The sequence below is a fragment of the Miscanthus floridulus genome, chromosome 2, assembly GCF_019320115.1.
Source record: "Miscanthus floridulus cultivar M001 chromosome 2, ASM1932011v1, whole genome shotgun sequence".
Taxonomy (NCBI): domain Eukaryota; kingdom Viridiplantae; phylum Streptophyta; class Magnoliopsida; order Poales; family Poaceae; genus Miscanthus; species Miscanthus floridulus.
Window position 1 is genome coordinate 28,522,246 of NC_089581.1, and position 144,179 is coordinate 28,666,424.

Consider the following 144,179-nt stretch of genomic DNA (forward strand, 5'->3'; position numbering starts at 1 on the left):
GAACATTCCGAGTAAGTTTTAAATGTTTATAACCTCCTTAGCATTTTCACCACACGTGAGTACACTTGAATCAAGTAATTATGAATTGTTTTCATTTGTTTCAGTCTTGCAGTAATCAATTATGGGCAAGTGGTTATGAAATTGAGTGCACTTGCAAGTTCTCTTAAGCCTCAAGGAAAGGTTCATTACTTTGTAGTGAATGCTTTGTGTAGATTGCTATTCCATAGGAAACACCCCAAGAATTCTTACAAGCATTATTTCTTCTCTAAAGTTGGTGTAAGTATAATTTATTTCTTTTTTTTCTCAATTATATGTGGTAACTATATCAAATAAAATAATATTGACCACTATGTGTCAGTGTAGTAACCTTTGATAGCGAAGACAAGGACAAGCTTGAGGGTTGTGGAGGTCCCTCTTGTTCTTCTAAAGATGGCGGTCTGATCGTGTTAGTGATCTTACATGCATTACCTTTTTTTAGTTTGAGCATGATATACTTTGCTGAATATGCTCTATGTTGTATTGACACATGCTTTCCCCCATTACTTATTGGAATTTGATTTTGTTTCAAGGAGTGTCTGATTGACTTGTACACTAGTTCTGGGAAAAGAAAGCCTAACCAAGTCATCATCTTCAGGACTGTTAATTATGTGCTTTCTGTTTGGAATTTCATTTTGCAATTCTAGCTTGTAATTTTAGTATGCAATTTTAGTTTGCAATTTCTGTTTCATTGTGTTTTCAGTTACCAATGGAGGAAGTTTGCCCTCAGAGGTGGAACTCTTATCAGGAGCAGGAACCTATTTGAGGAAGATGTTTTTTTCCTGAAGTTATATAGTTTGGTATGTGTTCTTCCATTTACTTATTTTTTTAAATAATTTATGTAGTTGATGGCAATTTTGCTTGTTTATGAAAAATGACAAGTCATATCTGTGATCATGCTTGTTACTATTCCTTTTCAATGTTTCTTGCCTCAGTTTGGCCTTCGTGGGCTGTGAATACTCCATTTATTGCTAGTATTTTCATACATAAATAGGAGTAGCTTATGACTGCTTCGAATGCATTTAAGGTTCCTCTCCCGAAGAGTGCATTGTATGGATAATACATATCAACCACATAAAATGATATTTGCACTGTTCTTGCATTGCTCACTGTTCCAAATGATACTGGTAAGACTATTCGCCCAATTGAGTGTATCTTTTTTCCATCGAAGCCATAAAGCGGGTGTTCAGCTCTCCCTAATATTTTGCGATCAATTTTCATGGCATCTATTGTTGATGTAAATATAATGTCTGTGGAGCTACGACCATCAACTAATATTTTTGAGACTGTCCATCCATCAATGTTGGCTTCGATTACCATTGCATCCGTATGTGGGTAATCTTTCAACTGGAGGTTTTCTTCAGAAAATGTGATTGGCAAATGGGACCATCTTGTCTTCTTGTATGGACCTTCGATTGAAATTGAATTTACTCTTTGGAAGTAATTTCTTCTTTGATTATTATTTTCATGTTTCATGTTATTTCCTCTTGTGATTGTCAATATTCTCCTCTTCTTGGGATGATTGCATTATTGTTCGCTGTCGAAGCTGATGGAGAATTGTTTTCTTTCTTAGCTCGACTGCTTTGAGGGTTGTTATTTGCGACCGAAGCCTCAGGTTGTGCCGATTGGACATTGGATTATTGAGGTTGATTTTGCCTCCATTGACTTTTCATTGGGTGATACATTGCTAAAGGTTCATAGCTGTATGCAGGTGGAGGTGTTGGAATTATTGCTTGGGCATGCCCATAATGTATTGGGTAATATGTTTGATGAAAACTTTGCTGTTCTTGCCTCACATGATTGATAACTTTTGATTGGCTTGGTGTCCTATTTTCTTCTTTTGCTTCTTCAATGTTTTTCTTTACTTTCGGACACATCTTGGATGTATGTCCAACCCCTTTACAATGAATAATGCAATACATATCTTTGGGTTTTAAAGGTGCTCTTCCTCTTCCTTATCTTCCTCTTGGGCTAAAGCCTCCTCTTTCAAATGTTCTTTCATTGAATTGACTTCGCTGGTTGTACTGATTTTGGTGAGCATAATCACTTTCAGCTGTTGAGTTGTTATCATTCTCGATTTCATTGACTTGGTTGTGCAGTGTAAATGGTCTTCGCTCATAGTTGTTTGGTCTTGGAGGATGTAAGTTGTTGTTTCATTTAATTTGAGCCCTGAAGCTGTTTTCTTCCTCAATTCTTTTCATGTAATCATCACCTGACTTGCAATATTTTGAATGACATCATAAAGCTCAGCAACTGTACTTGGTTTTTTCTCGAGCAAGATGGGAAGCACATTGGTCTACTCAAAACCCTTTGATTGCCTCTATTATTACCACTTTGTTTGGGATATTTGGAATTTGTGCCTTCATTTGGATGAATCTTTTGAAATACTAGCTTAGGGGCTCTTTGATTTGTTGCTTGCAATTGAATAGATCTATGTCTTTGAGGCCAGCTGGCTGGAATCCTTGGAAGTCAACAAGTAAATTTGCTTTAAGTTAATCACATGAATTTACTGATTTTGCTTTTAGCAAAGAGTACCATTGTTGGACTAGTCCTTTAACTACCATGACAAGAGATTTTGCTAATGTAGTTTCATCACCGCCTCTAGAAATTACTGCGGCTTCAAAACTCATCAGAAATTGTCTTGGGTCAGATTGGCCATCAAATATTGGTATCATGTTGAATTTGTATCCCAAGGGCTATTGTGCAAGCTGCAAGTTTATATTGATAAGGGAGAGCTTGTGTCAATTGATATAAATGACTTTTGGGAGTTCTTTTCTTGAGAATCTTTGGTTACTGAATTTGGGTCTTCTAAATGTATGACTTCGTGGCTTGCACTTTGAAGTTGTTCATTTAGTTCACGAAGTGTGGCTTTGACTTCTTCAATTCTTTGTTTGAGAGACTTTTCTCTTGTTCTTGGGTGGCATTCTTCGAGTTCTTTTTTCTTTCTCAACACTTGTTCTTTCAATTCTTTGAGTCTTTGTTCTTCGACTTCGCTTGCCCTAGAAGAGTTTGGGTCTTAGGGTGCATCTTTGTTAAGACTTTGATCTTGAACTGTTGGTGGTTCATCTTCAGTTACCCTAGTGGTAGCTTTCTTGTTGTTCCTAGCCATTGGCTTCGCGTGGTTGTGGGAGTACGTCTTCGAGCACACACAAACGATGGCCGCCAGATGTTGGGTAAAGAAATCACGCAAGCATCAAAGTTTGAACACAACTCAAAGTTGTATTCATTTCATGATCATATTATTCATGTCAGAGGGGGTATTCATAGGGGCCCTAGTCTTCGTACTTTATATAAAATGATCATTTTACCCCTAACTCAAATAGTTATAACCCTTTTCGACTACAAGGGCCAAGTGGTCCTTTTCTCCTTCTGAGCCTTCATTCTTCAACTTTTGTTTATCAATCTTCTTGGTGTCTTCGTCTTTAGGACTTAGTCGATTTTTGCTTTGGTCTTCTCCTGTCTTCAAAATGTTAGGCGAAGTCAAATCTTTGTCTTCGCCTAATCTTGCCTTCTTCTTTTCTTTAGCGAAGATGAGATCTCTTCAGCGAAGACGGAATCTTTCTGGCGAAGTCAAATTTCCATCTTCGCTTTGTTTCTTTTCCTGCAAGTAAACTCTGTTATGGAAGTCACAATTTCAACTCCGAAGTTTCAGGAGCTGAGTTTTCTTAGCGAAGTTAAATCCCCAACACCCCCTCCAATAATTAGTTAAAAAGAAAAAAGGAAATTAAATGAAAAAGAAAAGAAAAGAATTAATATTGAGTGTTACAGATTTTATTCTCCCCACCCCACAAGTGGAACTGCTTTGTTTTTGTGTCTTCGTCCATGCTTTTTTCCTCCAAAGTCCAACCATCTGATTGATAGATACTGTAATTTCGCCATTCAATCGGAATCGATCGTGAAGTTGCTGGACAACGGCTCATTGGAACGAACCTTCTTCGGGAGGAGAATGAAGAGGGGAAATGATCTACGGTTTAGTCGGCGGACGGTGACTCGCGCTTTCACTCTCCCCTGTCCGTGGAGCCCTCGATCAAGCTTTCACTCTAGCTGTATATATCTACCCGTCACAGCACTCGATCCCGTGGGGGGGAAAAAAAAAGAACTTGGAACACGCGCAGCATGATGATCCAACACCCAGGAGGCCAGGGACCCCAAATCATGTCAATGCAAGTAGATGGCGACATGCATGTGAGTCTGTTGTAGTTGAACGATCATGTCGTCGACCGGTTTTAATTTCCTGACGATACATATTCAGACGACATAACCTTAGTTGCTGGATTGGATGCGATCGAGCTCTCTCTTTTCAGAAATCAATCATTTAGACATGCATGTGTACTCTCGATCTCGATGCTATATTTATCGCCTTGGATCTGCCTATAGCTGGCCGAAAAGGATGAAAGATTTTCTATCTTGTTGGGTATGCATGTATACCACCCACGTACGCCAATAATCAGTGTCGTCCTTCGCGGCTTCGCCGGCCATGCACATCAATGAAACGAGAACAATCATTTTTTTTTATGAAATACGAGAACAATCATTTAGGAGGAGGAGGACGACTGCTGCTGCCTGCCTGCCCCGAAAGCAGGTGCATGCCTGCGTGCAATGCAGCCACACCCACTGCACAGGGTCGGGCACAAGGCCATCACCCGGAGATGGTCCAAGCAGAGCTAGCGAGCTGCATGCATTCCACCAGCTGGTTGGCCACCGGGATTTGGTCTCCTCCCGCATGGCCATGGCATGTGATCTGATGTGAACAGCTGCTGGCTTTTTGGTCGTAGCTTATTCCGGCTGCACTACGGATCGATGTGAGGTCCATCCGGCCGCCTACATGCAGAGACACATACTGATAGAGATCTAGCAAGCTAGCGGCCGTACCTGTGAGGAGTTGTGGGGAATGAAGGGGAAGGATGCTCCGCAGAGCCAGCCACATGCTGTTGCTTGGCCGCTAGCAAGCCATCGATGGAGCTTGGTTCGTTCGCGGCCCTGGGTGTTGTGCATGCAGCTCTCAGCTCCGCAAGCGGGAGAAGAAAAAGATGTGGCCACGATTTTGGGGATCCTTTTCGTGGCCAGGCACGCCTCTGCTGATGTGGATAAGTATCCAAGCAAGGGAACAAAGCAGTACGTAGTGCGCACTGCACCAGGGCGATGCATGTTGCACTCTATTCATTCACTCATGCGCCATATATATAGATATAGTTATCTATATGGTTTACCAACTCAACAGGGGACTTTTGAGAGATCACATATATGCATAGCTAGCTAGTTAACACACAAATTAACAAATACGTGTGATCTAATTTTATATATATGTGCTTTGGGTAATTACCTAGGCCAGTGTGAGATCTGACTAACTCAAATGCTAGCTAGTTATATATAGATATTTTTGTTTCCACGGATGAGATGGATTTGCTGTTTCCAAAAAGAATGAATACTAAAATAAAATGCAGAGATGGACAATGCGATCAAGCACAGCTAGCCGTGCAGGCCAACTAGAAAATATCCGATCCCCAGATCATTTTGTTGGTATGAGAATCGGGAATATATCGCACACGTACGTAAACTGTCCATGCTGCTCACTATACACAGTCACAAAATTGCCAATTGTTTGCCATCACCATCATACATAATAAAAAGTACTGTTGTTTTTTTAAAACAAGGTCGCATTTTGTGTCACGTTGTTCATCTTTTATACTAGCTAGTATGTTGTTTATTACTATCAAGAGAAGTTCATGTAACTTACAAGATTATGACATTTTCAATGTCTGACTGTAATGTAAATCCCTCCTTCGCGGATAGCTGAAGAGCTAATAATTGGAATGGAAATCAGCATGATCACCCGGAGATATTGCAGGGCAACAGAATTCTCAGTCACGTCAGTAGATTTGATAAAACTATTCTGCAACAGGTGATTTTAATTAATTTCTATGGCGACCTACGACGACGTTGACAAAAAAGAAGTGTAAAAAATTAAGGGTTTTCTCTTTCCCTTGCACTGTCGTACTATGATACTATGATTCTAAGTGTTGCTGGCCACAGATGCAAACTAATAATTTGCCTCTAAACCTGTCAAATTAATTAATAATGAATGTTGCTACACTACCTACTTGTTTGTGTGGCTGTCCTATATGATGCCCCCCGCATGTAACTTGGATGTGACATGAATCAGATGATTGCTTCTCAAGTACAGTAGGCCACCGGAAGGTGTTTCGGACGTTCATCTAGACGTTGTAAAAGTAGATCTGGATGTTGCATATACATGTATGTTGCAGGAGTACTTTTCATGTGTTTCATACATATGTTAAGTGTTTTATCTAGATGTTGCATATGTTTTGCAATGGTTATACACGTGTTCTTCAAGTGTTTCAGACGTATCTTGCAAGTGTTTCAGCTGCTTCGGACATATGTTGCAAGTGTTTCGTCTGTGTGCTGCAAAAGTAGATCTAGGGTTGCACATGTTGCAACGGGACCCACCTATTGCAGCCGTCTGCTGCAACTGCTGGGGCGCCGTGCATGCGCGCGGAAAGCAGAGGGGGATGGAGGCAGGGGCGTGGCGCGGGCGGCCCCAAGCGCGTGAAAATGGGAGTTGCTGGGGCGCCGTGCATGCACCGGGCACGGGAAGCCGAGGGGAATGAGCATGCTAGCGCTTGATGTAGAGGGGGCGCAGAGGTTCCCGCGTGTGCGCGACGCGCATGAAATGGAGTAGCAGCACCGGCGTCATCCATCGCTTTGGATCGCAGGTCCAATCCTTGATAGAATAGAATTGTACTAAAACCACTATTAACATCTGCATAGTTAAGATGCTCCCTGTTCAAAAGGGTGTATATATATGGTAGAAACCTTAATAATTTGTTGCTAATTGCATTGATCCCCGGGGGTATATATAGGTGCATATATGAAGAGATTTGGAGTACAAGACAAGTTGTACTAGGCCTAATAATCAATATCATATCTCTAGGATTCTATCTTTCTCTCTAGAGTTATATGTTTCCAATTATCTTTAACCATACATATATTTTCTTCTAACATTCCCGCTCAATCATAGAAGAAGACGAGGAGACGATTCTAAACCATGAGATCCAATTTTGGTGAACCTCCTTCCTAGGCGGTAGTGGCCAGTGAACACCCCCGCATCCATGGCCCACTGTTGCTGGCCATCCCAGCACCTTAACCCACAACTAAAATCTACAAAACAAAATCTCTATTGCTTGCTCTACTTGTCAGTATTCCCATCTAAGAATAGTAGTTGAAGATTCAATTACGACGAACCTCTATGCGGTGGCAGTCGGGGCGATGGAGTGTAAAAAAAAAACAGCGCCCCATGATAGGGAGTAGCTGTCGTCCATGTATCTTTTTGCGTGGATGCCTCTATTTTTCCTAGGGTGAATATATAGAAAATGGTTGGAAAAAGTTTTTTTCATCCTACCAAACAAACTAAGATTAACAGTGACATTACCAAACCATTGAAGATTCTCTTACCTTCTAACAATTGCATTGCGATGTTTCATAGTGTAGACGCAATTGAGGTGGTTTTAGAAAAGCTAGAAAACTGGCTTGTGAGGAAATAAACTATAAAAGCTAAAAGGCAAATGAGAGTAGCTTTTCTGTGTTTTGGTCTACCGAGAAACTAAAATTTATTGCACATGTCAATAGCGGAAAGAAATAAGAAACAAGAAGAGCAGCTTTTTTTTTAAAAAAAGACCTAAAAGCTATGGCCCCATTTGGTTCGGCTTTTCAACCTGCTTGTGTTTTTACAAAAGCCAAAAGCCAACCAAAGGGGTGAAAAGCCACAGCTGCTTTTACTCTAGTACAAAACCCACAACACCTTTCCCCCAGCTTTCACCTGCTTTTGGGCAAAGAAATTATCCACCAGCCACTGGTTATGAAAACGAATCATTTCCCCCTTCTGTTTTGTTCGCGTCGTGAGGAAACCCGATGGCGCGAGCCGCGACGAGCTCCTCCACCCGCCCGACGGGCAACATCCAGTCACTTGACACTGCCCCAATGTGCCTCACCGGTGGCGGCGGGCAAGCGGCACTGACCCCATCGGGCCTCCCTCCCTCCTCTGGCGTTCCCTCCCTGCTCCGCACTCCGCCGTGCGAGATCCGGCGAACACTGGGCGAGTGTCGGCGGGTGTGCGCGCCTCTCCCGCCTCGCTCCTCCCTCTCCCCACCCTGCTCCCGGCGAGCACCTCCGCCCCCCATGCCAGCATGGGCCTTGCTCCCGGCAAGCACCTCCGCCCCCACGTGAGCACCTCCGTCCCCACGCGAGCACGTCCTCCAGCGCGTAGGCCATCCCCGGCGGCATGCGCAGCCTGTGCCCCATCCTCGGCCAGCACAAGGGAGGAGTTAGAGAGAGATTGACATGTGGGGTCGTGTATGACATGTGGGGCTGCTGTCGGCTGCTTTTTCAAAAGCTACAGCTGGTCAACCAAAAGGCTTTGCACTTCTTGGAAGCTCATAAGCCACACCTGCTTATCTTTTTTTTAAAAGAGAACCACACCTGCTTATCTAAAGCCCACAGCTCACCCGAACTTTTAAAAGTCACGGCCCAATCCAAACAGAGCGTATAGCTAAAACAAACGAGTCCTAAAACAAACCAGAGAAACGGAGACCAAATGCGGGATAGATTAGCGCGGCACCTAACGTGGGGGTGGGGTCTGGGGTGCCACATCCCACAACCCACATCAGGATTGGAGCAGTCAAACAACCGAGAGCTGTGCTGTGGATTCTCCCCTAATCATCGTCAGCACTCAGCAGGTGCGAGGCGAAGCACCGGCAAGGCAGAGCCGCAGATACGGTGGCGGCGCCCAACAGCAGGTACCAGCGTACTAGTACTAGTACTAGTACTGCTAGTGCTAGCAGCCTAGCACACAGGCCGGTTGGTTACTCGAAATGGTAAGGCGCGGCTTGGTACGTCGTCCTCTCTAGGAGTAGTCTGGTCCGCACCGCCACCGCACATTACATGCCGCCGCTGCGCTGCGGTGCTCTGCAAGGCTGCAGCAGCAGCTATGCCAGCAGGTGTTGTGTCTCCCCCAAATCATTCGCCCCCGGGCGCCCGGACCGGACCGGACCCCTACCATCAGGCATCAGTCCAGTCCATCTCTCCCGCTTTCCCGTCGCTCTCGCGCGTCCGATTCCCACACCGCAATGCCCATCGTTTCTGTGGCTTATAAGTCGACGGATGCCGTGTTGCTGTGAGAGAAAAACACTGTATGATAAACATGGTTGATACGATCCAGCGAACATGATCCAGCGAACATGGTGCTCAACTGCATAAAAGCAACTCATCCTCCCCTCCCCCGTCCGTCGCGCTATCTACTTCTCTCTCACCACCTGTAGTTCCTCTTCCTCATCACAGCTCCAGCTCTGGACTCTAGAAGAGAGGAAGAAGCGAGAGTCGCGGTCAGTCACAGAAAGAGGCCTGTGGCAACCCGTCTGTAGTGTGGCCATGCTCTGCTCCCCCTCGATAAGCCGGATTTCCAAGCTCCGCAGACGAACAAGGAGGCAAGATACTTGGTCAGTTCGTCTTTTCTGATTCTTCTTTCTCCTTCTTATGTACCGTATCTCCTTCTTTCTCGAATTCGCCGCTTATGTTCTCTTTTCTTCTTCTATAATAATATATATATACTACTGCGCAGCTGTTTTTTTTTTCTAGGCGAGATCTGATATGATACTTTCACTTTCACCGTCGTCCGTCCATTCTCACCGGACAATCTTAACTTTACACTTGATAGAAAGCTCCTCTGTTAGTAACTTAATTTAATGAAGGATCTCGTCTCGTATCCAGTGTTGTTCTTGCTATAGATTGCAATTTCAATATATAAAAAAAGAACCTTTGCACGGTGTTTGGTTGTTGCTCTTGAGCAGGCAGGCAGGCGGAGTAGGTGCTTCTCCCCTTGCAAGTATGTGGTGTCCACACGTCTATCCTGCTTTCCGCTTCTCCTTTGTTTTCTTGCCTCTCTTATTTATCCATCACTGTTCATGTTCTTGTTGCACTCCACAGTTCACTTGCTCTGCTTGCTTGCTCTCCCAGATCCATCCATGTACCTTGTAGGGCCTGCCAATTTGTCATATTTCCATCCCTTTTTCTTGTTGGCATCTCCTCCAATTTATAGAACACTACTGCGTTTTTTCCCCCTTTGTTAAACGGAACAGGAAAGGAAGGCTGCCAGTCATAGCAGATGGACAGGGAGCGAGCATAGATGAGTGACACACGCTTCCTTGCTTCATGCGCGTGCGTGTGTGGCACATGCTTGCTTGCTTCCTCCATTTTAGGCAAAAAAAAAAGGTTCCTGTGTGCTGCAAGATCCTGGACAGGAGACGTCATTGTTTACAGTTTTCCCTCCATTGACAACTGCATAAATGAAAGTTGCCAACAATTTTTAAGATCACGCTTTCAGTTCCCATGCACGTCCCTCTGCTTCTTGCAGCTCATGCTGATTGCCCTCTTGTGTGTTCTTGCAGCTTGCACTCTGACTGAATTGTTCACAAAGTGATTGGCTGCTCATCGATGGTTGTGGTGGTGATCTGAGCGATGAACCAGTTCGTCCATGATTGGAGCAACATGGGAGACACCTCCAGGCCGCTCGGGTGAGCACTAGCTCTGATTCCTTGCTTGATCGATGGAGATCATGAAGCAGAGACATCTCCTTCATCTATCGGTCGATTGATTTCATCTTCCTGCGGGAGGGAGGGATTACTCAAGATTCTGCTGTGTTGTTGCGTGCGTGCAGCGAAGACGATGACCTCATTGAGCTGCTCTGGTGCAACGGCCATGTCGTCATGCAGAGCCAGACCCACCGGAAGGTGCCGCCGAGGCCCGACAAGGCTGCGGTGGTGGCGCCTCCTCCAGCCCCCGCGTCGGTGCCGCAAGAAGACGAGGGCGGCCTCTGGTCCCCCTTCGCGCTGGCCGACTCGCTTGACAAGGACATCTTCTCGGAGTTCTTCTACGAGGCACCAGCAGCGGTGGAGGCGGCGGCGACACCGGTGGCCTCTGGTGGCACCGGCACCGAAGCCGCCGTGGGCAAGTCGTGCAGGCACGTCGTTCCAGCGGAGGCCGACAGGCGCGGCGGGGCGTGCCCGGTGTCCGAGGACCCGTGCGACCTGATGCCGCCGCCCAAGTCGACGCCCGCGTCCTGCTCCAGGCAGCAGACGAGGAGCCTGGCCAACGGCGGCGACAATGCCGGCGACCTCTCGGACCTCATCGTCCGGTCGGGGAGCGCGGGGAAGTCGGCTGCGGCGGGGGCGGCGGCGGCGGAGGCCGGCGCGTCGTCGATGCTGAGCGCGATCGGGTCGAGCATCTGCGGGAGCAACCAGGTGTTGGTGCAGCGCGCGGTGGGCGCGCCGGGGCGCGCGAACGCGAACGCCATGGGCAGCAGGGGCAACGAGGCGTCCTCGTCGGGGCGGTCCAACTACTGCTTCGGCACCGCCACCACCACCACCACGACCGAGCCGACAAGCACCAGCAACCGGAGCAGCAAGCGCAAGCGGCTCGACACCGAGGACTCGGAGAGCCCCAGCGAGGTCTCGTCTCTCCTCGACGACGATTGCCTTGTCGGCCCGTCTATTATTGTTTAATAACAACGCTCCCGGCAATGGTACGATGATGCAGGACGCGGAGTCGGAGTCCGCCGCCATGTTGGCGCGCAAGCCGCCGCAGAAGATGACGACGGCGCGGAGGAGCCGCGCCGCCGAAGTGCACAACCTCTCGGAGAGGGTGCGTGACGACAACACCTCCTTGCTAGCTGTTGCCCTCGTTGAACAGTCGACGACGATCTCTGACTGTCTGACATGGATGTTTTTGGTCCCAATGCAGAAGAGACGAGACAGGATAAACGAGAAGATGAGAGCCCTGCAAGAGCTCATACCTCACTGCAACAAGGTTAGTAGACTGCACTGGACAAGAAGTAGCTCCATTATCACTTTCATCATAACCTGTGGACAGTGTTTTATACAGTAGATCCGTATTAATCTTGTTGTTGCATTACGTGAAGCAGACGGACAAGGCGTCAATGCTTGACGAGGCGATCGAGTACCTCAAGTCGCTGCAGCTGCAAGTGCAGGTCAGTGAGACAGCGACCACGTCCTCCCTCGCCGTGCAAGTCGATCACTGACACTAACCGTAGGCAACGGCATCGCGGCATGCAGATGATGTGGATGGGCAGCGGCATCGCGGCGCCACCGGCGGTGATGTTCCCCGGCGTGCACCAGTACCTACCGCGGATGGGCGTCGGGATGGGCCCGGCGGCGGCGATGCCGTCCATGCCGCGGCTGCCGTTCATGGCCGCCCCGCAGCCGGTGGTGCCCACCAACGCGCAGGTGAACGTCAACCCAGTGCCGGGCTACCGGGGCCACCACCACATGCCGGCGGCGGTGGGCATCACGGAGCCGTACGGGCACTACCTCGGCGTCAGCCACCTGCAGCCGCCGCCGTCGCAGGTCCGGCGCGTCCCCTGCCTGCCGCCTTCTTTATTTCTCTATGCTGTGGGCCTGTGTGTGTTTCCTGACAAGTTTGGGCAGCACTACGTGCAGGGCGTGGGCTACTACCCGCCGCTGGGGGCGAAGGCCATGCAGCAGCAGATTCCAGAGCTTCATCACGTGCCGGGCCCCGGTGGCAGCATGCCGGCCGGCGGCGCGCCCGGAATGCTGCCCCCAGAGAGCGCGCCAAGCAGAGGACCAGGTACGGTGCCATTCGCTCTCATCTTCTGCTTCTGGGATCACAGGTTCACTGCAACAATGGTAGCCGTTGGTTTAAACATGTTTGGTTGGTGCCTGGTGGTTATTGCAGGATAGATAGAAACTGGCCCTGAGTGTACCACCAATAATGAAATATTTAGCAGCTTTATTAACGAGAAAATGAAAGGAAAAAAGAAACAACGTAAAGCAACACTAGTGGCTGTCCAATTTCAGACAGAAGATTAGTGTCTTGCTAGATATAGGCAGCTCTAGCGTTGGTGGTTGGTATTGGTACATTTTTGGGCCCCAATGGAAGCACTACACAATGAGATCAGAACTGAACTGGGGCCTTTTTTTCGCCGGCCCTGTACAGGAATATATTGTTCGCGCTTGACTTGAGTGTCTCGAGTTGGATCGGTTCGCGCCGAATAAACTTTTTTAGAGTTTGGTCCCCTCAACGTGTAAAGCGAGGGACAAGTACGATACGGTTTGACGGCGCAATGGAGCTTACTTTTCGTGCCTTCCATCATTTGCCAAGGGCATCTATCTCCTCACTGTCAGCCCTCAACGATCCAAGATAGATGGTAGAGCTCCATTCTCTGACAGTTTAAATGGAGAAATGCTTTTTGGCTAATCCCCACCAGAAGCTAGGCAACTTTTTATTGTTTGGTTAGGGAGAAATGATTCTCATGGAGAAGCTGCTCCAATGAGTATTGTCGAATGACCTCTGATTCTGAGTTCCAGCTCCTTAATTTTCTGATAGAGGATTTTAGTCAAGGAGCGGTGTGTAGAGGAGGTGAAGTGATTTAGGTGAGAATTGAATTTAGAGTAGCCAAAACCCAGTGTTTTCTCCAAGGTCCTAGTGTAAATGCAGAAGTGATTTTTGTGATTTTTTTTTCTACTTGATTGAGCAAAGGTAATTTGCATAAAGAAACTCCTCCAAACACCACGTCAAACTTCAACGCCGATTTTCTGCTCTGATAGACACCTATACATGCACGTAAGCTCACTCATGGACGCATGTACACAAACCCTACCACTATGTGCACCAACACTGAGACTGGACTGGCAGATTTCGAGATTGATGGAGTCATCACAGTCACCTCGTTGTTGATGGACATGTCGTCTGCTAATGAAAAACTACGCCGTCTAATCCTGGAATAAATTTAGGAAAATATGAGCATCCATGTCAAACCAAAAACTCAAATACGAATGGACATGTTCTAATACAAAGAAACCTAATCAGTTAAGCTACACTCAGTTTGCGAGTCGATTTTTGAACACATTGAAGCTGCTCATATGTGTTGCATTCTTAGTTTTCCGTGGAGAGACGAAAATTTGTTGCCTCTAGCACAATGCACAAGTTTCTTTTGAAAAGTAAAAGTAACAAAGCTGCTTACAGAAGGGGGAAATGCAAGAAAATGATGGGATAGAAAGGAAACTAGCCTTTTGGAGTTCAGCTTCAGCCCAATCATTAGCAGCACAATGGAGAGGAAGGTTCTGTGCTCTAAAGTTTTTGTTTAGTGGAGTAGCACCGAAAGTAACACCGCTCACTTTTGGATCCTTACTAAGGGGGTCTGGGACTGCTCCGCTCCACGTTTTTCAACTCCGTTCCACATTTTTGCAGCCAAACAGGTCCACCTCCATGCAATTCTGCCCTAGGAAAAAAGGTGAAGCTGTGAGAGCACCTAAAGGGTGCTCCACAAACTTTAAGTTTTTTTTTTTGGAGCTGCTCCATGATGAAATTTATTGGGCAGTCCCAAACACCCTTATCATGGCCTAAAAAAGCTCCCTGAGAAGTAAGAACAAACACACCGCGATCGATGTGGGAAATGCCTTTACTCCACCTAGTCCATATGCATGCTATATACAAAATAGACACTGAGCCTGTTTGACCGGGCTACTCCTGGTTCCGGCTATGTGTTATATAGTGGACGAAGAGCCGGAGCTGAAGTGAAAAAAAAGGTTCCTCTTAGCTCCTAATTTATATGAAGAAGAGAGGAAAAAAAGGATTTGGATGGACAGTATGGTGAACAGTCATGAGTTGGAGGAGCCGGAGCCTAGAAGCCTTCCCAAATGGCCTCTATATATAGCTTATAGCCCAATATATATAAACCATAACCACTAAGGGCTTATTTATTATATGCACTCATATAATTACATCAATCACCTAAGTTTTATCCTAATCTACTTCAACATATATGGAATTATAGATTGAGGTGGACATGAACATATTCAAACAAGGCCTAACCAAATAATAAACATTTCATTTACGTGCTCAATGTACTCATGTTATTGTGAGGTCAGCAAAACCCTACCTAGTGGTATCTCACGAAAACTACGTACCGTCTGACCATTGTGCCAATAAAATTCGGTAATGAAAAGAAAAATATGATGCAATTGGACAAGATAAGGTTGCGATGTTACACTAGGGTCCCTTTCCACTTGTACACACACTTGAAAAAAAAATAGCTCGGATGGTGGGAGAATATGTTTTTACATATATGCCAAAAGTTAGGTCGTTCTACTTAATTAGAATTGCTCGCCTGGAACGTCAATTGTGTATTTGTATTGTACCTAGCTTAATTTGTCACCATCAGTACACTAGTCATTAGTCAATTGGTTCATATATCCATGTCCTCGGATGTCCATGGGTGGATTTTTAGCATCATATTGCAGTTTAACTAATTTATTTTGGATTTTATCTGATTTCTTCTTCTTGTTTATAGGGTGACTAACAAAAAGGACAAATCACATGTCTGAGCTGATGTTTAATTTGACAAGTATGAAAGAAAAAAAAACCTGCACAGAAGGAAAAATCTGATGAAATAACAGGGGGCATTTTCTTTTGCAGACCCATTTTGGAATCTGTGCAGAAATTTAGCAAGGGATTGATCTCTTAACAGATCGTACTTAGCATGATTTTTTTAGTTGGAACCATGCTAACTAGTCTTTAGTTTATCTTCTCAATTCTTGAGTTGAGATGGGTACGAAGCCGAGAGGGTTAAAGAGCTGGTGCTTCTGTTTTGCTGTCTCTGCTAGATGCAAAGCAAATGAGAAGTTCATGAGCTTATTATTAAAACACCAAAAGCAACTGTAATTGTTGGTGTTTTATGATTTGTGCAGTTTCCATTGTACAGAATAGAAGCGCTCAAGAGCAAATATTTTTTGTTCTTGTGCTACTGCCGCAGAAAGTTTTTTTTCCTTTACGGCTATTCCGACGTGTATTTACTACACAATTCTCTTCATATTGTCATTGTAATTATTTAATTTAAGTCCACAATTTAATACATGTTTATAGTGTAGTTATTTGGTTTTATATATGATTAGATGTTAATAAAGTTTTCTGTATAATTAGTTAAAATTAGTAAAAAAAGATAAAACTAAAACGATCAATCACTCGTTGACCAAATAAAGAGCATAGTAATAATTACATTACTTGCCTTGCCTAGAGTTAGGCCCTAGGGGAGCGCAAAAGATGCAAAAGCCTAGAGCCCAGTCCAAGTAGGGGCCCAAGATCTAACCTGTGTACTCAACCATATTTTCAGTTTTTCTCAAAAAAACACACACCATATTTTCAGTTAAATACATATGTATCTTTCTCAGCTGAACATTCTTATAGGCTGAACTGAACAAATATTGATACTCTTTTTTATTTGGTCAATTTTTAATAGTTTGATTTAATACAACTCTAAAAATTATTTTATTTTCTGAACAGATGAAATATTTACATTCTACCATTATCTACTACCTTCGTCACCCAAAGAGTGGTGTTTTGGTTTTATCTTTAACTCAAAGTTTAACTAAATTTACATAGAAGAATATCAATACTTATGACATCAAATATATTTACTATGAAAATATATTTCTAAATCAAATAATATTTATTTGATATAATAAATATTAGTATTTTTTAGTATATAAGCTCGGTCAAATTTAAGATGGGAATTTCTATTTATCATTCGGTTGTTATTTTGTTTCTTAATCATTCATTTTTCTATGGCTGTGTTTGCGATGAGATTCGTGCATTTTTCTATGAGGTTCCTTTTTCTGCTTTTCTGCTGCGTGAATGCATCTTATCTGGTGGAGGTAGGTACTGGTGTGGTCCACTGATTTGTTTTGAAATCTGGTTGTTGGCATATTAGTTTTTCAATCGTTTTTTATTTTCTTTACCTAATTAAATCTGGTTGTTTTTTTTCCATCGTATCTTCCAGATTTTTATTCGGATTGAGTTGTGACCCAATCTGTCAGTTTTTCATTGGTTCAAAATCTGGTTGATAGAATGAAACATAATCAATCGATTGTTGTGTAGTCACTCCCCCACAGCGCATCACTAAATAGATTCTGGAGATTTTTTTTTCGTGAGCAAGAACAACTATTATTCCGACCAATTGGAAGGAGAAAAGGCGATGATAAGTATGATTCTTATCTCTTGCTGTTTTGACGTTGACCTGATTGTGACAACGAAGCCATGCAGCTCATGCAGCTCGGCTCGTCGGTGACCTGCTTCTTTGCCAATTGCCATTGTGTCCAATTCACCAAGGTCTCCAAGATTTTTCTTAAAAAAAATGTTTTTCCCGATGAATAACTTTGCAAGCAATAGCCGTCCATATCTTATTTAGAGCATCTCCAAACGTTTCTTTATATCCTTTATTTATAATTGATAGAAATAAAAATTTTAGTAAAAAATTACCCTCCAATAGTTTTTTAAATTAGATCTTCAAAAATACTGTTATTCTTTTCTCGCTAGTCAAAAATAAATAACAGGGCTGACTCTGTAGAGTACGCACAAGACATAAAAAGTTATTAGAGGATAAAAAGATATATAGAGCGATTTTATTCGTGATACTTTAGAATGTGGGACTAAGAAAGAATTTTGGAGATGCTTATGATAAAATATCAAGGAATGTTATGTGGTGGGCTTTGGACAAACATAAAGTCCCAACGAAGTACGTCGGGCTCATTAAGGACATGTACAACAATATTGTGACTAGTGTTCGAACAAGTGATGGAGACACGGATAACTTTCCGATTAGGATAGGACTACATCAAGGGTCAGCTTTGAGCCCTTATCTGTTTGCCTTAGTGGTGGATGAGGTCACAAGAGACATACAAGGGGACATCCCTTGGTGTACGCTTTTCACGGACGATGTAGTGCTAGTTGATGAAAGTCGGATATGAGTGAATCAGAAACTGGAGTTATGGCAGGAGACTTTAGAGTCCAAAGGTTTTAGACTCAGTAGAACTAAAACTGAGTATATGAGATATGACTTCGGCACTACTACTCGGGAGGAGGAAGATATTAGTTTGAAAGGTCAAGTAGTGCCTAGAAAGGATACCTTTCGATATTTATGATCAATGTTACAGAGAGACGAGGATATTGATGAAGATGTTAGCCATAGAATCAAAGCAGGGTGGATAAAGTGGTGCCCAGCATCTAGTGTCTTATGTGACAAAAGGATACCACAGAAGCTAAAAGGCAAGTTTTATAGAACGACGATTAGACCTGCTATGTTGTATGGTGCAGAATGTTGGCCTACGAAAAGATGACATGTTCAACAGATAAGTGTCGCGGAAATACGTATGTTGCGTTGGATTTGCGGTCATACAAGAAGGGATCGAGTTCAGAACGATGATATACGTGATAGATTAGGGGTAGCACCAATTGAAGAAAAGCTTATCCAACACCAGTTGAGATGGTTTGGACATGTCCAACGGAGACCTCCAAAGGCACCGGTGCGTAGTGGACTCCTAAGTTAGGATAGTAACGTGAAGAGAGGCAGAGGAAGGCCAAAGTTGACTTGGGTAGAGGCAATAAAAGGAGACTTGAAAGGATGAAATATACCCAAAGACTTAGCATTAGATAGGAGTGCTTGGAAAATAGCTATTCACGTGCCTGAACCTTGATTGCTTTTGCTTGGTTTCAACTCTAGGCTACCTCAACTTGTTTAGGATTTAAAGGCTTTATTGTTGTTGTTGTTGTCGTCGTCGTCGCCGCCATCTTATGCAAGATAGATAATATGGGTCAGCAAAACGCGCGCACGAGATGCTGTCAAAGATGGCAAGCTGATTACTTGCCCCTCTAGGTGAATCTTGGACAGTAATCCTAAACTTTAGTTGCTACCACATTGGATGTTTGGATGCATGCATGGAGTATTAAATATAGACTAATTACAAAACTAAAAGCACAGATTGAGACTAATTTGCGAGATGAATTTTTAAGCCTAATTAGTCCATGATTTGACAATGTGGTGCTACAGTAAACATGTGCTATTAACATGATTAATTAGGCTTAATAAATTCGCCTTGTGGAATATTGACGACTTCTGTAATTTGTTTTACTTTTAGTATCTAAACACCCCATACAACATCCATATGACACCTGATATGACACCTTTTAAACTTTAGTCCCTACATCAAACACCCTAAAATTAGCTTGCTAGTTTCGATGTTTCCCCTGTCCCTCGGCGCTCACACTCACGCTCGAGGACTCCCTGGGCCTCGTCCTGTACCTCGACCGTGTTGTGACGACCTTCAAACCAACCGCTGGAAGCTTGATTTGTTGCCATGGCCAACCACGCACATGACACACATGCTTGCTGCACAGTCCTTCACGGAGATGGGTTGGACATTCAATTTGCAAGATTAATTCCACCGGTAATCATAGTGCCAGGACGTTCGGACAGACACCTACGTGTAGGCCCCTGCACCTGCACTTCGTATCGCATACCCCACATGGGGCCCCTGCTGCCTGGACTTCGCCCGCGTCGCTTGACCCCACGTGGGGACCTCTTGGGCCCCGTTTGCTTCCCTACTTGGATATCTACGCCCGCTCGATGGCACCCAGCAGCAGCAATAGGTGGCCACGTCAAGTGGGTCCCATTACAACACGAGCAACATATGCATGCAAAAACACATAAATAAAACACTTGCAACGTACGCCTAAAACAACCGAAACACTTGCATGCAAAAACACATAAAAACACTTGAAAGACATAGAAAACATACGCAACATCCAGATAAAACATTTGCAAGATATGTGTGAAACATATGCAATATCTCGATAAACACGCTTGCAACATATGTCTAAAAAACAGATGAAATATTTTGAAACAGACGCTTGCAACATACGTGTATAGCTATCGTATCATATGCAATCTCCCAATCTACTTTTACAACACCAATCTAAAACACTTGCAACATACCTCTGAAACATCTAAAGCACTTGAAACATATGAAGAGCATGCGCTTCTTCCTATCGTGGGTGGTGTCTTCGGCCAGCTGCGGGAGACAATGTCCCAGCCAACAATGACCTTCTCCTAATGGCACGGGGTGGTGGTGGTAGGGTGCATGCCATGGCCGTGATGGGTGAGCATGGAGCGAGGCGCTGCGGTGGATGGTCATGACGGGTGAGCATGAAGTGCAGTAAGGGATGGACGCGGTGGCGAGGTGGAGTGGGATGGCGCGGTGCAGGATGGGGGCACGTGCGGGGATGACAAGTGAGTGTGGAGTGGGAAGATATTTTTGAGAGAGAGATGGGGGAGACATAGAGAGCAGGCAGGCCAATTGGGCTGGTAGCGCACAGGCCCAGGAAGGCGGCATCCGAACGAATGAACGGCCTGAGCCTAGCATTACTGTAATTCCACAGTTCTTCTCCAGTGGTAGCGCGGTTGTGGTTTTATTCAGATCAGATGCACACAACTCGAGTCCTTGGCTGGTCACGAACTCATGATTGGTTAGCATTCAAGTTGCGGCCAGGTTTTGGCCTACCATTTTAAGACATAAATACCAGAGAGGACCAGTAGAAATGAAAATCGTGAAAATCAATGAAAGTCGGCTGTGGTTTTGGTCGAGGTTTTCAAATTTTCATGAAATTTTAGCTAAAATGTGAAAAACCTGAACAAAATGAAACCAAAATTACCGGTATTATATTAACCGGAGGTCATAGATAGGAAAAATTGCCAATTTCCAGTGATATATATATTCGGCCGAAATTTCACCGATCTGGGGCAGGGAAGGCGACGAGGTTGCTAGGGCCAGACGCGAGGAGTCAAGGACAGATGCCAACCCTAGGAAGGCAATCGAGGGTCGAAGGATGTGTGCCTACCAAGAGAAAGTAGTGTGGGTGAGTTGTGTCTTGGAGAGGGGGTTGGTGGTGGACGTCATTAGTGCCCTCGCCTCATTGTCTTAAGCTAGTGATGAGCCTGCACTGGTGTTAGCCTTTTGGCTTGTCAACGATGTTGTAGGTATAGTTGTAGAAGTCGTTCGATGACATCCTCTGGGTGGTCTCTGAGGAAATGGCGTCGAAGTTCCTGCTAACATGATGGAGCTCCTATTCATTGGGATTGAGCTTGCTCTTTCACTAGAGTTGCTCACTGCAAGCATGCTCTATCTGTCTCATCTTGTGTCTCTCCTCTTGATCCATCTCTCTATCTTGATCTTGTGTCTCTCTTTATAAATAACAGCAAGGGTGAAAGGTCAAGATGGCGGACTAGAGGGGGGGGTGAATAGTCCTTTCTAAATTTAATCATGCCGGCTAACCGAAACAAATGCAGAATTAAAATAATCGATCTAGCCAAGACTACACCCCTCTATCAAAGTTCACAAGCACCTTATAAAGATCCTAATTAGGCAACAAAGGTGTCGGGCTAGCTAGAGCTCACCTATCCAATTCTAGGAGCAAGGTCACACAAACCTATGCCACTAGTATTTTGCACATCGGGGAGCTCCTATACAATTCTAGTAAGCAAAAGCACAAAGCTCCTAAGCTCACTAGCAATGCTCAATAACAAGGCAATCAATGCCAAATTAGAGAGCACAAATACTTAGCTACACAAACTAAGCAATGTGACTAACAAGGTTACACAAACTAAATTAGCCAAGCAAGGGAGCAACTTCTATGCTACACAAGCAAGAAGGTAACTAGTGAGCTACAAAAGCTAACTAATGACAAGAGCAACTACACAAGCACAATGTATATGAAAGTAATTACAAGCTTGTGTAAGGGGATTGCAAACCAATGGGAAGAACAATGTTCACACAGTGATTTTTCTCCTGAGGTTCACATGCTTGCCAACACGCTACGTCCCTATTGAGATAAGCTCTAAGGTTGCCGCTGGTCCTCTTGCTAGTGGTGACTCACAAGTCACACTCTCCCACGTGAAGTGCTTACCATAAGCTCTAGCACTTGACCAAGCCAGACCACTTGTTGCCCTTCACGTCTTACTCTACTAGAGTTGCTCTTCATGGCTCCCGCGTGGCGAGCACAATGCTCCTCATAAAGCTCTTCTCCGGAGCACCGCACAAGCTTCTTGTGGGCTTTGATGGAGACCACCACCAAGCCATCTAGGAGGTGGCAACCTTCAAGAGTAACAAGCACCACCAGCTTGTAAGACAACCACCTAGTGCCACTCGATGCAACCTCATGAAGCAATCTCACTAGAATCGCTCACTCACTCGATCAGATGAACACTATCAAGCTCAAGTGAGTTAGAGGGCTCCTAAGCACTACCACATAAGCCACCAAGGCTCTAGTGTGCTCAGCTACCAGCCCAAGGCCAGCTAATGCTTGGTTTTATAGCCCTCAAGAAAATAGAGCCGTTGTACCCATTCACTGGGCATAGATCGAGGTGACCGAATGCGCTGGTCGAATCGATCGAACGCACCCAGCCAATGTCCGATCAACGGATGCACGCCATGCGTCACCCCTGTTCAACCATAGTCGCTTGATCTCAATGGTCGGCTACCGCATGCCAATGGTCAAGTGATGACCAGATGCACCTCTGTGCCAAGACCAGACGTGCGAGCCTCAGAGTCCGGTCATTTCCAGAGAGCTCCCTGAGCCTCTATTTTGTAACCGAACGCGTCCGGTCCCTAGTGACCGGACTCGCCTCTGCGTTTGATCCCCTCTGGATCAACTTAGCATGCTACGTCAGCGCACGTCACCCTGACTGGACACGGCCACTATGTGTCAGGTCACCTCTTCGCCCAGCATCTGGTCACTTGACCAAGACCACGCTTTCTTAGGAACACATGACCGGACTTGCCAGATAGCGTCCGGTCGCTGTGCTGCGTAGAGTCCGGTCAATTCTAGTGACCAGTTTAGCCTCCTTTTCTTCGCCGAGTTGATCCATTTCAACTCCAACTTCTTCCTCCTTTGCAAATGTGCCAGCACCACCAAGTGTACACCAATATGTGTATGTGTGTTAGCTTTTCACAAACATTTTAAGGAGTTAGCCACTCAACTTGCCATGCCACTCAATCCTAGCAATGATGCAAAGTTAGATCACTCGAGTGGCACTAGATGACCGATATGTAAACAAGTTTGCCCCTCTTGATAGTATGGCCATCTATCCTAAACCCGGTCATCAACTCCTCTACACTCCTATGACTGGTGAAATGAAATGCCTAGGTTATATATTTGCCTTGCGCATTCCATTCCATCTCCTCCAATGTCGATGCTACACATGCACCAACACGATCAATAATGATATGATCCACTTCATATCATCACATGATCATATTGGTTTATTGATCTTGACTTCACTTGCTCTTCATCGTTGCCTCGGTCCATCGGCGCCAAGTCACCACTCAACTTGCCCTCCACACTTGCAACCGGTCCGTCGAGCCAAGTCATGTCTTGATCTTCTCCATCTTGATCACATGACTCAATATCATGTCTCATGTGCAATGAGCTCCTTCATCACCACATATGTGAGCTTTGCAACATTTCTGAGCCATTTCAACCTCCATGGCATATGTTGCTCACACACATGAAACTGTGGACTAATCACCTGTGTATCTCACATAAACACAATTAGTCCACCTAAGGTTGTCACTCAATTACCAAAACCAAACAATGACCTTTCAAAGGGTCCACTAGTGGAGATGATAGCAGCAGGAGATAGAGTAAGATGAGAAGGGAATGGTGAGGGTAATAGATATGGAATTTAGAAATGTTTTTGTGACTTGTAGAGAATTGAGTCTTGGCTATATCCTTGTGAACAGGCCCCCGTATTGTCTGAAGGCAACTTGGGGGTGTCCAGTCACCGTCATTATTGTCCGTTTGACCACTGTTGTTGCTCACTAATGAGCAAGGGTCAGCGGGGGTGCCCAAAAAGGCTACTACCACGGCTTCCTATCTCCCTTCCTCACCTATTCCCCAAGCTTTGAGGGGCTCCCATGGTGGCCGATGGTGCCTTAGTCGGTGGGGCACCAGGTCCGTGATCCTCCACTCTAGATCTGATGGCTACCAACAAGGATCTGGTGCCCCCGTCCCCTGTGACCCTATTGTCCTTCTTAGTGTGGCTCGTGGCAGTGGCGCTGCTGCTTCCACGTGTGCATTTGCTAGCACCTCAGCATGGGCTCCTCATGCAGTGGGTGGTAGCACCGTCACTTGGGCTAAGTTCTAAACATGTTTCTCAGTGGGCTCATGGGTGCTTTGTGGAGGTGGCACTTCCTTTTGGGTTTGGGTCTTCATGGTCAGCGGGGCGATAGCTCCCATCTTGTTGGGTTATCACACCGCTTGTGAGGTCATGGGTTGCCTACCTCCATTAGTTGTTGCCACTATTCTTGGCTCATGGTAGCTGCACCGGTGTGTGAATTTGGGGCTGGGGTTTGACTCCTTTGTGGCTATGGGTGGCTTGGGTAGGAACTCAGTGTGGTGGTGGTTCCTAGGTGAAAGCCTTGCTCAGCTGCTAGGTGGTGTCAATGGCGATGGTGCCCTTGGCGTCATGTTCGTCCTTGGAAGTGTCGCTATAGAAGCACTACTCTAGTCTCGCGCCTTAGTTCTTTGTGGCCATCTACCGTCACCTCATAGGGTCATTGCCACTGTCCGTGTACTTGCCACGTCACTGGTCCACATTGGAGCACTCTATTGTGCCTGTGTGTGTGCTTATCATCTGTCTTTGCAATGGTTGGTCATATCGTAGCATCGTTTGGGTCATCCTAGTGGATGCTTTGTCGCTATCATTCAACTTTTGTGGTAGATGCTTTGTCGCTACCGTGTCTCTCTGGACGGATGTCTAGCCGTTCTTGGTCTCTTTCCTAGCAGATGCTTTGCTGCTAGCATTGCTTCAGTCTCTACGGATGCTTTGCTACCAAGATCACGTCCCTATGGTGGATGCTTTACCACTAATGTTTGTGATGTCTATGTAACAACTCAGGTTTTCTAATACCCAAAAATCTAAACTTAAAATTTTTTCTAACAAAACCCATGCATGGTGAGTGTGCATACTAGCAAACCACCCATGTAGTTGCACAAGTAGAACCAAGTTAGCGCGGTTGAGCATTTTGCATTTAATTCAACTTGTGAGTTGCTTCTTCATGATTTTATGTGATGTAATAAAATCAATCCAACCTTTATAAATAAATTATTTATGTGAGTTGCCAACCCTTGGCTTGGAACCCAGGACCCTAGATGGCCTCTGGTGGACCCCACTAGGATGTATATATGTTGGCAACACATATATACATGCATAGGAGTAGTGTGGAAATAGAAATAGAAAAGGAATTGGAAAAAGGAAGAAAATAGAAAAGGGAAAAGAAGTCATGCTGTAGAGCCAGCCCAACCCCGCCGGCCCATGCTGCCCGCGTGGCCCAGCTCCCGTGCACTCATGACAGTGCCTACGCATGCACCACCACCATGGCCAGCCTCGCCCGAGCCCTTTCGCCTCGCCTTGACGCCTTTGCCATGTTCACTAGAGCACCCAGAAGCCGTAGAAGCCCCGCTCGGGCTGTACCAATGCCTCTGGCGCCCTTGCCATTGAACCGCACCGCCTCCTCCCACCGCGATGCCTACGATGGGCGCCTGAGCCTCCAAGTCACCGACCTTGGCCTGCTGTGATGTTCTCCATGACCTCATGATACCGTGGACCCCCTTAGATACCCCTCCAAGCCGCCACAGCACGAGAACGGCTGAGCTCGTTGCCGGTGAGAGCGCCACCATGAGAGAGAGGGAGGAAGCTGCACCCTTCATGTGGACCTACCTACACATGGCGCACCATGAGCCAGAGAGAGGAGAGGGAGAGGTGGACGCGGTCCACCACGGACCGTGCCTGTGGTCCACAAACCCGCATGGTGCCGTCCAACATGGACCAGCCCCTGTGGACCGGGCCCAGTAGCGGTCCACTTGTGCAACGTAGCTGCCTGCGCGCGTGGCATGTGTCCGGGCCTGGCCTAGCCCAGACCGGCCCATGACCCGGCCTATTGGGCCTAGTCAATGATGATTGTTGACCGGTCAACGCTGACCATTGACCTGACCCCACCTGTCAGTCACCGTTGACCACGAACCTCACTGTCAGTGACCGTATTTCCCACGTCCAATCACATGCTGGCACGTGTGCTTCACTGTTCAAAATTCTTATTTTTCTTTTTCAGAAAATAATTTAAACTTAGAAAATTTATAGGAAATTCATATGACCTCAGAAAAATATGAAACCAATGCCCAAATTTTTCTAAAAATGAGCTTTACATCATAGGCTTGTACTTAAGTGCATTTGGATATTTTGGATTTCTGTTGCTTCTTTGTGATCATCTATAGGCAGTGTTCGCCTAAACGGATTAAACGACCGTTGAAATGGCCAATAAATGGTAAACGGTGGTAAACTGTTTTGTTTAGAGGGTAAACGAAAATTAAACGGTTGATCGTTTAAACGGTCAAAAACAGGGAAAAATGGCCTAAACGGAACGGAGATAAACAACATTAAACAGGCTAAACAGCTATTTAAATGGCCGTTTAGGTGAATTCTAGTTCAGTTTTGTATGGATAAATTTGTATACTTAAGTTTATTATATTTATAAATGTGTACGCTTGATATGTTACATGCATAAATATCTATATTTGGTTCTTTTCACATGCATAAATATATATACATACCAAAATAATTGATTTTTACTCGGATAAATATGTATAAATGCTAGAATACTTGATTTTTTACATGCACATATATAATTATATGTATTTTTTTTAAAAAAAGTACAAAACCGTTTAACTTTGTTTAAACACCGTGTAAACAGCCTAAATGCTAAACGAAGGGCGACCGTGTAAAGACCGTTTACCGTTTAGGAAAACATTGTCTATAGGTGTCACTTATCGTGACTATATGTCTCATTTGATAGACCCAGGGGAGCCACAGACTGAGGAGCACGACTACACAGAGAAGCTTGGAGATGACCTGCAGGTGCCACGTCCTACCCAATGTCATGGAATCCTATTAGACATGCTATAATGTAGATGCTAGTGCTTTACTTTTATGCAAATGATCTATGATAGGTTGCATGGTAGAATTGCTTGTGAGCCATTACCTTGTCGCAACCTATACCCTGCACACCCATTGTTAAGTTAAATGCCCGCTTAGTTACTTGCTACTACTTCTACTATGCATTATATCTGTGATGTGATGCTTGGTGGAGGATTATATGTGAGTGGTTAAGGCACTGGGTGCCAGTAATGTGGTAACAACGGGAGAGATCTTGGCATGCATTTTGGGTGTGTGGTGAGGGTTGAGTCGATCAGGCAAGATCTTACGATGAGTCATTAGATGAGTCTTCCCAGGGGGGTGTCCTGGGCATCCCCTACGGCTGCTACCTGTGGTGGGTGCATGTGAGATGAGGAGATACCGGGGTGGAGTGTCTTTGTGGGATGAAGCCCCAGGATGGAGGTGTCATCGAGGCACGAGGTGTTGGTTATCGCCTTTGAGAAGATATCCTGTCTGGTCCCCCTAAGGACTAGTATGTCGAGAGAATCGGATCATAGGACCGTACGTACACACCACTCGCTCCTGAATGGATGGGGGACGGTTACCCGACTAGCTATGATGGTGCCACTACTACTAGGTTGGAAGTGGATAGTGTAGGGAGGTAGGAGCGTATGGCCCACACCCTCTTAACATAGCATAGTGACCTTTGGGGGCCCGGTACTACGTCTCACAGTCTCAGCATGCCGGTGGACACCAGGGTGGCCTAGGGCTGAGTTGTAGGGTGACACCATACCGGTTGGGAGGCAGTCGGTATCAGCCTAGGTGGGGCACCACCGATGATGGTGATCTTGTGGTTCTAGGTGTACATGCTCTATAGAGTTGATCGATCTATACATATAGATGCATCCTCAGATATCGACATTCCTATGACCTACTCTTCCCTTGATTAGTGAGTGGAGTCCTTTCTTCTCTCCCCCTGGGTTCTTGTGTTGGTTTTTGGCTTTGGGCGATGAGGCAAGGTACGAGCGAGAGTCATCCTTGTCGCCTAGAGTGTGAGAGTGGTGAGATATGTGTGATGGGAAGGGAGAACATGTGGATGAGATGGGAAAAACTTGATTTATTATTATTATTAAAACTTCACATACCCACATGGGAGACTAGCCACAAATAGGTCTTTTGCTCAACCCTTGCATTCCACTACCACAAAGCAAACATAAAGCATAGGGTGGAAGCCAGTGGCCAGTATAAATCGTACTGATAATTGTTTGATAGGTTCCGAGCCCGAGTACAACTACTAGGGAGACGATTGGGAGGATTAGAGGCCTTGTTCCTACGCTCAAGTTTGGTTGAGAAGATGGAGTCGACGTCTACTGCCCTTCTACTTGATGTTATTCTAGATGTTGCATGCTCTGAGTGATTCCGCCAAGTGGTGATGTAATAATGAGTAAACCTTGCTATTTGTACTCTCTTAAGATAGGTATTCGATGTATGACTGTGATATCGACTGTTATTTGATAATATGATGGGATGATCACCTGGGACTATCACATTATACTTTGAATATGTGGATTTCCCTTCAAGGAAATTGGGATTATTTCAGTTTGGTATCATAGCCATACTTGACCCTAGGACAAGACCCTTAGGATTGGACAATAGAAATAGGAGTGGAACTTATCTTTTTTGGTTATATGTACAGACCTTGCATCCCTATTATGCATGGCTTATCTTTTTCTAGTCTATTGATCCCCTTTTATGGACTGATTTGTAGATGGCACCAGCAGTTGAGATTCCTATCGATGGTCTGAGCTACCGGGGTTTTGTCTAGATGCTCTATGACATCCTCAAGGAGATTGGTGTCCCTACCAAGCAGGCAGAGTACGTCTATCATGGCGAGCCTAGACCCAATGAACTGTAGGGCCACATCATCATCCACCTCAGGGTTCCTATGAGTGAGACCTTGCCAGAGCTGCATGCCTTCTAGGAGCTATAGGTGGAGACCTCTATCACAGCTTGTGTCTAGTCTGCTTTGCATTTGGCCCTTCACCACCTGATGCGTGATGCCCACGAGCACCTTAGGAAGGGACCGTACCACTTGCTTACTTAAGCCCTGGACCTTACCTAGAGTACCAAGAGGTAGGTCTTGGCCACAAAGCAGACTATCTATGCCAAGGAGGGCCTTTGCCTTCAAGTGTCCAGATAGTACATCCGCTGCTAGGACAGGTACATCATGGAGGTGTAGCATAGAACCGTCAGTACCGGGACATGCTGTTCTAGGTTGACGAGACCTTCTTAGAGGAGAGAAGAAGAAGGAAGTACTTAAGGAGACCATCCATGTGGATCATGAGGGCTACGACCGCATGGAGGCCTACTACAAGGCACATGAAAGCAAGCCGAAGGATGAGATTGTAGATCTAAGAGACAAGGTTGGAGACTTTGGGCTCCACAATGACTACTTAGACTGCAAGGTGCTTGAGCTTGAGGATGCCCTCGAGCGCAAGAAGGGGTGCCTGAGTGACCACATTGAGATGGAGAAGAGGTATGGTTTTAGGAAGATGATGCTAGAGAGCCATTGCAACATGTTGGAGAGGGAGGTGGTTCCATTGAGTGTTAACACCGCTCACAACCAGCGCCACCTTATTGAGTACATGAAGTACATGAAGTTCCAGAAAGATAGGGCAGATAGGATAAGCCAAGCATGGGTTGACGCCAACATCATGCGAGTCAAGGAGTTTAAGGAGATGCAGAAGTTCCTACCCCCTGAGTCATGCAAGAGGCCATGTAAGGAGTCCTTCTAGGTTGAGCCCATGAAGCTTAATCTGAAGGCATGCCCTTCTGAGGACTACCCTGAGGCCCTGAAGACCGAGCAGTTGGAGGAGGCCCTAGAGTACATCTCGAGGATGCACCGCACCGATGTAGAGCTCCAGGCGATGGATGCTAGCACTTCACCACCACCTAGCTAGAGTTAGCTTCCTAGTGATGCTCTAATAATGTAGCAGTCATAGTGTTCATGATGAGCCCTATGTGGCTATGAGACATGACTCACTTTTAGGAGTAGAGTAGAATGTCCCACTTTTGAAGCCTACCTGCATGTAGTGCTATTCCCCATGAGTTTCTAGTGTATCTGCTAGAGACATCACCATGTAATAAACTCATATAATGAATGTTTAGATCTTAATGTTTCTTATGGTTGTTCCTACTTCTTTGCTTGAGTGTATGGCTAGAATTAAATTATTAATTGAATTGCTAATAAATCATCTAACCACTTAATAACAACTTGTAACCTAACGTTTACAACAAAGATGTCGTGTTGCCGCTTAGAACATCTGAACCGTCGCTCTCCGTCCCTCATGTCTGCTGGCCATGGTCATGGTCATGGTCGTGGCCATGGGCATGGAGGAGGACACGCTGTAGCCTGTGTTGCCCTCAACCTCAAGGAGGAGGTACCACTTGATGGAGAGCAGCACATGGAGAAGCCCATCCTAGAGGAGCCAGGCATAGCCCAACCTAGGGGTGATGATGCTCCACCACCTCCACCACTTCTATCTAAGGTGATGGAATGCCTAACACATCTCATGGAGACACTAGCTAAGGGGCTATTGTGCCACAATGGGGGACCACCCAATGACTTTCAGAGGAAGTTGGAGGGTTTCCTCAAGCTGAGGCCCCCTACCTTCGATAGCTCTAATGATGATCCCATCACCGTTGAGGACTGGCTGCGTGAGATGGAGAAGGAGCTGGACCTAACCACTTGCTCCGACAAGGAGGAGTGTGTTGGAGTCACAGCCCACCAGGTCACTGGTGCCGTATGTGCGTGGTGGGACAGCTACTGTGACACCCACGCTGACCCCATGCACATCTCTTGGGAGGAGTTCACCGAAGCCTTCCGTGAGCACCACGTGCCCAAGGGCGTGATGGATGCCAAAGGGGAAGAGTTTCACAACATTTCCTAGGGATCCTAGAAGATCCAGGAGTATGCCAACCGCTTCACTCGCATGATGAGGTTTGCTCCTGGTGAGATAGACTCTGAGAAGAACATGTACTTCTTCAAGAAGGTTTTGAACACATGCCTCAAGGTGGCCCTCTCAGGTCATACCTGCTACACCCTCCATGAGATGATCAATAAGGTACTAGTAAGGGAGAGGGATCGTCTAGAGGCTAACGCCCTCTACAAGGAGAAGAAGCATCGGTCCAAGAGCACCTCTCGCATCTCAGCATCTTAGAGGCCACGTGCTCATGCGTCCTTGCAGCCTCGCCCTCATGCCTTCTAGGGGGCCACACCTACTTTGAGCCATGGAGGTGGTACCCACACCACCAACTACCACTGCCTAGCTTAGAGCCACCCTTCTCAGAGCCCTAGCATGTGGAAGACTACTACACCCACCACCACAGGCAGCGTGCCCTTCACTTGCTTCAACTATGTCAGTCGAGCCACAAGGTCACTGACTACCTCATGAAGAATGCCACACCACCTACTCTGACACTAGCGAGATAGGCTTCGGTTCAAGGTACGCCACACAAGAATGTTGCTAGAGCCGCCCGTGGTCGCCTCACCCACCTGACCGCAGAGGACGCCAGAACACCCCCAACGTGGTGTGTGGTATGTTCATTGTGCATGGAGCTATAGCTTCGGTATTGTTTGATTTAGATGCTACCTATTCTTACATATCCACCAAGTTTGCATGAGAGCATAGTATACTAGTGACTCCATGCAAGGACCCTATAGACACTAGTTCACCCTTGGGACACATTATATGCATAAAAGATGTTAGGGAGTGAGCATCATCATTGAGGGTCACCCATTTCTAGATGATCTTACCTTGCTTCTCTCTGATGGACTAGATGTCATACTAGGGATGGACTGGCTGACTCAACACAAGGGAGTAATATCTTGCTCACCATGGTATGTGAAGATAATGCACCCGAGTGGTCACGCAATTCGATGCGAGCCCAACCTTGAGAAGACGGTTTCCATGTTGTGTGCCGTGGAAGCCAAGTCAGTTGAGGAGGTTCCCATAGTATGTGAGTACCCTTATGTGTTCCCTGAAGAGCTGCTAGGTATGCCACCTGACCGGGATGTGGAGTTTGTGATCGACCTTCTACCTGGTATGGGACCTATTACTAAGAGGCCCAATCGCATGTCAGTTGACGAGCTAGAGGAACTCAAGAAATAGCTCAAGGAGTTGTCTGACAAGGGGTACATTAGGCCTAGTGCTTCACCTTGGGGTTCCCCTGTCTTGTTTGTGAAGAAGAAGGATGGTTCCATGAGAACGTGCATTAACTATCAGAACTTGAATGCCATGACTGTCAAGAACAAGTACCCACTGCCAAGGATATATGATCTACTAGACTAGCTGAGGAATGCCAAGTTCTTTTCCAAGATTGATCTTCAATCTAGGTACCATCAGATGAATGTTAGGACTAAGGATATTCCCAAGACAACCTTTGTCACTAGGTATGGGTAGTATGAGTTCACCGTTGTGTCCTTTGGACTCACCAATGCCCCTGCCTACTTCATGAATATGATGAACAAGGTGTTCATGGAGGAACTGGATAAGTTTGTGGTGGTATTCATCGATGACATTCTTGTCTATTTAGCCACTATAGAAGAACATGAGCAACATCTGAGAGTAGTGCTAGAGAAGCTGAGACAAAATCAGTTGTACACCAAGTTCAGCAAGTGCAAATTTTGGCTTGAAGAAGTCACCTTCTTGGGTCACATTCTCACTACTGAGGGAGTAGCTATTGATCCCAATAAGATAGAAGTTGTAAAAGAATGAGAACAACCCTGTAATGTGACTGATATCCGATGTTTTCTTGGGTTGGCAGGATATTACTGCCGCTTCATTGAGAACTTTTCCAAGATAGCCAAGTCGATGACCAACCTTCTGAAGAACACCAATGAGTTTGAGTGGACACATGAGTGTGAGCAAAGCTTCTAGACCTTGAAACAGAAGCTTACCACCACTCCTATGTTAGCATTGCCTGACATTCAACAAGACTTTGTGGTCTACTATGATGCATCCAGATAGGGACTTGGCTGTATTCTGATGCAAAATGGGAGAGTTATAGCTTATCCTTCCCGTCAGCTAAAAGACCATGAGCAACTCTACCCTACCCATGATCTTGAGCTTGCAGCTATTGTGCATGCCCTGAAGATCTGGAGACACTATCTGATCGGGAACAAATGTGACATCTACACCAATCACAAGAGTCTAAAGTACTTTTTCACTCAAGAGGATCTGAACATGAGATAGCGCCGATGGCTAGAGCTGATTAAGGACTACAACCTAGAGATACACTATCACCTAGGGAAAGCTAATGTAGTCGCAGATGCCTTAAGCCATAAGGGCTATTGCCATAGTCTGATGACAGAAGCCATACCATCAGAGCTGAGTCAAGAGATGGAGGACCTTCGACTCGAAATCCTACCAAAGGGAATGCTAAATGAGCTTCGAGGGTGGTACAATCTTGAAGATTGAATCCACAAAGCCCAGCAAGAATGCCCCAAAATCTGGGAAATCCAAGAGCTTATGGAGCTAGGCAAGTGTCCCAAGTTTAGAGAAGATGAACATGGAGTGTACTGGTATAAGGATAGAATCTGAGTACCCTCTGACATAGCCTTGCAAGAGGAGATCCTAGCCAAGGGTCATGACTCTAAATATTGTATCTACCCAGGAAGTACCAAGATGTATGCCGACTTGAAGAAACTTTTCTGGTGGAAGAATATGAAAGCTGATGTTGCAGGGCATGTCACGCATTGTGACATCTATAATAGGATCAAGGCCAAAAACCAAAGACCAACAGGACTGTTGAAGCCCTTAGATGTTCTAATGTGGAAGTGGGAAAGCGTATCCATGGACTTTATAGTGGGTTTACCTCGAACCCCGAAAGGCCATGACTTGATCTAGGTAATTGTTGATAGATTGACCAAGGTAGCTCACTTCATAGCTATGAGGAAAGATTACATAACTGAGAAGCTCATAGATCTTTATGTGGATAACATTCTCAGGCTTCGTGGAGCCCCTATGAGCATAGTGTCTGATCGAGGGACGTAATATGTGTCCAAGTTCTGGAAGAGTCTCCAAAAGGCAATTGGGACTCGACTAGATTACATCACCACTTACCACCCTCAGATGGATGGCCAGATAGAGAGAGTGAATTAGATCTTGGAGGATATGCTCTGAGCTTGTGTTTTGAAATATGGGTCCGATTGGGAGAAGAGTTTGCCACACATAGAGTTTTCTTACAACAATAGTTACCAGGCTAGTCTCAAGATGTCACCATTTGAGGCCTTGTATGGGAGGAAGTGTAGGACCCTTTGATGTGGTCAGAAGTCAGGGAGAGATCGTTCTTTGGCCCCTCAAAGATCAAGGATGCCGAGGAAGGAGTCGCCCAAGTGCAAGAGAATCTAAGGATTTCTCAAAGCTGGCAGAAGAGTTACGTAGATAAAAGGCATAGAGACCTTTAGTTCAAAGTTGGGGACTACGTTTATCTCAAAGTCTCCCCACTAAGAGGCACCATTAGGTTCCATGTGAAAGGGAAGTTGTCATCAAGGTATGTAGGACCTTACCGGATTTATCAGAGAGTTGGCAAGCTAGCCTACGAGTTGGAACTGCCTATGGAATTGACCGGAGTGCACCCAGTGTTCCATGTATCCCAACTATGCAAGTGCTTGAAGCTACTAGATGAGCAAGTACCTATAGAGGCACTCAATTTATAGGACACTCTAGAGTACAAGGAGCACCCAATACAGATACTTGATAGAGACGAGAAGGAAACTAGAAGCATGATTATACCTATGTGCAAGGTTCAGTGGAGCAACCACACCGAACGAGAAACTACTTGGGAGAAAGAGTCAGAACTTTGGATGCTTTACCCCTACCTCTTTGAAAGGCACGTCTCACCTTAAATCTTGGGATGAGATTCCTATGAGGGGGGAGGACTGTAACAACCTAGGTTTTCCAATACCCAAAAATCTGAACTTAAAAATTTTTCTAACAAAACCCATGCATGGTGAGTGTGCATACTAGCAAACCATCCATGTAGTTGCACAAGTAGAACCAAGTTAGCGTGATTGAGCATTTTGCATTTAATTCAACTTGTGAGTTGCTTCTTCATGATTTTATGTGATGTAATAAAATCAATCCAACCTTTATAAATAAATTGTTTGTGTGAGTTGCCAACCCTTGGCTTGGACCCTAGGACCCTAGATGGCCTCTGGTGGACCCCACTATGATGTAGATATGTTGGCAACACATATATACATGCATAGGAGTAGTGTGGAAATAGAAATAGAAATAGAAAAAGGATCAGAAAAAGGAAGAAAAGGGAAAAGGGAAAAGAAGTCTAGCTGCAGAAGCTAGCCCAGCCCCACCGGCCCAGCTCACGCCCGCACCTGCGCATGCACCGCCACCATAGCTGGCCTCGCCCGAGCCCTTTCACCTTGCCTTGACACCCTTGCTGTGTTCGCTGGAGCACCTAGAAGCTGTAGAAGACCCGCTCAGGCTGTGCCAACACCTCCACCGCCGCTTGCCACGACACCTATGCCGAGCACTCGAGCCTCCAAGTCACCGTCCTTGGCCCACTGTGAAGTTCTCCATGACCACATGATGCCATGGACCCCCTTAGCTACCCCTCCGAGCTACCACAGCGCGAGAATGGCTAAGCTCGTCGCTAGTGAGAGCATCACCATGAGAGAGAGGGAGGCAGCCACACCCTTTGCGTGGACCTGCCTGCACACAGCGCACCATGAGCTAGAGAGAGGAGACGGAGAGGTGGATGCGGTCCACCGTGGACCGTGCCTGTGGTCCATGAACCCGCACGACGCAGTCCACCATGGACCAACCCCCATGGACTGAGACCAGTAGCGGCCTGCTTGCGCCATGTGGCCACCTATGCGCATGACATATGTTCGGGCCCAGCCTAGCCCAGACTAGCCCATGGCTCGGCCCATTAGGCTTAGTCAATGATGACCGTTGACCTGACCCCACCTGTCAGTCACTGTTGACCGCGAACCTCACCTGTCAGTGACCATATTCCCCGCGTCCAATCACGTGCTGACACATGTCCTTCACTGTTCAAAATTCTTATTTTTCTTTTTTAGAAAATAATTTAAACATAGAAAATTCATAGGAAATTCATACAACCTCAGAAAAATATGAAACCAGTGCCCCATTTTTTCTAAAAATGAGCTTTATGTTATAGGCTTGTGTTTGAGTGCATTTGGATCTTTTGGATTTCTATTGCTTCTTTGTGATCATCTATAGGAGTCACTTATCGTGACTATATGTCTTGTTTGATAGACCCAGGGGAGCCACAGACTAAGGAGCATGACCCTGACTACATAGAGAAGCTTGGAGATGACCTACCAGGTGCCATGTCCCACTCAACCTTGTAGAATCCTATTAGACATGCTACAATGTAGATGCTAGTGCTTTACTTTTAAGCAAATGATCTATGATTGGTTGCATTGTAGAATTGCTTGTGAGCCATTACCTTGTCGCAACCTATACCCCTACACACCCACTGTTAAGTTAGACGCTCACTTAGTTACTTGCTACTACTTCTACTATGCATTATATCTGTGATGTGATGCTTGGTGGAGGATTGTATGTGAGTGGTTAAGGCACTGGGTGCCGGTAATGTGGTAACAACCGAGGAGATCTTGGCATGCGTTTTAGGTGTGTGGTGAGGGTTGAGTCGATCGGGTAGGATCTTACGATGAGTCATTGGATGAGTCATGCTAGGGGGTGCGTCCTAGGCATCCCCTATGACTGTTACCTGTGGCCGGTGCATTTGAGATGAGGAGATACCGAGGTGGAGTGTCTTTGTGGGATGAAGCCCCGGGATGGAGGTGTCGTTGAGGCATGGGGTGTTGGTTATCACCTTTGAGAAGATATCCTGTCCGGTCCCCCTAAGGACTAGTATGTCGAGAGAATCGAATCATAGGACCGTACATACACACCACTCGCTCCTGAATGGATGGGGGACGATTACCCGACCAGCTAGGATGGTGCCACTACTGCTAGGTTAGAAGTGGATAGTGTAGGGAGGTATGTGTGTATGGCCCACACCCTCCTAAGATAGCGTAGTGACCTATGGGGGCCCGGTACTACATCTCACAGTCTCAGCATGCCGGTGGACACTAGGGTGGCCTAGGGCAGAGTGGTAGGTTGGCACCATATCGGTTGGGAGGCAGTCGATATCAGCCTTGGAGGGGCACCGCCGATGATGGTGATCTTGTGGTTCTAGGTGTACATGTTCTATATAGCTGATCGATCTATACGTATAGCTGTGTCCTCGGATATGGACATTCCTATGACCTATGCTTCCCTTGATTAGTGAGTGGAGTCCTTTCTTCTCTCCCCCTAGGTTCTTGTGTTTGTTTCTGGCTTTAGCCGATGAGGCAAGGTACGAGCAAGAGTCATCCTTGTCACCTAGAGAGTGTGAGAGTGGTTAGATATGTGTGATGGTATGGGTGAACGTTGTGACAGAACTGCCCAATTTATACAAGATCAAGTACGACTATCCCCGTTAAACATATTGATGTGCACATACTTTCACTTATATAAACCCAGTAGTCCACCGAGTGTCACGAAGGACCTTGGTAAATCAACATCACAACCAAGATTACACGATTAAGCAAATACACATCATATACATAGAGTTGCAGCGGAAAAAATGTTTACCATGAGTTCACAAATAATAATACAAGTTTGGGTTTCAAAACCAATTAGTGAAAACAACATAGCTTTCAACTGATTACAATAATATAAGTTCTAAATACATTGCTAGCATATGGGACATCCTCTGACAAAAGCATATAGATAAGAACACTATATAGAGTTGCCGAGCCCACTGGCAGTTAGCCACCATCTTCTGTAGGCCGAGAACTTCACCTGCAACATGGTGGGATAAACCCTGAGTACTTGAATGTACTCAGCTAGACTTACCCGTCATAAACCAAAAATAAAGTGACACCAAGGAGTATGTAAGGCTTTATCGGGGGAGTTAGCTTGACAACATTTTGCATAAAAGCTAAATTAACATAACTTTGAGATTTAATACCTTTAACATCAAATTGAATACCAATTCAATTAAGCATCTCTAGATTAGCACCTGTACTAGAGCAATCATGTGATTAAGCTAACAAGCATTAGTAACTATATTCCATGTATTCATTTGAGCAACATCATAACCATCAAGTTCCATCAATTAATGCTACGTTGCCGCTGCTCAGTCAAGTTCTCACTATCTGAGAGAGACGGTGAATCGAATCGATTCCAACCAGTTGGGGAGTTATTCCTAATAGAAACCCATATTTCCCCCATGGGGGTTGCGTCGGGTCACCTTTGGTACAACTCAGGTACAGTTGTGGGTCCAATCAGTGTCGCACCCTCAAGGATACTGCTAGTCTGACAAGAAGTTTAGGCCTGGCCTGCCCTAGGACTCATGTCACTGGCTCCCCACACATTCTTACTTCCTCTAGTGTGTGCACTTTCACTTACTGGGTTCTGACCTGAGTTGAGCTACTCGGCTTCGTGGTCGGAATGGCTTATCCTTCCAACTAAGTGCTAGGCATGCGTTCAATATGACATGAGGACGTATAGCGTATCGGTCCTTAACTGACATAGATAGGGATAAATAGGCACCAACACCTCTATGCCTTGTTGCTGCTCTATCACAATCCCGCCCAGTCTCCTTTTATTCATCAACACATGGTTATTTTCATGATAGCAATTATAGCCAACTGTGACCAGATATCTACCTATATCTTGTAGCTGATAGGAAATCACTTGACTTGTACCGGACTAAGCATGGCTAAGCATATATTCGATCCTGGACCTACATAGGATTCAAGATATATTTATCTAGTCAAGGAAAGTATATGCAGCAAGTGGTTCCAATCAACCCCTAGTACTTAATGCATCAACATAAAAGGACTCAAGTTGATATTTATAAAACATAGGAGGCTTAGAATGCTCTGGGGCTTGCCTGGGATCCGACACAAGTCAGATCAGTTAGTTTGCACCGTCTTGGTGACATCTCCGGTCCTAGCACTTGCTTAGTCCTTCCATGTTTAGGATAGGTCCACTATACACCATCTTAAGGTTAGGCTCCAATATCACGTCCTTCACGTGGTTCATAGTGATTAATTTAATCACTATGAAAAAGACAAATTGCTATTGCAAGAAAACATGTAAGAGCAAGATAAATCTAAAACTCAACATTTTCTATAAACATATAGCCATATTATGTATCAACATGATATAACAACATCATACAAAGGTTGTGGAACCACATTTTACATTTTTACATAATTATATTATTTATAAACCATTTAATAAGCATTAAACAAGTTCAATCAATAACTCAGTCATATTTCATCCAATGAATATGAAATTTTTACCATAGTAGACATGTGACATCAGCAGCCTACCATAAAAATTTCATAGCAATTGGAGCACCACGACTTTAGATATGAGAATAACAAGCAAAACAAGCTAAATTTACCTATTTAACAAGACTAAATCAAAACAGTACAAAAACAGTACACAACTAGCATGTTTAATATTTTTATTAGCTAGAGCATATCATAACAAGATTAACACTACTAGAATTACTATTTTTGGAATTCTATAACTCAAGATATGCATCTGTCCAACTTAAAAGCATTTTTAAAAGCACTTTACAAGAATAAATAAAACAGCAGAAACTTTCTACTAACACATATCATATTATAACTCTACTACATAGATCTACTCTCAAGGATTCCAAAAAGTCTTCATTTGCTATTTTATGATTTTCTATGATTTATTATGATTTTCCAAAGTTTCAGCCATAAAAGAAAAACAAATTTGCACCGAGGACCCCAAACTTTCACAAAAATAGATTCCAGCAAAATGGTCCTTCTAGGAACTATTCACATGAGTCATGACTTCTGTAGAAAACCCCTTGAACTTGTTTCTATTTTAACACGAGGTCCTCCACGCCAATCAGAACAGAGGAGGCAGAGGAGGATCGTGGGTTAGTCGATTTTCGACCGGTGAGGTCATCCCTGGCATCGGGGAAACATTGGGGGAGCACCAGGGGGTCCACGTGCATCCATGGGATAGCTCGGCTTGGCCCGAGGTGGCCTTAGGTGGTGTGGCCATGGCAGCAGCGGCCCGACAGCCAACGAGGATGGGCTCGAGGTCAGCCAGCCTTGGCCAGCAGGGGCCAGCAGCGGCGGGGAGTACCTAGGGCCCTGAGCCCACCCGTAGGGCTGCCCGGCTTAGCTTGAGGTGGGCCAAGTCATCCTGGCCACGTGGCACTAGAGGCATAGCTCCGGCGGTGGTGGCGGCTCGACGATGGCGCCACTATTTTAATGTGAGGTCCTCCACGCCAATCAGAATAGAGCATGTGCACAGCGCTGGTAGTGAGTCATCATAGCTAGTGGAGCTAGCAGAGGATGAGTGAGGGGCGGTAGCCATAGAGCTTGGCTTGCTGGCAATGGCAGTTGGCTCTGCGTGTTCAGCCGAAGGTGATGGAGAGTGAGGCAAAGCAACTGGAGAGGCAGAGGGAACGAGTGAGGGAGGGGAGGAGCTTGGCGTCCACATCCAAGAGACAAGGGCGCGACCACATGACAGGGAGAGGGCACTCATCACTATGCAAGGCAAACACGTACCACACACACGGTGTCCTCTGGGGCATTTCTCTGAGCACGTGGAGGACGACGGCGTGGTCAGTGTGGGAAATGTTTTTGGGCCAGTTATGGGCCAAATTGGGCCTTGGTCCCATGAGCAAAGTTGAAGCCCATGAACTGCTCTACAACAATCATAAAGGGTGTGGAGCCATTAGAGCTATGGATTAGGAGATGATTAGATTCCAAGATAGCAGTGTCAATGCATTGACAACAATTAAGGGAACTCAATCTTGATGATCAAAATGAAGTCAAACTCCAGCCAAACTTCTCTGAGTTCTTCTCCATGGAGTTAACTCCAACTTCTATTTTTGGATCAAATCAGGTTTCTTAACAAAAACACAGGAACGCGACACATCAATCATCATTGCCACTGAAATCTCTAACTTAGAATATTTTTAAGGGCTAAAAACAGCAGTACATTCAATATTTGAGCATCTATTTGACTTATTTCCAAGCTGATTTGGCTCTTGATCCAAAAATAAAGTGTGCTACGCATAACTTAAACTTCAACTTCTGTTAAAGGTCAAACTTTATATCTAGTACTTAAATCATAGTTTCAACTTGGTCAAAGCAGCATCATGATAAACATTGGAATTAGGGTTTTCGACCAATTGAGGCATTTTCTTGACATTTGCTCAACATAAACCTTTCATGACTTTTGTTCTAGAGTTCAATTAGAGTCATTTGGGCAAGGTAGAAAGGTTTGGTAGACATCCCATGTTCCATTTGCTTAATGAAGCAATTTAAGCAAAATGTAACTTATCATTTCATGTGACTTTTTGGCTCCAAACTTCATGAAACTTTTCCAATGGTGGAGATAGATAGATATTAAGGTGATGCTCACAAAAGAGCAATGTTTAACACTACTCAAGCATACATTTGAAAAGGGTCAACAAGTAAGCAATGGTGTGTTGTCCAAATTTAAGTTGGGCTCATTTTCATAGATTTGACCTCAACACCTTCATCACCATTTTAGAGATAAGGAACTAAAGCTCCTGATTACCTCTTGATCTATCATGTTTGAGCTCAAACCCACTGCCTAACAAGTGGCTAACACCCGAGGTGTTACTATGCTCCCCTTATGAGAATCTCACCTCGAGATTCGGTGCGAAAGACTTTTAAGGGAAGGGAGGCATGTCATCCAATTTTCAATGTCTATGATAGCATTAGGTTACTTAGCTCCGAGCATTAGAGAGGCTAATTTGGTCAAGACATTCTCTGATACTTGTTCTTCGTAGTAAATTTTTGTCTGTAGAATTTCCTTCATTGACCCGATGAAGCATTATTACTTTGGGAGGAATCCAAGATAGCGCAGCGCTTCGTTGTTGGAATGCAGAAAGTGCTATGGAGCATAAACTAACTACTCATAAATATATGTTTCTCTAGTGGGTATAGCATGTATATGAATAATCATGCTCCACAAAACCCTTCTTGTCAGGAAACTGGCCTACTAGCGGAAGGTGTTTACGTCACTGGTGACTATTCAACCACTTAGATGCCAACTGAGGAAACACTACATAAAGTTCCATGTGTGCAGTTCTCTTTCTCTAATGACAACACTGTATTATCTGAGTCTATTGAGTGAGCAGTGAATGTGATAGCTGACTCTGTTGGCTCAGCATTTTTGACGATCATTAGTTAAGGGGATCCTCGTATCCAAGCAACAACAGTTATCTGGGTTGAATCTAATGCAATCTCTTGGGTAAAAACACACAGCAAGTACCAAAGGATGAGCCAATGTTAAAGATTGCTACTAAAAAGCAGAATAGTGATGCTCAAAGGACAATAGTGGTCGAGGATTTATTCACGAAGTTTGAAAAGCAGTCCTCTACCAAAGTAGCTTGAGTACAATATTCTTTCACGGTACAATTACAATCCAACAAAGCTTACTTGTTGAACTACTTTTGACATTGAAGCTTCCTTTCTAATGTCAATCAACAACTCAAGATCATAACCTAAAATCTATTGTTTGACACTTTTCAAATTGTTTTCGACTTGCAAAGGCACAAATTGACTTGTAGAACACCTTAACTGCTCAAGCATTGTTGATATGAGAGGGCAAAAGTAAGGCACAAAGGGGTGTAAGGAGTCTCCTCTAGGGCACCTAAAGGATTATCTAATGGCAAAACATTGACCATGTTGCTAATCTTGGCATCAATCACAAACACAACCTTCTAACATGAGGGATGATAGCAATCAATAGAGAAATCACAGATTCTGTACACCTTGGTTTTCAGTACATATCTCACAAACTACAAGTCCATTCCACACAAATTTTGGTAGGCATCTATACCCACGAGTCCTCTAACAACTGACAAAAATTCAGCTCAAACAGACACTGTTTGACTATCCAAATGAATTATCTACCAATACTGCTCTGTTCTGAAATTTTTAGTGTCCCCAAACTGGCAAAACATCTCTCAACTCTGATGCTTTACTCAACCAATGCTCAAACCAACTTCAGACATCGAAGTACCCCAAGTGAAGAATGAGCTCGCCAAGTTTTGTGACAATCCTACCATGTTTGAGCTTCTAATCACCGGCTTAAAGATAACTGGTTTGGTGCAATGAAAACTGGACATATTTCCTATTCTTCTTTTTCTTTGCATCACACATTGTGGAGTGTGTTTCGCACTCTCTAACTCTTTGTACAGAAGCAGCAGTAGCTTTCTCACTAAGGATGGAGGCTAGGGTTTTTCCTTACATGCCTCTTTGGAAACAACCTTAACCATTGATTTAGACACCAACTCAATGATACACAAGCACTAGACTTGTGGGTTGTTTTTGTAGGGCACAATGTATACTACATGTAGAGGGGAAGTCCGGCAAAGATAAGGGACCGTTTCTAACTATCCTCCTGTGCTTCATCCAATAGAGTCCTGAACAAATCCTTTGATAGCACCATATACATAATGATGCTGACCGAGACTAGGGACGTGCTTTCTCTAGCTCTTTACTTAGCTGATACAACATTTTGCACTATCTATGTGATGGTTCAAGATGGAATTGACTTGATCACAATGGCTCTGGAAGATAGAGTGCCACTCAGGCCGTTAGCTAGTTGATCAACTCCTTGTTGGTTATTGTTCTGTGAGACACAACCTTCATAGCTACCAAAGAGTCGTTACCTAGCCAGAGATTAACCTTCCTACTGGTAACTAATCAGTTATCTCTCAACACTAAAAAGATTCCAAATCTTCACTCTTGACAACAAGAATTGTGGTTGATGCATAAATAGATGGTCGCCATTGAAGTCAGCAGAAAAGGGTCACACCGAAGAAGGTCGGTTGATCATCTTGCACATAAAGGTCAAGACTTGGATAGAAAGCTCATAAGCACCAGGTGACCTATTACAGGACATAATATCCTAGTCCATTTATCATCTAATTGATAACTTGTCCAACTTTAAGTATTGTGTACCTTTCTGATCCAACGGGGATGACACAAGTTGCTCACTAGATGACCGATGTCATTATAGGGATAGTCAAGTAGAGTCACTTGTCTACCACCTCTTGTAGTCTGCTATTGTTTATGTTAGTGATCTGTTCTTCTAGGTTATCCTTTTTGCAACTTTAGAAGGAAACTCTACTACTTTTGGTCTGATATATGGATCTTTTAATTAGATATGGAGAGATAACCAAGGAAGAGCTCACGTTAAAATAACACATCAGTGTAGTTCCATAATGGACCATGATTAGAAACCTCGATACCAATGTGCACCCAGTAGCACAACCATGTGCTGGCCGGCCACAAGGAGGCCCTAGGTTCTATCGTGGCACCGTTAGTCATTAACCAAGACACCATTAGTAAACACACAACCAAAGTGAACTTTCATGTGGCATAGATTGGGTTGTAACAACAAGCACTATGAGTAAGCAAAGATAGTCACAAGGTTTGGACTCAACAAGGGGTGGTCCAAGGTAAAGACATGGCACAGGAGAAACATAGATTAACTAATGCAGACAACTAAGCATGAGACTCTTGCTTAAATTTCCACGCATATCTAGCTTCCACCAATATAGATCTCTAGAGAAAAGACTTCCATGGGATTTGGTCTTGTTGGGCAACAACATGAGATCAGGACCGATAAACATTCCGAGACTTGAGAGAGTTGGAGATTAAACAAGCGAGATTCGAGGGACAAAGCCAATACACTGACTAGGGATTTAGTTGATAAAGCAACGAAATGATTTGCAAGGAAAAGACTCTGAGGTTCAGGTAGCGAGAGGTTAGCGTTGCACCGGATCACCTTTAGGATAAGGGCAGAGATGTCCAACAAGGATTTTTGGGTAGGGTCTTCACACACAGGAGCAAGACATCCATGACATATGCAAGCATTTAAGGGAACCAAACTTGGACTCATGAGTGAAGCAAAAGCATGGATACACAAACATTCAAGGGCTAACAATCACACACACAAGCTCAAGCTCCTAAGCAAGGGAATCTACTTGGAGAAAACCATGAGATTAACATAACTTGAGACACACAGGCTCAAGCTCCTAAGCAAGGGAATCTACTTGGAGAAAACCATGAGATTAACATAACTTGAGTGTTGTTCCAGGATAAGGCTATTCACACTCACATGCTTACCGAGGACAAAAAGGGTGACAACTATGGTACCACCTAGATCACAAACACATTCACACATACATCATGGTAATACCTAGAAAGCAAGAAACCACATGTCTAAAGAACTAGTGTCAAGATAACTTGAAAGGAAGAACCTGCCATTATATTTAAAAGAAAAGCATGTGCAGACTTCTAACAAGGTATCACTACCAGTTTTAGTTTTCAAAAGGGTGAAGTTTTTGCTAACTACTAACTTGTCATCTATTTTCTTTGAAAGCAAACATACAAGGCAAAGCTAATCAAATACTATCTTCAAGCACAGCTACTCAAGCGGCATGGAACAAGGCATTTTTCCTAGCTTTACACAGGGAAAATAGTAACATCACATTGATCACAAGTTACTTATTATTAGAACAAAGCTGAGGAGAGCATATTTATGCACAAGCACAATCATGATGCATGACCGTCCTATTTGTCCTCACAAAATTGCTAGCCTAAGGTGGCAATCACGTTCTATGCCGATGGCATAACACATACTCTCTAGATATATAGCTAGTTGTCAGCTATATTCAATCTATGCATTCGTGGTTAGCATACCTACAGAAGGATTTCATTTCAGCCCAACCCCACATATACATATGCAAGAATGAAAATCTAGTCTCTAAGTTGCAATCTAAATACTTCCATATATATATACCCAACATATATATACTTCCATACCAAAGCTACCCATATGTAAATATGTGCATGCATACATATAAATATGCATGTACAACCATACCAAAACTAACCCACAATTAAATACCTCTGTATATACATGATATATATATATACACTTTAGTATCAAAGCTACCTCTCCCCTTATACTGCATGCTCACATCTTGCGGTCATGCCACTCATCATCTTATCTTGGGTGTAGAGGTATATTGATCCATACATTACCACTTAAGTGAATGGCATCCATACAATAGCATGCCGTATGGACAATGAAATAAAAATTGCAATTAAGTAAATCCCTCATAGTTAGTATCAGTTTACTTAGCCACCTAGTAGTCCTTAATTGGGCTTAACTAGAGGTTGTCGCTAGCATAGTTTTGCAAATTAGTTTTGACAAATTTGCCTGTAGCTAAGGTTTTAGTCCAAATAGGCTTTTAAAATCAAAACTTTGTTTTTAAAACTACGTACATGATAGTATTATGCTTAATCTTGCCCTGATGCTAGCTGTGATAGAACCACCTAATTTATACAAGATCAAGTACGGTTGTCCCCGTTTAACACGTTAACGCGCACATACTTTCACTTATATAAACCTGGTAGTCCGCCGAGTGTTACGAAGGACCTCAGTAAATCAACATCACAACCAAGATCGCATGATTAAGCAAATACACATCATATACATAGAGTTGCAGCGGAAAAAAATGTTACCATGAGTTCACAAGTAATAATACAAGTTTAGGTTTTAAAACCGATTAGTGAAAACATAGCTTTCAATTGATTACAATAATATAAGTTCCAAAAATATTGCTAGCATATGGGACATCCTCTGACAAAAGCATATAGATAAGAACACTATATAGAGTTGCCGAGCCCATCGGCGGTTAGCCACCATCTTCAGCAGGCCGAGAATATCACCTACAACATGGTGGGATAAACCCTGAGTACTCGAATGTACTCAGCTAGACTTACCCATCATAAACCAAAAATAAAGTGACACCAAGGAGTATGAAAGGCTTTATCGGTAGAGTTAGCTTGACAATATTTTGCATAAAACCTTAAGTAACATAACTTGGAGATTGAATATCTTTAGCATCAAATTGAATACATATTCAATTAAGCATCTCTAGATTAGTACCTATACTAGAGCAATCACATGATTAAGCTAGAAAGCATTAGTAACCATATCCGGTGTATTAATTTGAGCATCATCATAACCATCAAGTTCCATCAATTAATGCTATGTTGCCTCTGCTCAGTCAAGTTCTCACTATCCAGGAGAGACGGTGACTCGAATTGATTCCAACCAGCTGGGGACTTATTCCTAACACAAAACCATATTTCCCCCATCGAGGTTGTGTCGGTTCACCTTTGGTACAACTCAGGTACAGTAGCAGGTCTGATCAGCGTCGCACCCTCAGGGATACTACTAGTCTACCAGGAAGTTCTGGCCTAGCCTGCCCTTGGTCTCATGCCACTAGCTCCCCACACATCCTTACTTCCTCTAGTGTGTGCACTTTCACTTACCGTGTCCTAGCCTGAGTTGAGCTACTCGGCTTTGCGGTCAGAATGGCTTATCCGTCTAACTAAGTGCTAGGCATGCGTTCAACATGACATGAGGACGTACAATGAATCGGTCCTTAACCAACACAGACGAGGATAAATAGGCACCAACACCTCCATGCCTTGTTGCTTCTCTATCACAATCCCGCCCAGTCTCCTTTTATTCATCAACACATGGTTATTTTCACGATAGCAATTATAGCCAACCATGACTAGATATCTATCTATATCTTGTAGGTGATAGGAAATCACTTGACTTATACCGGACTAAGCATGGCTAAGCATATATTCCATCCTAGACCTACATAGGATTCAAGATATATTTATCAGGTCAAGGAAAGTATATGCAGCAAGTGGTTCCAATCAACCCCTAGTACTTAATGCATCAACATAAAAGGACTCAAGTTGATATTTATAAAACATAGGAGGCTTAGAATAGTCTGGGACTTGCCTGGGATCCAACACAAGTCAGATCAGTTAGTTCGCACCATCTTGGTGACATCTCCGGTCCTAGCACTTGCTTAGTCCTTCCATGTTTAGGATAGGTCCACCATACACCATCTTAAGGTTAGGCTCCAATATCACGTCCTTCACGTGGTTCATAGTGATTAATTTAATCACTATGAAAAAGACAAATTGCTATTGCAAGAAAACATGTAAGAGCAAGATAAATCTAAAACTCAACATTTTCTATAAACATATAGCCATATTATGTATCAACATGATATAACAACATCATACAAAGGTTGTGGAACCACATTTTACATTTTTACATACTTATATTATTTATAAACCATTTAATAAGCATTAAACAAGTTCAATCAATAACTCAGTCATATTGCATCCACTGAATATGAAATTTTTACCACAGTAGATATGTGACATCAACAGCCTACCATAAAAATTTCACAGCAATTGGAGCGCCAAAACTTTAGATATGAGAATAACAAGCAAAACAAGCTAAAATTGCCTATTTAACAAGACTAAACCAAAACATTATAAAAGCAGTACACAACTAGCATGTTTACTATTTTTATTAGCTAGAGCATGTCATGACAAGATTAACACAATTAGAATTACCATTTTTGGAATTCTATAACTCAAGATATGCATATGTCCAACTTAAAAGCATTTTTAAAAGCGCTTTACAAGAATAAATAAAATAACAGAAACTTTCTACTAATACATATCATATTGTAACTCTAATGCATAGAACTACCCTCAAAGATTCCAAAATGTCTTCATTTGCTATTTTATGATTTTTCTATGATTTATTATGATTTTCCAAAGTTTTAGCCATAAAAGAAAAAACAAATTTACACCGAGGACCCCAAACTTTCACGAAAACAGATACCAGCGAAATGGTCCTTCTAGGAACTATTCACATGAGTTACAACTTCTATAGAAAACCCCTTGGACTTGTTTCTATTTGAACATGAGGTCCTCCACGCCAATCAGAACAGAGGAGGCGGAGGAGGATCAGCGGTCAGCCGATTTCCGACCGGTGAGGTCATCCCCGGCGTCGAGGAAACGGCGGGGGAGCACCAAGGGGTCCACGCGCATCCATGGGATAGCTTGGCTCAGCCTAAGGCAGCCTTAGGTGGTGTAGCCATAGCAGCAGTGGCCCGACGGCTGGCGAGGATGGGCTCGGGGTTAGCTGGCCTTGGCCAGTAGGGGCTAGCAGTGGCAGGGAGCACCCAGGGCCCTAAGCACACCCACAGGGCTACCCGGCTCAGCCCAAGGTTGGCCAGGTTGACCTGGCCACATGGCACCAAAGGCACGGCTCCAGCGGTGATGGTTGCACGATGATGGAGCTTCTCGGCGAGCGTGTGCGTGGTGCTGGTAGTGAGTTGGCACAACTGGTGGAGCTAGCAGAGGGTGTGGGGAGGATGAAAGGATGAGTGAGGGGCGGTAGCCATGGAGCTTGGCTTGCTAGCAATGGTGGCCGGCCCTACGCAATCTGCCAAGGGCTATGGAGAGTGAGGCGAGGCAACTAGAGAGGCAGAGGGAGCGAGTGAGGGAGGGGAGGAGCTTGGCATCTGGATCCGGGAGGCAAGGGCGCGACCATGCGGCAGGGAGAGGGCGCTCATCACTATGCATGGCGGACACATACCTGACACACAGTGTCCTCTAGGGCATTTCTCCGAGCACGTGGAGGGCGATGGTGTGGTCGATGTGGGAAGTGTTTTTGGGCTAGTTATGGGCCAAATTGGACCTTGGTCCCATGAGCAAAGTGGAAGCCCACGAACTGCTCTACAACTATCATAAAGGGTGTGGAGCCATTAGAGCTATGGATTAGGAGATGATTAGACTCCAAGATAGCAGTATCAATGCATTGACAACAATTAAGGGAACTCAATCTTGATGATCAAAACGAAGTCAAACTCTGGCCAAACTTCTCTGAGTTCTTCTCCATGGAGTTAACTCCAACTTCTATTTTTGGATCAAATCAAGTTTCTTAATGAAAACATGGGAACATGACACATCAATCATCATTGCCACTGAAATCTCTGACTTATAATATTTTTAAGGGCTGAAAACAGCAGCAGATTCAATCTTTGAGCCTCTATTTGACTTATTTCCAAGATGATTTGGCTCTTGATCCAAAAACAAAGTTTGATATGCATAACTTAAACTTCAACTTCTATTAAAGGTCGAACTTCATATCTAATCCTTAAATTATAGTTTCATCTTGGTCAAAGGAGCATCACGATAAACCTTGGAATTAGGGTTTTCGACCAATTGAGGCATTTTCTTGACATTTGCTCAACATGAACCTTTCATGACTTTTGTTCTAGAGTTCAATTAGAGTCATTTGGGCAAGGTAGGAAGGTTTGGTAGACATCCCATGTTCCATTTGCTTAATGAAGCAATTTAAGCAAAATGTAACTTATCATTTCATGTGACTTTTTTGCTCCAAACTTCATGAAACTTTTCCAATGGTTGAGATAGATATTAAGGTGATGCACATGAAAGAGCAATGTTTAACACTACTCAAGCATACATTTGAAAAGGGTCAACATGTAAGCAATGGTGTGTTGTCCAAATTTAAGTTGGGCTCATTTTCATAGATTTGACCTCAACACCTTCATCACCATTTCAGAGATAAGGAACTAAAGCTCCTGATTACCTCTTGATCTATCATGTTTGAGCTAAAACCCACTGCCTAGCAAGTGGCTAACACCTAGTGTGTTACAAACGTGTGGATGAGTTGGGTAAAAACTTGATGAATTATTATTATGAAAACTTCACATACCCGCATAGGAGACTACAACCACAAATAGGTCTTTTGCTCTACCCTTGCATTCCACTACCACAAAACAAACACAAAGCATAGGGTGGGAGCCAGTGGCTAGTACAAATCATACTGATAATTGTTTGATAGGTTCCGAGCCCGAGTTTGGTTGAGAAGATAGAGTCGACGTCTGTTGCCCTTCTACAAATCATACTAGGGAGGCGATTGGGAGGATTAGAGGTCTTGTTCCTACACTCAAGTTTGGTTGAGAAGATGGAGTCAATGTATGCTACCCTTCTACTTGATGCTATTTTGGATGCTGCATGCTCTGAGTGATTCCACCAAGTGGCGATGCAATAATGAGTAAACCTTGCTATTTGTACTCTCTTGAGACAGGTATTCAATGTATGACTGTGATATCGACTGTTATTTGATAATGTGATGGGATGATCACCTAGGGCTATCATGTTATACTTTGAATCTCTGAATTTCCCTTCAAGGAAATTAGGATCGTTTTAGTCTGTGTTGTCACCTTTAGGTGGAAGCTTTGTCACCATGGTTTTAGTATCTCTGTAGGCAACCATTGCGTCGATGTGTATTTTAATTATTTTCATAAGCTTAGTCTATTTGCTAGGTGTTGTGGCTGAGGGTCCTCTCTCCTTGCTTTTTCTTGTTGTTCTAGGTTGCTTTGGGTTGTCTACCACTATCTTTGTGGTTTGTAACATGTGGCTACAATGACTTTCTCGTAGTTGTGTGATGTAATTTTGTCCTTTTTAATAAAACATGTGACAAGATATCACCAAGGCATGTTCATAAAAAATCTTGTGTATATCCAAATTATAGGCAAGCACCCGTCTAGGGCAACATATTAGTCATACTTTAAAAAACAACATGCATTAACCTAACTTATTATAAACTGTTTATCTTAAAAACATGCAGATCTTATGTGTCTCCTAAATTATTTATGAAATCTCACATGACGGTTGAAGTATTCTAAGTATATTTTCTAGAAGAAAATAGTGGTCAGTGATATACATCGAAGACCATGTGAAGTTAAATGCGGCAAGTACTTTTATTTGAGTGGAGGAAGTAACATATCTTTCTATAAGAATAAAAAAGCCAAGGAAAGTACCTAGAAAAAAATCCAAGGAAAGTAGTAGATATTCCTATATTCATACTCTATCTCTCTCTTCATACTAATATAATGGATCCAAGTGTTTTTTTTTGACAAAATAAAGACTAGTATGATAAAACATCACTTTGCTCATCACTAATTAGGATATAGAGGGAGTACTTTAGTTATTATTTTCCTTATAATTAATGTTGGTTATATTGTGCGATGCTAAGTTTAAAAGAAATCTCAGAATTTCCTAACAAAAAAAGATGCTCTGTAAACTAGCTATTTTTAGGGAAGTCTCCCATGTCCCATCCAGCAAGGCATGTATAGGAATGACACATGTGCAAGTGGATCCTCATGTCGTAACTCATCGAGCCCTTTCAGGTACACATAGCCTAAGGGCCTATTTGGTTGGGTGGCCAACCCCTGACTAGGCTGCTGGAGATAAGATGTGGATGTTTGGTTGCCTGTTCTTAGGCCTTAGCCAGGCTTAAGGTGGTCGTCGTACACACCTAGGCTTGGCTCCCAAAGAATGGATTCGAGATCCATTTTTCTAAGGCCTAGTTTGGCAAAGCCATGCGCCTGCTCTATCCCATGGGCCCAGGTGGCTCTTGGTAGCCACTGAATATAAACTGCACCTCACTGCCCCCTCGGGTTTCCTAGGTACTATTCACTTGCTCTCTGTGGTGCCACTCTCGGTCTCGCTCTCGCTCTCCCTCTCCCTCTCACCCCCTTCTATCTTTGTCGTCCTCAGGGTGCCACTGGTGGTGGTGAACCTCATCGGTGCATCTGGTAAGTGGGTTGGGCCACTAGTACATGGCCGGATCCCCATCTCCTTCATGTTTTCTTGTTTTGTTCTACTATGGATTTGTCCTAGATTTGTTACAGATGGTTCGATTTTATGCTAAGCTTTAGGAATTTGGTCGATGATTGTTATGGACCTAGGTGGCATAGCATGTCCTGTTGCAATCGGTCCTTAGAACTGATTAGGGTTTTGTTCATACTGCTACTTTGGTCCGAGTAATTGGTATCCCTATTTCCTATTTAGCATAATGTTCTGGTTCGGATCCATCTTTCTTTGCATGTTTGACTAGATCTAGGTGGTGCAGCCTTTGGTGTCATAGCCAATCGTTTGATTTGGTTAAGGTTGAGGTTGTACTAATACTTAGTCCCAAATTCTTGTTTAGCATCATGAATCCCACGGTTAGGCGTCGTCGGCTCATCGTTAGGGGTGTAGCAATTGTTGTCGTCATGACTGCTTAGGTGTTTCTTAGATTCAGATAGATGTCATCCAGTAGGAGAGGAATTAGGTATGGCCCAATGTTTGTCAGAGATCAAGAAAGGGCAGCAAACCTTAGGTTCATCCACCACAGCGATGACAACAACTGTGTGGAGCTTCTTAGGATGAAGAGAGCTCCTTTCTTCTAGCTCCATGACTTGTTTCGCAATAGGGGCCTGCTCAGGGATAGCATCAACTATGAGATTGAAGAATAACTTGCCATGTTGATTCTAGTGGTTTGGCATAACACAAGATTCAGGGTCATCAAACACACTTTTAGGAGGTCTACTGAAACTATTAGTAGGTATTTCTAGGAAGTGCTTTATGCAGTGGGTGAACTAAGAAATGAAATGATAGTGGCTTCTTCTACTTCAGTCCATCCCAAAATTCAGCATAGCAAAAAATGGAATCCTTTCTTCAAGGTTGGAGTTTCTTACTTCACTTATTCCATTTTCACTACTAGGACTTCTATGTTGATGTACCTTTTTTGTTTAGACTATGTTGGTGCCATTGATGGTACTCATGTTCTTGCTCGAGTTGCTGAGAAACACAGAGCTGCTTTCATGGGTAGGAAGCACACAACCACCCAAAATGTCCCGACTGCAGCTGATTTTGACCTAAGATTCACTTATGTGTTAGCTGGTTGGGAAGGTTTAGCTCATGATGCTCTAATTCTTGTTGATGCTTTGGAAAGGGATGATGGTCTTAGGATACCACCAAGTATATTGGTATCTCCTTGGTTTCTTTATTAGCCTAGGTTTTGTAGGGTCCTACACTTCTAATTATGTCCCTTTTTCCTTATGTCTAGGCAAGTTCTTCCTTATAGATGCTGGGTATGCTGTCAGGCCTAGGTTCTTGCCACCCTATTGAGGCACAAGATACCATCTAAGGGAATTGGAGTTAGGAGCCCCCAGAATCCTAGAGAGCTTTTCAATCTGAGGCATTCCTCCTTGAGGGTCACAGTTGAAAGGGCTTTTGGGGCACTCAAGAATAGGTTCAAGATCCTTTACAACAAGCCTTTTCACCCCTACAAAACTCAAGTGAAGCTTGTGTTAGCTTGTTGTATCCTGCACAACTAGATACTTAGGTATGGTGTTGATGAAGTCATCCCACTAGGGTTTGACTGGGAGGCCAACCCTACAAATGAGGCAGCCCCAAATGACAATGTTAGTGATAATAATACTTGAGCATCCAAGAGGGACACCTGGGCCAACCAGATGTGGCAAACTAGGAATGGGGTCCATTGAAGCTTGTTCCAGCAGCAGTATGGATGAACTCTGTGATGTTTCAATTGTGTTATGTTTATGAGACCATTCCTAAGGCGATGATGCCATTCTCTGTCTTGTAATTCAAACTAAATTTGGTAATTACTATTGTTTGTAATCTAAACTTAAATTGCCACCTACTATTGTCTTATAATCTGAATTGAGTTTACTACCTACTATTGTCTTGTAATCTGAACTAAAATTGCTATGTTTACTATTCTATTGTCTTGATTTTCCATGTTCACTTATTCATGTTCCATGTTCACTTATTCATGTTCTTTTGTTGTCCTCTGATATTGTGAACTCCATGCTTTATTTTCTTCTACATGTACTACTTTTATTTTGGGTAGCTATGGCTAGGCTTGATGGGTTTGACATCTTTGGGGGATGTCCAAAATAACCTTGTCGATGAGGTGCAAGAGCTGCAACCTACATCACAAGGAAATGGTGCTGCAGCTAGGCCGAACTGGACACCTATGATGTCTACCTATGTACTGAGCAAGTTTTTAGGCTTGGTTACTAAAGGAGTTAGGACAGACAAGGGGTTCAAGGACTGTCATGTCAATATAGTGGCTAGGGAACTATAGAGTTACATAGACCAGCAAGTTTTAGGTACACAGGTCTACAACCACCTTCGGAAGAGGCGTACCAAGTGGGTGAAGATCTATAGGCATAAGGGCCTCAGTGGTGCTAACTAGGATGAGGACCTATGCATGAATACACTAGACCACTACAAGAAATAAGGCTTCACATGATGGTTTACTGGTGACATTCTAAGAAAACATCATAGAATTCTATTGTCTATGACCGTTCATTCCTGAGGTGATACATCTATGATGACTGGTTTAGTTGTCATCACGGTTGGATGTTACAGATCATATTCCCCTGTAAATGATGCAAGATCTAGAGTATTGGATATCTAGCCCAAGACCTAGTACCCCTCACATATATAAGCAGAACCAAAACTTAGGGTTTCTCAACTCTCTCACCCTCTCCCTCTCCCTTAACCGAGAGCAGCGCACACCCTCACCCTCTCTCTTAGCCTAGCAAGCACATCTCTCTCTTCCTCTCCCTCTCCCTCTCTCATAGGCCCACACCCTCTCCCTCTCCTCCTCCTATCTTTGAGTGGCGTGCACTCCTAGCAGCCGCTGGCGGTGGGCCGCACGGTGGTGCCCTTTTCTAGTGGCGACACTCCCAGGCCCTGCTCCCTCTCCCTCCCCTCTAGCATGGGCAACGGTGGGATCCGATGTGGTCGATTGCGGTGGCGGCGGTGAGATCCTAGTAGCGGCGGCCACTAGATCTCGGTGTGGGCGACGGTGGTGGTAGTGGTGGGATTTTGGCGTGGGCGGCGGCAGTGGCAAGTTCTCGGCGCGTGGGCGACAATGGCGTTGGGTAACCCTAGTCCCTAAAGTACTAAAACCCATTGCTCCTGTGCTGGTTCCTACCGCTCCTGTGCTAGTTCCTGTAGCTCCTGTGATTCTCCTAACCCTAAGCACCTCTCTCCCTTTGTAGGGATGAGATCTAGGTGAATTCCCACCCTTCCTTCCTCGTGTTGTCTCTCTATGTCAGGATTTGGTGACCTTGGATTCAATCTTGGTTTGAGCTAATGGTGCCTAGTGCCTGTTGCCTAGGATTTGGTTGGGGTACTAAGGCACAAGATGTGGTGCTATAGGGGGCAAGGCAACAAGCCAGATCTCATCCTTAGCTACCACCACTATAGACCAGGTTTGGGTATTTGCAATTCTTGTGTGGTAGGTAATGCTAGCTCTGGTTAAAGAAGCCACAGATGTGCAATTCCGTAGACACATAACTTCCAATGCCTGCACAAATATATTTCATTATGACTATGTTATCTATTTGCAAAGTGGAGTAGAGAGGAATGATTATGTATAAATGTAACACCCTAAACTTTGCAACTTTGGAAATAGATGAAAAATGATTTAATTTTCACATTTTGTGCTTATGAAGCATAGGATAAATAACATTTTTCCATTAAATTAAAATTTATCATAGGGTTTAGAAACATCTTTCTTGCATGCATGCTACTGCATATGATTTATTATGATGATTGGTTTTTGTCCAAAATTCAAACCAATTCAATTGTCTTCAAAAGGATTTCAAACAAAATGGCTTTTGCAATAAAAAAATGAAAAGAAAATATCCTCTCTCTTGGCCCGTGGCCTCCTCCCTCTCCCTCCCATGTGGCCCGAGCCCACTTCAGCATTGGCCCAGTTTTCCCTTCACAAGCACAGTAGGTCGGCCCAACAAGAGCTAAAACCCACACACATGCCTCTCCCTCTCTGTTGTCTGTCTAACCGGTGGAGCCCACGCATCATAGTCGTCCCCTTCCTCTCATCGCCCTCAAGCAGGACTCTGCCGATGGCAATCAACCATCGGATCCTGGACTCCTGGTTTTTTTTGGCGTGCGTGCCATGACCCAAGGCCTCATAAATAGCAAGCCGCAACCAAGCCCTAGCGCAAGCCGCAACGCCGCCGCCTCACGCTCAGAGCCCGCGGCAACCACAAAACTCTAAAGCCGCAGAGATCATTTCGCCGTGTCGTTGTTTTGCCGCCGCTGGTTTTGATCTCCAGACACGTCTGCTTCCCATCCTCTTGTCCAAGCTATCCCGCGACGCTGTGCTGCTTGGATCGGCATCCCACCGACAAGCAGACGAAGCCACTGCCACTGTCTGCACCTTATGCTGCCTTGCTGTTGTGCCTAGCTAGCCGACGAGCTTAGACCCGAGGTAAAGCAGATGTCTGCGCCCTTCTCTCTATCTCTTGCTTCCGCTGGTTCTTACGCGTCGCCGCCGGGCCTTTGTAGGAAGCTATCACCGCCTCTCTGGCCGATCGAGTCGTACGCCACCAGCCCGCCCTCGTGTCATCTCCGTTCGAGCAAAGCTCTTGGTGAGTGCGACGCTGTCTCCCCTACCTTCCCGTGCAGGTCCTGTGCAAATAGAACCACCGAGACACAGACACGTACAACCCCAGCGAAGCTAGCAGACCAGCTAACACCATCGTCGGCCATGGCCTCCATCAGGTGCCTTGCCTTGCTTTCTTAGCTTGATGACGCCATTGTTAGCTTTGATGACTTCATATCTAGCTTTGATGACATCAGCATACATTTTCTTGCCTTTTTCTTTACAAAAACAAATCCCCAAATACGATGGAAATACATATATATCTCCAATCATCCTGAGCCGTCCGTTTTCAGATCGACGATCCAGATTAGAAGATACCCTTTCACCTGCCTTTTTGCCAAAGAGACCCTGAGTTTTTTCCTATATTTAACTTGTAGTCCAACCAGCAATCAAAATCAGATTTATTTATTTTATTTCGAAAATCAAGTTTCACATATTTACCAAACTGCCACTGACCATGTTTTAGCCATAAATCTTCGTTTTAGCTCTGATTTGACCCGTTCAAGTTGCATTAGATTCATAACGACATGAACTACATGATAGTAACAGTTTTAACTATGTCAATAGTTATATAATTTTATGGTTTAAAACCCAACTTAAATAATGATCGTGCAACACGATTTATAAATAAAATATAATTAATTTTACCTTTGTTTTCTAATTCAAATATAAATTTGACTTATGAAATATCTTATACTTGATTTTGTATGATTAAAATAAATGAAGCCTTTAGTTTTTCAAAGTAAACCTTTCGGTAGTTTGCTTCTTTTTCACCGTAAGCTTCGATTAGTGTATTCTTCATGTCTGTGTGATCATAGTGATGCGTAGATTAGTTTTATAAAATCTTCAAACTGTTTTATCTCTATTGGTGTACTGTTCTAATTTAGTTCTATTGTTTGCTTCGTGTATGATTGCATAGAAGCTTGTGTGGTGCTTTTTGCTCATGTCGTGTCGGTGAGTTTTGCGTTGGTGATCCCGAAGAAGTTGGTGATCTAGAAGTTGGAAATCAAGAAGTTCATCGAAGGCTTGATCAAGAAGAAGTTCTTTAAAGATTTTGGACTTGAAGAAGGATCTAAGTTTAAGGCAAGTATAGCTAAGGATCATCCTTGTTGTCCTATTCATGATGCTCACTAAAATACATATGCATGTGTCTTTCTTGCTACCTATGGTAGGATTTCCTAGATTTTGAATACTCAATTACCTTGTTACCCTGGGAGGTTTGCATTGGGTAGTTCTATTGCTAGTGCAACAATCATGATCTTGAAACTTGATTAATGAATATGCTATAAACATAAACAAGATGACTTTTAGCAACAGAAGGACTTGTCTTGTAACTAATTATCTGGGATTTAATGTACAGCTGTGAGAGCTATATGGCTCTGGCTCTAGTTGCTTGAGAAACCCTTTTCTAGCTGATTAGAGGTCTGCGAGTTGGGTATAGGACAGCCTCTGTCCTGTTGAGCCTAGCTATGGAAGCGGCCTTTTATATTATTGAAAGGGGGTTCCTATATCTGATGACCCTGCGGCCCTAGCCGGTTAGACGAGCTCTTGGGTGGCTTTATATGGTTTTCTGGTGTTTTGGGAGTACTTAACCCACTCATTTGGGAAACATGACTCACAATGAAAGTGTACACCTCTGCGCAGAGTTAACAAATTGGTATACTAGCCATGCTCATGGATACGAGCGACCTTGGAACACTTACATTAAGGGATAATGACTTTTACTTGTTAAGATGATCATTTATGTCAATTGTTTAAGATGTTGATTATTCATGTTCATTGATCATGTGTTATGGGATTGTTGCTACCTTGATGTTAATGAATGCTAAACTTGAAGATTACTTAAATGCTAATCGCAGTAAACCAGCGTCAGCTTTTTGAGCCTCATAAACCCTTGGCTATATTTGTTGAGTTTGACATGGACTCACTCTTGCAATTTCCCCCACACCTCAGGACGAAGTTCAGATTGCTAGTTTTCAAAGGAGTTAGGCTTATGATCAACCAGTCAGTTTGGATCTCGTGGAGTGGAGTCTACACTCGGAGATCGGAGTTGTTTATCCGTTGATTGTTCCTAAGGTTATATCTTTTATACTATGTACATTATGTTATTAGGCATTGTTATTTGATAACACCCCTCATTTGTAGCTACATGTGAGATTTGTTTCTAAAGACTCACATATGGTGTGCATCAGGTTTTGTCCTTAAAATCAGGTGTTACAGAGTGGTATCAGAGCAATGCTAACTGTAGGACGCAAGCCTAGTAGAAACTGGTCGTTATAAAGTTTAGAAGCTACAGTAAAAATGCTTATTCTATAGACCTTGATATTTTTCTCTCTACTATATTCCTGTCCTTGATATTCATCCCATCCTTGATGCTTGTTTTAAAACCTTTGTTTCCATCTATACCTTGCTTTGATATGCTTTTGAAATCATCTCTTATCCCCTTCTCGCATCATACGAAGAAGAGCTTTAGGATCTTTAATTTGCCCTTAATATGAAGAAAACGATAGCTTTGCAAGTCGAGTCATTGAGTGAGTCGTGCTCCTTAATTGCTTGTTGACCTGTCATTATGCATTTTCTTGCCTTGGATCTTTGTAATGATTGTAATGATATTGTGGGTTAGTCTACAATTTCATTTAGTTAATAGGCCTAAGGTATAAGGATTAATGAAATAGATAGTTGAGTTTTGGTTTTCTTCTATTTTCATATACTGTATCTCCGGAGCAGTCAGTCTTCATCAGTTGCTACCTATGTTTTTGGACGACCAAAAATGATGAGAAAACTCTGGACAACATTAGACTTCAACATCTTTCTTTGAGCACAAAAATCACCCCCGTAACTATTATGGTTTGAGAGTTATGAAATTCACAAGATGTATTTGTGCTGTTAGAAATCTGGAGCAGTCTGTGGTCTTCTGGTCTTAACCCACTGTTTTCTCATGCAAAGCCAATCAAATTTTTCTAGGAATAACTATACTTATGTACCTTTCAAATGCCACTGGATTCACCCTCATAGCTAATTTCATTAGAGAGAAATAAAGATCACAAGCTGAAGTTTCTGTGCAGGCTAAAAGCTGGAACAGTTTCTGTTGTGCACTGTTTTTGACTAACTTAACTGTGGAATCTGAAAAAGTGTTCTGAAGGAAAGTTGTAGAGAATTTCATGAGCTTTCCAACGGTGTAAACTATGAAATTATTGGATTAACAGAACTCGAGTTATGCTCATTTTACTGTGTTGCTGTTTTTCTGCTCGTGGGTAAATTGAGGTTACTTGATTCTACTTATGCACTGGAGTTTTCCTTGGAAGTCAAAGGGATCATTATGATGGTAAATTGTTTAGAGAAAATTCAACCTATCTTTTGGTATTCCGTAGCATATCTTTTCTTAAGGGGGTAGCCACGTTGAAGAAGTTGCAAGACAATAGTTTTATACACTCTAGTTCTTCACTTGGAAGCATAAGCTATCTTGTGATTGATAAGTCAACATCAAGAGCAAGCATCCTTCACTCAAAATTGATAATTGATGGATCATCTACAAGGATATCGGGTATTTTGTCAGGATTGGTCTTAGCTTCAAATCACTTGGGAGTTCAACCTTCAACTCAAGACAAGTTGGCATTGATGGCATAGGAAAAGGTGATGTTGGATTCCTCTACAGTAGGTTCTATAGTAACTTAAGTGAGTGGGTTTAGTTTGGATGGAGTTCTTTTCTTGGTTATGGTATGTCTCTAATGATGGAATTATTCGGAGAAGAACTCAAGGGAGATGTGTTGAGTTGGAACCCGCCTAAGCATGCAAGAGTGACTTGGGATTTCCTTGGAATGGTAAGATTCTATTATAGGTTCATTGGATACATTATAATATTGGATATAAACACCTCTGGCATGATGGAGGATGTGTTCTATATAAAAATGAGTAGAGATGATACGCGTGAAGTCAACTAAGGAAGAGCGAGATGAACTCCCCAATGTATGATCTGGAGTTATCAATTATGGAGCATGGAGGTAATATCTACTTGGACATGAAGAGTGACATCAAGGTGGGTCATAAAAAAAATCTAAAGGACATTCTCAATAAGTTGGTTCGAGCTTGTGAACTCAGTGCTGGTTTCAATTAACCAGATGTTTGTGGTTTGGAAGTGTGCTGGCATTTGGAGAAGCAAAAGTTGTTGCCAGTACGTTTAGCAAAGGGGAGATATGCTAAGAAGATTCGTATGACATCATGATCAAGTTGTGTGTGGAATTTGAAGTGAGGACTCTAATACTATAAAATTGGTAATTAGTAAAGCTCACCTTGGAACAAGAGAAATCACAAAGGATATTTGGAAGTTGCCCGAGAGTGGTTTGGGGTTACATGAGAGTTAATCAGAGGGCCTGTCAACACCATGGGATCAGTGAGTATGTTATTTTGAGTAAAGTTAACAATTGTGCAAAGTAAAGTGGAATCCTTATCAAGATGATGAAACCACCAAAGAAAGTGAGGAAGATCCTATGGCAGAGTGTCTATCTCCTTGATCATCTTCTCCCGAATCTCGAGGATGAGATTCATCTTAAGGGGGGTAGAATTGTAACACCCTAAACTTTGCAACTTTGGAAATAGATGAAAAATGATTTAATTTTCACATTTTATGCTTATGAATCATAGGATAAATAACATTTTTCCATTAAATTAAAATTTATCATAGGGTTTAGAAACATCTTTCTTGCATGCATGCTGCTGCATATGATTTATTATGATGATTGGTTTTTGTCCAAAATTCAAACCAATTCAATTGTCTTCAAAAGGATTTCAAACAAAATGGCTTTTGCAATAAAAAAAACGAAAAGAAAATATCCTCTCTCTTGGCCCGTAGCCTCCTCCCTCTCCCTCCCATGCGGCCCGAGCCCACTTCAGCGTTGGCCTAGTTTTCCCTTCACAGGCACAGCAGGCCGGCCCAACAAGAGCTGAAACCCACACGCATGCCTCTCCCTCTCTGTTGTCTGTCTAACCGGTGGAGCCCACGCATCATAGTCGTCCCCTTCCTCTCATCGTCCTCAAGCAGGACTCTGCCGATGGCAATCGACAGTCGGATCCTGGACTCCTGGTTTTTTTTGGCGTGCGTGCCACAACCCAAGGCCTCATAAATAGCAAGCCGCAACCAAGCCCTATCGCAAGCCGCAACGCCGCCGCCTCGCGCTCAGAGCCCGCGGCAACCACGAAACTCTAAAGCCGCAGAGATTGTTTCACCGTGCCGCTGTTTTGCTGCCGCCAGTTTTGATCTCTAGACATGTCCGCTTCCCGTCCTCTTGTCCAAGCTATCCCGCGGCGCTGTGCTGCTTGGATCAGCATCCCACCGACGAGCAGACGAAGCCACTGCCACTGTCTGCACCTTACGCTGCCTTGCCGTTGTGCCTAGCTAGCTGACGAGCTCAGACCCAAGGTAAAGCAGATGTCTGCGCCCTTCTCTCTGTCTCTTGCTTCCGCTGGTTCTTACGCGTCGCCGCCAGGCCTTTGCAGGAAGCTGTTACCGCCTCTCCGGCCGATCGAGTCGTACGCCACCAGCCCGCCCTCGTGTCATCTCCGTTCGAGCAAAGCTCTTGGTGAGTGTGACGTTGTCTCTCCTACCTTCCCGTGCAGGTCCTGTGCAAATAGAACCACCGAGACACAGACACGTACAACCCCAGCGAAGCTAGCAGACTAGCTAACACCATCGCCGGCCATGGCCTCCATCAGGTGCCTTGCCTTGCTTTCTTAGCTTGATGACGTCATTGTTAGCTTTGATGACTTCATATCTAGCTTTGATGACATCAGCATACGTTTTCTTGCCTTTTTCTTTACAAAAACAAATCCCCAAATACGATGGAAATACATGTATATCTCCAATCATCCTGAGCCGTCCGTTTTCAGATGGACGATCTAGATTAGAAGATACCCTTTCACCTGCCTTTTTGCCAAAAAAGACGCTGAGTTTTTTCCTATATTTAACTTGCAGTCCAACTAGCAATCAAAATCAGATTTATTTATTTTATTTTGAAAATCAAGTTTCACATATTTACCAAACTGCCACTGACCATGTTTTAGCCATAAAATCTTCGTTTTAGCTCCGATTTGACCCGTTCAAGTTGCGATAGATTCATAACGACGCGAACTATGTGATAGTAACAGTTTTGACTATGTCAATAGTTATATAATTTTATGGTTGAAAACCCAACTTGAATAATGATCGTGCAACACGATTTATAAATAAAATATAATTAATTTTACCTTTGTTTTCTAATTCAAATATAAATTTGACTTATGAAATATCTTATACTTGATTTTGTATGATTAAAATAAATGAAGCCTTTAGTTTTTCAAAGTAAACCTTTCGGTAGTTTGCTTCTTTTTCACCGTAAGCTTCGATTAGTGTGTTCTTCACGTCTGTGTGATCGTAGTGATGCGTAGATTAGTTTTATAAAATCTTCAAACTGTTTTATCTCTATTGGTGTACTATTCTAATTTAGTTCTATTGTTTGCTTCGTGTATGATTGCATAGAAGCTTGTGTGGTGCTTTTTGCTCATGCCCTGCCGGTGAGTTTTGCGTTGGTGATCCTGAAGAAGTTGGTGATCTAGAAGTTGGGAATCAAGAAGTTCATGGAAGGCTTGATCAAGAAGAAGTTCTTTAAAGATTTTGGACTTGAAGAAGGATCTAAGTTTAAGGCAAGTATAGCTAAGGATCATCCTTGTTGTCCTATTCATGATGCTCACTAAAATACATATGCATGTGTCTTTCTTGCTACCTATGGTAGGATTTCCTAGATTTTGAATACTCAATTGCCTTGTTACCCTGGGAGGTTTGCATTGGGTAGTTCTATTGCTAGTGCAACAATCATGATCTTGAAACTTGATTAATGAATATGCTATAAACATAAACAAGATGACTTTTAGCAACAGAAGAACTTGTCTTGTAACTGATTATCTGGGATTTAATGTACAGCTGTGAGAGCTATATGGCTCTGGCTCTAGTTGCTTTAGAAACCCTTTTCTAGCTGGTTAGATGTCTACGAGTTGGGTATAGGACAGCCTCTGTCCTGTTGAGCCTAGCTATGGAAGCGGCCTTTTATATTATTGGAAAGGGGGTTCCTATATCTGATGACCCTGCGGCCCTGGCCAGTTAGACGAGCTCTTGGGTTGCTTTATATGGTATCCGGTGTTTTGGGAGTAATTAACCCACTCATTTGGGAAACATGACTCACAGTGAAAAGTGTACACCTCTGCGCAGAGTTAACAAACTGGTATACTAGCCATATTCACGGATACGAGCGACCTTGGAACACTTACATTAAGGGATAATGACTTTTACTTGTTAAGATGATCATTTATGTTAATTGTTTAAGATATTGATTATTCATGTTCATTGATCATGTGTTATGAGATTATTGCTACCTTGATGTTAATGAATGTTAAACTTGAAGATTACTTAAATGCTAATCGCAGTAAACCAGCGTCAGCTTTTTGAGCCTCATAAACCCCTGGCTATATTTGTTGAGTTCGACATGGACTCACTCTTGCAATTTCCCCCACACCTCAGGACGAAGTTCAGATTGCTAGTTTTCAAAGGAGTTAGGCTTGTGATCAACTAGTCAGTTTGGATCCCGTGGAGTGGAGTCTACACCCGGAGATCGGAGTTGTTTATCCGTTGATTGTTCCTAAGGTTATATCTTTTATACTATGTACATTATGTTATTAGGCATTGTTATTTGATAACACCCCTCATTTGTAGCTACATGTGAGATTTGTTTCTAAAGACTCACATATGGTGTGCATCAGGTTTTGTCCTTAAAACCAGGTGTTACAATAAATTTCATTGAACAACATGGATGAGGAATATAGAGGAACAATAACAATTATATATAATTGTGAAGCAAAAGCTTATATAATAATTATTTGTTGCAGTTACTAGGTCAGTTTAGAAACCCGATTAGATGCTTTCATGTACAAGTAGGTGAGTGATCTTTCTTGTAATCGTTTTTCTTATGGCTTTGAATTGATCTGATACTGCAACTAGAATACTCTAGAATACATACATGCATCTCAGGCTGATCTGAGCCTGCTCTAGAATACATACATTACATCTCAGGAGATCTACTCTGTGATTTCTAGTTGTTGTGATGATGGGAAGGGGTGCTGGTATTAATGATGCAGCCTAGCATGTGAGAGGACCATTGTTATGATCTACAAACTCACTATTTAGTACCTGATATCTCTAGCTCCGTGCTTCGATATAGTATGGTGCTCAATATGGTATCACTATCTTGCTGTTTGGGTTGGAGAAGATTTTTGAGCTGCAACAATTTACTGTCCTCTTACATGTTTGCAGAGAGACTCAGCTGAGATGGCTACTGGCAATAATGAGTTGAAAATCATGATGCAAGCAATGGAGTAGCAAGCACAACTAAGAAATGGTAAGCTTATTGTGATACTTGTCTGCATTGTTCCAAAATTTGTCTTGTTTCAGAAGCTAGCTCATAACCCGGCCATTTAGAATAGTGTTTAAAAAATCTCATTTTCCTAGTACTTTAGAAGTGTTGCATCACTTAATTTGTTGTAAATATCATTGAACATGAGTTTTGGACCAGAAATTTAGATGTGTGGTGGATCTATACTCTTTTGGCCTTAATGTTTTGTTTATAGCTAATTATTTTTTAAGTTTCTGATCTAGAACAAAAAAAGAAATTAAGTTATATTGATTTCTTTGACATTTTAACATATCTAGGATGAGAACATATCTAGGCATCAAACAATGCATACTTTGAACTACCTTGTGTTACTCCAATTGTCAATTCTATAGGCTACCTGATTTGAAATTTGTGCTAGATTAAGTTACCTAAAATATATTGTTTGTGCTCAATACTAACAAATAGGGGGTGTTTCTTCTAAACATTGCAGGCTAATAGTACAAATATGGTGTAGCTAGAGCACACTACCGCTGATTGTGATTATTTCTCTGGTACTCTTCAGATGCAAACCCAATGGATGGTTAGCTAAGACCAACTCTTGTGCTCTCATAATTGTGGCAAGAGGATCAAGGTGCTCATGGTGGCTATTTTTGTTAGTTACGAAATATTTAGTTGTCTGAGCAAATCATATGAGTTGTGTGCTGTACAAGCCAACGTCTTAGTTTTGGATGTACTTGAGTGTAGCTTGGTTATTGCCTTAGTATTCCTGTGGAAATTTGTACAAAAACAAATGTTGATGGTTTCAATGAAAATGATGGGCAATGTTCTGTCAATTGTGAGCTTTGTTCCAGTTTGCGTGTTTCATGAGTGTCTTAATGTGTGACAAGGTTAATGTTGATTGTATCGTTAATGCTGTGATGATTTGGCACTAATTTGTGATGTTCTTTTTTGTCACTACGGTTTGGATCTGGGCTGGTTATAGGAGACGAACAACTAATTCATGACGGACACAAATGCCAATCTGTGACGGCTCAATTCGGTCCAATAAATGTATGACGTGGGATACATGACGTTTTTTGGGAACGTCATCGTGAGTTAACTGTGACGCATTTTCGCTTGTCTGTAACCAAAGTAAACCGTCATGTATAAGGGTATTTTTTTAGTGGACCCTGAACACTACCATGGCCATGTGAAGGTAATCACTACACTTGTACCTAAAATTTTGTAGAGCTGATTTGTATGAATCTGCACACATGAACTGCTGAGCTTTCTTCTGATTAGTCCCATTTTGCAGGATCACTCAAAGGATGCAGAATTTCTCAATGTTCCCATTGTGAACTACCAGTACATCCAAACCATTTTTGGTTGTGGCGTGGCTACTAGGAGGTTTGCAATTTGCTCCAAGGAAGCTTTGGGCCAACTTGCAGCTGAACCCGAGACCATTGATGTTGACTCCAATGAGGCTCCACCTGCTACCAAGGAAGATACCGCTGCTGTCAAGGATAAGGACAAGTCAGATGAGAAGAAGAAGAGGAAGAGGATGCTCGAGACTCAACGTTGCATTAAGTGAAGGTTACCACTCAGAGGTGGCACCTGGGATATATGAAGCTGTCATGGGGTGCCCAAACTTCTCCAGAAGTGACTTGATGACCTGCCACAGCTACCTGATGGAGCACAAGGTCCCTGCAATGGTCATCGTGGAGATGTCGCCATCTGACAAGGAGCTGTGGATCAACACCCACCTGGCCAAGGTCAGAGGCCAGATGGCGTTCCAGTGAAGTGGAGATGTGAGATGAAGAAAAGCCATGTTCCTGTGCTTCTGATGTAGCAGCTTAACCCTTTTTGGATGTGTAACATTGGATGTAATGTTTGAACTATCACTATTGTCTAGGGTAGATTATGGTAGGAGTGAACTATTTAGGGTAGTTACCTACCACAATTGGTTGCTGCATTATGCATTGATGAACTCAGTGGCTTTAGCATTCATCTGATGATCTATGAATTGCATGGTCTTTGGTATTTGTCATTTGATATAAATCTGAGATTTATCGTATTCTAGCTGAGATTTCTGTGATATCAAGATGTAAGGATCACTGATTGTCCCAATTGATGTATGATGCAGTTATGATCATGAAGGTCTATGTGGTTTTCGTGGGGCGAACACCTAGAGTGTACACAACTTGGATGGACTGCCAAGCCCAAGTGTTTGGTTATCCTAACAACCTGCATGCAAGTTTCCCATCAAGACAGGAAGGTGAGCAGGCATTAGCACAATACCAGGCATCGCTGAGAAGCAAAACACCTAAACCGAAGCACCTGGGTGAAGAAGAACTTGCCAAAGTTCAGAACAAGAAAATGGGAGGCATGACTGCTAAGGATTTTGTCCTTGTACTCCTGTTTGTAGTGGTAGTGATCCAGGCTATACTGTGATGTTATCAGTTAAGAACATGCACTGTATTTGGGTTTAGTAGAACACAATGTAATGTGAACCATGAAGATGTAAACATTACTATGCATTTTAGTTCTAAATTACTCATTTGCATTACTAACCATCCATGACATAGTACTGACTTAATTACATCAGTGCACCAATCTTTACGAATTGGGCACAATCAAAAGAACCAACCTGATGGCATGTCATCGGTGCTATCCTAAGCACAACTGCTAACTTGACCTGGTTCAGTTGCCACACTAGCTAACACATTTAGTGACAGTACGCTGTACAAGTAAGTGCACCATTCAGTTGCCACACTCTGACATGGGCACAATCAAAAGATCAGGATCGTAGCCTGACAGGTTACCACAAACCAAGTTCATCCATCACTCATGTCCACTCCTAACTCATCAGCACTACTAAAACTACTTTTACCCCTTGCCACAGCAGCAAAATCCCAGCCCCCCATTGCCACCTACAGATCCTAGCCATCACTTGGTCTTGAAAATGATGGCAACCACTAGGAACACGATTGTTATCCCATAGGATCACCGACTCAGGTGAGTCGACCACTCACCAGTCTTGCTGACCACGATCGAGCACGACAGACGTTGTCCGACCACACACTATGGTCAGAGATAAAAGAAGAGGGAGAACAGAGCATACACACACGACAGAGACATCAGCGTTGGTCGGAGCCCTGTATAGGAGATGGCAAATCTGAACTCTCTTTGTTGAGTTGCAATGGCAAACTATATATACAACTCTACTCATCTAGTCATAATACAGCTGCCCTGCTGCAACAGTGACTAGATAACACAGCAGGACTGACTTCTGCGCATGTCCCTGCCGTGGCTACAGTGAGGCAGGTGAGTCGTTCGGCGCCTGCCCCTGCAGTGGCTACAGTATCACAGCAGGGGGCCTTTTCGGTGCCGCCTTCCCTTGCTGTGTGTTCACACAAGAAAGTAGTAGATTATCTCATAATTCTTCTCCTAATCATACTGCTATCCCTTATACCCCTCCATGCCGATCATCTTCTTCAGCTTCATGAGTCGAAGACGTCCGAGCGGCTTGGTGAGGACGTCCACGAGTTGTCGACCAGTTTCGACGAACTCGATGACGATCTGCCCTTTATTAACACAGTCCCTGATGAAGTGGAACTTCACGTCGATGTGCTTGCTCCAGTCGTGGAGAACCAGATTCTTCGCAAGGGCGATGGCAGGCTGGTTGTCCACCATCAGTGCTGGTCAGTGAGCTTCCGCACCGGTCAGCTCACCCAGCAGCCGGTGTAGCCACACAACTTGGCACGCCGCTGTGGCCGCCGCTACATACTCTGCCTCGCAGGTAGATAGCGCCACCACCTTCTGTTTCAGCGACAGCCATGAAATTGGAGCCGACCCGAGGAAGACGAGCACGTTAGAGGTGCTCCGTTGTCTGTCGATGTCCTCTACCATGTCTGCATCGCTGAACACAGTGAGCTGCAGCCTACTCCCGCTGGTCTTGGGAAAGATGATCCCCTGATCCACCGTCCCCTTGATATAACGCAGTAGCCGCTTCACCGTAGCCCAGTGATCCTCTCTGGGATCCTCCATGAAGCGACTGACGTAGCCCACGACGAACGTAATGTCTGGCCTCGTGTGGACTAGGTAGCGCAAACCGACGACGATGCTCCAGTAGAGTGTTGCATCCACCTTCGCCGCGGTGCTGGCCTTCGTTAGCTTCAGCCGCTCCTCCATCGGAATCACGCATGGCTTGCACTTAGCCATGCCGCTCCGCTCTAACAGCTTCGAGGCATACGCGCTCTGACCGAGCATGAGTTCCTCTTTCCCCTGTCTCACCTCGATGCCGAGGTAGTAGGAGAGTGCGCCGAGATCGCTCATTCGAAAACGAGCCGCCAACTCGCGCTTGAAGCTGTCGATGTCCCCCACACGTGCGCCAGTGACGATCAAGTCATCCACATACACGCCGACGACAAGCTCCTCCTTCCCCCATCGCCGCGTGTAGAGTGTGTGCTCGGTTATGCACCTCGTGAACCCAATCTCGGTTTCGCACCTCCTCCTTCCTTGTGTGAACACACAGCAAGGGAAGGCGGCGCTGAAAAGGCCCCATGCTGTGGTACTGTAGCGCTGCAGGGGCAGACGCCGAACGGCTCACCTGTCTCACTTTAGCCACGGCAGGGACAGGCGCAGAAGTCAGTCCTCCTGTGTTATCTGGTCACTGTTGCAGCAGGGCAGCTGTACTAGGACTAGATAAATAAAGTTGTATATATAGTTTGCCACTGCAACTCAAATACGGTAGAACTGACTCAATATTGCAAGAAGGTGAAGGCACCGACCCTGATCATCACGTTATATTTTGCAAAAAGCCTTCTGACACAGTTAATTGGACAGGCCTGGCGAAGATCTTGGAAGCTCGGGGCTTTGATCAACGGTGGCGTGCTTGGATTCAACATTCGCAATCATCTTCCAAATCTGCAGTTTTAGTTAACGGGTGCCCAGGTCCTTGGATGAACTGCAAAAGGGATTTGCGCCAAGGCGACCCTCTTTCACCATACTTATTCCTCATTGTGGAAGAGATACTCTTCAGCATCTAATTCAAACCATTCTTTTTTTTTTTGAACTGTGTTAATTTAAACCATTCCTTCGGTCAGACATCCAATTGCAGAAGATGACCCTTGTTTTTTGTTTTTTGTTTTTTGAAAAGGACCACTTGGCCCAGCCTCCTTCGGTACTCCAATACGCGGACGACACTATGATTGTTGTCCGTGGTGACCCGTGCGACTGTTGCTGCCCTCAAGAGCTTGCTGGATCAGTTCGCGGCAGCCACTGGACTGACTATAAACTACAACAAAAATAAAACTGTTTCTTTTTTCAACCACATCGGTGATTCAACAAGCGTCGATGCTAGCTTCTTTCTATCCAAGCATCGCCCTTGCAATGTGCCAACCGATGCTCCAAGCCTCCAATCTTCTCTTTCTTTCCGAAGCATCATTTTTTTTTTCATACACTGTGGCTGCTCGAAGAGCCATGGATCCAAGGAGAGCCAACATTGAGCGAAGCGCTGCCAAGACCAGCAGCTCCTGCTCTGCCACTCGCCGAAGCGTGCTAGGGCTAGGAAGGAACCAAGCGTACTGCGTATTCAAGCCACTGCAGCTGCTACCTGGACGAGCGTAGCAGACAAGAGGGAAGAAATGGTAGCGAAACCAGCATTGAACGCCTGAGAAGTGAGAATTTTAGGCAACATCGCCCAACCATAGCTCGAGAAAGTCACCGACGAAATATGTGATGCCGTTCGACAACGCATTTAGATGAACTAGCCCTTAAATTATACTATAGTTCATCTTAACTTTGTTTTAAGTTAAACTTCTCTATCTTCAACTAAGTTTACAGAAAAAAAAAATCTATAGTATTATATTAGTTTCATTAAATTTTCTATAAAAATATATTGATAGTGCATTTATTCAAACTTGTATATGTCAATATATGTCAAAGTTAGTAAAGTTCTAGTAAAGTAAATTATAATTTGTAATAACAAACAAAAAATAATATTCAAGCATGGATAGTGCAGGTCTGCCGCCCAGAAAAACGCTTCACAGCTGTGGTCGTGCCGTGCTTCAAGCACGCAAATGGCCAAAACGGTGTGCGTATGCCACTCAGGTAGCATGTAAAAGTTACTTGAAACCAGTACCTCGATCTAAGCTAAGCGCTATTCTCCAGGTATCACACGCTTCTCCCAACCTCAGAAAGGACTCCAAGCAGAGAGCCACCAATTCAAAGTACAGGCAAATGCTGATGTGCTGAATACAGTACAACCAGCAAAACTACAGACTACTGAGTGTTTCTTCGTATTCCCAAGAACATCAACCAAAAAGGGATACGGCGATCCAATTTTCTTGCAGGCTTTTTCTAAGCTGCTCCAGTGCTGCCATTCTTCAGTTCCATTGCCTCCCTACAAGGTTTGACAGTTAGTGGGAAACTCCAAAGAATAGATAGCAACCAAATAAACAACACAGTGCTAGCTACAGCAATCCTCCTACAGTAACTGGAATGAAACATAGGAAGCAATGGACTGGTCTCTTACCAATATAATTTATCGAGCTCATCAGACATAGGGTCCAGCTCTAAGCCTTCAGAGAGTGTGTCACAAGCTTTTTCATACTCCTAAGGAATACAATTGACAGTGCATGACCAGTTAATATACGAGAGATTAAAGAGATGATGAAGTGTCAAATCCAGTTACATACTACTAGAGCTACACCCTGGGTTTTTAGTCGCACCTTTAGAAGGATCAGAGCTTGTCCTTGGAGGTGGTAGGCCTTTGCCCACTTTGGACTCAGCATTTTGCATCTAACTGCATCTTGCAAAGCCCTTTTCCCATCACCTGTGCGGAGCCAGCAAAGACTCCTGCTTGAGAACAATCCAGCATCATAAGGATCTACCTTCACTGCCTGCAGTAAGATAAAAATGTGTCAGTATATCACTGTTGCCACATTCCAGATGTGTTGCATACATTAGCCCAGAGATTCCTCATTTATTTCTTAGGTAAAACAAGGTTGAAACAAAAAATGTGGATCAAACAGTAATTCTCATGCAGAAATATCTCCTTTTAAGCATAGAAATATCTCCTTGAAAATAGATGAGAGAGACCATCCAGAATATCAGTATCACTCGACTTCCTCCTCACGACCTCAACTTAACTCAAAGGATTCCATGACTAATAGTACCAAACCAAAGGGCCTGTCCAAGCAAAATTAATTGCTGGTTTCCATATCAGAATATTTTACTACTCCATACTATTAGACCACGAAATATGGAGGAAAACAAATGCAATCAGTTCAACCATGTTTTGCAAACCTAAGTGTGTTGGAGGTGTGTGACCCCATTTTTTCTTCTTAATATAAAGATGCGCAACTCTCCTGCGTGTTCTAGGAAAAAAAATGTTTTGCAAACAAATGCAATTCCTAGAGACATACTTTGATGTTTGCCATGTATCAGGACATAGGTTACTCAGAAAAAATATGCTGATGATTAAACAACAAATGATATTTTAGGGATTTAGTTTTGTAAATGTAGGACTAATACAGTTAGGAAAATCAATTTGTGAAAGAGAAAAAAAAAAGCATACAACTGAATAGCCATCCACTACCATAACACACACCCATCTTGTTCTACCATCAAAATGAAGTTAATGAATAGATATCGTTACTTTCAAGCAGCATAAACTTAACCAAGTGTCCCCTGGCTTTCTTAAGAGAGGAATGAACACCTTTACTCCTTTAGGAAAGGACCTGCAACCATCAGGTTCAAGCCGGGCGCACAGCCTCTCAAATAGAGACTCTACTGACCAAGCTATTGCTTGGTTTCTTTACTCTCAAGCATTATAGGAAGTCCATAGTTTTACTCATTTCTTACTGAAAGCTCTAGGTAATAAAAGTCTGCAATCAACACGCTCAGATGTATGCAAGGAGATGATGACACTAACCATTCAAATTCAACATTTTTACATTTTTTCACCCTGCTGATGTCAATACATTTTTAATACAACATACCTGTGTGTAGAATGCTGAGGAATTTATATAATCTTTCTTTTTAAATGCATCACCACCCTGTCTTTTCAGATCAGACTTCCTTGCTTCAACAAAATCATCATCCTAAACATTTTACAATAATTTGAATCAGACAAATCTAGCATATTATAAGCAAACCTGTAACCTAGAAAAAGATTCAAAGGAGTCTCAGAAATCCCCGTACGTATGAGGTGTATAAAAACTAGGCATGTCATCGATCCCGAGAAATCTGCGTCCAGACTTACTGGTTGCAAACACATGCTAACGGCCATTGAGATTTAATGGTTGAACGGCTATGGACTTCTTTTTCTACAGATTTTTTTTTCAAAAACCTTAATTGGTAACCACTGATCTTTCCAAATTTTCGTGGAAAACAGGCAACTGGTACTAGTCTAGGTGTAAAGTTCTTCCCATGACCAGTTTCTGTAATCTTAATGAAAAATAACTGTAAATTAACACAGTACACGACAAGTAAAATAACATGTCCTTTCCAAAGTTTACTAGTACTTTTTTGTAACTGAAAGTAATCAGTACATGACAATTAAACATGGAAATTAGTGGATTACTGACATAGCCTACTTCTAAAGTATATTTTGTCTAGGAAATTGAACTGGTTACCTATTCTCTTTAATAGAATCAAACTTATGAACAATCCAACAATACAAGGTATTCGAGAAAGCATTTAAATTAAACAAGTTTTCTAGAAGAAATCTACAGAGCGCTTTGGCATCAATGCAAATATGCAGGCACACTAGCATTTGGCATCTCTAGGAGTGCTTACAGAGAAAAGGAGCAAGCAGAAGCTACCCTTTGGTTTCTTTTCAAGTGAATGAAATTATTTGCACAGCCAAGTGAATGAACAAGATGATTTGCCACAGTGGCATACCTCTCGTTGCTTTCTTTCCAGTTCCATATGATTGATTATTCCATCAATGCTCCAGTTTGTCACAGTTGGAATTGGGGAAGTGCAAGGAAACAGAATCTCAACATCTTGCCTTGTACCATACACGGCAGCCAACTCTATTGGAAATCTACCATACTGTGGAGAGCATCACAAACAATAAATTTAATGTAAAAGAAAGGACAAATGGACACTTTCAAGAAAAAAAATACTGATTGCAAGATAATTATGCTCCCTCAGAGGCTTAATGAAACAATGTAATACCACAAAATAGATGCCTAATAAAATCACTTGTCCATATTGAGATGAGTAATTCTTGTCTACCCCAAAACTTCCTTGATCCCAAACCAACAAAATGGGCCAAAGCAGTGCTATAGGTTATAACTATTCATAGATCCAGACCAATAAACTGTGCATAGCAAGGGATGGGGACGGGCAAAGTTTCACAAGCTTGTATGTGAAGATAATTGATGATACTTTCACTAGCTTTAACACAGTAGACCATGTGTATCCAGATGTTTGAGGGAAACAGTAGACCCAACTTGTATCGAAATAGATATATATAATTGAATAACGAAACAACGTGCAATACCCTGAATGGCAAGCATCTAAACCGCTACAGAACTAGAGTACTGTAAACTGTGAGCATCTATATCGAGCCAGTGTCATGAACCTACTCGTAAAAGGTGAGAAATGTTGAAAGTGCGCCTAAATCAGATCAGTGACTCAATTGGTGCTCAGATGTTCAAAACTAATGCCCTTTTTCTTTTGGAAGCCAACAGACTTCTATGCCACTTTCAATTTTCCTTCATGAACAGACTTCTAATGAGCATTTTTTTCAGGAGACAGGAGCTATGTTATATAAATAGTGTTAAAAGGCAGTACGACCAGAACTATTTGATGTTAAGCAGCTCACAAGTGATAGTGTGAACAAGAGAGAAGGCTCACCCAGTCAGTAGTGTTGGGGTTTGCACCAGCCTCCAACAAGCACTTGATAGCTTCGGTTAAGCCTTCATGCGCAGCCCTTGCCAAAGGATTACCAATGCCATTCACTTCAGCTCCAGCCTACCAGTTTATGTATCAAAGATGAGATGTTTTCTCCATATATAACTTGACAGTTCATAAATATAACACAAAACTCATAGTAGAAAATACTATACCTGAATCAATAGCTTCAGACAAGACAAGGAAGGAGTGCGCAATGCTATGGTCAAAGGTGTTGACAGATTTACTTCCTTGTTGGCCTATGTAGGAAAACAGAAGGTAAATTAAACAGTATATAATAGATCATGAAAACCGTTTTTTTAGTATAGCTGATATATGTGTTCCCTTTGATTTCTCAGGAACTGTTGTTGTGTGGGGCCACTGCTCACATATGCCCAAGTGGTCACACATCAACAGCTACGAGGAACTAAGCATGTAAAGGTAGGAAGTAGGAACAAAATTATGGAATATCAAGCCCCAGTGTGTTAACGGTAAAATAGAGAACTCAGCTCATCTATGAATAGATTAAAATAAAAAGATATAACTAGTACATCTGCATTGTGGTCCAACAAAATCTTCAGAGTACTATCATGCCCTCCATGAACCGCAAGCTGTAGTGGTGTCATATGGCATGATTTGCCATCAACGTAAGCTCCCCTAGAAAGCAGAAGTTTTGCTATTTCACACCGTCCTGAAGAAACAGATGAAAAAGTAAGGTCATAGTAAAGTGGACTGCAGAACTATAACAATAAACCAATCTTCAGCAACAAAATTTCAACAGGTAAAAAAAAGACAAAATTGCTATTTCACTCTTCACTGAAGAGCATACAGGGAAATCTCGATGGCAATCAACAGTTCATAAGAAATGAAACAATTACTTTTCGACAATCTATCAGTTTCATTGTCTGAAAACAAAATAAAGTATGAAACTGATCCTGGTAGAAGATCCAGAAAGGCACAAACATATACTAAATACAAGGTCCACAAAGACTAACAGCAACAATTCCAGATGTAATAAGCACATGAATTTTACATGTGAGGGCAGGAAACAAAGTTTAATGGGGAAAAAATTGAAAGATGGTATACTACACATAACACATCGCGACATAGCAGTTGGCACGAAAAGTTTATAAAACCAGGATAGCTTGAGTTTATAGCAACATTAGACACAACAGAAAGCTATAAAATTAGAAGTAGAGAATTTTTGAGCTTGCTTAGTTTTCTCTTGAATATGATGCCATTGTCTGCAGTTGTGTTTGTGTATAGATTCAACTACAGACTCTCCAAAGTAATATCCTATGTTCCATTTATATCCACCACAAAGAGAAAGAAGGTAACAGTAAAGACTGAACAGGAAACCAACACATGTCCTGAGAGAAGAAAGAATAAATGAGTGAAGTTCGTTTGGTGTTTATACCTTTCTCTGCAGCTGTATGAAGAGCAGTGCATCTGTCATGACCTCCTAGACTGCCTTCTTGATGGAGATCAGCACCATGATCAAGAAGAAACCTCACGATAGGGAGGTTCCCACTGAACACAGCATGCTGTAGTGGTGTCATGCTCTTACCTGCGAACAAAGGCACACAATTTTGTCAACTGAAGCCAATTCAGAAACCGTGAATGGATCGAACTTACCAAATTAATTAATTAATCAGTTAAGCATTAATTATAGGTTTGAAGAGAGCAATTAATGGAGAAGGGATCGGAGAGGAGGAAAGTGGGGATGACTCTGGAGTCTGGACTAAGCTAGTTTGTACCTTTAAAGGTGTCACGCTTGTTGACGTCCATCTTGGCCTCCTCGACGAGGTATCGGCAGATTGGTAGCTTGCCCTTCCCACCAGCCGCGGCGTGGAGGGCGTCCATGCCCTTGAAGGTTGTGCGACGTAGCACCGAGTTGACCCCCCTCCCGTTGACGTCCAGGCCCCTCGCTATCTCTGCATGAAACGATCGGAAACAGCAGTATAGTGAGAAAATAGGGGAAATAATGACAGAAAGCGGTTGATAACCAGCTAAAATCCGAGACACGAGCGCTCGTCTCAACCAAATTCCACGCCGCAAGCGCGACAGGATCCCAAACTCAAAAAAAGAGTGAGCTTTTTTTTCCGGACGCCAAGGCAAAAGGGAAGGAGAACACCCCTAACTAAATCGACCGCGAACGAAATCGCGATGAGACGAACGAGGCAGGAAAAGGCGTGTGCTTAGTGCTTACCCTTGAGGCGGCGGACGTTGCCGTCGTATGCCGCGATGAGGAGGGTCGCCTCCGGAGGCCACTGGTCCTGATCATCTGCGCAAAAGAGCAAAGCGGAACGCGTGAGATCAGACCAGAGAGATTTGGGGGGCGGGGGCGGGAGGAAGAAGGACGGGGCGCGCTATGTAGCCCACTGGTGTCGAGGAGCAGCCCGAAGACGTTCGGCAGCGGCAGCCGCTCGTCCATGCTCCGGCGGCGGAGCCGGAAGGCACGGGGGCTAGGGTTTAGCGAGGTGGGGGAAGGTTCTAGAGGCGGAATCGCTCGGCGTTGTGATAGAGGGGAGGGGAGGGGAGGTCGCGGTGGAACGAGAGCAATTATTGATGACAAGGCGGGAAGAGAAATGAGAGAGGAGAGAGAGAGTGAGTGAGTGGTGTTACAGCCGTCTACGAGCAATGGAGGATCGACACGTGGTCTCGTTCAGTCTTACACGTCAGGCCAGGACCCGGAGACAGGAGTCCAGGACCGAGTGGCTCTTTGACTAGGTTGAATTGTTCCACCAGAATAGATTTTGCACTTGCAAATTTGCCAAGAAAAAATTGGTTTCATAGAATTCAAAAATCACGAGATTCAGAAAATACCAATCAAATATTACGGTCACGTGAAATACCACAAAAAGAATGATCTGTTACCCGAAGCTACCATTCTATCACGGTTTGGTCTAACGACGTGGGTCCACCGTTGTTTCTCCCTTCTTTCCACGTGAGCACCGGTGGAAGTCCTATCCCCTTCGTCTTTCTTAGCTCCGGCGTAGGTGGATCCACTGTAGGATGGAGTCCTGGCGGATCGGCACAGCCTCTGCGTGGGGGGAGGGCTTCAATGTCTTGTAGCTTAGGCGGTAGAGCTGACGTGCCTTGGCTATGGACTCGCTGCAGCCTTTATCGGCAGGCACCCGCGCCTCTTCGCGTGCCCGGCATCAAGGCCACAGACACTGCGATGTCCTCCTGGCCATACCCGGGGTGGCAAGCCGATGCCATACGTAGCAGTCCGTGCTCCCCCCAAGTTCTGCGCCAACAGACTCGATGGGAAGGATCTCATCCTTCTCAGTAGTACTAGTACACATGCATCTAGGCACATCAAGCTCTTTTCTTGCATGCATGGAACTATGGAAGGTAGCTAGCTGATCTGACCCACGAGGCCACGAGCAGACACGACTTTGCAGCTGTGCACATGGTCGGGCCGGCGGCGTGCTTCTTAGCCTTCTTCCTTCAAGAAGAACTCTACAACTTCCCGCAGCACCGTGCGAGCTCTGCAGAGGCGGCAGCGGCACGCGCGCAAACTCGACCAGTTGGGAGGCGATGGTGGCGCACGCGCAAACTCTGCCAGGGAGGTGGCGGCACAATGGGGAGCTCGGCCGGGGCGGCAGAGTCACGCGTGCGCGCGAGCTCTACAGAGGCGGCGGCAGCACGCGCGCAAACTTGACCATCCTGGAGGCAACGGTGGCGCACACACAAACTCTGCCAGGGAGGCGGCAGCGCACGAGGGAGTTCAGCAGGGGGCGGCGGAGGCACACGTGCGAGCTCTGTCGTGGCGGCGGCGGCGCACATGTGAGCTAAGTTGAGGAGGAGGAGGCGCTTGCATGTGAGCTCTATCCATGTCCGGCTCAGGTAGGTGGGAGTTGGATTTTTTTTGTGCCTTTAGAAGTTTAGATGGACAGGAATCGGCGGTGCTGACGCTATTAACTTCAAATACGACGGAATGCTACTTTCGAATAACAGTTTCATCTTTTAGTGATATTTTACGTAGCGGGGTTCTTTTGGTGGTATTTTCCGGATCTCGTGATCTTTCGATGCTATGAAATCAAGTTTCCCATTTGCCAATGGTTCTCTATCAATGGAGTATCATTTGAATGGCAGTTCCGGATTTCTGGTAGCAATTTGAAATTTGTCCAACTAAATTCTATTGAGGGGCATGATGTTGTATAACATTTGAAATTTGGCATATTTTTAGAGTTTGGTCATTCCAACAGCCCAACAGTTGGAATGCCTTCACCGATTTTAGTGCATAGTTCGTGCCCACGTGGTACTTGATCTCCTTGTCTTTTATTTTCACATCTATACTCTGTTGTTTGGAGTTTTCGCCCGATTGGAAGTTAAATACGTCAAAGTTCCAACATGAGAAGAATGAAACTATTACTTAGGCATTTTGATGTATTATTTGGTAAATGTCTTCATATTTTTAGTTAAAATATGAGCGTGCACTTAATATTTTTGCTTAACCATCGCCAATTAGCTTTTCCTTATTAAGCTCTCAACAATGTATAGTGTGCAAGAAAGAGAAACAGGACCCACGGTCAAAGCAGAGTTAAAAAAAAGGAGATGATGGGAGCCAAGTACTTATAATGAATAATCAAATATATAATTTAATTGTTTTTGTTAAATTATATGGTGAAATTTCATGTCCATAAAAGATATTCATTGTACATAGAGGGTGTTTAGCTCCCCCTCCCCCATACCCTGCTCACTACTGTTGATAGGATATATATGAATATATTATATAACATGACATGGTACATGTATATGTGGATGTTTTTTTTTTAGAAAAAACTCACGGGTAAACTAAAAAAATTAGGGGACTAGCTCATCAAGTTTTTTTTACAACATAGACGTCCACACACGCATACACACTCACCCCTATGAACACACATACATGTTCCTCACATGCTTACAAAAGAGCTCACTCTTCAAACACATGTCCTCCTTCCTCTGCCTCTCCCTCTTCGATTTTGCTTCCTCGTGCCATTTTTTAATGAAGGCCTCCTTCTACTTGATGCACTAATTTTAATCCATGTGAAAGGATCGAATGGCCTTAAGAGAGGGTGAATTGAGGCTCTAAAAATCAAAATAACAAATCTTAAGTCTTAACCTGATCAAACTACTTTACCCATGCATAGGCATGAACCACCTCTGCAACTATCAAAAAAAGGAAACCAAAGTGAGTCCTTAGGGACACCAAACTAAGCCCATGTCCTTAGCAAGACACAGTAGCAAAGGTCCTTAGGAAGTTGCAAGAAAATAACATAGCTAGTGCATCACACTAAGACAAAACCAAGGCCTTGTTTAGTCCCCCTAAAGTTTACTCCCTATCATATCGAATGTTTGACACATATATGGAATATTAAATATAGACTAAAAATAACTAATTACACAGTTTGCGACTAATTTGCGAGACAAATCTTTTAAGACTAATTAGTCTATGAATTGACAACGTGGTGCTACAGTAACACATATACTAATGACGGATTAATTAGGCTTAATAAATTTGTCTCGTGGATTACTGACGGATTCTGTAATTTATTTTTTTATTAGTATCCGAATACCCTATACGACACACATGTGACATCTAATGTGACACCCTAGATTTAAAGGCCCAAGTCTAGCAAAATATTCACACAAATGTCTCTCTGCATGCAAAGTACATTTTAATGCATTTGGCATGAAATTCAGTTTTTCCACGTCACGACAATGCTTAGGTTCAGCGAATTTAAGGGAAAAAGCGCCCGTTAAGCCTGTATATTGGGAAACGTCATCTATCAGAACAGACGAGAGGCATGAAACAACAATTGATGATTTGCGGTTACTTGATAAAGACACAACATATTTATAAAAATATGAGTCTTCGCCTTCGATAAGATATGTTTGTCATTTTATATAAGGTAGGGCAGCTAGTCCCTCCTATTTTGTTTTCAGCAGAAGCTTTTTTTATCGGTTTGGTCCTGTGGCGATTGCCATGTGTACGTGGCCATGTGGGGTTGGGAAATAGAGTGAAAGGGAGGTAGATATGGAAGCTCAAACTCGCTAGTAATATATCTACGAGGTAATATAAAGGCGGATATTGTTTGTAGAAATTTTGAACTAAATTGTATAAATTTCTAAATCATCTTTTAATAAATTTGGAGGGTATGTACCATGTTGCAGGCAAATATTTTTATAACATAGTAAGTAGAACCAAGATTTTTCTGTCCACTTATATATCATCTTCTCGTCCGTTATAATCATAGAAGTTCTCCAAATGTTTTTAGATGGAGGGGCTGCCTACATATTACTCGATTATTTTTTAAGTCTGTTGTTTTTAGACCAAGAGTTAGAGGACGACTAATTAATCAACTATATTTTTTTTGCAAACACAGGCAAAATAGACTTTTCTGGACCACAACCCATTTTTTTTTTACTTCAAGTGATAGTAACACATGTTTGGATTTTTTTTTTTGGATTGCAGTCAATTCTTATTTTAGCAATATCAAAGGAAGACACAGACAATATCATGGCCAGATAAACAAAACCAAATAGTCAACAAAGTTGTGGGCAGCAGGATCATTTGGCACAGCCCAAGTCCTTTACTAGCAAAGGAAAAGAAATCAAGGAATGCAAACTCTAACACGCATCCTTGGTGAGGATGTTGTTTGTGTACTAGGGATGAAGAGGTTCTAGATCCAAGGCTAGATGGAGGTATGTTTTTCATGATTTCTTTAAGGTTGGTCTTCACATTCTGTGTGATAAATTGAAATTCTCTCACTGGTGCAGGACTGGGCATCAGTCCCGGTTGGGAAACCCCCTTTAGTCCCCGTTTTCTAACCGGGATTATGAATCCGGGACTAAAGGCCCACCTTTAGTCCCGGTTCTAGCAACCGAAACTGAAAGTAGACCTTTAGTCCCGATTGCTATTACCAACCGGGCCTAAATGGTCCTCAGACATTGTATCGGGGCTGGCACCTGTAGTCCCGGTTGGTGTTCCCAACCGGTATTAAAGGTTCCTTTTTTTCCATTTCATTTCTTTTTATTTTGTGATTTCTTTTCAATTCAATTCTTTTTTGTTTTGATTAGCTTTTCGTATACTAATTCTACGCTGCTAATATACTTCCACGTATAAGGTCCCGTTCGAGCATTATACATAAATAACACACTAAAATGTATGAAACTACATATATACAAATATTTTAAGAGGTTGTACATGCATGGAATATGTACATAATAAAGTCACAAAAACCTTGTACTCATGTTCTTGGGATTTCATTCAACCCTAATCTTCAGTCGTATGGCTACTAGGTATTAATTCTTTAGGGTCATAGTGGTATGTGCCTTTGGGATTTATGACCTTATCCATAAGAAATCCTGCCAATGTCTCTTGAATTGCTTTGATCTGGTCACATCGTATAACCTTTTTGCTTCCTCCATTCAATCTTCAATTCGATTGAACAAAAAAGTATGAATATATATATGTGATTATATATCAACACAATGGTAATAAATAAATTGTGTATATTTTTTATGTACTTCGAGGATCTCTTCACTTGTTCTCCTTGAGTATTTCATGAGAAACTCGCAAATGTAGTATCCACATAAGTTATTCCTCGATCCCTGCTGTAGACACTATTTTATGAAAAAAAGATTCATCATCAACCAATGAAGCATGGTAATAATGAATTGAACTAAATAAAGATGCAGTGATCTAGCTAGTACTTACTGGGTATTGGACTACATTTAGAGGCACTTTCCATTGACCATAATGGTGTTTCTCGACGAACCTTTTCCAAACACTACCCAACAAAATAAATAAATAGAGTTATATCAATAAAATGGCATAAGAGAGTATACAGTGTGCGAGACCAAAATTACCACAAGAGAATATCTATCATTTCTTGGTAATCTTTTTGAGATTTTGTCACTGAGTCAAAGATCTTTATAGTACTCCTAGGCATATCGATGACCAGCAGTATCCAATGAAGTCAACATGGAGTAAGCAAAATAAAATGGGCACAAGACATTAAGACTTACTTGAAGTTGTAAGGGAAGAGTATCAGTGTCATGTTATGTTGGTTATCTAAGAACTTAAACAAATTATTCTCCACTTGAGATCGCCATCTATTATATGGAGTAACAGTGTCCTTGAATGTGTGATTCGGATCCATGAAACCAATATCAGTTAACCCTTTTCTCTTTAGTTTCAACATCTCATATCTACATTTATATAGTACAAAAGAATATATATAGTATGAGGATAACTATATATAGACAACGAACTAACATGCAAGTTACTTCAATTGTAGAAAAAAATCACTTACAGACACTAGCAGCTGAGGAGAGATTTATCGAGAGCGTCCTAGTTTAATAGTTGGTGTAATTCATTGAACTCAATATGTAAAACGTTATAGCCATTGGAGTAATGCTCTGGTCTAATTCTGACAACAAGCCATGCCTCTTCATTGTCACACGCTCTTAAGTACCACTTGTTTAACAAGAACATTTGCATACCCAGTGACGAGAAAGACTTAGGGTTGACAAGACTCCTGACATATTGATAGGTCCGATAAATATCAAAGTTGGCTGTTGGTATGGATCCTCCCCCAATGAGTTGTTGAGGTGTGAGACCTGTTGTGGCCATGAAGTCTTGGAGTGCCTCCCTATCGATTGGGCCACCTTGTGCATTTGTACAATCATCCTCAACAACTATCAGGTTGATATATTGCTTAGATTGCTGCCCAAGCTGTGCAACATCTTTCCCTACTCTCTTCGCTTTCAGCGACACCTTATATGACTTATCGAGAGAGCGTTCATAGTCCGATAATGGCGAGGGCTTACGTGCATCACGCTGCTTTTTCTCGCGCTCATTGATTCTTTTTCCTTAGTTCTCGTTGAGCTATGTAGTGTGGCTTTGGTGGGTTTTTTTAAAGTTCTAACCTCCTTGCTCTTGATTTTGCTAAACTTTGCTTCCAGTTATCCAAATCTTTTTGTGCCGTCGCTTTTGATTCCTCTTCAGACTTCTCGTAAGGCAGCTTCTCTAGAGGGGGTTTTGTTTTACGATGGCTAGCTTTCTTCTTCACCAGGGACTTTACCAGGGGCAGGGGCCTCTTCTAGCTCTACAGCGCGGGAGGCGGAGGAGGGGGAGACCGCCTTGGACGAGATGGAGATGCAATCGTGCCATGTAACGCATCATCATCGTCCATAGCACTCTGATGATCATCATGGGATGGAAGAACTAGACTCAGGTTGGGAGACCTATGAGTACAAAAATGATTATTACACGAGAAGCCAATAATTAAGAATGATTATTGAAAAACTATTTCGTTCACTTTCATCCGCACCTATCATGAGGTAGTTGAGGAGGAGGCGACGGTACCCTTGCCATCGCACCGGGAATAATGATGTAGCGCTTGCGTCATAAAACGAATGAATGCTCTACTTGTCCTAGGGTCTTCTCCCCATCACCTCTAGGAAAGTCAAGAGGCACTTCCCTATATTCTTTGATAACTCTATCCACCGAGACGCTAAAATAGCTAGGTGGAATCGGATTCCCATGGCTTGTTGGTGTCTTCTTAGGGACCATAGGAGAAACAATACAGTGCCCCACCAAGACTGTGGCATCGGTATTCCCCAAGGGAATGTGCAACTCACATGGCGTCAATGGCACAGTGATGTCATCCATGGGGAAGTGTTGTAATGCATCATCTTGATTTGGGAGCTCAGTTGAAGCGCATCTACTTCTCAGCTAAGGGGGGCTAACGTTGACTGCATGCTCTAATGTTGATGACTATGTCTGGCTACTCAACTGTAGTGCCACTTACCGTTTGATTTCCTCTTGCATTCTCGCGTCCATGTTTAGTTATCGCTCCCACGATTGAAGTACCGCCTCCTCTAACCTATGGATCTGCTCTGCCTCCTCATCCTTCCTTCGTTGGTGGCTTTTGTAGGTAGCAGCGTCCTTAGGGAAGCCATGCCGTCATGAAATAAACCCTTTTGCCTCATGTTCGCCTAGGGTGTTCAGGAGTCTAGAGGGCATATGTTAGTTCATTCTTCTCTCAGTTGGGCATAAAGGCACCATTGGCAGAAGCATATATAATATTGATAAGTCTTTGTGCTGCTGTTCTAATTTCCCCACCAATAACTGGCTGCCTAGTCTGTGGGTCCAGTGATCCCCCATGCATGAAAAACCAATTCTTGGAGCGCTCAGGCCATTTGAGTGAAAATGGATGGATCCCTTTGGTAAGTAGGTCTGCTTCCATTCTTTGCCACTTTGGAATGGCACTCCTGTAGCCACCTAATCTTGTTTTATGATGGTATACCTTCTGTCGTGCATTATATTGTTTCCTTCTCACCCATTCCTCACCCTCTTCCAAGGTCTTGTACCTCACAAATTCAGGCTAGTCATCCCTTAACTTTTTGTATGGGCTATTTTGACTAAAATCTCGAGTCAGATTCTTCTTGACAAATTCATTGTATAGCATCTTCTTCCAAGTTTAGAATTGTGTGGCCATCTTCTTGAGAGCCCAACTTTTAACTAGTTTTCTTAGCTGGTAGATTGAAATGTGCAGTGACTGAATCCCAAAGAAGGTCCTTCTCTCGCTCAGAGACAAAACTGATCAGAGGATCATCCTTCTTCTGTTTCCATTCACGGACGCTGATCGAGACCCTATCCCTAACAAGAACCCCATAGTGGTTTATAAACTTCTTTGCATTGTTCGGTATTAGGATCGACTTCTATGATTATGTAGTGGCCCCCCAACAGTTTTGTCAGGCCTCGTACACTTTTACTACTTTTCATCGACATCATCGATCTAGAGGGCTACATACGTAGAAACACAAAGATTTAGTAATACATATATATATGAATTATTGGAACTATGTTTAATTTCATATATATAAGAGATGCAAGATTATTAACAAATATACCTCGCCGGCATTTTCTTACACAGGATTTTCTTGCACAAGAAGTTCTTGCTCATCTTCAAAATTCAGTAAGTATTGAGAGCCGTCATCGAACTCTGGGTCGGCCTCGTTCCGGTTGGGGCCATATTGAGTGCTGACATTGATAATGTTCATCATGGCCTCATTCTGGTCATAGTCGTCTTGTGGCTCGGCCATCTTAAGTAGCACAACTATATATAAATGAAAACCATACACTAGTCATGCATATGCAAATGTAGCGAGTTAGTGGCTTAAACTTAAATAACTATATATAGACTTCAGGGGTTATTATTCACGCCGAGCTCGAGCTGGTTAGGGTTTGCGCCTTCATTAGGGTTTGGAGCGAAGCTCGGCCGAGTTAGGGTTTGGAGCGGAGCTCAGGATATTAAGATATATATCAACATTAGTGTATATAAATATATTAAAATTCATGTCACACTAATATTGTCAATATATCAAAATTTAGATATATACCAAAAAATTCATAGCACTAATAAAAGCAATCTTTTCAATTGTAACGAAGACTCAAATATATTTCTACAACTATATATTGTAGTACACTACTACATTTTTTCTACAATTCATAGCACTCAACATTATATATATATAAGTAAACTACTACATTTTTTCTATTTTGTCTACAAATAAAATCTATCTATTTTTTCTATGCCAAAAAAATAATATGCACACACACATGATACACACACACCACGTATGCACACACTGTTGCTCACATGTGTGCAAACGGAGTTCCTCTGACGAGCACGGTGAGCACGATCGAGCACGGCGGGGCCAAGGCGCGCACGACGCACCGGCAGCCCGCTGGAGACGAGGACGACGAGTGCATGCGCGTAGAGCTAGCCGGGGACGAAGTTCACACGTCGATGACATGCTCTAACGGTGAGGACGAGCGAGGGATGAGCGAGGGATGAGCAAGGGCACTGGCTGGGTGATAAGGCGAGGGCGTCGGTGAGGTGACAAGGCCGATGCTAGATCGAAGATGATGCAGATGAGGATGATGCGCTCCTACGGTGAGGACGAGTGAGGGACGAGCAAGGGTGCCAGCGGGGTGATGAGGACGACACGTGTGGAGTCGGGGACGAAGCGTGTGCATGATGAGAGGCGGTGCTAGAGGTAGGTGCATGGAGCCAGCGATGATGAGGGACTAGGATCGACGACGGCTGCGGATCCAAATCAGATCTGGGCAAGGGCGAGGATGATGGCGGCGGATCTAGATCTGGGCGCCACGCATGGATGGGAGAGGCGCAAGCCAGGCCACCGGTAGAGACAGCGAGAGAGGTGCACGCGCATGGACATAGTTCTAGAGGCAGTGATGATCGAGCGGCGACAGCGTGATGGCTCTCGAGCGAAGAAGACGAGATGATGGAGGGGGAGAAGAGAGGAGGTGATATATAGGAGGGATCTTTAGTCCTGGGTGAAGCCACGGCCTAGGACTAAAGGTCCTTTAGTCTCGGGTGATGGTTAGAACCGGTACTAAAGGTCTGACCTTTAGTCACAGGTGCAGCCACGGCCCGGGAGTAAAGGCGATTTTTGGCGGGCCACGAAAATACAGCCCATCTATAGTCCCGGGTGGTTGATCCACCCGGAAGTAAAGGTCTGACCTTTAGTTTGGCTTCCCGCCAGTTTCTAGAAGTTTTTTTCTTTTTTTATATATTTCTTTTATATAAATATCTAGAGAGTTATTAATTGCCTAGTAAATAAAATATTAGTCAAAAAATATAAAAAAAATCCTGCTCCTGGTTTTACGTTATTGTACACAAGAAAAGTCTATAACCCAAATTCTTTTATTTTGCCATATAAATATTTAACATAGGGTAAATAATAATTACAATTTCCACCATGCAAAAATGTACTTCTTAGTTAAAATTATTAAAACTATTGTTTTTCGATAGGAAATTAGTTTTCACATCTTATTAACATTGATCATTTAGTTTTTCATCACACATTCTCCATAGGAAATCCACCATCAAGCAGAAAATTCATTTAAGCTGTTGAAAAATATGAAAAACACGACAGAAAAATCTAAAGTCGCAATTATTACATAATAGGTCTAATACGTCACCATATCAAGCGGGAACAGCAACGAACTTCTTCTTGGCGTTACCATGGAGTGTCCTCATCATTTAGTAGGACGCTTGGGTCGCTGTTCACCGTGAAGGGTGGAATTCTGTCATTCTTTTTATAATCTTATGACATGTCAGACCTGTCCTCGATTCTCACGGTGTTTCTTTTCCCTGAAAGAACTATGTGACGCTTTGTCTCATTGTCTGAGACGTTTTTCCCTTTCTTCGGTTTGGTGGACATGTCGTTCACATAGAACACCTGATTCACATCCTTGGCTAAGACGAATAGTTCGTCTCTATGCCCAAGATTGTTGAGGTCCAATGTTGTCATTCCATACTGATGGTCAACTGTTACCCCACCTCTAGTCACCCTCACCCATTGACAATGAAACAAAGGGACTTTAAAATAAGGTCCATAGTCTAGTTCCTATATCTACTCTATGCGGCCATAATATGTTTCCTTATTCCCATTTGGGTCCATGGCATCTATGCGGACACCACTATTTTGGTTGGTGCTTCTTTTATCTTGGGCTATCGTGTAAAATGTATTGCCATTTATCTCATACCCTTTGAATGTCAGGATATGCCAAGATGGTTCCCTAGACAACAAGTACAGTTACTCATCCAGACTCTCATCACCCTAACATCATTTTCACAACCAAACGCCAAAAGTTTTCATGTGCCGACGCGTAATCCAGGCTTCAGTCCTCCCCAGGAATTCACCACGTACAATGTCCTTGTGTACCTCGATATATGGATCCACCAAGGAGGAGTTTTGTAGCCTTGTGTAGTGCTTTATAGAAATAATCATCCTCCTTGCTAATATATGCTTTCTTCCCTAATGTTCCCTTTCCACTTAGTCTCCCCTCATGTCATGATTCAGGAACACCAATTGGGTCGAGGTTAGGAATAAAATCAACATAGAACTTAATGATCTCCTCTGTTCCGTAGCCCTTGGCGATGCTTTCTTCTGGCCAAGTACGGTTGTGAACATATTTCTTTAGGACTCCCATAAACCTCTCAAAGGGGAACATGTTGTGTAGGAACATAGGACCGAGAATACTAATCTCTTTGATCAAGTGAACTTGGAGGTGCATCATAATATTAAAGAAGGATGGTGGGAACACCAACTCAAAACTGACAAGACATTGGACCATGTCATTCTATAGCTTTGCTAGATGCTCTGGATTGATTTCCTTCTGAGAAATTGCGTTGAGGAATGCACATAGTTTCATGGTGGCTAATCATACATTTGGAGGTAGAATCTCTCTTAATGCAACCGGAAGCAATTGCGTCATAAGCATGTGGCAGTCATGAGACTTTAAGTTTAGGAATATCCTCTCTACCACATTTATTGTCCCCTTTACATTCAAGGATAAGCTAGATGGGACCTTGATGCTGTTTAGGCATTCAAACATGCTTTCCTTCTCTTCTTTACTAAGATTGTAGCTGGCAGGACTTAAGTACTAGCATCCATCATCTACCTTCTCAGGATTCAGGTTCTCTCATTCTTTCATACAATGCAGATCCTGTCTTGCTTCTAGTATGTCCTTAGACTTCCCATACACACCCATGAAGCCCAGCAGGTTCACATAAAGATTCTTCATCAGGTGCATCACGTCGATCACGCTGCAGACCTCTAGGACTTCCCAGTAGGTTAACTCCCAAAATATGGACTTCTTCTTCCATATGGGTGCGTGTCTGTTAGCATTATTCAGAACAGGTTGGCTGCTAGGTCCCTTCCCAAAGACTACTTATACATTCTTGACCATATTGAATACGTCCTCACCACTACAGTATCAGGCTTTGTTTGGCACTCTGCTTTACCTTTAAAATGCTTGCCTCGCTTTCTTAGGGCATGATTCAATGGAAGAAATCGATGGTGTCCCATGTACATGACCTTTTGACATTTTTTCAAAAATATACCTTCCATGTCATGAAAACAGTGCGTGCATGCATTATATCCCTTGTTTAACTATCCTGAAACATTACTAAGAGCAGGCCAATCATTGATTGTTATGAATAACAATGCTCGCAACGCCTATGCTGCACCACAAAAGTAGAAGTTCCTTAACCAATGGCCTCAGGTACACATCAATGTCATTTCTAGGTTGCTTCGGCTCTTGGATGAGCACTGGCATCATAATGAACTTCTGCTTCATGCACAGCCATGGAGGAAGGTTGTAGATAAATAGAGTAACAAGATAAGTGCTATGACTATTGCTCTACTCCCTAAAAGGATTCATGCCATCCGTACTTAAAGCAAACCTTAAGTTTCTTATGTTATCTGCAAACTTCAAGAATTCTCTGTCGATTGCTCTCCACTGGGACCCATCAGTGGGGTATCTCAACATATCGTCTACCTTACGGTCTTCTTTATACCATCGCAGCAACTTTGCATGCTCTTTGTTTCTGAACAAACGTTTCAAGCGTGGTATTATAGGAGCATACCACATCACCTTGGCAGGGATTCTCTTCCTAGACATTCACCGTCGCCCTCAACATCACTAGGGTCATCTAGCCTGATCTTATACCATAATGCATGGCATACCAGGCATACATCCAAATTCTTGTACTCGCCGCGGTAGAGGATGCAGTCATTAGGACATGCATGCATCTTCTAGATTTCTAATCCCAGAGGGCAGATGACTTGTTTTGTTGCATATATAGTGGCAGGCAATTCGTTTGCCTTCGAAAGCATCTTCTTTGCGATAGTCAGTAACTCCCCAAATTCCTTGTCGGATACACCATTCTTTGCCTTCCATTGCAGCAATTCAAGTGTGGTACCCCACTTTTTTGCCCCTCTTCACAAGTCGGGTATAACAATTTCTTGTGATCCTTTAACATGCGCTCGAACTTGATCTTCTCCTTGTCACTTTCACATTCTCTCTGTGCATCATGGATGGCCTGACCAAGATCATTAGTGGGCTCATCTTCTATCACTACCTCTTCTTCAGCTTCCCCATTGTAGTATCATCAAAGGCATCGTATTCAGCAAAACCATGAATAATAATATTGTCATCATCCCCTTTTTCTTCTTCTTCATCTTCTTCCATTATAACACCCCTTTCTCCATGCTTAGTCCAACAAATATAGTTTGGCATGAAACCGGCCATAAACAGGTGTTCGTGTAGGATCCTTGAGCCAGAATAATCGTTCTCATTCTTACATAGAACACATGGGCAGCACATGAAACCATTTCGCGTGTTTGCCTTGGCCACATTTATGAATTCATGCATGCCCCAAATGAACTCTAGGGAGCCGCGGTCTGTGTTGTACATCCATTGCCGGTTCATCTGCATTACATGACATACACCACATCAAAAACTTGTAATAACTCATATTATACAACATGCATGATTAGTAGTCAATTAAAAGATCCAAAATATCTATCAATCAACATGATTAATTAATATCCTATACCACACAGCTGTTTCACGTACTCTCGAACATTAATTTATTAAAGCCTTGATACAATGTAGATAATCCCAAATAGCACTAAACAAACTAAATCTACAATGCACTTCAGCAAAATAAGGATTTCACGACCAATTCTAACTAAAATAGATAGATCATTCTTCTGTTGGTCCATTGCCTTATCATACAAAGGTGCTCTCATCGGTCACCTCAGTCACCTTTGCAAGAGATTTTTGGATTGCTCAACATACTCTTCCTCCTAGTACCAATCGTCACATGATCTAGTGCCATCCCACTGAAATTACAACAACAAATCAATAACTTTAATCAAAATCATCATGAAAAATGGCTACAAAGCATAACAAAACATGACAAAAAAATTACTCACTTTGCGATCCGGACACGTGTAGAAGATGCGCCCTTGGTTGGGACCCTTCTTCTTCACCATGTACTCCCTCACAGTCTTTTGCCCACACTTGCCGCACGACGCACGTAATGAGAGGGAGGTCCGGCCTTAGTCGCTTAGGGACCCCATGCGAGGCCGAGGACCCGAAAGCGATCGCCATCTACGACTCTCTATACTCATTTTCATAAACTACTATAAATTTCTCATTTTGTGAACCATGAAATTAAATGAGCTATATACTAGAAAAACCTTTTATTTCTCTATTTCTAAACCATGAAATGAGGCAATGAAAGGTGCATACTAGTTTTAATGAGCTACTATAAGATTCCTTCATCTACATATGCAAACTATCAAGTGATTTTGAGCTCATATGGCATATAAATAAAAAATGTCCACCATTATTCCCAATCTAGAAAACCAAAAATTTCATTATAGACCATGAAATGAGGCAATAAAAGGCGCATACTAGTTTTGATGAACTACTATAAGCTTCCTGTATCTTCATATTCAAACTATCAAGTGATTTTGAGCTCAAATGGTATATAAATCAAAAAAATCCACCATCATTCCCAATCTAAAAAACCACAAAATTCTCTATTTCTAAATAAGAAATGAGTCATGCCAGTGATGAAACATGGGAGGATGAAGTTGGTAACCTTTAGAATCAAAGAATGGATGGAGGAATGAAGTCTTCACCAATCCTGCAAGCATGAACTCCTTCCACGAGCAAGAATAGAGAGCAGGCAGAGAGCTTGAAATGGCTCAGGCAGGGGGAGGAAGAAGGAGAAAGTATATAGCCCGAGACATGTAATCCCGATTTGTGGTATCAACCGGACTACAAGTACAATTCTAGTCCCGGTTAGAGCCACCAGCCGGGATTAAAGGTTTAGTCACAGCTGGTAGCTCCAACCAGGATTGAAGGGCGACCTTTAGTCATGGTTTGAGCCACCAACCGAGACTAAAGGTCCCCTCCTGTTCCCCTCCTGTAAAAGCTGTGTCTCTAGCCATTGGGCAGGGGACTTTAGTCCCGGTTGGTAGCTCTAACCAGGAATAATCCTGTCTTTAGTCCTAGGCCCAAAAATACCTGGGACTAAAGTCTTGAACCGAAAGTCTGTTCTCTACTAGTGTCTACTGAAATGTCAAAAACTTCTACTAGCTATTTTGCGTGCCCGTCCAAAACTTTCGAGTTGAAATTGAACAATTGCTGGTTCTCTTTGTGCCATGCATAGGAACAACATTATCTTTGATAAATGGAACACTATTGCTAAGCGTAGATGTGGAACTATCTTTTTGAGATGAACTTGGAGTCAAAAAAATGGAACACTATCTTTTTGATAAATGGAACACTATTGCTATTGTGTCAAAAAAATGTATTTCCTATTTTTAGATAATGAAAAAAATCCGACTTTATCCTTACAAATGAGGAATCAAACAATGCGTACTACAAAAGAAGATTCACACTCATTCTAACGTTTTCACAGGGTTCACAACACCATGAAATGTGATCCTAAAAGCAAAATGCCATCCATGAGAGGAGAAAAAGGCAAGTTTCTTCCAGTAGACAATCAGTTGTCATCACTGATTGTTCGACGCTAGTGATTTATGATGCCAATCCGTCTTCGATCTCATGGCTTACTCATTTTCGCTGAGGGAACAAAAAATCATTATAATTAACAAGAAGACAATTGTGCCATTGCCCACAGTGCCTCTCACTAAAATGTCTAATTACTAGCCATGGCCCCCCAGCAAGTAGTGATCTTATTTTGGCATGATTTATTGGCATATAAATTGTCAGGGTAAGGCCACGCCGAACATGTTTCACTAGGAGCCTTTGCCCTTTGGAGAAGCCGAGACACGTTCTACCCCCTCTGAACTCGTGAAATGAAAAGGTGGATGTGTACTGTGCAGGACACGCTTGTAAGACAAGTGAAAAAAGTAGACAGTCAGAACACAACAGCATCCAAGTCTCGTCTTCTCGTATAAAAAGCTGCTTTCTAACATGCAGAAAGGCCCTAAATTCAGGGCGATAAAATCCGACTTCATCCTTACAAATGAGGAATCAGACAATGCTTATTACAAAAGAAAAGATTCACACTCACTCTAACGTTCACAAGGTTCACAACACATGAAAGTTCAAAAACGCGATCCTAAAAGCGAAAGACCATCCATGAGAAATGAAAAAGGCAAGTTTCTCCCAGTAGAGAATTAGCTGTCATCACTAAGTGTTCGGCGCCAGTGATTTGTGATGCCAATCCGTCCTCGATCTCATGCCTTACTTGTTTTCGCTGAGAGAGCAAAAAAAAATCATTATAATTAACAAGAAGACAATTGTGCCACTGCACATAGTGGCTCTCACTAAAATGTATAATTACTGACCACGGCCCCCAAGTAGTGATCTTATTTTGGCATGATTTATTGGCATATAAACCATCACGCTAAGGCCACGCTGAACATGTTTCACTAGGAGCCTTGGCCCATAGGAGAAGCCGAGACACGTCCTACCCCCTCCGAACTCGTGATATGAAAAGGTGGATGTGTACTATGTAGGACACGCTTGTAAGACAAGCGAAAACAAGTAGACAACCAGAATACAGCAGCATCCTAGGCTCATCTTCTCGTGTAAAAAGCTACTTTCTAACATGAAGAAAGGCCCTAAATTCAGGGCGACAAAATCTGACTTCATCCTTACAAATGAGGAATCAGACAATGCTTATCACAAAAGAAGATTCACACTCACTCTAACGTTCACAAAGGTTCACAACACATGAAAGTTCGAAAACGCGATCCTAAAAGCGAAAGGCCATCCATTATAGGCGAAAAAGGCAAGTTTCTCCCAGTAGAGAATTAGCTGTCATCACTAATTGTTCGCGCTAGTGATTTGTGATGCCAATCCGTCCTCGATCTCATGCCTTACTCGTTTTCGCTGAGAGAGCAAAAAAAAAATCATTATAATTAACAAGAAGACAATTGTGCCACTGCCCATAGTGGCTCTCACTAAAATGTCTAATTACTAACCACGGCCCCCAAGTAGTGATCTTATTTTGGCATGATTTTTTTGGCATATAAACCGTCACGCTAAGGCCACACGCTGAACATGTTTCACTAGGAGGCCTAGCCCTTTGGAGAAGCCGAGACACGTCCTACCCTCTCCGAACTCGTGAAATGAAAAGGTGGATGTGTACTGTGTAGGACACGCTTGTAAGACAAGCGAAAATAAGTAGACAGCCAGAATACAACAACATCTGAGGCAAAAAGGCCCTAAATTAGGGGCGATAAAACCCGACTTCAAATGAGGAATCAGACAATGCTTATTACAAAAGAAGATTCACACTCACTCTAACGTTCACAAGGTTCACAACACATGAAAGATCAAAAACGCGATCCTAAAAGTGAAAGGCCATCCATGAGAGGGCAAAAAAGGCAAGTTTCTCCCGGTAGAGAATTAGCTGTCATCACTAATTGTTCGCGCTAGTGATTTGTGATGCCAATCCATCCTCGATCTCATGCCTTACTCGTTTTCGCTGAGAGAGCAAAAAGAAATCATTATAATTAACAAGAAGACAATTGTGCCACTACCCATAGTAGCTCTCACTAAAATGCCTAATTACTGACCACGACACCCCAAGTAGCGGTCTTATTTTGGCATGATTCATTAGCATCTAAACCGTCACGCTAAGGCCATGCTGAACATGTTTCACTAGGAGCCTTGGCCCTTTGGAGAAGCCGAGACACGTCCTACCCCCTCCAAACTCGTGAAATGAAAAGGTGGATGTGTAGGACACGCTTGTAAGACAAGCGAAAACAAGTAGACTACCAGAATACAGCGCAGCATTCGATCTAGGCTCGTCTTCACGTATAAAAGGCCGTATAAAAGGCTGCTTTCTAACATGCAGAAAGAGGCCCCTAAATTCAGGTCGATAAAACGTAAAAGCGACCAGAAACAATGTAAAAAGCCTAACAAATAGCAATGGGAAGAGCACACGGTACTACCATGACTCACGAGAGAGATCGAGCGCTGGGTAGAAGATCCAAATACCGAGGCTTTCTTGGACGTGGATGCAAATATGCAAAGGATGGATGTTTTGGCAGGCACGTAAATGACTCCACCACACCACTACACGCCATTAATGGAGTTTCTACTGAACATAATCAGCAGCATCGAACGAATTCGACCCTGCCTGCGGCCTGCCAAGGATGGACGTCGATCTCTCGATCTTGCAGATAGCATGCGTGCCGGTCGCCCGCGCCACAAAACAAAAGACACCGGCCGGGACGGCATCTCTAACCGTGCGGACCATGCATGGCACTGTGCATGCCTGCATGCAAGATGACGACGACTAGTGTTGACTGATTGACTGATGCCTTCGGCGTCCTCGCTAGCTCTTCAATCGTACAAGCTCTCAATCATGGCGATTGGCAGAAAAATGAGGGTCGATCGATCTGCGCAAGGAACAAATAAAAACTACCGATCGATTTTGAAACCAAAGAGTCTAATGTTAATACAGAAGCAAATTTCTAATTAAGTTTAGGAATTGAAACAGAGTATAAACATGGTCCGATCCATGGGAGGTCCAAATTATTGAACGCGAATTACACGACGAACGGTTTCTCGGGGGAATTAAAATGCCAGTACAACATGGAAAGATACAATAAAGGAACGACGACGGGAGTAAGCAAACTGGCACGCCCTTTTGACGAGCTAGGTTCTGCTGCTGTTCAATGGAACCTGGCCAGGTCGAGAGTGACCTCGTCCTCAGACGGCGTCAGGAACTCCCTGGAGGCCATCTGAACGACGTCGACGTCGTCCGGAACGGCTGCACCTCCTGCATTGCTGGGGCCGGCACCTCCTGCGTCGCCGCCGTAGGTGGATCTGGCATGGTGGGCAGCGAACGGCGAGTGCCACATCATGTTGTCGACGAAGGGGTAGGTGATCAGGTTGGCGGCGGCGTAGGAAGCAGCAGTCTGGTGGTGGTGGTGGTGATCATGCTCCATCATGTGCGGCCCCATCGGAGCCATGAGCTGCATTGTCGGCGCGGCGCCGTAGTAGGTGTTGAGGTCCAGCTGCAGGAACGGAGCCACGGCGTCGGAGTTCATCGCGCCCAGGTTGTTGGCCGACGGCGGCGCGGACGACGACGACGCGCCCAGGTACAGCCCCATCGCAGTCAGTTGGTCGAAGGCGCTGCCGGGTGGTGCCGCCGCCGCCGCGGCGGCGGCAGCAGCAGCAGCAGCAGCAGAGGATTGTGGACTGCTGATCACCTCGCCGCCGTACGAGTACGACCCAAGGTTGTTGTAGGACGACGGAGGGGAATCCTCCTCCGGCGGCGGGGTCGGGGCGGCGCCGTCGGCGAGGTCAGGGTACACGCTGCGGATGTACTCTTCGAGGATGGACCACTGGCCGGGAGGTACCTGCTGCGGGTTGTTCTTCTTCTTGAGGCGGCGCTTGGCCTTGAGGCTTCGCTTGGTGGCGTTCCAGTGGTTCTTCACGGCGTTCTCCGAGCGCCCCGGGAGGAAAGTGGCGATGGTCGACCAGTGGTTGCCGCAGCGCTTGTGCGCCTTGATCAGCGCCATGTCGTCCTCTTCGGTCCACACGCTCTTCTGTTAATCGTTGCAAGTCGACAGAGATAGACCGATCGATCAGTATTAACGTATGCAGATGCACAGAACAAAACAAGCGCGGTGCATATACGACAGCTCAAAAGATCGAAATAAAGCACAAGGTTAATTGACTTTGCAACATCGATCAGAATTTCCGATCGGTGCAGTGGTCACGAACTCAGAACATCCATACATCAAAATAACTTGGCATATGCATAACCACAGATAAAAAATTAAAAGATTCTCTCCACACGCTCCAATCGAGTACCTCAGGAAGGTAGGCAAAGTCCTTTTCCAATCAATTCGATCGTGGCTTTGATGAAGAATTGCCACAGTTAGTGGCCAGAGTCAAAAACACATGCAACATGTACAGCTCCCACTAATTTCTTACCGAGTTAATGCCCACTTTCGAATTAGACCAAAATTTAGCAGGATTTATACGTAGAAATTAAAGGCAAAAGAAATTCCCCTCGCGGATCATGTGGGGGAGAGCGAGGGGATATCGTTCCCCCAAACCAGCTGCTACACACTACTGCACACAGATCGAATTCAAGCTTCCACGCATCAAGATCTATCCATCCAAGAAATCGAACGAGACGAGGACAGATCGATCGATCTAGGAAAAGAATATGCACCTTGAGGTCCGGGCGCAGGTGGTTGGTCCATCTCTCGCGGCACTGCTTGCCCACCCGGCCGGGGAGGGACTGCGATATCACCGCCCACTTCCGGTCGCCGTGCCTCATCACCATCTCCCTGAGGATTCTGCAAGCGAGCGAGCACGCACGCAGCAGCACGAGTTCAGCATCAGCCACGAGCAAACACTTTTTTGCATCGAATCGAACCAAAAAAGAAGAAGAAAAGAAGCCAAATCAGAAGAACCCAGGAGTCAGGAGCACTCACACGTCCTCCGCCTCGGTCCAGGGCCCCTTGTGCTGGTGCGCCCTGTAGCCGCCGTTGCCGCCGCCCGCTTGTTGGGGCTGCTGCGGCTGCTTCTGCTGAGCCCCGCTCCAGGCGGCGCGCAGAGCGCTGGACATGATGCCGCCGTACCCGGCGGATGTCAGGGCTCCTCCGGGCAGCGCCATGCCACGCGGCGCCTGCATGCCGAGGCGGCCGACCAGGAGAGAGGCCATGCCGGCGGGCATCGTCATGCCCGCGCCCGGGATCACCTGATGATCGCCGTTACCTGGGTGCACGCCGCCAGCCGCCACCTCCTGGTGGCCATAACGCACCGAGCTCCCGGACTCCATTCCCGGCTTGCTTGCCTCTGGTCGAGGTTACGAGCGAGAGGAATTGGAGAGGGCCCTTTCTCTGCTGGGGAGAGAAGGGGGGCACTGGGCAGGAGGAAGAAGCAGCAGGGAGAAGAAAGGGCCACGCCGGGCTTGCGAGTAGTGGGCCTTCCGATTCGCGGTGCACGATATATAGCCGGGCCCGCGCCGCCACTGCCGTCCATCGTCCGCGCATCCAACGGTCAGCGGCCATGGCTGCGGGTGACCTTCCAACTCTCCCTTAATATTCGTGCGGTAGAGGACAGGGGGAAGTGAGGTGTCTCCTTGTCACCACTCCACATCACTGAGCCTAGCCTATGCGCGCAGCGTGGGAGGCGCAGGAGCGGCGGTATGGGCCCCACCTGTCAGTACTGCCACAAATGTCTTGGGCCGGCTGGTTTTTATTACAGTGGATGGATAGCTGCAGTATGGATATACAGCTGGTCTTGGATACAGTTTGCACCCCGGAGCAAGGTACTAATGCAAGGATTGCTGATCTGATGGCTAAGAGAGAGAGAAAACACTGCATGGGAAGTATATTTTGATGCATTTGGAGTGAAATTCAGTTTTTTCCATATCACGACAACGCTTAGATTTGGCGAATTTAAAGGAAAAAGTGCCCGTTAGGCCAGTATAGGGGGAAACGTCATGTATCGGAACGGATGAGAGGCGTGAAACGACAATTGATTTGTGGTCACTTAAAAAGCCACAACGTATTTGTAAAATATAAGTGTCCGCCTTCGATAAGGTATGTTTTCCATTTTATATAACATGGGGCGGCTAGTCCCTCCTATTTATTTTAGCAAAAATTATTTTCCATCGGTTTAGTTAGATATGGGAACTATAAGTCACCAATGATATATTTGTGAGGTAATATAGAGGCGGATATTATTTGCAAAAAAATTGAACTATATTTTACAAATTTCTAAATTATCACTTAATAATACTTATAGGGCATTCTTGTGCAAGGCAAAATATTGATATGATATAGTAAGTAGAACCAAAGATTTTTTTGTTATCTTTTCATCCATTAAAACGGTAAAAGTTCTCCGATCATTTTTAAGAGGGGGGGGGGGGGGGGGGGGGGGAGGGGGCTGCCTAGATATTACTCAAATATTTCCTTTTGAAGTCTCAGTCGGGTTTTATCTGATGGCTATAAGAGAGAAAAACACTGCATGGGAAGTATATTTTGATGCATTTGGCGTGAAATTCAGATTTTCCATGTCACGACAACGCATAGATTCGGCGGATTTAAAGGAAAACGTGCCCGTTAAGCCCGTATAGGGGGAAACGTCATGTATCGGAATGGATGAGAGGCATGAAACAATAATCGATCTGCGGTTATAGTCAATTTGTAATTACATGAAAAAGCCACAACGTATTTATAAAATATTAGTGCCCGCCTTCGATAAGGTATGTTTGCCATTTTATATAATGTGCGGGTGGCTAGTCCCTCCTATTTGTTTTAGCAAAAGTTCTTTTTCCGTTGGTTTAGTCCTGACGATTGCCATGTGGTCATGTGGGTTGAGCTCAATTTTAGAAAAATTTAGACACTAGTTTCATATTTATCTAAAGTCATATGAACTTCCTATGAATTTCCTAATATTAGTTCATCTTCTGAAAAAAGGGAAGAAAATACTTAGAGCTGCCACATGGCGCTCTCTGATTGGTTGACGGTTCAACGATCACTGATAGGTAGGGTCCGGAATCTACGGGCACTGACAGGTGGGGATCAACGGTCAACGCGGACCGGGCTGATTGGGCTTGGCGGGCCAGGTCACAAGCCGGTCTAGGCCGGGCCAGGCCTGACACGCGTTGGCCACTCGGCTAGCCATGTAGCGGGCTTGGGCTTCCAGCAGGCTCAGCTCATGGAGCTAGCCTACGGTGGACCAAGGCATGGTGCACCGTGGACCACTAATGGTCCACAAAAACTAGGTTCACGCAGTGCCTGTGCGCACAGTGCGCTGGGTGCACCAACAGGAGAAAAAGGGGGAGAGGGCTCCTATTCCTCTACTGCCAGGTGCTCGATATGCTTGGCTCCAAATGGCTCACCGACGATGATCTCGCGCGATGGGGCTCTTCGAAGTCCCGAGGGGCTGCTCCTATGGCCCCTAGAGGCTTGCACGCTCTACGATGGAGGCGGCAAGGGGTGAAAGATGGCGGCTAGGGGCTCAGTGGTGGCGTTCATGGCTATGGTGGCGTAGAGTCTCGTGCGGGCAAAAGGTCGTTGTGCAGCCCTGGCCTTTGATTTGGCATTAGATGGGTTTAGGGGTAGGCTAAACGAGCGGCGTCAGCGACCATTTCACAGGGCGGAGTCTTCCCGGTGGTATGGCTTGGGTGGAGGCACAACAGAGGCATGGCTATGGCGACCAGTGGTTTGGGAGGGTGCTAGGGGCTCACGAGCACACACTAGGTGCGCTAGGAGACAATGACCATCATCGGCCCCTCCTCAACTCGCTAGGGGTCGATATTGGTGGGAATGACAGTGACATGGCGGTGCCATAGGTGCACGGCAACGCCAGCATTGTGAACACGATTGGGTGACCTAGGGCCTCTCTATGGCTGTAGGCAGGTGCTAGAGCTATTTTTTGGTGAGGCAAAGCTCGCCGTGAGGCTTCTGAGGTCTCTACCGACATGGATTGGCTGAAACGAGGGCTCACCATGGTGACATCCGGCCATGGCACATGCGTTCTTGTGGCAACAACATTCTAGTGCCCTATTGGCCCTGCGCGGTGGTGGTAGTGTTGGCATCGCGTGTGGGCATTTGTGTTGTGCTTGGTGCATGCCAAGATCCAGCCGTAGGGCCTCTCAGGCGGAGAGACCACGACAGCGGCCATGGCAATGTCTATGCCGACGAACAGAGGGAGGTCGAGCAGCTCACCAGGGGCTCGAGGGGGAAATTCTAGCTGTACAGTGACGAGGCGAGGCTGTGTAGTCCTGAGCCTCTATGTTTCTATAGATGATCGAGGTGGCGTCCTCGCTCCACCGGCTCTTGGCGGCCTCCGGTGAGCTCGATTTCCTCCTCCTCTCCTTCAGGCTTCCTATGAGTGCATCAGCGTGTGAGTGCACTACTAACTTCTGACCCTTATGCCACGCTTTTTTGTCGCAACGACAAGATTTTGTTGCAACAGGGGGTGTTATCGCAACCATTTGCACTTTCAGTTGCGATAGATGAGATTTTTGCCACGCAAATTGTTTCGTGGCCCTAAGTATAGAGATCGTTGCGAAAACTAAGTGTTATCACAACCAATTGTAGAACAGTTGCAATAAGTTGTCACTGTTGCCACGCTTTGATTTGCGTTGCAAATAGTTTTATTGGTGTTGCAATACTAAGATGATATTGCAACGCTTTAGTTGATGGTTGCGATTGCATGTCTATGTTGCAACGAATATGTTTCGTTGTATGTAATAGTTTGCTTGCGTTGCAATAAGTTTGTACATATAGCAACAAAACCCTTAATTGTTGCAATAGCTAAGTTTGTATTGCAACAGTGCTTAGTTGTTGCTATATAGCAATAAATATCGTGGCAATAGCAGCTTGTATCACAACCCATGTATTTACATGGGCCTTTGTAACTTCTATGATTGCATACGGTCCAAAGTCAAGGACATCTAACCGCAACTGAGGTAGGCACAAAGAAAAATTGCCTCATCGATCATATGCATCATGACCCCTTACACATGAGGCGCTGCCCGTCTTGCACACGAAGTGCTGCCACTTGCCCTCGTTCCTTCTACACACACAAGAGGTCATGAACTAGGAGGCAGCAAGCAGATCACGTTATCAAAAATGGCATGAAGAAGGCGGGCACCTTGGTACTACGTGCACGGCGGCAATAATCTCCCAACTCATCTCAGACCTTGGCATCGACAATTTAGGTATGCTTCTAATGCAGCATCACACTAGTGGTTTTAGTTTTGCATGGTCCTATTATTAATTGGCACTCTTTTGATTAGGTTGTGTGCAAAAACCAGCCTTATGATGACCAAAGTTGGATGCGTATATCTCAGTCAAATAGATGAGTGGCAAGAAGGATTCAAAAAATTTGTTAACAATGCATTTGATGGACCATGTACAAGGTGTCGTTGCTTGACATACTTAACAAAAACTAAAGTTCAAACATTTGCTAGTAAGAGGCTTTGATGAGAGTTTCATCAATGCTAGAGGTAATGGTGAACCTTCTGCTGATGAAAAAGATTACAATTAAGGCACCGTAGATGTACCATGCCCACAGAACTACTCCTTAACTTTCAATTCATATAAGTATCCATTTAGCATAGCCACAAATCATACATAAATCTCTGTAGAAAAATAAAAAAACTATAGACAAATTATCCAACTTCTCAATACTTGTATGACCCTGTCAATTGGAAAGCACAGAATGACCTATTATTCAATAATTATCCAGGAAGCTCATCTCATATAAAGTTATTTGATGCCATTGGTCAACAAGCTATGCAAACCATGTTACCTAAAGCAATCTTGCTGGCCATTCAATATGCCAAGAAGTGTATTGACAAATTCCAAATATAAATTTTGTAACTAGAATAATGAATCATAATAGTACATTTGTTTTCAATGAATTATTGCAGAATATATGCCCAACATCATTGAAGACATTGCTTGCCTGCACTCGCTTATCCATCCAATGGTCAAAGGATTCTAACTCCTACCACAAAACATGTCAAAACAAAATATCAGTAACAGCATGTAGAAGGAAATGGCAGCTGAAGTAAAACCTGCAACAGCATACCAGTAAGTTAGCAAGATAGCGAGCAACACATATATTGTTCAGTTAGACAAAAGCTTATCTATATACATGCACATTAGCACGTATGAACAGATAACTCTTTAGTGTCATCAATCTTCACAATTAAGGATAACTAAACATTGTTACATCCAGCTAAGACTCAGATATACTTCCAAACAGCTTACTAATTTTTACTGATCAGATATGAAATAAAAAATACGGGATCAGAGAAAAGTGTCTTTATGTTGTGAAGAACAATAGACAAATGCAATATACTGTGGATATATAATACCTCTGAATCTACAATATATATACAGGTACTGGAAAAAAATCAGTTAACATAAATTATTTCTATATGCTTATATTATGGTGCTCAAAACAGCAACTGCAGTAGCTACATCACAAAACCTGATTTTAGAGCAGATCTGAACACATACAGGTAGAATTTGGAGCAGCACGGTTGAACTATGGTGAGCTGCAAATATGTGTTATTCGCCACATGTGCATGCAAGAATAGGGTGTACCCAGTGCAGAGAGCTCCCGCTCTGTGCGGGGTCTGGGGAAGGGTGTCGGTGGCAAGCCTTACCCTCGCCTGTGCAATGCGAGGAGACAACGACTCAAACCCGGGACCTTCCGGTTACAGGCGGTAAGGCTCTACCGCTTGCACCAGGCCCGCCCTTCTATGTGCATGCAAGAATCCACAAATTAATAGATGAAACCTCTTTTTTCTTGCAAACATATGAATATATGTTGAGATTGGCTCTGATATAATTGACAGGATGCTTAATTATGAATTTAATCAACTATACAAGGTTTGAACATGTTGCATATCAAAAATTGGGAAATCAGTAAATAAAAAAACCTTGCAATGATCAGGTTGCAGCTTTATTATCAGACAACCACCAGAGTAACTTCAGTTCTTAGTTTCAGGTTAACTTCAGTTCTCAGTTTCAGATTACAGGAAATGATGTATATTTCAACTTTCAAGGGACATGATGCATATCTCAGGTCTCAATTTCCGTAATTTATATTTCAATGATCTCTTACAGCCAACCCTCACAAAACACTCCTTGCATGGGAGAAAGCTTGCTTCTGTGGTTCCTGCAATCCTGGACTCCTGGTAGTTATTCCAACAATGAAAATCTGAATGGGTAAAAGACCTATCTAACCAGGGTCTGAACTATCAAGTTGCAACAAAAGCCGTAAAAGAAATAGTATGCAAAATATGTGCTGCTGCTTCCAAGACTCAATAGTCTACATCAATTAGATATGGAACATGCCTATCATTGTTGCATTTGTCTCAAATGAAAGAACTCTATAATGCCATTAACAGGTGTGATAACTGATAACTGATACATGCACAGAGCATCTAAATTTCTAGAATCGTTGGCCTGGCAAGCATATAATCATTTGGTGACATCAGGTACTCATTGTATTGTGGTGGGTTCATTTATCCAGTGGAGTCCAAAATCTTCCAAATACCAAATCTAGCATGCATAGATCCATATATTTGACAATGCTAACCTGAATCGCAAGCAAAGACAGGAGGTCAAGCTACAACTAATTGCTGCTCACACAGTATCAGTGTACATTTGTAATTTCTGCTCCACTGCATCCATTCATTAACAAATAAAAATCAAGGAACGATTTCACCTCTTTAATTATTTTCTTAGGAGAAGATATAGCAAGAGTGACCTGCATATAATCGCCAATCATCGGAGCATCAATGGCAGAGGTAGTTCGCCACCATGACGCGAATCGGTTCACTAAAGAAGGTCGCCTCTCGCCATTGGCCTGCCTTCACCTTCCTCCTCAGCAAGTGCATAACATAAACACTGCATTCATGAAACTCAGGAAGGTAGATGGGAGAGGGGGGGATGGGTGGGAGGAGGGTTTGTCAATGGGGAAGGGTCTTACTTAGATGGGGGATGGCTTCCTGCTGCCGTGCTAGTGCTGTGCGACGCAGCTTGCTGCCTGCCGCCGTGGAGATTCAAGAGGTCCGTCGCGGAGGGGCCGGAGCAGGGATGCCGCGGAGGGGCCGGGGCATGCAGGGATGTCGCGTAATGGCCGTGGCAGGGGCATCGCCGAGGGGCGTTGGGGAGGGGAGTCATAGAGGGGCGGCGGCAGGGGATTTGGTGGACGAGAGAGGAGGCGGCTGGGGAAGCAATGGAGGAAATTTGGTGAAGGGAAGGAGCGGCACGGGATTCTAACGGGAGAAGGCCGGCGGTGGCAGATTTTGGTGAGGAAGATTGGGCGGGTATGAAAAAATTTTAGGCGCGGAGATGAAGATTTTTGTTGAGATTTTCAACGGGGGGGAGGAGGAGATGCGGGCGGGAGAGGAGGGATTTCTTTTTTTCCCTTTCTTTGGTATATATACGCCAACAAAAAGGAGACACGCAAGAGGACCGGAAGCGAAGGCATGCCACAAGAAATTGAAAAAAAAGGACACAAAATATTATGTTCGGAGCTAAGTTGTTTTTTTTATTTCATTTCATACTAACTTGATAAATTTACTCCCTCTCTTCTTGTTATTATGCAAACTTAGCATAAAAAATACAAAGTTTTATATTCGGTTGTTGTTTTTATTTCATACACACCTTTTGTCCAGCCAAAGGGAGTTTTTATTTCTACACAGGAAGCAATGTCTAAATTTTGTTATAAATAACTATAAGAAATTAAGAATGAAGACTATTCTGACACTTTTTCATATAAAACTTGAATAAATTCTTAGAAAAAAGACAAAGCAAACAATTGGCTTGTTAGATAAGCACTATGGTTGGAGGGTTTTCATTATCGGAAATAAAAATTTTGCGGAGGTCATGGACAAATAGGATAAACAGGAATATATCGAAAATATCAGACCAAATTACAAAAATAAATTATTTTAAAACATTTGTATAATTTGAGTGATATTTTTAGAGTGATAATATGATTTTCTAAGAGTGAGTAAATTTTTAATGACACATGTACTTGTTAAACAGGAATATATCAGAAATATCAGACCAAATTACAAAAATAAATTATTTTAAAAAAAATCGTATAATTTGAGTGATATTCTTAGAGTGATAATATGATTTTCTAAGAGTGAGTAAATTTTTAATGACACATGTACATGTTAAGTCGCTTAAAAACGACATTTAAACTTGCCAAGTATATTAAATATGGATGACACCTAAATTTTGTATGTTTGATTCACTTCGACCTCTATGGCATGGAGCCCATGAGTACATCTAGTTGTACCGATCTGCACAAAGTAGCAAGCAGTTTGTATTAACTCATTTCAACATATTTTAGTCGGTTTTGTTAAAATTTTAAGGTATGTATGCATGTTTCATTTCTAAGGTCCATGTTTTGACATAAGATCAACATGTAGCTATAATAGTCTTGTTATTACTAGATCACATTAGATGGATTTGGACTTTAAGGAAATTGGATTGTATTGGATATTAGTCACTTTGTATTGGAGTACAATTGGAAATAGGATATTTTCATGGATTTTATTTGGATTTCTATATATGGATTTGGATTCTAATCCACACTACATACAAAGATTATGTTATGTTTTTTCAAGCAATACGATGATTGGGTGGCATTATAGCCACTAAGACTAACTTGTCATGCATTGACCTAGTACGTCCGAGACTAGGAGTCTCACAAGTGAACCCAAGGAATTCATCGATTGTCTTGGTAGTCTCATTGCAGGGCATAAGTAGCAACTCTCTTGTAATTGCTCTTATACCAAATAGACCCATAGCAATATATCAGCCCAACTGGCCCATTGAAAAACCCTAGTATACGAACACGTTCACAATCTCCTCACCCTCCTGGTCCTCCCTTTCGCCGCCGCCCCTATTCTCTGTTCGCCGCCGCACACAGTTCGGCTTTCCCGCGCCGCCCCTACCCCTTGCCCACCCGCGCCACCCCTCCTTCCCACCTCGATGGCCGGTGCAGAGGACCGCTCCTGCGCCTTCCTCAGGCAGCGTCGGGCGTGGAGGAAGCGGCCGTGGCGGCGGCAGAGCTAGAGACGTCGGTGACAGGTGAATGGCGTGTGGGTGAGGGGATTTCCCTAGAAAGGTGCATGGTCCAGCTCAGCCAAACCCAACCCATCTCGTGCCTACATCATGATATGATCTTCGTTTCAATGCAATGTTTCTCCTGCCTTTTTACAACAATTGTTTTCTGGTGATCGATATGTTCCTTGTGCTTCATTGTGATTTAGATTTGGGTACGTTCGATAGCATCGGAATCGTTAGCTATTAATATTAATTATTCCTACTATCTCTATTGCATCTGGTTCATATCTCGCTGTTATCCCATCCAGTACTGAAAGTGCCTGATTAGTGATTTGGTTTGTATCTGTCAGTTGATAGTGGCTGATTTATATGAAAACACAATATTTGGTGAATGATTTGATTGTATCTGTACAAATTCTAGTTGTCTGTATTACTTGGGTGAATCACATGGCCAAGCACTGTGTCTGTATATATATTGTTGTAGAATATATAATACAATCACATGGCGAGCTATTTTGAGCCGCGTATGGCTGAATAACATATTTTGGAGAGGAGTGATATGCTTATGTAGTACTGGATGGGAGTGTCCCCTGAATTTTGCATTATGATGAAGGAAGTATGCAAACAGACATTAGGTATAGCATTTGCTCTTGTATAAAAACAAATAATCCTGTATAAGAATAGTGTTATTTCCTATAAGAAAAAACATTGGCTATCTCTTGCCTAGATTGGAATCTTCGGTTAACAGGGTAAGCAAGGCATCCAGAAGAATTGACTATGGCAAGAGTCCAAAGTGCTGCCAAGTAGAGAGCTCATAATAATAGAGAAAAAATGTTCCTGTATTATGATTGCCAATAAAGTATATTTTATGATGATATCAAACTTTTCTTACTACTCACTTTCTAATTTTTAAATGAAACACTTAACATGGTTTTTAAATGGAGTAATATTAACAGTGCTGCTTTTTCTGTTTGACGTAGCTTCTTATGTGATCACACTATTAAATATGTAAACAGGAAAGGTTGAATATTCCACCAAAATACCAAACTACAAACACTTTTGTTCAGTGTTGCTTTTCCAGATTGGGTGAATAAGGTAACAACAATTCATAGGGCTTTCCATTTTTTAAAATGTTTTTTTAGTATTACATGGGCATTATTAATTTAGGAAAATGCAACCATGAAAATTGGTGAGATTGGATTAGAACCTGATAGACTAGCACTTACAACTGTTGAGGAGAACATGATTTTCCAGTCATGCTACAAAGAAACAACACAAATCAAATTATCCAAATTACATGGGCATGGATATTTGGCTACGTATCGAACTCGCAAAGAACTTATGAAAGAGAACCTTGAAGTACATGCACGTGCTCAAGCTGCAGCTAGGGAGAAGAGCATTGATTTAGAAGCGGAGGTTGACAAGCTCAAAGAACAGATTGCGCAAGAAGCTGCAGAAAGGGAAAGGGAGAAAGAAGAAAATAGGAGGAGGATGCAAGAGGAGCTGGAAAATGCTAAGATAAACTTAAGAGAAGAAATGAAGCAAGAATTTCTTAATATGCTAGCGCAGCACAAAGAAGGAGCTATGATTATGGTATTAGAATAATTTTTTATCCTTTGTACTCTTGATAATCTTAAGATTGTGATGCCTAATCTTTCACCCCCAATATTTGTATGTATAGAGTACCCTGCAAAACAATGCCAATACACAAGTTGCACCAATCATAAAAGAGGAAGATGAGACCGGTGGACATGAAAATGAAAATGAAGATGGGTTACAGGAGGTAATGACATTATTTCACTATGTTCCATGTACCTTGTGAAAGCATCTAGGCCCCTAGTTGGGTTTCGGTGATTAATGACAATACAAGATTACTATGACTAACGTGTGTATTGCAGAGGCAATTAAGTTAGGTCATGGCAATGAAGATCGATTGGGCAATCAAAGTTGTCATGCCCCCTCGATGGAAATTGTTTCGGTTTTCAAAGGATGGACGACAAGGTTAAGGATGACTAGTTCTAAGTGTCGATTGGAGTTGGAGAGACACTTAGAGTAGTTTAGGACTTTGTTTTTCCTTTGGCCGTACTATTAAGGGGGGTATGGACGGGTAGCTTGACCTAGTTGAGTCTAGTGAGTTAGGTGTGGTGCACACTTGTTAAAACTAGCTCTAGGTAGCTCCTACGAAGCCCTTTGATCCCATGGAGCAACTTCATTCACAAATGATCGAGAGTTGGAAGTGAATGGAGGGTCAAATACTGACCGGACGCTGGTTCCGGTATGACCGAACGCTGGCCGCAGGGTCCGGTCAGTTCATTTGACCGAGGAGAACAAGTCTGGTGTGACCGGACGCTGGAAGGTCAATGTGACCGGACGCTGAGGGCCAGCGTCTGGTTGACTCCAGTAAGGGTCCAGACTTGAGAAAGTGTGACCGGACGCGTCCGGTCAATACTGACCGGACCCTAAGTATCCAGCGTCCGGTCGAGTACAGTAAGCATCCAAGAGCGACCGAACACGTCCGGTCATTACTGACCGGACCCTGACAGCGTCCAGTCATCACTTAATAACTGTTGCGCAGGTTGAACTGACCGGAGCGTCCGGTCACCCCACAGAAGCTCATAACGGTTTGTTTTTCAGGCTGTCTTATAAATAGAAGCTCCACTCGTGTGTGGAGTCACTTTTGCTCATTTCAACAGCTAAGAAACACGGTTATGAGTGCCAAGAAGAGCAAGGTCCTAGTGAGGTGTTTGTGATTTGAGAATCCAAGAGTGAAACCTCATTAGTGAATCAAGAGTAGACAAGTGTGCATCCATCTTCTCATTAGGCTTCGCGTGGTCAAGTGAGAGTTCGTGCTTGTTACTCTTGGTGATCGCCATCACCTAGACGGCTTGGTGGTGATTGGGAGCTTGGTGTTCACCCGGCGGAGTTTGTGGGTGACCCAACTCAAGTTGTGAGCGGCTTTGGGTGATTCACCGTGACGGAGTGTCGAAGAATCAACCCGTAGAGAGCACTTGATCCTTGCGTGGATCAAGGGGGAGCTACACCCTCACGCGGGTGCTCCAATGAGGACTAGTGGGGAGTGGCGACTCTCCGATACCTCGGCAAAACATCTCCGCGTTCCTCTCTCCATTTACTTTGAGCATTTACTTTAAGTATTTACTTTGAGCAATTCAATACTTGTCTTTACATTCATAGAATTGCCATGCTAGAGTAAGTTTAGAACATAGGTTGCAAGTCTTTTGTGCATTAATTTGATAGAAACACTTTTCTAGGCACAAGGGGTTAATTGGGCTATCCGTAGGATTTGATTATTGCAAGAAAATTTAGAATTAGCCCAATTCACCCCCCTCGTGGGCATCTTGATCCTTTCAATTGGTATCAGAGCCTCGTACTCATGTTTTTAAGCTTAACCGCTTAGAGTAAGATGTCTCACGGGGATGGACCTCCTCCTATCTTCGAGGGGGATGATTTTTCATATTGGAAAATTCGCATGGAGGCATACCTAGAAGCTCTAGACATTGGAATACTTAGAGCCGCCTCTCAAGGGTTCCCAACACCTAAGAATCCCGCACAACTTCAAGGCGATGAAGTGAACTATGAAAAATGGAATGCAAAGGCTCGCAACACCATCTTTAGAGGTCTTTGCAAAGATGTGTTCAACTGCGTAAGGAACCACAAAGATGCCCATGCACTATGGTCGGACGTTTGTGCGCTCCATGAGGGAACTAAGAGTGAGCGTGAGGAATGCTACCATCTTGTGATTAAAAAGCTAAATTCATTTGAAATGCTTCCCAAAGAAAGTGCTAATGAAATGTATTCTCGTTTAAATGTTCTTGTAGAGGAAGTCAATGGGCTTGGACTTACTCAAATGTCACCATCCGACGTTGTGAGAAAGATCTTGAGTGTCCTCCCCATTGACAAATATGGGCACATTGTGACCGTGCTACATCAAGGTGATCTTTCTGCCGCTACACCGATACAAATCTTGGGAAAGATCAATGCTTATGAGATGTACATGCACATCACTCCACAAGATGGCTCATCCTCTACAAAGAAGAAAGAGAAGGACTTAGCATTCAAAGCTAGCCAAGATAAGGGCAAGGCAAGACTTGAGTATGAGAGCTCAAGTGATGAAGAAGATGATGAAGAAAGTCTTGCTCTCATGGTGAAGAAGACCGCCAAGATGCTAAAGAAGCTAAACAAGAGTGGCATCAAGTTTGATGGCAAGAAGAAGTTCTTCACTAGCTCAAGAAGAAAGCCAATCTTCGAGATGGATTGTTACAATTGTGGCAAACTTGGCCATCTAGCTCATCAATGCACAAAGCCCAAGAAAGACAAGTTCAAGAACAAGAATAAGGGCAAGAAAGATGACTCAAGTAATGAAGATGAAGATGAGAAGAAAAAGAACAAGCCATACAAGAAGAGAAATGGCAAAAAGAGGGACTTCTACAAGAAGAAGAAGAGTGGAAATGCTTACATTGTCGGTGATTGGCTCACGGACATTGATTCATCAAGTGGATCATCCGATGATGATAGTGACGATGAGAAGGTGGCCGCCATTGCTATTGAACTTGCATCTTCATTGCCACCATCGCCATTATCCTCTACACACATATGCCTTATGGCCAAGGGTGATCGCAAGGTAACTAAGAATGATGATAGTAGTGATGATGAGCAAGCTAGTGATGATGATAGCGATAGCGATGATGATGATTCACCTACATATGATGATCTTGTTAAAATACTAAGAAAATACACTAAGATCATTAGAAAGAGTAGAGCTACAAATGAAAAGCTTGATGCTAAAAATGATTCACTCTTAGCCAAGTGCGATACATTGGAAAAGGCTAATGATGAACTTGGACAAACTAATGATGCTATATCATCCAAACTCAAGGAGCTCAAATCTTCTAAGAAAGAGCTTAAAGATAAACATGATAAACTTGAGTGGGTGCACAATGAGCTCACTACTAGCCACAACAAGCTAAAAGATGAATATACAACTCTTAAGATCAATCATGATACTCTTGTTATTGCTCAAGAATTTTTACCAAATGAGCCACATGATGCTACTAACCATGTTGTTAAGATTGATATAGCTACATCATGTGATGATTTGATTGATGAGAGCATTGAGCAAGGATCTAGTAGCAAAGGCAAGCAAGTGGTTGAGTGTAATGACTATGATGAATATGTCAAGCTCAAGAACACAAATGAGAAGCTCATGAAAGATCTTGAAGAAATGAAAAGCCACAACACAATTGTGCTAGAAACTCTTGATCATGATGAAGAGTTGATCCTTGAGAGCAAGAAACTAAAAGAAGAAAACAAGAAGCTCAAGGAAGAGAAGAAAGATGATGCTCTAAAGGAAGAAAACAAGAAGCTCAAGTTGGAGAAAGAGCATCTCAAGATTGGATTGAGCAAGTTTGCAAGAGGCAAGCATCTCCAAAGTGAGCTACTTATGAACACTATCATGAAGATGGATAGAAGTGGCATTGGATATGTGGCACATGTAGAAAAGAAGAAGGCTCAAGTTCAACAACAACAATCAAAGCCAAAGCCAAAGCCAAAGAGATGCTTTGAGTGTGGACAAGAAGGCCACTTTGCTCATGAGTGCCAAACTCCACCACCACAACCCTTGCCCAAGCATGCTAGACCCTTTGCTTTCAATGCTCACTACATGCTTATAAAGGATACTAGTGGAAAGATGAAAGTTATGTTCTTAGGTCCCCCCAACAAGAATAGGCCTAAGAAGATTTGGGTGGCTAAGTCACTTGTTGAGAAGGTGAAGGGCCCTCAACAAGTTTGGATTCCTAAAGCTTGAATCTCTTGTGTGTAGGTGAACTACAAGACCGGTGGAAGTCATTGGGTTATTGATAGTGGTTGCACTCAACATATGACTGGTGATCCTCGTATGTTCACCTCACTAGATGAAGAGGTAGATGGGCAAGAGAAAATAACATTTGGAGATAACTCAAAGGGCAAGGTTAAAGGATTGGGTAAAGTGGCAATATCTAATGATCATTCCATCTCCAATGTGCTCTATGTTGCTTCATTGAGCTTCAACTTGCTATCCGTTGGGCAATTGTGTGATCTTGGCTTTCAATGCTTATTCACCAAGAAGGAGGTTGTTGTATCCAAGGTAGATGACAATCAAGTGATATTCAATGGATTTAGATAGAACAACTTATATCTAGTTGATTTCACCTCTGAAGACGCAAACTTGAAGATTTGCCTATTCACCAAAACAACACTTGGGTGGCTATGGCATAGAAGACTTGCTCATGTTGGGATGAGCTCACTCAAGAAGCTTATGAAGAATGATTTGGTGAGAGGGTTGAAGGATGTGAAGTTTGAGAAGGACAAGCTTTGTAGTGCATGTCAAGCCGGCAAGCAAGTTGCAAACACTCATCCAACCAAAGCTTTTATGTCAACCACAAGAGTGCTAGAACTCCTACACATGGATTTATTTGGACCAACAACATACAAGAGTTTGGGAGGAAATCTCTATTGTCTTGTGATTGTGGATAACTATTCAAGGTATACATGGGTGTTCTTCCTTCATGACAAATCCGAAGTTGCCTCTTGCTTCAAGAAGTTTGCCAAGAGAGCTCAAAATGAATTTGAGTTGAAGCTCAAGAAGATAAGAAGTGACAATGGCAAAGAGTTTGACAGCACAAACATAGAAGCTTATTGTGATGAAGTTGGAATCAAACATGAAGTCTCCGCAACTTATACTCCTCAACAAAATGGTGTAGTTGAGAGGAAGAACCAGACTTTGATCACTCTTGCAAGGACAATGCTAGATGAGTACAACACCCCCGAAGCTCTATGGGTGAAAGCAATCAACACCGCATGTTATGCATCCAACCACCTATTCCTTCAAAAGTTCCTTGGCAAGACACCTTATGAGTTGCTCAATGGGAAGAAGCCGGACATCTCATTCTTTAGGGTGTTTGGTTGCAAATGCTACATCTACAAGAAGTGGCAACACCTAGGGAAGTTTCAAAGACGTTGTGATATAGGTTTTCTTGTTGGTTACTCATTGAAGTCCAAAGCATATAGAGTATTTAATCATGCCACCGGCTTGGTTGAAGAAACATATGATGTGGAATTTGATGAATCTAACGGCTCCCAAGGAGCACATGAGAATCTTGATGATGTAGGTGATGAACCGTTGAGAGAGGCTATGAGGAATATTCCGGTGGGAGACATCAAGCCAAAAGATGATGAAGATGATGTACAAGTCATTAACCAACCTTCTTCATCAAGTGTACCACAAGATGGTGAAAAAGATGGGAGAGTAGAAAATGAAGATACTCATATCTCTCATGAGCAAATGGTGGTACAAGCACAAGATGTTGATGCTCCACAACCTCCTCCTCAAGTGGTCAATAGAAGAAATACACCTCTCCTACAAGATCATCCACAAGATCTCATCATAGGGAGTCCATCAAAGGGTGTAATGACTTGATCTCAAAAACTTACTTCATTTATTGCTCATCACTCTTTTGTCTCTTGCTATGAGCCTACCAAAGTAGAAGAAGCTCTTAAAGATCCGGATTGGATCAATGCCATGCATGAAGAGTTGAATAACTTCACTCGCAATGAAGTTTGGACTCTTGAAGAGCGACCAAAAGGTGCAAGAGTCATTGGAACAAAGTGGGTGTTCCGCAACAAGCAAGATGATCAAGGTGTTGTTGTGAGGAACAAGGCAAGACTAGTTGCAAAGGGGTTCTCTCAAGTTAAAGGCTTGGATTTTGGAGAGACCTTTGCACCGGTTGCAAGATTAGAAGCCATTCGTATCTTACTTGCATATGCATCACATCATGAAATGAAACTATATCAAATGGATGTGAAAAGTGCATTTTTAAATGGCTTTATTAATGAACTAGTCTATGTTGATCAACCTCCCGGGTTTCAAGACCCTAGATATCCTAATCATGTTTATAGGTTGTCCAAGGCACTATATGGGCTTAAGCAAGCCCCAAGAGCTTGGTATGAGCGCCTTTGGGACTTCCTTATTGAGAAGGGCTTCACCATTGGGAAGGTCAACACTACACTATTCACCAAGAAGCTTGATGGGCATATCTTCATTTGTCAAGTATATGTTGATGATTGTCACACCCAATTTTAGGGATAAAATTGAATGCACAAAACTCGTGTGTGCCCAGGAATCAATCACACACACAAGCTGACAAATTACATATAGTATCATCACGGTGTCTCATACATCAGAGTTATAATAAAACTTAGTCTTATACAACACAGCGGAATAATAAAAAGATAATAAAACTCTCGTGGCCGTCATCATAGGGAAGGTCAACTGGTTGACCACAAGCCTAATAATCCTCCGGGAAATCCTCATACCCGTTGCCATCTGTTACCCATCCGGGATTTTTATCCAAGTAAAGAAAATAAACAAGTGTAAGTACATTCCGTACTTAGGAAGCTAACATGGGGTTATGAAACTCAAAAAGGATAGACTCTGGTTTACTGCAGTTAGCATTTTTAATAGGTCAAGCTTTTATTCTCAATTATTATCAAGTTATGCTTAAGCTCCCATTTAATTCCCATAAGAACAATATCGGGGTCAGGTGTGCCATATGTCATCACTGAACAACTTTAAATGATCATCAACAATTAACCGGTTATTCTGTGAGTTTTCTGGGCCGCTCGTAACCGCGAGCACAGCTGTTATAACAGTTTGTTACCCTCTGCAGAGGTGGTGCACATTCACCACGAGTCATGATCCCCATATGCCCGGGTTAATTACTCCCATGTCACTACCAAGGTGAGCGGGTAGGGTACACTATGAAGCCATTTCATAGGTTTCCCTAACAAGTTAGGGCCGCTTGGTTTCCTTGGCAGGCAGATGTAGGGACCCCCCCTTTCCTATGGCACAAATCCATCATGGCTATACTCATAGGAACAGAGGCAACCCTATACCCAAAGTGGCAAGCCCCATTTGCGCCAAAAAGGTAACCTCTAACTAGTTAGGAAAGATCCTATTACTAAGCTAAAGTCAGAGCCATATGACTCTCCCGGTTGCACTATCAGTCCTAGCTTTTGCCGATAGATAAGTCCTTATGGAGGGCCGGGAGCAACATGAACAAAGGTCATTTGCACTTTTGCCCTATGGAACAGTTGTTACAAATCATGTTACTCACTTTGTTCCATAGTATCATTCATCAACATGTATATCAAGTTCAGTTAGAGCACTAGCAATCTACCCATATGCATTTAACCCATAGGAGACAAGGAACAGGATAACAATCACTAGGATGTCCTTACGGGTATCAAAATTAGACACATGCAAATGAGTAATTGATTAAAGTGAAATAGGACATCAAGGAAGGCCCATGTTATACTTGCCTTGGTTCACAAACTCGTGCTGGTCCTGCTGGTCATCGAAGAGTTCTTGGTCTCCAACGTTTTCCTCACCGTCTGAACGCGACCAACATGGCAACATACAACATTCCAAAAGCATTCATGCAAAGCAAACATTCCTATCATTAGAACAGTACACCAACAGTATTGAAATCAAGATAAAATGTTTGTAAAACTAATCTACGTTTCGCTACGATCACGTCAACGCGAAGTTCACGAAAAACGGAGCTAAAATGCGAAAGTTATGATTAAAACGGTTTTTCCTATAGCCCTATATTTAATTAAATCTAATCATAAAATTAAAAAGTTCCAAACTTGACTAACAGTAGCTCCAACATGTAGCTTATGAAATTACGAAGCTAACGCGATTTGAATGGATCAATTCGGAGCTAAAACGACAATTTTATAAGCGAAACAGTTCAAATGGCATTTCTGTAAATACTGAAAGCGTACTTTTGACTTAAGCCGTGGAGTTTACGCTTTCTAATCGAGATTGCGCATTCGGGGAAATACGTTTTGGACTGCGGGTTAGGACTTAGAAAAGTCCAGGGGCTCATATGCAAAATCACCCGCGAAGGGGTATCTTCTATTCTTGGCCGTTGATCTCGCGATGGGCGGCTAGGATTGGCCTGGGGGGGTTGGCCGGCCGGAACAGTAACACCGGCGGCCAGGCGCCATGGCCGGCGGTAATGGTCTCACCGGAGCGCGCGGTTAGGGCCTATGGTTCACCAAACTAACCACCGAGGGCACCCGTGAGCTCGGGGGGAGAAGGGGGGTCGCGGCCATGCCGTTTTGGCGGCCAGGAATGGCGGCAAGCGCGGTGGCCGCCATGGCCGGCGACCATGGCCCGCGGAGCTTGCGGCCAAGGCTCAAGAAGCCAACAAAACGAGGAGTGAGATGCACGGGGAGATAGAGGGGAGGACGGAGAAGCTCACCAAGGGGGAAATGGAGACGGAGGCAGCTCGGAGGAGGCTGTCCGCGCGGAGGGGCAGTCGACGGAGCTCGAAGATCCCGGGGCGACGGTTGCGGCCTTCCTCGGTGCTCGGCAAGCGCAAAAACGAGAGCGGGGGCAGCAGGGAGGGGCGGAGACGGCTCGGTGTCGATTTAAAGTGGCCAGGCATGAGGGGGGCATGCTCCCATGACATGGAGTGGGGCGGTTGCGGCATGCGGCCTGGCCGGGCAGTTCCGAGGAGCGCGGGGGTGAAGACGGCGCCGACAAGCGGGCCCGGGCGGTCAGCGGCTGGGCGCGGGGGCGTGGGCGGTTGCCCGGCGCGGCTTGCTGGGCTGGCGCGGCTGCTGGGCCAAGCAGCTGGGGTGCGCGGCGGGGCCGGCGGTTGGTGGGCCGACGGGGAAGAGGGAGAGGAGAGTGAGCGGGCCGCGCGGGAAAAAGGCCATGTGGGCCGAAAATGAGGAAGGGGAGGAGATAATCATTTTCCCTTTTTATTTTCCAAACAAATTTTCCCAAAAGCATTTTCAAATTATTTTTGAACTCATTTGAACACTAATTTAAGAACAATCATCACATGAATAAATAGTGCAGCAGCATGTATGCATCAAAAGTTTCAAATCTTATAATTTATTTTAATTCCCCAAAATTATTAATTTCCTATAATTGAGTGCACACTTAATAACATAATTAAATCAAATTTACTTATTTTAAAAGAATGAAATATTTTGGGTGTTACAATGATATCATCTTTGGATCATCAAATGAAGACTCATGCAAAGAATTTGGTGAATTGATGTCAAAGGAGTTCGAGATGTCCATGATTGGTGAGGTTACATTCTTTCTTGGTTTTTAAGTCAAGCAAATGAAAGAAGGCATCTTCATCTCTCAAGAGAAATACACTAAAGATCTTCTCAAGAGATTCAAGATGGATGAATGTAAGCCAATCAAGACCCCAATGTCTACTAATGGACATCTCAACCTAGATGAGGGAGGTAACTCGGTTGATCATACTCTCTACCGTTCTATGATTGGTAGCTTGTTGTATTTAACCGCATCTAGGCCCGACATCATGTTTAGTGTGTGTATGTGTGCTAGATTTCAAGCTAGTCCTAAGGAAACACATTTAATTGCCGTAAAAAGAATCCTTAGGTATCTTAAGCACACACCAAGCATTGGCCTTTGGTATCCCAAAGGAGCTATTTTTGAATTAGTTGGCTATTCTAATTTGGATTATGCCGGTTGCAAAGTTGATAGAAAGAGCACATCCGGAGGGTGCCATTTGCTTGGTAGATCACTTGTGTCTTGGTCCTCCAAGAAACAAAATAGTGTGGCTTTGTCCACCGCCAAAGCGGAATACATTGCCGTGGGTGCTTGTTGTGCACAAATACTATACATGAAACAAACTTTGCTAGACTACGGTGTAGTTCTAGAAAAGGTACCTCTTTGTGCGACAATGAAAGTGCGGTAAAACTTGCAAATAATCCGGTTCAACACTCTCGCACCTAGCACATAGATATCCGCCATCACTTTCTAAGAGATCATGTTGCTAAAAATGATATTTCACTAGAAGGTGTAAGAACCAAAGATCAATTAGCAGATATCTTCACTAAACCGCTAGATGAGGTTACTTTTTGTAGATTGCGGAATGAGCTCAATGTACTTGATTTTAGCAACTTCACTAAAAATTGAGCTTGTGTTGTCCCTTGCATTCATTGTAATATACAACATGTTTAAATTTGTCGCAATGCATATAGGGCTTGTCTAACATGGTTAAGATAACCGCTGAAAAGCGTGTGAAGAAGCTTAACCTTGGATCAAACTTGACAAGCAACTAGATTTACTTACAAATATTGCATATGCATGAATGTTGTTCTGTCGTTTTGTTCCATTTGCCCTCTTGTTGCCTATTTTCTTAAAAAGAATTATAGCCTAAGGCAAAATATTTTGAAAAATATGAGGGTTTGAGAGAGGTCACTCACATCAGTCCCAATTGGTGCTTATTTGGATCTTATTCAAGTTGGGACTTGATTTGGAACAGGCAGCGCAAAGGAACCTTGAAGATTTGCTGGAAAAGGTGCTCCGGGCGCTGCACCGGACGCTGCTATCCAGCGTCCGGTCAGTTCACAGGAGGTGAACTGCTGCCGAAGGAGTGACTAGACGCTGTGTCTGTGTGTCCGGTCAGGAGGGGATCCAGCGTCCGATCGATCGAAGGAAGAATAGGCTGTACTGACCGGACCCTACTTGCGTCCAGTCATGGACCACCGGACGCGTCCGGTCCTAATTCTAGGGGAATTGGACCTCTCTGGAATCGACCGGACACTAGGTGGTAGCATCCGGTCGCTACCACTGGAGCGTCTGGTCAGTGGATCTCGTGCGGCAACAGGACTCTTTTTCAGTTTCCTTATTAGTTACATTGGGGGTTCCTTATAATCAACTTAGCCATACTCGTTTCATCGCCTAACCCTAGACGCTGCCTGCCCCTACCATCGCGTGCCGCCAAGCTCCACTGCGCCCTCACTAGCCACACACCGCTGTAGCTCGCTGCATCATCGTGCCTCCCTGTCGCCGAATCCTGCCGTGCCATACCAGCGCCACCGCTCCCGTTCCCGAGCTCGCCGTGCCGCCGCACTATCCTGTCCGTGCCCCTGCTCCACCTCTTACCGAAGTCATCGTGCCCCAGCCCGAGTAGAGCGCCGCCTCTCCAGGTCACCACCAGGCAGTGCCTTCCTCGCCGTCGTTTTCTTCGGTAAGGACGTGCCTTTGAACCCACATTAAGTTACTCGTGACATAGATTGAGTTCATCAAGCATTGATTTCACATTATGTCAGGGCCATTGATTCACTACTTACCCTAACCCTAGCTCGGTTCCAAGGATCCCCCGCATGACATCTCATCTTTTCTCAGATCGCCATTCGTCAGGTAGAAAGCCATTCGATTCAAGTTCGTACCTACTTTGCTTTCTCTATTAGGGTTTCGCATCTGTTAGATATATTGTATTTATTTGTATATCCATCTATTCTATCGTGCAGCGTGTCGTGCCGCTGAGTTTTGTGTGACAGTTGTCAGATAACTCAGGGCCAAGCTCACGAGTATGGACCGAGGCCAAGCCTCGAAAGCGGCAGTTTGATAGTTAATCTTGGTCAGTGACAGTTCATCATCTTGTCAGATCAAATGGCTCGCACGAAGAATGTCAGAGGTGGTCCAGGCGACGATGATCGGAGGCCCCTACCTCGCTAGCCCACAGATCCAAAAGGCAAGGCAATAAAGAAGACTACATCCAAGAAGAGGAAGTACCTAGATAGAGAGACAGGCAGAGTAGCAGCAGTTGCAGAGGCAGCAGACCATGCCGAGAGAGGTGGTGCCCACAGTGGAGTTGTCATTGTAGATCAGTCGGTTTCACCAGCACTGAGAGCTACGCTTGAGGAGGTTGAGCGTCGTCATGGTAGTCCAGCTAGGACTGCCACGTTTGTAGGACGATGGGTTGCCATTGAGGAGGGTCAGTCAGCAGAGCAGGAGCCAGTTCAGTAGACTCAGGAGGGTGAGCAGGCACAGCAGACCTAGGAGGCCAAGGGGACAAAGCCAGCACCCTAGCTTCGCCGCTCTAGACAGACCCATGTACTAGTCTCGTCGAGGCCGCTGACATAGCGGAGGGGATCACGTCCACCACCTAGACCACAGGGTCCACCTCTAGTGGTGCATCTCGACTTGAGGGCTGCCACGGCCAGACAGGTTCAGCAGCTATGATTTGTAGAGTTTGAAGTTTGGTTTCCTCCGAGGAGGGATGAGAGAGCAGCTGAGGGTTTCTACATTCCACTGCAGGAAGATTTCTACAATGCTTATCTCAACAGTGGGGCAGTGTTCAGATCTCAAAGAGTCTACCGCATAGAGTCTATTGTGACAGCAGTCGGAGAGCACATTCGGCCTTACTTATCATATTTGCCAGGGTTGACAGATTTGATTGGATGGACTGGAATATATGTATCATCTTGGGTTCGTTAGTTTTATGCTTCACTCTTCATCGATCCACATCACAGATTTATTCACTTTGCTTTCAGAGGCAGAGACTATAGAGTGATGAGTGGGAGGGCCAGAGAGATACTGAGGCTACAGGATCAGCCTGTCAGGATGCATGAGGTTTGTTATGGACGGCAGGAGCCTCCCAGGCGTCCTCATGGAGGGTTGGTGCCCCCTATAGATTTAGTGCGACATTGCTTCAAGGAGCCCTTTGGTGAGGGGTCGAGCAGGAACCCCAGTGACTTGACTCCTATAACGAGAGTGCTAGAGGCCATTATCAGGAGGACACTGCTTCCCAGGTTGGGATATAGGGAGGGCTTGACTCGCTTATAGCTCTGGCTTCTCAATGCCCTGATGCAGCAGACAGTATTTGATATCTGGGACCTCCTTCTTTCAGAGATGGAGGATACAATAGCTGAGGGATTCAAGGGTCGCAGGCAGCTTCCCTATGCTCACTGGATCACATTTCTCATCCATAGAGTAGTGCTTGATAAGCCCCTAGGTATGATGGATGAGTATATAGGTGCCACCACAGAGTTCCCAACTTACAACTTGTCATAGAGGATCAGACACAGCACTCCTCAGGCACCCAGACAGCCTAGCCGTTGTCCCAACGTGCCAGAGTCCACAGCTCAGCAGGATGAGATTATTAGAGGGATTGCAGCCACTAAGGAGGAGGAGCTAGAGGCACAGCACGAGGTGAGCGAGTATAGTGATAGCTCTGACGACGACTACCAGCCTATTCCTCAGATGCCTCCACGCAGACACGATGCAGAGGCCGGTAGCTCCAGTTCTGCTCCACCTGCTCTGCAGTCAGACCCCGCTCTCATTGCTATTCTTGAGCGGATGCAGCAGACATAGGATAGACAGGCACAGGAGACAGCTGCTACTTTTGCCCAGTTTCGGGCTTAATAGGATGAGTTCTAGAGGCAGCAGCAGCAGATGCATCAGCAGCAGATACTCTTGCAGCAGCAGCTTATGGGTTTCATGCAGGATGTAGTGACAGCTCTTGGGGCCCCACAGCCATAGCCTTCGCCCTAGCTTGCTTAGCCTACTACCACTTCGACGACTCTAGCAGTATAGCCCAGTGGGCTCTAGAGTCAGGGACAGCCTCCAGCTCAGTTTGCTTCACCTATTGTACAGGTGTCCCAGTGGTTAGCCACACCCGTGGTAGCCCCGCAGTTCACTCCACTTTAGATGGGCTTCACACCGGAGCAGTCACCCTCGCTATTTGTGCCTGACACGTCAGTCTCCAGGAGTCTTGGAGCATCTTTCAGCGAGCTGACTGGCATGCCCACACCACCTCATATGCATGCCGCCGGTCCTTCTACAGCAGCCCTAGTTGCAGTGACTACTCAGAGGCTTCCTAGCTCAGTCGCATCATCAGATCCAACAGATGTACTAGTAGCTTCACAGGCAGCACCTGACCCAGCTCAGACCCAGACCACTTCAGTGACACTTCCTGCCACAGAGGGTTAGTCAGTTTAGAGCTCAGGGTCAGATGATGATGGCACCCAGTTCCAGCTTGCTCCTCGCACCTTAGCGCCTGGCTCGTCCGCTGCAGCCCCGCCGACCGACCCCTAGGTTTTGGTGTTTGACGCCAAAGGGGGAGAGGGTTTGAGTATGTAGACTCAGGGGGAGCGGCATTTAGGGGGAGCTAGTTATCTAGTATTAGCTTATTATATACATTTATATACATTTGGAGTTTCCTTTGTGTGATACACTATTACTTTTATGCATTCATGTGTTTAACTTTCATGCATATTATTATATCTATGTGATAGTGATATTTTCGTGATTGTGATATATGACATGTGTGCTCTCTACTTTACATTATTTATATGTCATATCACTTGTGTTATCGCTCATTTGCCTTTGCTTCCGCGTTTATACTCCGATGCAAATGAGCTTTGTTAATCATACTCATGCTTAATTCACATCCTTTGAGTACATTGTGTTGGCTTGGGTCATATAAGCTTGACTAACACTTTTGTTCTTATCGACAAAAGCTTATATGAACCAAGCCCGTCAAAAACCTCACTCTTTCACATACTCGAGGTGGTATTGTTATCAATCACAAAAAAGGGGGAGATTGAAAGCATCTAGGCCCCTAGTTGGGTTTCGGTGATTAATGACAATACAAGATTACTATGACTAACATGTGTTTTGCAGAGGCAATTAAGTTAGGTCATGGTAATGAAGATCGATTGGGCAATCAAAGTTGTCATGCCCCCTCGATGGAAATCATTTCAGTTTTCAAAGGATGGACGACAAGGTTAAGGATGACTAGTTCTAAGTGTCGATTGGAGTTGGAGAGACACTTAGAGTAGTTTAGGACTTTGTTTTTCCTTTGGCTGTACTATTAAGGGGGGTATGGACGGGTAGCTTGACCTAGTTGAGTCTAGTGAGTTAGGTGTGGTGCACACTTGTTAAAACTAGCTCTAGGTAGCTCCTACGAAGCCCTTTGATCCCATGGAGCAACTTCATTCACAAATGATCGAGAGTTGGAAGTGAATGGAGGGTCAAATACTGACCGGACGCTGGTTCTGGTACGACCGGACGCTGGCTGCAGGGTCCGATCAGTTCATTTGACCAAGGAGAACAAGTCTGGTGTGACCAGACGCTGGAAGGTCAATGTGACCGGACGCTGAGGGCCAGCGTCTGGTTGACTCCAGTAAGGGTCTAGACTTGAGAAAGTGTGACCGGACGCGTCCGGTCAATACTGACCGGACCCTGAGTATCCAGCGTCCGGTCGAGTACAATAAGCATCCAAGAGCGACCAGACGCGTCTGGTCATTATTGACTGGACCCTGATAGCGTCCGGTCATCACTTAATAACTGTTGCGCAGGTTGAACTGGCCGGAGCGTCCGGTCAGCATGACCGGAGTGTCCGGTCACCCCGTAGAAGCTCATAACGGTTCGTTTTTCTGGCTGTCTTATAAATAGAAGCTCCACTCGTGTGTGGAGTCACTTTTGCTCATTTCAACAGCTGAGAAACACGTTTGTGAGTGCCAAGAAGAGCAAGGTCCTAGTGAGGTGTTTGTGATTTAAGAATCCAAGAGTGAAACCTCATTAGTGAATCAAGAGTAGACAAGTGTGCATCTATCTTCTCATTAGGCTTCGCATGGTCAAGTGAGAGTTTATGCTTGTTACTCTTAGTGATCGCCATCACTTAGACGGCTTGGTGGTGATTGGGAGCTTGGTGTTCACCCGACAGAGCTTGTGGGTGACCCAACTCAAGTTGTGAGCGGCTTTGGGTGATTCGCCACGACAGAGTGTCGAAGAATCAACCAGTGGAGAGCACTTGATCCTTGCGTGGATCAAGGGGGAGCTACACCCTCGCGCGGGTGCTCCAACAAGGACTAGTGGGGAGTGGTGACTCTCCGATACCTCGGCAAAACATTGCCGCGTTCCTCTCTCCATTTACTTTGAGCATTTACTTTAAGTATTTACTTTGAGCAATTCAATACTTGTCTTTACATTCATAGAATTGCCATGCTAGAGTAAGTTTGGAACATAGGTTGCAAGTCTTTTGTGCGTTAATTTGATAGAAACACTTTTCTAGGCACAAGGGGTTAATTGGGCTATCCGTAGGATTTGATTATTGTAAGAAAATTTAGAATTAGCCCAATTCACCCTCCCCTCTTGGGCACCTTGATCCTTTCACCTTGAACTATAGCTAAAATAGATCAAACAACTTGATGTTTGTAGACTCAGCCTGGAAGCGTTGTCACTGTACAAAAAGGTGCACCAGCACCTACTCGCTCCACTAGAAGTATTGCACCTCCCAGCAGAGCTCTTTTCAACGAAAACACTGCAAATGTGACTGCATCGAAGACATATATCACTTCACAGCAGTTGATGAATAGGACAAGAAATAATCCCAAAAGGAGGAAGGTAACAACCAACTAATTGGAATCTAAATTCTTGCATGATTTAATGAAATTTTATCAAATGTGACATTCCTTGTTGAACTAGGAAATGTAGAAAATACATTGAACATGCGTGCAGAAAACTGCAGCTTGTGCAGGTTTGATTGGGTGAGTTGTTCTGAGTAGTAATCTACCTTTTTTGTGATACTTGATAATACAAAAGTTGTAGAGGGTTTAGAGATGTTTGTCGTCGTGAAAGGTCATGATTTTAGACCTAGAGAATTAGAGTTATGAATTTCGAAAGTAGCCGGTCAGGTTTTGACCTTGGTTTGGACAGCAGTGGGTGTTTGTGTTTTTTGACCATGATAACTGCAGAATATTATTTAACAAAAAACTAGAAAGATGTAGAGAATTTCATGTGCTTTCCGTATTGTTAAAGAATATAATTTTTCGTTGTCTACAACTCAAGTTATGATTTTTCTAATCAACTAAACTGCTGCTGCCTTAAAAATTCAGAGAAGGCAGCTGCTACTGTAACATATGCAGTAGCTGCATCTGATCCGTTGAAAAGGCCACGATGGATAGGATCAAAGCCGTGTTTTCTTCTCCATCCCTCCCCAAGGCTTGCTGATAGACTCTGCTTCTTTTAGCAGAATTTATAAAGAGCAAAAGAGAATGCATACATCTTATAATGCAATCAAATGAAACACAGCTGCATGTGTCTGCTACAAAAACTTGTATTACCCAATAGAACCATGCCTTCAGTATGTAGCCTGCAAAAAAAATATAGATTATCATTTGTAAAGTCAATTGAACTTATATAATCGACCTATACTTACAGTGAAATTTTGCTAAAATTCCCAGCCATCTACGCTTCCAAGGAGTAAGGATTGCTGACATCTTGAACAACATTTAAACTCTGAAAAGAGAGGGATATACAGAGACCAAAATAAAGATTGAGAAAGTAGAGAACAAAATATCAAGTTATTGTGAAAACACAGAATGCTATTTTCATGGAAAAACATAATTGTAATAAGCATACAGTAAGAATTTGAGTAAAACTAGAAATTGATTCATACGTTTGTGGTTTTGGAACAATGGAACATGACTTCCATCTTTTTCATGGAAAAAGGAATTGCAGCAACTAGACCGACAACATTTGCTCATTTGCAGAATTGCAGTAGAACTTCAACTATGCAAAAGCGTGGTTGATGGCTTTTGTATATGAAATTAGAAATTAGAACTATTTTATATCTTCATCTCTTTATATTTGTGCAAAAATTAGTAAACTTAATATTGTTCTAATATCCCAATCATATTCTTTTGGCAGTAGGTGGACAAGGTTTCAGTGGGAGGCTCATAATCAAGCGAGGACATAGCCGAGGAGATGACATGTTGGGCTGCTAGGAATTTCTCAAGTGTTGCATAGATGTTAGGAAGTTTGTAAAAAGTTGTCAAATAATGAGTTAATTGTACACTCGTTTATGATTTTAGCTACTATTTCATGGGTTTGGCAACATATTGAATGATTAATTATAATTAATATATGTGGGTGCAATTGCTTTTGATATGGTTTATTGATTTGCAATGATGATTTATTAAACCAAAATTAAATGTTACTAGCATTGCAATAAAAGCTATACCTACGAGCCATGATGCGTGGCAATATGCTGTATGGCAACAGACTTATTTACGTTGCAAATAATACTATTGCCACGACATGACTATTGTTGCAATAACAATTAATCTTCCGCAATGAATAAAATTGCGTGGCAAATTCTACTGTTGCAACGGCACCGAGGTCATGGCAATAATGAACGGTATATTGCAACGAATAAAATTGCGTGGCAAATGATACTGTTGCAACGGCAACGCGGCCGTGGCAATAATGAACGGTATCTCGCAACGGATAAATTTGCGTGGCAAATGATACTATTGCCATGCCAAGACAAGCGTGGCAATAATGTATACTCTCTCTCAATGATTACATTTGCATGGCAAATGATTTACTTGCCACGACACAACGGTCATGGCAACAACACCTTAAGCAACTAAATTATAGCATGGCAACAAAAATCTATTGCCACGCTATCGCTCGTTGTATTTATCACCTCTCGCTACGAAGACAAACGTGGCAAGTGCTCATATTGCCACACCAATGAATGTTGCGATAACATCCTATTGCAATGCTTGGCAACGTTGCAAGAAAAACTAACTCTTGCAACGCCAAACTAGCAACGGTTGCAAGTTCTTATTGCAACGTGACTTTTTGCAACCATTGCCAACTAACACGATTTCATGGTATGAACTACCTTTTGCAACAAAATTGGGCCTATTGTAATGTTTTCTCGTTGTTGCGCAAAGGTTAGAAGTTTGTAGTGGTGGAGTGTGCCACCAAGGGCACTAGATGGTCTAGGGTTCGAACAGGACAGAGTTGGGGGCTTAATTTTATAGGCAACGACAGCTGTGGCGCGGTGGTGGATGACACTAGGGGCTCGAGGGACACGTGTAAGGGGATCTAGTGGCTACAACTAGGGTTTGGGGTGTGCTAGGCTCACGCTATACTTGTATACATGTATGCTTGTATACTCTACTAGAGATGGGTCCACTAGGTCAACCTTATAGTAGGGATTCTCCATGCTAGGCTCCTAGCACACTAACACAACACAACTTGTTTATAGAAGTTGGTTACTTATTTTATTAACAAGCATAAGACCCAATAGGAAACAACTCACAATTTGAGGTCAATGCACATGCTCAACCATCTAATTAGGTTTACATAGTACATCTAGGGTTGGTTTCCTAGTATGTCCACTCACCACGCAAGGTTTAAAAAAAGTTTATAAAAGTTGGGATTTTTGGCTCTAGGATTTTCAGGGTTGTCACAACTATCATCTATCCTAAACCTAACCGTGCACTCTATTGCAATTTGGTCAGAGAAAACAAAATCCCCATACATATTGCTTTGCCTTTAGGCTTGTTTCCATCTCCTTTATTTTTCCATGTTGAGCACTTGCATCTTGTGGTCATAATCATCTCCACCATGCTCCTAGGCTTGCTCAACACCATCATGTGGACCCTAGCTCAATCATCTCCAAATGAAAAGCATTAGCCCACTAGTTGTCACTCAATTACCAAAACCAGAATAGGGCTTTTAGACATGGATAATATCATGGTCAGAAAAAACAAAACCAACCCACAAGTCATGAGAAGCATGGTCATTTGGTCGAACCCAAGTCCTTAACTGATGAAGTAAATCAAGGAATGTGAACTCTAAGACACATCCTATCGGATATATGGGCCCGAGGCACCTTCACCGCCCGTATACCCGATCCATGCTTGAACCAGTATAATTCATGTGTCTTCTGTGCTACCTATCTAATTCATCTAATGTGAATAACTCCTAGGTATTGACGAAGCTAATTCTTTCGACACATCCTCTTGATCACTATCACTACACACACCCTCGATGAGGATGTTGTTTGTGTATCAGGGAGGAAGAGGTTCTGGATCCAAGTACCGATGAAATTGCATATTTTTGTGATTTCTTTAAGGCGGGACTTTGCATTCTGTGTGATAAGTTTGTTTGCTAAGTTCTTGTCAAGTCTAGGGTGCAACTTCATGAGCTCACACCGAATGCTTTTGAGAGGATGTGTGCCTTCGCAATGTTGGTGAAAATGCATGGTTGTGAAGCTAGTGTCGACTGCTTCGCTCTATTTTATGAGATGCAACAACATAAAAATTTTGTGGTGGATCTAGAAAATAGCTCCCAGGTCATGGCCTGGTATGGTTTGTGCAATTTTTGTTCCTAGGAAGATGAGGGGCACACTATCTATAGTCTTGGTGTAATGTAACAAGTGGGAGAAGCAGTCTGAGTATTGGCTCTACCACATATGGTCCCATTTGCTACATCTAGAGGGACAAAGGACTATCCCTAGTTTCATAAATGGTTCCTTCTGAAGGTGTTGCGAAGCCATTGTTTGCACCGAATGGTGAACCCTTGCTGTGGGGGTGAATCATTTATTAACATTATGCATAATCTGTGTAATGGCTCAAAAATCCACCTTTTTATAAACTTTTGTTAAATCCTTATTAAGCCCAAATATTCCTTCTTTTCTAAGATAATTTGAGAAACCGAGGCCTTTGGCATGAACTTGACCAACATATCACCATCCTTGGATGTCTTGGAAGGAGCCTTTCGGAACCCTCTTTTATCATCCCTCTCAATAAAGATGTTCAGTGATGTTTGGGCTTTAAGTTTGATTTTGGTGTTTGATAAACAACATGACCATGGAGCAATGATGTTTGCTAGTATACAAGGTATAGTTCAAATAGATGCAAGGTGGACTTGGACTCAGCCAAGGGGATGATTCGGATGATCAACACCTTGAGCAAGATGTTAGAAGCCATGTTGAAGACCCACAAGACATGCAAGAAGTTCAAGACATAAGATGGAAGCGACCCGGATACAAAGACCAAGAAGAATGAGCTCATTACTACTAATTCAGCAGCATCTGATTAGTCCGGTGTAGATCAGAGGGCAGCACTGGACCATGTGGTTACTAGGGATGCAACCATGTAGGTTAGGGTTTGAAGCATCACCGGATTAGTCCGGTGCTTAGAGGAAGCCAACACCGAACCAAGCGATCGCCACCAGAGAGTTTCCAAAGGCAAAAAAGAGAGCCACCGGATTAGTTTGGAGATGAGCACCGGACCAATGTGCCCAGTCTAGTGACTATTGAAGACTGGAGCCAAGGATTAGTGATGTAGCATCCGGTTTTAAGATCAAAACTATATACACACCATATGTGAGTCCAGGAAGTCAAATCTCACATATAACTACAAATAGGGGTAATATCGAAAGACAATGCTCAATATATAATGTACTTAGTATAAAGAATATAACATTAGATAGCAAACAGCGGAAAGACAACTCCGATCTTCGGGTGAAGACTCTAGTTCCACAGGGACAACTGGCTGGTTGATCACAAGTCTAATTCCTCCAAACTCTAGCAATCTGGTACCCATCTAGGATTTTTATCCAAATAATTGAAAAATAAAGCAAGCGTAAGTACATGTCGTACTCATCAAATATATCATGGGGTTCATGAGGCTCAAAAGGCTGACACTGGTTTAACTGTGATTAGCTTTTAATGAGTCATGATTTTAAGCTATTGAGTAGCATCAAGGTTATCACAAGCCCATATAAACACATGATGGGGTAAACATGAATAATGAATAGCATAAACAGTAATCATTAGTGAGCATCTTCAGCATCCGTATCATCAGTGTTCATCATCTATTCCGTAAGGGTCCAAGGCCACTCGTGACCGTGAGCACAGCTTATATACCAGTTTTACACTCTGCAGAGGTTGTACACTTTCACTATGAGTCGTGATTTACCCTTTCGCCCGTGGTGATCAGCTTCTTGACCCACTACCAAGGAAGGTCGGCAGGGTTCACTATGAAGCCTTTCAAAGGTTCGTCTAACAAGTTAGGGCCACTAAGGATTCCCCATCAACCAGTAAGACCCCTCCCTAAGGGGTGACTTAGGAAACCAAAGTGCACTCCCTTGGCAGGCCGAAATAAAACCAATCAGAGCCCCTCTTGCGCCATAAAGGTAACCACTAACAAGCTAGAAAAGGTCCTCATACTTGACTAAAACCAGAGCCATGTAGCCATCACAGTTGTACTATAAGTCATGGATATTCGCTTACAGATAAGTCCTTAGGGAGAGGAATCTAGAGCATCATAAAAACAACCCAATGCTCTAGCCCCCTTATTCCATGTTGCTAAAAAGCATCTTTTAATATTTAGTGCATATTCCATTAGTCAAGTTACAAGATCATAGTTGTAGTTGAGCACTAGCATCATACTACTCAATGCAATAACCCATAGTAATCAAGGTACAGGGTAACAAAGTACTAGGAAATCCTTAGTGTTAGTCAAGGTAGACACATGCAGTATGAATTAAATGATTAAAGGTGTATAGGACAACAAGGAAGATCCCATGCTATACTTACCTTAAACTCTAATCTTCTTCCAGTCCAAACCTTCAAAGGACTTCTTCTGGTCCACCAACTTTTTTTATATCACCAATGCAAAGCTCACCGACTGGACATGATCATAAAGCACCACGCAAGCATCCATGCAAACATACACGAAGAAAACAATAGAACTAAATTAGAACAGTACACCAAACATAATAAACAACAAGTAAAAAGGTTTTAAAGATGTTCTACATGTTGCTACGAACACACAGACACAAAAAAAACACTCTAATCGGAGCTATAACGAAGAAGTTATGAATTAAACAAGATTTTCTTTAATAAAATAATAGATTAAATCTAACCTTGAATTTCAAAAGTTGAAAATATATTTAACAGTAGTATAAATATGTAGATTACGCATTTACAAATCTAACGCAACTTGAATGGGTCAAATCGGAGTTAAAACAGAGAAGTTATGGCCTAAAGAAAATAGTGACAAAACTATAAATAGATGAAAGCGTATTTTGGATCTAACCAGAGCAATTATGTTTTCAAAAGAAGAAAATGTATTTTCAATCTAACAGAGGAATTTTATGCTTTCTAGAAAGAGAAAACGTATTCTAAGGCTAACCAAAGAAAAATACATTTTCGAAAACAGAAAATGTATTATGGGAAATACGCTTTGGACCACGGGTTCTATTTTAAAAAGTCAGAGGGGTTCTTTTGAAAGTTTGCTAGCGAAGAGGTATCGCATGATCTCAGTCGTTGGATCTAACTTGGTCGGCCGGGATTAGAAGAGGGAGGGTGAGAGAAGGCGCGGCGGTGGTGCCATGGTTGGAGATGGCGGCGCTAGGGGAACACGGCCTACGGCTACGGATTCAAAGCGACAAAAGTACCGGGAGAATGAGGGAATGATCGCGAACTTACCACGGTGGATCTCGGCGGCGCGGAGCGGGTAGAGGTGGCGCAGTGCTCGACGACGATAGCGGCGGACGATGCTAGGGTTTGCGCAGTGGCGGCGCGGTGACTCGGCGGATGCTGCTAGCTCCGAGGCTCAGGATGGAGGCGGCGGACACGGCGCTCGGCTTTTATGGGGCAGAGAGGCGTGGAGTGCACGGCAAGGCGGACGGCGTCGCGGCGGTGGTGGAGTCCACATCGGGCACAAGCGGGAGGTAGGTGACAACACTGACCTGTGGGTCCTGGGCGTCAGCGGGTGAGAGAGCGGGGCCGGCTGTTAGCGACTGCACGTGGAGAGAGGAGAGCGCGGATGCGGCTCGGCTGGGCCACCTGCTGGGTTAGCTGGGCCTTCAGCGCGCGGTGCGGGAAAACAGGCCGAGGGAGGAGAGGGGAGGATGGGGAGCTGGGCCGGCTGCTTGCTGGCTAGGCCACATGGGAAAGGAGCAGCGAGCTGGGCCTACGGGAAGAGGGAGAGTGGAGCAGGCCGCCTGGGCCGAGGGGAGAAGGGAGAGAGTGAGGCTTATTTTTTTTCTTTTCTCTTTTTTTTAAGTTCTATTTTCAAATTCATTTTCAAATCATTTCAAAAGCATTTGAAATTATTTTGAATTTTGAACAAAACCACTCATCACAAAAGTAAGTATGCATCAGCATGAATGCACAAAAATGTTGCTAAGCCTCATGATAAATTTTAATTTACTAAAAGATATTATTTTTTCTATGTTTTTATGAGCACAAAAATACAAAATTAAATCTTTTTAGCCCCGTTTCAAAAAGAGTAATTTTTAGGGTTTTACAAGTGACTTACCAGATTAGTTTGGTGGTACAGGGAGTCAGCGCACTGGACCAAGCGCTACTCTAATGGTCGGCAACGGCTAGTTTGGGACAAGCACCAGATTAGTTTGGTGGTGCCACTGGTCCAATCCGGTGAGTACATAGACAATAGCTGACTTTGCCCAACGACTAGTTTCTTTGGGGGCCTATAAATACCCCATTGGTCGGCTGTTTTAGTTAGCCTAATGTGCTGAAGATGTAGGAATTTTGAGACACTTCTCCAAGTTCTCAAGCCACCACAAGTGCTTAAGAGAAAATTAGGTGATTAGCGTAGTACTTTGCGAAGTGCTTAGGCTAGTTATACCCACTTAATTGATCTTGCTCTAAGTTGGCCTAGTGTTTAGTGAGGTTTGCATACCTCTTATCACGCACCATTGTTGTACTCGGAGGGGCTTTTAATCTTGTGAGACCATAACAACCGTGTTTGTGGTGTGGTCGTCACCGGGTACTGGAGAGAATAAGGCCCATGGTGTTTCGACCGGAAGCTTGATAGTGAAGACGGTAAGGAGCGGTCCGAAAGAGGCCATCTCGAAGACCCATTTGTGTGTAGGGAAAGCTCGGGGGCTATCCACGGAGTTATATGACCGGGAGCTTGGCCCTTGCGAGGGCATCCTTGCGAGGGGCTCCAACGAGGACTAGGGAGAAGCGAGAAGCTTATCCATACCTCGATAAAAATATCGAAGTCATCAACGGAAGTTTACAATCTCTACCCTTAAGCTTCCGCATTTATATTGTGTACTTAGGTTATGTGCTTTAGCTTTCTAACTTAGTTTGATAGGTTAGTTTATTGGATTGATACCTAGGTCACATAACTCTTTTTTACGGTAGAGATAGTAATACACTTAGCAAAATGTTTGTTGCATATCTAGATAGTTTATTTATTGCATAGGTTTTGACTAGGTAGAAATTAGAGATCATAATTTTATAAATATTTTTTTAGAAAGCCTAATTTACTCCTCTTCGTCGTCACGATTCCTTCATAATTAATTGTATCATTATAGTCAATCACTATAGTCGAGATAATATCTTGTATTTCATAATTGTTATATATCTTATACTTCTCTGTCCCAAATTATAAGATGTTTTGGCATTTTTCTAAATTCATAGCTTTTATTATGTATCTAGACATAACATATATCTAGGTGCGTAGCAAAAGTTAAAGCTAAAATGTCTTATAATTTAGAACGGATGGAGTATTTGATTATTGTTAGCATTTAAAAAATATGGAAATGGGCAATTCGCTGGGTCCTCGATCAGTATCTTGCGTTAAGGTGTTTACATGAAACAAACAGATTATTTAAGTATGATTAAGTTAGCGTGTTTCACCAATTATATTATTTGAAATTAATTACTAGCCATAATTGTTTTTATATAGTACGGAGTATATGTTAACTAGGAAATATATAGGTTTTTAAGCATGCAGCGAAGTATGCGTATGCATGGAAAAAGAGATGGTAAAGGAAGGGGCAAACGGAAAAGGAATTCTCGGCATACGTGATGCAGAGCTGCATGCAGGTGCAGCACGGCTTGCTTGCCGTCGGACGATGTTCCTCTCTCGTAAGTATGTCCGGTGATATCCGAGTTCCGACCGGACACGGCCCACCCAAGGGAAGTCTGTTAGAATAAGCTCTAAACTTTAGGTGTAGATCTAGCAGGTAAAGGGTATCTGTTAGTGTACCTTAGTAACCTTAGTCTTCGCCCTGGCGTAGTTGCGCCACAGCAGCGTGGACGTTGGTACTGTGGCGTTGTAGGCGTCGTGGTGGCGATGTAGTGGAGACGGCGGAGTCGGTGGGGCTTCCCGTCGCTGGCAGCACTCACTTTAGATCGGATTAGATTTTTTTTTAGGTGGTAATGGCGGCTCCGGTCAACCTCGTAGTCCGAGCCTTGATCCACACCTCTTCTTTTATAGTGCTGTGTGACAGGGGTTCACCAACCATATTAGGGTTGGAAGCCCTCGATCAGGGCGTAGATCAAGGGCCCAATAGGCTGTTGGGTCTATTGGTGGATATCAACTAACATTCTCCCTCTTGATCTCACTAACATCTTTCAATTTTATTTACTTTTGTTCATTTCATTACAGATTAGCGCACAGAGCATGTTTCATCGTCACAGTCAATTGCCAATAGATTTAACAGCTATAACAAATCACTCTGTTCTGAAATAGATACTTAACTTTGGTCCTTCTTTTGTCCAGGAATTTTAGACTTTCCCTTAAACCCATGCTAGCTATATGTTCTCTGAACACGTTGGGTGATAAGCCTTTTATAAGTGGATCCACGAGCATCTTTTCAGTACTTACATGCTCAAGACTTATGACATGATCCTGGACTTTATCTTTCACAACATAATACTTTATGTCAATGTGTTTGGCAGTACCACTTAACTTATTGTTGTGAGCATACTGTACTGTCGGATTATTATCGTAGTATAACTTAAGTGGTCTATAGATATCGTCAACCACCTTCAAACCGGGTATGAACTTCTTTAGCCAGTTCACCTGCCCCGTTGCCTCATAACACGCTACAAACCGTCATACATTGTGGACGATGTAGTGATGGTTTGTTTTGAGCTTTTTCATGCAATAGCTCCCCCTACGAGAGTGAATACATATCTAGACGTGGATTTTCTATCATCTCCCGCATAATCAGAATCTGAATATCCTACTATATGGAGTGAATCAGATCTTCTATATGTCATCATGAGGCCTTTCGTTCTTTGCAAATAACGCAAGACTTTCTTTACCACATTCCAGTGTTCTGTTCTAGGATTGCTCTGGAATCTGCCAAGTAACCCGGTAACAAATGTCAAGTCAGGGTGCGTACATACTTGAGCATATTACAAGCTTCCGACAGCTGAAGCATATGGAACCACTTTCATTTGATCGATCTCATATTGGTTCCCGGGGCATTAAAAATCCCCATATCTGTCGTCCTTGACTATAGGAGTAGGTGATGAACTATATTTGTGCATACTGAATTTCTTTAAGATTCTTTCTATGTATGCCTTTTGTGACAGTCTTAATACCCCTTTACTTCTATATCGATGAATCTCGATCCCTAGAATGAATGAAGGTTCACCAAGATCTTTCATATCAAATTTTGACAAAACTCCTTATCTCCAGCAGTAGACTGATATCACTACTAGCACGTAAGATATCATCCACATACAGGACAAGGAAGATAAACTTCTCATTCTTAAACTTTTCATAGACACAATTGTCCTCTATATTCTTTTTAAACCCAAAATTTTTTATTGTCTGATCAAACTTCAAGTACCACTATCTTGAAGCTTGTTTTAATTCATAAATGGATTTCTTTAAGCAGCATCCCATTCGTTCTTTTCCTTCCATAACAAAACCTTTTGGTTGTGCCATATAAACATTTTCCTCTAAATTCCCATTGAGAAATGTCGTCTTAACATCCTTCTGATGTAATTCTAAATCATAATGTGTCACTAATGCTATTATGATTCTGAAGGAATCCTTATATGAGACTGGAGAAAAGGTCTCATTGTAATCAATTCTTTGTCTTTATGTAAAGCCTTTTACCACAAGTCGTGCTTTATATCTCTCTATATTCCCTTGAGAGTCAAGTTTTATTTTGTAGATCCATTTACAGCCTACTATTTTTGCTCCTTTAGGAATTATCTCAAAATCTCAAACTTTATTGGCATTCATAGATTTCATTTCATCTTCCATGGCCTCAAGCCACTTTGATGAATGATCACTTCTCATGGCTTCTTCAAATGAGGTGGAATCTCCTCTATTTGAAATTCCTCAGTATTGTACACTTCATAATAAACAAGAATAGCTGATTTTCTAACTATTTGAGACTTTATAGGGGCCTTCACATTTTGTATATCTTCTGTTTGAGGCTGTTGTTGCTCCCCCTCATGTGTGGCAATAGGTTCTATAGGATCCTAAAGAACAGGTTCCTTATCATCATTCATTGTTGCCCCAAGTGGAATAATAACAGGTGCTGGCACCACAGCATCTTGCACTGTCGGTGCAGCGACAGTAGGTAGTGAGAAAATTGGCTCATGAATCATCAGAGTGGGCGCATACATCTGCTTCTCTTCAAGGTCAATTTCTCGAGCTACCATGCTCCCCCTCATCATTTCATCCTCTCGGAAGATAGCGTGTCTCGTTTCCACAAACTTTGTATATCCGTCTAGACAGTAGAAACGAAAACATTTTGACTTTTCTGGGTAGCCAATCAAATGGCAACTTACTATTTTAGGACCTCGTTTCCTAATGTTTGGGTTAAATACTTTAGCCTCAGCAGAACTCTCTCACACACGTAAGTGGTTTAGTGAGGGTACTCTTCCTGTCCATAACTCATACAGTGTTTTGGGCACCGACTTACTTGGTACTCTATTGAGAATATGAATGGCGGATTTTAATGCCTTCATCCACAGGCTCAATGGTAAGGTGGAGTAACTTATCATACTACGCACCATATCCATCAGGATACAATTGCGTCTTTCAGCTACTCCATTCTGTTGAGGTTCACCCTGTGTAGAATACTGGGCTACTATGCCATTCTCTTGTAAGAACCTTACAAAAGGTCCAGCAACTTAGCAATATGGGGTATACCGACCGTAGTACTCCCCCCACGGTCGGACCTGACTATCTTAATTTTCAAATTGCGTTGGTTTTCAACTTTTGCCTTAAATATCTACATTTATCCAATGCTTATGTTCTTTTTTTAATTGGATAAATATAGACATAACAGGAGTGATCATCTGTGAATGTTATGAATGAATCATTACCATCCACACTCTTTATAGGAAAATTGATCATAGATGTCTGTGTGAATAATATGTAAAATTCCTGCTCTTCATTTGGCATCTTTCTTAATTTTCTTTACATACTTTTCTTTTATGCATTCTCTGCATTGTTCTAAATCTGAGAGCTCTAATGGAAGAAAAATATTCTTAACTAGTCTTTCTATTCTCTCCCTCGAAAATATGTCCTAAACGTTAGTGCCATAATTTCGACGACGTATCATGAGCTCTCTTATGCCACCATTTCTAGAGTAACTCTCTGTCACCAGCTGCTTTATTAGCTGGGTAGTATATGTCTTTGAAGAGCCAGTGAACTGACTCTTTATTCTTTCAAAGTACTCAGTGACCGTGTCACACTATGGAATTGAGCCCACAATTACAGGCTCAATCGTGTTCTTTATCACAGCCAAAAAATTCTTGTTGGCAGTGAACCACTTCCTATGCTCAAGGTTATAGGACATTTTTTGGGATTCAAAATCCCTCTCTTTAGTTGCCTAAACGGCATCAGTCTCGTTTGTCTCCCTCACCGGTGCCACAACTTCAGTGGGACACTGTGAGGTGAGTACCCAGTCCACCTCAGTCAAGATGAAGGCTAGGTCAATCTTTTCCTTAACATAAAAATAACAACAATTACATGCCTTGATTCCAACGTTGGTCAAAATTAAAACATACAACTATTCTTATACACTAATTCTACATCACGGTTTGGCAGAAATAAAATTAATGCATAAATCATTAAAATTTACAACTGTTCTTATACACTAATTCTATATCACCATTGGGCAGAAATAGAATTAATGCATAAAATCATTAAAACAATGATATTCTTATTAACAACGTTGGTAAAAAAAATAACAACATCATAATCATGTCAAAATCTCTTTTTCTCCAATTAAATATCATGTTGGTTCAAAATAACTAGAGAATCAACTATTTCTTTAGCAGCGGAAACATAAAAAAATTCATTATCTATTTTTTAGAAGCATTAAACTTTCCTCAAATATCCTCTAAAAAATTATCCCATTGGTTCAAATTTTAACAGAGATATTAAAGTAGACAAAATTCTATCAAAATTTGCTTCTGAAAAGAATAAAACAAAACTCTATTTACTATTCATTTGGCCTGGCAGCAGAAAAATTCCCCGTGGCCTAGCTGGCAACAGCAGCGCCCGTGGCCCAGCAACGTGCCTACGCAGCCCAGGCCTAGCTCGCATGCGTGCTCGCTCGCGACGCCTCCCCCGCACCCAGGCCACAACCTGGGCCTGGGCTAGGAAAGTGGCCCGCCGCGCTCGCCCGCCTGGGCCAAAAGTCGATCCAATCGCTCTGCGCTGTCTGTTCTAATCCAACGGCTAAGCATGCTTCTCGTGGGAACAAAAACCGCCGCCACAGCCATCACACCCAAAACCCTATCTCATTTCGCATTCTCTGCTTCTCTCTCTTCGTCATTTTCCTCTCCTCTCTCAGCGCAGCCATGACACCGAGCGAGAGCAAGTGAGGATGGCAGAGCCATGGCGCTGTCGCCGCCCCCCTCACCGGCGTGTGCGCTCCCTAGCAGGTGACCACGCCGCCGTCGAGCGGCCTGGCCACGGCGCCCTACACCAGAGGCTTCACAGCTGCCGCGCCGGTGGGTGTCGTGCCCTAGCGGCAGCGGCGGCTTCTTCTCGCACACCAATGAGGCGGCAGCATGGTGCACGGTGAGGTAGCCCCCTTCCCCTTTTCCCCTTTCTTCTCTGATTTGGATCTTCTTTCTTCTTCTTGGATTCAACCGATTTGGGGATCTAGGGTTAGGGTTTCTTTTCCCCGATTCATTTCGTTCGACTTGGTTCATCTCTTTCATTTGATTTCTTTTCTTTTCTATTTGTACTGAATTGCCCTCTTCCTCTTCCTCATCGCGAGTTAGGGTTAGGGTTTGGTTGAACTTGATTCGGTTTTGATTCGAGATCTGTGAGATAAGCCCCTTCCCCTCTTCCCCTTCTTCTCTTTTGGATCTTCTTTCTTTTCCTTTTGGAGTTGAACCAATTTGGGGTTGGGGTTAGGGTTAGGGTTTGACTCACTAGAGTCACTATTCTTCTTCCCTAGTGAGTGCTTTGTAGGGTTAGGGTTTGGCTTTGATTCCCTTCTAGGCCAAATCCCTCTTCTTTTGTTCTTTCCTTCACCCAGTTAGGGTTAGGGTTAGGGAACCCCTTCTGTCTGCTCAGATATGAAAGGAGGTCTGTTCTTTTCTTGCCGTGCGTTGGCGAAGACAGTGGTGTGGCAACTTTCCCCGCACGGTGGTGGTAGTGACCGGGAGTTCAGTGACATCCGCCACCCCCCGGTCTCTTTTCAATTTTCTTTTACCCGGTTATGGTTAGGGTTTCATTCTGAAATGGATCAAACCCTTGTGATTTCTTTTATTTATTTTCAATGCTTTACCCCATACTAGATCTACACACTAGTAACCTTGGCTCTGAAACCATTGTTAGAATAAGCTCTAAACTTTAGGTGTAGATCTAGCGGGTAAAGGGCATCTATTGGTGTACCTTGGTAGCCCTAGTCTTCACCCTGGCGCAGTTGCGCCATAGCAGCGTGGACGCCAGAATCGTGGCATTGTAGGCATCGTGGTGGCGATGTAGTGGAGACAGCGGAGTCGATGGAGCTTCCCGTCGTTGGCAGCACTCACTTTAGATTGGATTAGGTTTTCTGTAGGTGGTAATGGTGGCTCCGGTCAACCTCGTAGTCCGAGCCTTGATTCGCACCTCTTCTTTTATAGTGCTATGCGACAGGGGCCCACCAACCATATTAGGGTTGGGCACCCCCGATTAGGGCACAGATCTAAGGGCCCAATAGGCCATTGGTGGAGATCAACTAACAAAGTCGAGATCGCTCCTTGTCGCGTGTTATAGCAAAATAAATACTCTGTCTGGCCTCTGGTTCTTCGTCTCCAAAATCCTAGCCTAGCCATAGAAACTGGGAAGTCCACGATACATGGCGCCGCCATCGCAGCTGCTTTTCGAGGGGAAGGGGAGTACCTGCACATTTGGGCAATGCTTCTGCCAATGGCGTAGGTTCTTCTGCTTACTACGAGAACATGCTCGCCAGCGCAGACGACCGCGCCACGTGGTCACTGCTCGTTGGCTACTTTTCGAGCTTCTCCCTGGGCGAATGCTTGCTATGCCTACACCGGTTCTACGTCGCATGCTCAGGTCATGTCCTTGGCCAGAGTAGTGATGCCCTCGAGATCTAGGACAACGTCGACTATGACTATGAAGCCAAGGACGCATCGTTGCATGTCTCCAGTGTGCGCACGATGCTAGGCCCCGATGGCCGCTCGCTCTGCCTCTTCTGTTGGGAAATATGGCTCGACGATCTCGATCACATCATGTCTGCTTGGCCCCTGTGGCTAAACCTAAACCTTGGCGCTGCTGCCGATGATAGAGGAATCATCGTATCCCCCTTCCTAACCTACCGCCGGAACTGAAGCCAGCCATGCCTACCCGCCCAATCTCAGCAACCGGCCATCTCTAGGCGTCGTACCTCACGATCACCAAACACTATGACCAGTCCTGCCTTAAGATGCTATGGCTATGCCTTGATAAGGATGACGGTCTATGGGTGGAGGTCGCTAGCATCGACTTGCCATGGCGGAAGGATCAAGGATCATTGATCGGCCGCCGCGTCCTGTAGGGATATGTCATGGTCGGTAGCACCATCTTGCTAGGCTGTCGACGTAATCATCTCACCGCTTCTTCACCTTCAATTGCTCCACCAACACCTTGGCTTCCATTGCCACCACCAAGGAGGGCCAGAACTCTAGTTACACCCCAATTCATGAACCACTACCGGAAACAGTGGTTTTGCTGTGTGCCACAGGCACTCGACAAAGATCTAAAAACATTCGGTAAAGGCTTTGCCAAGTGTAACAGCACACGGCATCTATAGTGTTGTCAAACGTCTCTTTGCCGAGTATTTTCTATCGGACACTCGACAAATATTTTGCTAAGAGCTAAAATCGACGCTTGGCGAAAAAAGTAACGCGATGGCGCAGAGACGGTCACGGCGCATTTGTCGAGTGTCTTGGACCTGACACTCGGCAAACCTACCTTCTTTGCCGAGTGTCAACTCCAGGACACTTGGCAAACCTGCCTTATTTGCCGAGTGTTAACTCTGGGACACTCGGCAAAGCTTCCTTATTTGCCAAGTGTTAACTCTAGGACACTCGGCAAAGTTGCCTTCTTTGCCGAGTGTTGGTCCAGAACGTACAAATGTTGACTTCTTTGCCGAGTGTCACAGCACAGACACTCGGCAAAGAAGCCATTTCAGTCCTAGAATGCACAAATTTTTGCCTCGTGTCCCACTTTTCCAAGTGTAATTTCCATGGCACTCGGCAAATAACCCTTTTGCCGAGTGTAACACTCAACAAAGCTACCACAAATAATCAGTTTATTTGTTTTGGTCACAGCTTCGTACCACATTCAAATAAACATCACATCCATCATAGATAGTTCATAATAGGCATCACATGCACTTCACATAGATATATCAACAACACATTAATGCAAATAAACTTCAGAATCACTAGTAGGTTCATTCACAACCACAAATAGTCACAAGTAATCCACAAATGCAAATGCAAATCCACAAATACAAATAGTCACTTAGGCCACAAGTTCCACCGTGACCACGCTGGGTCATGAGGCTCATTCGATGCCGCCGATTGATGTTGCACAAAGGAGAAGAGATTGCATGTGTGAGTCAAGATTGCACAAAGGAGAAGAGATTGCTGCACAACTAGTTGGTAACAAACATATAGCATTAGTCACTAAGTTTCTAGTGTCTGGGCATCTTTGTAAGATTGATTTTGCATAAACTAGAAACGGTGATTATAAGGTTTTAAAGTGACTCACAGTGCCTGAAATAGTGTTTGGAGCAGGTTGAGAAGGAGGGACAGGCATCGGTGGTGGAGGTTGACCGATTGCAGCATAAACACCCCTCATATATTCAAACATCTATAGCTCCATCCTCTGCTGCTCTACCTCCATCTTCACCTCTAGCTCCTCCCGGCGCCTCATTTCTTGTTCCAGCTGAGCCTACAATATTTCATCCCAATGTTACAATGCAATGCAAAAGTATGTAAATATCAATGAATGATGAATAAAACAAAAATAATCTGAAGTGCGTTCATCTAGAACCGTGTAGAGTCTGGCTGTGGGCGTATCGCCGGACTAGAACCCGTGCTCCGTGCTCAAATTTGGGAGAGACTAGGAGTACTGGTCGTGTCAATTGTGCCATCACCAATCTAGAATCGGCCATGTTTCTTGCCTCCTCCCACCCTCATGACCACTTCTCCATCATGGTCATGGGCGCTCGGATCGTACTCTAGGCCATGGACCACCCTTGCCATCGATGTG

General features: G+C 43.6%; 3 protein-coding genes and 1 long non-coding RNA gene across 27 annotated transcripts; 2 read left to right on the forward strand and 2 right to left on the reverse strand.

Moving 5' to 3' along the window:
- Positions 1 to 9,102: 9,102 nt before the first annotated feature.
- LOC136520602 (transcription factor PHYTOCHROME INTERACTING FACTOR-LIKE 13-like) lies at positions 9,103 to 66,412 on the forward strand. 24 transcript variants are annotated; one of them, XM_066514240.1, is made up of 11 exons: positions 9,231 to 9,548; positions 10,497 to 10,622; positions 10,766 to 11,555; positions 11,644 to 11,748; positions 11,848 to 11,913; positions 12,026 to 12,094; positions 12,180 to 12,470; positions 12,552 to 12,711; positions 26,826 to 26,887; positions 65,588 to 65,672; positions 66,157 to 66,412. In XM_066514240.1, exons 2-10 carry the CDS (start codon positions 10,567 to 10,569, stop codon positions 65,651 to 65,653), a joined length of 1,665 nt encoding a protein of 554 aa, XP_066370337.1. In that variant the 5' UTR covers positions 9,231 to 9,548; positions 10,497 to 10,566; the 3' UTR covers positions 65,654 to 65,672; positions 66,157 to 66,412. The 24 variants fall into 24 exon arrangements, with proteins under 24 accessions (XP_066370266.1, XP_066370283.1, XP_066370327.1 ...); XM_066514169.1 differs by lacking the exons at positions 26,826 to 26,887; positions 65,588 to 65,672; positions 66,157 to 66,412 and adding an exon at positions 28,178 to 28,340 and having other exon boundaries at positions 9,103 to 9,548; positions 10,497 to 10,513; positions 10,547 to 10,622; positions 12,158 to 12,470; XM_066514230.1 differs by lacking the exons at positions 26,826 to 26,887; positions 65,588 to 65,672; positions 66,157 to 66,412 and adding exons at positions 36,208 to 36,276; positions 58,172 to 58,263 and having other exon boundaries at positions 9,230 to 9,548; positions 12,564 to 12,711.
- Positions 66,413 to 71,728: 5,316 nt separating this feature from the next.
- Positions 71,729 to 78,121, reverse strand: LOC136538309 (uncharacterized). Its single transcript, XM_066530296.1, has 12 exons — positions 77,934 to 78,121; positions 77,761 to 77,835; positions 77,309 to 77,485; positions 76,969 to 77,118; positions 76,103 to 76,242; positions 75,728 to 75,811; positions 75,516 to 75,632; positions 74,553 to 74,705; positions 73,649 to 73,750; positions 72,377 to 72,547; positions 72,181 to 72,260; positions 71,729 to 72,048 (listed from the first exon to the last, which is right to left on the reverse strand). Exons 1-12 carry the CDS (start codon positions 77,983 to 77,985, stop codon positions 72,006 to 72,008), a joined length of 1,344 nt encoding a protein of 447 aa, XP_066386393.1. The 5' UTR covers positions 77,986 to 78,121; the 3' UTR covers positions 71,729 to 72,005.
- Positions 78,122 to 97,100: 18,979 nt separating this feature from the next.
- On the reverse strand, positions 97,101 to 99,226 carry LOC136538310 (transcription factor MYB73-like). The gene is made up of 3 exons (XM_066530297.1): positions 98,880 to 99,226; positions 98,615 to 98,741; positions 97,101 to 97,979 (listed from the first exon to the last, which is right to left on the reverse strand). Exons 1-3 carry the CDS (start codon positions 99,224 to 99,226, stop codon positions 97,101 to 97,103), a joined length of 1,353 nt encoding a protein of 450 aa, XP_066386394.1.
- A 26,848-nt stretch (positions 99,227 to 126,074) lies between these two features.
- Positions 126,075 to 127,798, forward strand: LOC136538311 (uncharacterized). The gene is made up of 2 exons (XR_010779291.1): positions 126,075 to 126,255; positions 127,561 to 127,798. It is a non-coding gene; the product is annotated as an uncharacterized lncRNA (long non-coding RNA).
- Positions 127,799 to 144,179: the final 16,381 nt, after the last annotated feature.

Bases quoted from the DNA above. Each gene is read 5' to 3' on its own strand.
- LOC136520602 (XM_066514169.1), top strand. From the start codon at position 10,567: ATGAACCAGTTCGTCCATGATTGGAGCAACATGGGAGACACCTCCAGG. The intron at 12,095-12,157 runs GTCAGTGAGACA...CACTAACCGTAG, and splicing joins CGCTGCAGCTGCAAGTGCAG to GCAACGGCATCGCGGCATGC. The intron at 12,712-28,177 runs GTACGGTGCCAT...ATTGTTTGATAG, and splicing joins CGCGCCAAGCAGAGGACCAG to GTTCCGAGCCCGAGTACAAC.
- LOC136538309 (XM_066530296.1), bottom strand. From the start codon at position 77,985: ATGGACGAGCGGCTGCCGCTGCCGAACGTCTTCGGGCTGCTCCTCGAC. The intron at 76,243-76,968 runs GTATAAACACCA...CTGTTTCTTCAG, and splicing joins TCATACAGCTGCAGAGAAAG to GACGGTGTGAAATAGCAAAA. The intron at 72,548-73,648 runs GTATGTTGTATT...ATCTTACTGCAG, and splicing joins CCTCAGCATTCTACACACAG to GCAGTGAAGGTAGATCCTTA.
- LOC136538310 (XM_066530297.1), bottom strand. From the start codon at position 99,226: ATGGAGTCCGGGAGCTCGGTGCGTTATGGCCACCAGGAGGTGGCGGCT. The intron at 98,742-98,879 runs GTGAGTGCTCCT...GCTCGCTTGCAG, and splicing joins TGGACCGAGGCGGAGGACGT to AATCCTCAGGGAGATGGTGA. The intron at 97,980-98,614 runs GTGCATATTCTT...AACGATTAACAG, and splicing joins ACCTGCGCCCGGACCTCAAG to AAGAGCGTGTGGACCGAAGA.